This window comes from Calonectris borealis, chromosome 3 (assembly GCF_964195595.1).
Source record: "Calonectris borealis chromosome 3, bCalBor7.hap1.2, whole genome shotgun sequence".
NCBI lineage: Eukaryota > Metazoa > Chordata > Aves > Procellariiformes > Procellariidae > Calonectris > Calonectris borealis.
The window spans coordinates 33,821,991-33,943,886 of NC_134314.1; the positions used below are offsets into that span (position 1 = coordinate 33,821,991).

The 121,896-nt window shown below is 38.9% G+C and overlaps 2 protein-coding genes across 14 annotated transcripts; both read left to right on the plus strand.

Moving 5' to 3' along the window:
- Positions 1 to 20,732: 20,732 nt before the first annotated feature.
- FAM135A (family with sequence similarity 135 member A) lies at positions 20,733 to 112,513 on the plus strand. 13 transcript variants are annotated; one of them, XM_075145294.1, is made up of 22 exons: positions 21,092 to 21,179; positions 35,388 to 35,473; positions 39,375 to 39,495; positions 59,701 to 59,780; positions 63,857 to 63,996; positions 64,113 to 64,183; positions 64,511 to 64,684; positions 67,284 to 67,410; positions 67,784 to 67,937; positions 70,427 to 70,504; positions 72,812 to 72,861; positions 74,597 to 74,752; positions 79,898 to 79,971; positions 80,277 to 80,431; positions 80,687 to 82,988; positions 85,043 to 85,203; positions 86,955 to 87,046; positions 89,105 to 89,202; positions 94,861 to 95,012; positions 97,613 to 97,723; positions 109,314 to 109,427; positions 110,177 to 112,512. In XM_075145294.1, the coding sequence occupies exons 3-22, from the start codon at positions 39,419 to 39,421 to the stop codon at positions 110,380 to 110,382; spliced, it is 4,572 nt and encodes a 1,523-aa protein (XP_075001395.1). In that variant the 5' UTR covers positions 21,092 to 21,179; positions 35,388 to 35,473; positions 39,375 to 39,418; the 3' UTR covers positions 110,383 to 112,512. The 13 variants fall into 13 exon arrangements, with proteins under 13 accessions (XP_075001400.1, XP_075001405.1, XP_075001392.1 ...); XM_075145291.1 differs by lacking the exon at positions 35,388 to 35,473 and having other exon boundaries at positions 21,001 to 21,179; positions 80,687 to 82,955; positions 110,177 to 112,513; XM_075145290.1 differs by lacking the exon at positions 35,388 to 35,473 and having other exon boundaries at positions 21,001 to 21,179.
- Positions 112,514 to 115,790: 3,277 nt separating this feature from the next.
- On the plus strand, positions 115,791 to 121,580 carry SDHAF4 (succinate dehydrogenase complex assembly factor 4). The gene is made up of 5 exons (XM_075145305.1): positions 115,791 to 115,859; positions 117,348 to 117,406; positions 118,456 to 118,608; positions 120,171 to 120,240; positions 121,308 to 121,580. Exons 2-5 carry the CDS (start codon positions 117,349 to 117,351, stop codon positions 121,354 to 121,356), a joined length of 330 nt encoding a protein of 109 aa, XP_075001406.1. The 5' UTR covers positions 115,791 to 115,859; position 117,348; the 3' UTR covers positions 121,357 to 121,580.
- The last annotated feature ends 316 nt before the right edge of the window (positions 121,581 to 121,896 follow it).

Here is a 121,896-nt window from a genome sequence, read left to right on the forward strand (position 1 = left end):
CTACTCGGACAATTTCTCTGTCTTCCTCCCAGGCTACCTGTCCTTGCTTCCACCCTCTGTAGGCTTCCTTTTTGTGTTTGAGTTTGTCCAGGAGCTCCTTGCTCATCCATACAGGCCTTCTGGCATTTTTGCCTGACTTCCTCTTTGTTGGGATGCATCGCTCCTGAGCTTGGAGGAGGTGGTCCTTGAATATTAACCAGTTTTCTTGGGCCCCTCTTCCAACCAGGGCTTTATCCCATGGTACTCTACCAAGTAATTTCTACTGTATACTTTACATTCAAGTATTACAAAAGAAGGGAAATACATTTCGTATGTCTTACATCGGTGATTCACTGGTAAACATTTAAGAAAAAAGATAGACAGTATACTATAGCCAAAAAACAAATACAGTTTACCAACATAAGGATTAGGGATGTAAGAATAATGTAAAATTACTAATGTAATTTTTCTTAGCGTTCTTAGAAAGATATTCATTCATTAGCAAAACAGAAGTTGCAGTGCAGTTGATATGTGAGAAACATAATGGAAATAATGAGACAAGTTATTGATGACACTTTGCAGTCGCTTGTCAGAATAAAGGTAATAATGTTGCTAAATCATATGTTTATTCATATCATAAGAAATTAATATAAAAATGCAAAAAGAAAACCATATTATTCCAAGGACCAGCAAACATATTCTCTAAAATCTACATTTTATGTTTGTGGTGATACGGGTAGGAGTGAAAGAAAGATGGAACTTTTTTACCCATTGAATACAGACATTTTCATTAATTGAATATTTATCCTTCCAATGCTTGGCAAAAGCATTAGAAAACTCTGTATTTTTCTTTTCCCAAGGATGAATCATTTATTTGAAAAAATATTTTTCATTACATTCATAAATGGGCTACAAGTAAACTTTATTTATGCATTTACTTCTGGCTTCTTCTAGTAGGTGGAAATAGTCAGATATTTCTGTCCAAAGTCCACATTTAATCAGAACGTAGAGTCAGAAGAAGGGCCGGCTGCGTTCAGTGTAGTGAAAATTCAACTTCATCACTGAAGTTCAGTTTCCAGTACAGATTAATAAACTAGTTTCATGTAAAAACGAAACAAAATTAATAAAGCAGACTAGGCATCCAGAGAAACCCATTTGTCCCATTATAGGCTGCACCCAATCCCTTTATAAAGAGTTTTCCCTGAATAAAAGGTGTAGATCTTGCCTGAACAGCTAGAGATTTTAAGGAAAAGACTGAAAAGAATTCACAGCGAGAGAAAGAAATTGGAAAGGGTCAGATTTGTCTTGTTTTGAAGAAAAAGAGATTTATTGAGTTTGCACCATCTGACAGAAGAGATCTGCTTTCTTCTGCAATGTTTAGACAGTGCATGGAAATGGTAGAGGATATTACAGATTGTTCCCATTGCCCGTTTTATATGATATGAAGCTAGACCCTTACTCACGTGGACTCTTCCAAGGCTCTGGAGGAAGGTGGGATCTAAAGGTGAGTAATGATATTTAACATAGACTTCAAACTCCTTACGTGCTGACTGGTTACCATCCAAAACCACCACTTAATGGGTAATGGGAAAATAGCATGAAAATATATTTTTACCCATAAATATACGCAGTGGTTTTTAAACTGAAAATGGGAAACTGCTACAGGAATTGGATTAATAAAATGAGGAAAACTTGCTGTCCTTTACCAGACTACAGTAAACTCTTTCTAAAATATCCTGTCTTGAATAGTAAATAGTTTCAGAAGCTTCAAAAATGTCTAAACGAGAAATGGGAAATCTCAGCAATTTGGAAAAGGAAAATAATGGTAAGAAATTACTTAAATATTTATTGCTCAAACTGATAACAAAGTCTTCAACGGCATATATCATGTTCCCTATTTCCAATTCCATTATATAATCAAGTCAACAAATCTTAAAATATGTGCATGGTCAAGATTAGCAGATGGCCATCTTTCTCTGCTCAGAAAACGCCTTAAAAAACTGGTCTCTGAATAGCAGTCGGTAGGAAAAATATGCAGATGGCAGAAGTAACTTTAACACACATCCATTACTGATATTAAATTAAATGGTATAGATAATTACACAGCATAATTACTGATGATTAATTGCAAACAACAGACATAAAATGTATATATTTCATATGCTAGTTCTTAAAATGGACTGCTGAGGCAGCTAGGCATTGAATAAAAAGATTAAATCACAAATTAGATATGCTGTTGGCAAAAACAAAACCAAGGAAAAAAATCCATAACTAGTCAATCAGCTGCTCAATAAAATAAGCATCTCTTGCACTCTGCCCTGAAGGTCAGTAGCCTGTGACTCTGATGGCATGTCAAGAAGAGTGATTTGCTTCAACTGAAAAGAAGTCTGTGCAGGTCACACAGCATTCAAGCTTAGGACCTAGTCAGAAGAGTATCTAAACAAACCTGAATTGCCTTTTCCAGGGCAAAAGCTATCATCGCTGAAATATAGCCAGTCTGCTTTAAATCTAGATCCTTTTTCCCTCAGACAAACAGGAGATAATCTGTACTGTGTACCTTACGGGCATAATAAAGAACTTGATGATCAAGCACACATCAGAGAGCTGAAGCAGCTTTAGGCTACCTTTGCATCCTTCTCAGCCCAGACTACGAAGGTATGGCAGTGATTCCTAGCACCATCCAAAACGGTCATGAAGGCCACTAAGTTACAAGTTGCATTCTGGGCTGTTGTATCATATATAGCCCTATGTCTGCACTGTAGAGCAAACAGACTTCCACCGTTTACCTCAAACTACTGTCCTCCACACCAACGCTACCTCGTACTGACATCATACATTCCTTTAGCATCCTCAGCGTCTTCCTCCAGCTTATTAGCGGTCTTAGGGCTTGTGTGTCTCTGATGAGATGGAGTTCTTTCCTCAAGTTTGCCAAGTCTACAAAGTACATATAGAGCGAACACAGCATGAGCATCGAGACAATGCTCCAGCCAAAATAATTTCCTTTTCTGATAAGAGACTCAAAAACATGGAGGGATGGTAGTTAGAACCCAGGGGTCACATATGCAAAAGATATTACACGGGAAAAAAGTGGCCAGTAAAACTACAAGTTAAAAAAAAAAAGGAGATAACCTGGTAAAGAACAGCAATAACCACTTTTGTGCGTTATTGCTAGTGAATTTCCTATACTTTGGGTTAACAGTATCAAGAACAGAGGCAATAATAGATTCTGTTTGATGCATTTTAACCTTTTGATTTATCATCAGTCCTAAACATTACTGTAATTCTAATTTCATGCCATATTCTCTACACCCTTATTGAAATACATGTTAATAGACAACAAGGGAAAACATGGGGGAAAAAAATCAATGTCTTTCACTAACCTTTTATTAAGAGGAAGGTTCAAGACAATATGCTAAATACTGCCATGTTTTCTTTTTCTGTAAGGCTGTTCAGCTTTTCCTTTAACAAGCAAACGTTAACTATAGTCATCAAAAAGGGACCTAAAGTGTCTGCACTGCTTTATTTATTCTATCAAATGACTTATCTGTGACACAATAATTACTGTAATATCTGAGCACAGCATAAGCAATGGCAGCTTTACCCTACGGCGATGAACAGTGCATTGATCACTGATACGTACCTCTACCCAGGTCCTTTTCAAATGTTTACTCACAGTTTCCTGATCATCAGGCTCAATTATTAGTTCTGTTGTAGCTACAGCAGTTACAAGTTGCAGTCCCTAAATATTTATCAACAAATATTCCTATCCTGGTCCCACAGGCGTAGTGAGTCTGAGTTTAGGATTCTTTTTTCAAGTAAAACTCTAGAAAGGCAGAGGTACAGTGGAGATAGCACACAAGGGAGCTGAAAAACATAGTTCAGATACAAAGAGCCACAGTATTTACCTGTCTGCTGACGATGTATTCTTCCTACGGGAAAATCAGGTTTCAGTCATTGTAATACTAACAATCAAACCTTTCTAAATAGTAATGATGGCAAAGACAAAACCCTGCTTTAGGTTTAATCTTTTTTTTTGTTCTGTTTAATTGTAGTTTCTAGGCCTACCTATTTTGAAACACTGGCTTTCCAAAACTTTTTAAGTATTTGGGAAATGGTGAAATATCTTCACTTTCTCAAATTACCATGTCTTTTAGCCATTTTGGCTATTATTGTTTTCCATTCTCCATCAGTCCACTGAGATTTACAATAAAAAGTTTCCTTGAGAAACTTCACTTGAGAAACATCAGGAAGATTGAATGTACCCAGACAAATCAGGAGAGTAAGATTAAACCATCTCCACAAGGTTGGCAGGACGCTAGTTTTGAAGGAAGATACCAGCTCACAATTTCAAAACCAGCTGGCATATTGAATAATTTTACTCTAAAATGCCGGATTGATGAGTTTTATATGTGATTTCAGTGGATTTCAGCTAGCCAACAGGACCCGTGGCTTATAGCAGTACTGCATAAGGGTAATTGTACATAAATGACATATTTTTCTGATGTACTATTGTAGTGTGCCAATTTCTTCAACTGCCAGATGATAGGAAAATAAAATTGGGGATATGGAGAGGAGAAACAGAAATGGGTATTTAAATCCTTTGGACTGTATTATCTTTCTGACATTTTAAGACAACACGTATCTGTAAAAACTGAACTTCATGAAAGTTACAGTAGCTTTGCAATTTAATTTAATCTTTATGATTGGTGAGGACAAAGCATGTCACCAAACATATTTATTTCTCAAACAGTGATTTATTTTTTGTGACTTCTCAGCATGAAGGAGAGATACAATTTGTGCCTATGGACCTGAAACAAAAATTTGTATGTTTGTCTTGAGAATAAAATATATTTGAGGGTATTCAACATCTAGACTTATTTAAACTGGCTCTACATATTATCTCTATGACACCTTTATATAATTTTGCCTCTGAAATTTATAATACATATAAATTTCCATGAAAATTTTCATTAATAAGATACGACAATCTTTGTGATAGATAACCAGTTTCACTAAAGAGCATTAATGATTTTCTGCAGAAACAGATAGCACTGATCAAGTGTAATTTAAAAAATTATGAATTAAATCATTATGAGTTGACCCTAGCCATCCAGAATTTTGATGTAAGAACTCTATTAGGGAAGTGCATTGATTTAATTGCACTTTTTATACTTTTAGTCAAAATGTCAAAGGTATGCTCCGAATTGTATATTATCTGAGGGCTTGATTACTTGCTTGTTAATAATTGTATCACTCATCTGGAAGTAAACTCTTCTGACATTTAGCTTTACTCTGTTTGCTTTTTGAAGTGAGACATGATTCAGCATACGAAGTACAAAGCATATGTAATTAATTATTTACTGTAAAACTACATTTACATTAAATTGTCTCAGACCAGATCAGCTGGGTTTCTTAAATGCTTACTGGCTATGGCTGTAGATGATGCCCTTTTTGGGTTCATCTGCCCTGCTGTAGGAGATTGCTGCGCTCTGCTCTTCGCTCTGCCTGCCCTCTGTGCTTGTTCCCACCCCTGCTGATCTGCCAAGAGAGCTCCTCACATTTCACTCAGAAGTTCCAGTTCAGCAATGACTGTTTGAATAGTTTAAGCTAACAGTTTAAGCCACCGCATTGTTTGGGCTAATAAAAAGATGTAATGCTAATAACATATTACTTAAGCTAATGCATGTCACTGCAAATGAAATGGATTTAGAAGTCTCACGTGAGCTATTGCTGCTGAGCATAGCAACTTCTTACGCAGAGAGGTTTTGGAAAGGATACATACCCCCAGATAAGCTTTTATGTAATCTTCAGGGTTCGGTGTGGATAGGTCATACCCTGGCGAGATCACGTCTTTCAGTGATGACGTTCCCATCTAGACAAAATGCTTTGATCATACAAACCCTGACAACATTATGCAAGAGCTAAGCCTGAGCTGGCTCCCAATGTGAAGAGCAGAGCACAAATCCTAACATGCTCTGGGTTCCTCTGTACTGGGTGCCTAACCATGCTGAATCCAAGCTAGTTTCTGCTGCTTTGACCTGTCTAGGCTTGTTAAGCAAATGGAGACTGAATCCAGGAGAAACTGGGCTGAAGGCCTGCTGACAGCACAGATAAAATTTCATCACTGGATTTGGTTGCAACACATACCTTGTTTGGGGTAATATCTTTATCATGGTAATACAACTCTATTTGGTACTACAGAGTAGACTGTTAGTAGTTATCATTGGGCCTGGATAAACAATTTTCCAAAATAATTCCCTATGAGGTTACAAACAGACTGTATCTACTGATTTCACTGTTTATTGGTTAATATTAACAAATAATTTCTATTTCCTGGGCAATTAGAGGGAAAAAAGTGATTGTAACATACCATTTTACCTGTCACTGTCAGTTGTTCCTGCATGGATGGACATGATAGAGGGGAAACATTGCACTTGTGTCCTTAAAAATATTACTTCTAATATTTTATGTAGCAAATTATAAACATTAATAAATTGTCTCAACTAAGTAAATTGAGTGTCTTCCAACCCTTTTAGTCATGCTTCACTTCCCACAAGAGCTCACTCAATTAAGGATCTTCAAGTTTCATCGTGATGCATGTCGTCTGAGTCCGAGGCGGAGAACACCTCATGCCTGACTGCCAGTGCAGAGCTCCTCACCGCAGCGCTGTGCCTCACGATCTGAGGGGTGCAGAACTAATGAGTTGTTTTCCAGTAATGTTTGGATATATCATAGCAAATTATCGCAATTTAAATGTTTCGTATTGTTATGCTGAACATATGGACGTGCAGAGTGTCAAACAGACAACAGATGTGCTGATTCTCCTGTTCCAAAGTGCTGATCCTACATTCATCCCTCTCAGTGAGAGGCTGGTGCTGCACTACTACAGCCTATTTGAACACTGTCCATAATTTAAACGCAGTCAGAGCCCAGATAAGATAAGAAAATGGGCAGAGTCATGTTTCCAGTTGCTGCTTTGCAAATCACAAAGCAGAATCTGTTGTTCAAAAGGAAAAAAAAACAACAAAGCAATTAAAACTAAAAGGGAAAATTAAAACAGGTATGGCCAGGTCCCAGAATTACTGCGTCTGGCTGAGTTCAAGTGCCAAACTTCTTTCTTGGACGTGGTCTCAAAGGTGCTCTATGTCATCCAGTAATTTCTGGACTGCTTCCCCCTGCCGCTGTTCACCTTCTCCCAAGACCATGCAGGTCAGAGAATCAGGCCCAAGGTTTTACTTAGAGAAATACAGGACAACGTATATTAGAAGAGACCAATGATATACATGGTTGAATATATTGCTCTGGTTTTTCATCTGTACTCAATGCTTCAAAGCTATCTCTAAAGAACTCGAATTACGCTTATCCAACTTAGCATGGGTAAAATTTTTTCCTGATACTGTGAAATTTGGGGATTTTAAAATATATTTTAGTTGTTGAAAATCTATGCACTTTTTGTATTCATAAAATAAGCTCTTTTCCTGTTGATGGAGACCAATCCCCATAGCAGTAGTCATTCAAAATACACTGTCATCATGATGGATAAGAAAACGAATACAATAATTAAAGTAACCCATAAAAAGTGAGAAGAGAAGCTTAGTGCGTGTAGTCATTTCTGCATGTTTTATATAACCATTTAACATATCCTTCAGTTAGAAACAATACAAAACATTCAAAAGAGCTTATCATGCATTAAAAACGAACTATAAAGCTGGAAAATGCCATCCGATAAAATACGACTGCTGGATCTCAGGCACGCTAAGAAAAATGTAATTTATAATGGAAAAGCTTATTATTCTCAATAGTCTGGGTTTATCGTTAGGAGCTGCCAAAGCCGGTAGTGCAGCAGAGGCCAGGCTGCCTCAGCCCCACGCCCCCGGGGGTGCCAGTAGCCGGGCTGGGCACGTGCTCCCAAGGGGCTTGTGTCAGGGCACCAGTGGGCCTGACTGTCCCTGCCTGGCCCTCCGGCGTGCCCCCCACCTGCCCACGGCCCAGGACCCCATGTCAGCCCAGGGAGGTGCCCGATGCTGGGAGCTGAGGCTGCCCCAGTGCCCCCCGGCTGCCCTGCTCCTGGCTGGGGCGGTGGGACGGGCCCTGGCTGCCAGGCCCTGCCCTGACGGACCCCTGGGGAGCCCCCGCCGCTCCCGAGGGACAGCCCTCATGGGGAGGCCGGGGCGGGAGCTCCATTTCCATGACTATATTACGGGGCCCCCATCCGCTGCGGTTCCTCTGTGCCTCACTTTCTTGGTGAAGATGAGCCTTTAACCGGACACTCGCAGCCAACGAACCCCACAACGCAGGAGTGGCACTGGGGAGCCGCAGTGAGACGTGACCTGCCGCAGACACCTCTGCGAGCCTCAGTTTTGTTCAGGCAGTGCTGCAACCCCACAAGTATGATGACAAAGCTATTGTGGCTTATAAAATATCCTCTTAATTCCAGTTATTCATGGGTCATTCATATTTTCATAGCACTATTTTTGGGAATATTTGGATTACGTCATTTTACCTACAGCATGGCCGCCTTTCCTCTTTCCACTAAGCATTAAACTTTGAGCCTTCTACAGATCAAAGGCCAGATTTTTTTAAAAGGCCACTGAAATCCTTGCTGCATGCTGCAGGTGTGCATGCACGTTTACGCATGACGACATGGCATCAGAGGTGAAGAATTAAGTAACTGGTACTTGTGCATGTATTCCAGTGCCTTGGCTTAGCTAAAAGTGAAATGCCAAGGTGCTACAGCTGGCACTACTGCTACAGTAGTTGCTCACTCTCACAGGGGTTTTGTGGTACCTTTTCTGACCTTTTTGTCCTGTCTCACCTGGTATTTTTGCTCATGACATGATAGTCTCACCTTCTACTTGCAGTACATCAGGCTAGTGGCTTTTGTGTTACGGATCTAAGCTGGAAGCAGTGATTCCTAAAGGTTCAAAATCTGGGGAAAAAGGTTAATGTGGCAGACAATAATTTTGTTAAAACCTCAACATTTTTCAAAGCTTAGTATTGGTAATTTAAGGAACATGTATTTCAGGAGGCAAACAAGAGTTTTCTGCTTCCCTTCCTACCCGTTTCCATGTATAACAGCCAATAAAGAGGCTAAGAGGCATAGGATCCATCAGGCAAATTTTTCATAGGCATAGAAGAAACCACACTACTTGGTCCATTTACAAGAATCAGATACCAAAAAATGAATTGAGCAGGAAACAGAGGCAGAAGAAAAGAAACACCTTATGGAAGAATGAAATCTCTGCTCCCTGAATGATTGCTGGCCATATATATTTGGGTCTGTGTTCTCCTTTCTTTTGTAAACCTTGTGTTCTTGACCACCTGACTCCAAAGTGAAGAGGACCTTACGCAGGAGGACTAAAGGGAGCATCAGCTCTGAAAAGAAAGTAACTGAAAACCTCCTCCCATTTCCTCCCTCCCTCCCTCCCTCCCTCCCTTCCTTCCTTCCTTCCTCAAAAGACATTCTTGTGCTGTATCTGAGTGAGGTTCTGACAACTGGCCTCCCCCTTGGAGTTTAACTGAATATGCATGCTAAGAGTCATTTAATACTAATTGCAGATTATTTAAGGCATGGTGGCCTGATCCACTGCAGAAGGATCACATCATTAATGTAAGTGCAGTGATCAATATCAGCACTCTGTATCTGCATTTGGCTGTAACAAGCCATTCAGCTAAGAGAGCGCATGTTCTTTAACCTGTGGTATCATTGTTCATTGCCTTGCTCCAGGTTAACACTTGTGGAGCACTCTCAGCCAACATATCATGAGCATTAGAACATGAAACGGTCTAAGACTTGGAAACATTTCCCGGAACAACTCAAGCTGATGTGGTGGAGAAGGCACACTGAAGGTCTGTATTCTTCTCCCTTTCACTCCTTTCTTTTGCAAACATCACAGTGAAAATGGGATACGAGCAGCAGTGGGGTCCTGAAATTTCTGCAGTGCTGAAACTTTGGGGGGGTTTAACTGTTGTGCCAACCACTGCTCAGAAGTGTGTTGCTTTCACTCTGTGGAGCCCGGCAAAACAGAAAGAAATGGATTGGCCATGAACTGAGTGTTGGCAAGTCAATCGTTGGCCCAGCAGTCACAGATGTTTTCAAGGCAGCTCGTGCTGTGCTGTCCATAAGCATAGTCAAAACCTGAAATATTCCCCAAACAATTGTCTTTAATTGGGTTTAAATGGATGGGTTATGGACTGAATGCATATGTATCAGCAAGTACATTAATAGAAAAAACATTATTCAGAAACTTGGGGGCTACTGTTCTGTGTGAATGGATTAACAGGATACAGGATGCCTTCATTATCCAGAGATCTGTTATTATGTCCATGCCAAAATTTTGTTCTCTCTTAGCAGCATCATAAATGATGTGTTCATGCCAACCCTGGTTTTAGGCGACCCAAAGAACCATCTGCTGCCTTGATTGCAGACGCCTTGTCCTGACATGTGCCAGCAGGACAAGTGGCAGCGTAATGGTGCTTGGAGCACCGTGGTGGAATGTGATTCTGGCCGACTGACAACAAAAGGGTCTGTTTGCTTTCTTGTTTGGATACTGGGCATGTTTTCCTCTTCACAGTATCTTTGCGAACAAAGAAACAGCTTTGCAGCCACAAAATACTTAAGGCTGTCACAGGTGCATTGTCTGTTGCAGCAAAGATGATAAGAAACACCTGTATGCATTTAAATTCTCAGGCTTATCAGTAACATGTTGAAACTCGGTCAATGAGATTACAGTTCATTGGTGCACTTGGCTTGTATTTAAACTCAGAATTTTTGCAGGCATTCAATGAGAGTGAAATAGCGGTCTGACTGTGGTGAAAAATTATGAAAACGCGGTGTACAACTTTGTCACATCCTGGTTTTCCATTATTTTGACCTCATTCTTTGAAGCCTGTCACTAACATTGGAGGAATTGATCCTGTTGCACCTGAACCTGACAGAGGAAAATACAGTTTGGAAAGGTATAACATAAATTCCTAATTGCAGTACACAGCCAAAAGTAATGACTTTTATCTAAAAAAAAATCCATTGTGCTAGCTGAATCTCCAAGACGTACTTTTCTGCATATTGTGAAACTTTGTAATAGAACTGTTTTCCCCAGGAAAGCAACTGGAAAGTTAATTATCTGTAAATTATCTTTCCAAAATATAAATTAGTGTAATGACAGAGTCTAGATCTCAGCGGGAAGAACAGTAAGTAACTGTTCTAAATCCTTTTCAGTGTGCTGCAACTTCATAAATACTGTGCTGTTCACATATCAGCATGGAGGAAAGATCCTACTTACGAAAGGAAGCCATCCTCTTACTTAAGAAAGGCAGCAATCCACCTATGCAGGCAAAACCTTTCCATGTCTTGCCATACAACTAGATATCAAGTTGCAGTGATAGTGAGACACTTCCTGTATCAAAGAAACTCAGAAATGCATTGGAATTTTTGATGATCCAAGAGCTATATTTTATTAATCTCCAGAAACAGGATGAGTAAGAGCAGCAGTTAGAGGATAATGTCTTAATACCTCAAGTATAGAAACGTCTCTGAGGACTGTTACAGTAAGTCATGCTTTGCTGGGGTATTCTCCATGAAGCTTTTTATTTTTGCATTAATGTTTTCTATTAAAAGACACTATTGCATTCAACCGCTGTCTGCTGCCAGTTTGCAGGAAGGTTATTCTCATCACCACTGTAAGCAGAAGAATAACATGAGCAAGGAATAAAGGCTGAGCGGAGCTGACCTGTAGAGTGGGAAAAACACCCTCTGATCATTGCTGCAGCAGCAGCAAGGGATTGTAGGACAAAACCCACGCACAAATTTCACATTCTTTGTAGAAAACAAAGATAGGTGAGCCTATCACCCCACGGTGATGCTCATTTTCTCCTTCTCTCTCAAACTTACTTAGGTTCTTCCTTGTCCAGAGTGAGGAAGAGGTCATTTGAACTGAGAGTGATCTGATCAGCCTTTATGGGGGGCTGCATGGAAGGAGAGGTTGGGACATATCTTTGCAGACATCCCCGTTTTTAACACGTACCCTTCATTAAATGAGGCTCATTGCTGATAGAGCTTGTGGCCTGGTTCATCGTCCTGGCATCCTCTTTACCTAGTCCTTGCCCTCAAGTCCCGTTGCCTTGACACCCGTTATAAGCCCCCTAAGTGTACAGACCTAATACTGGGCAATTCAGTGTTGCACTTTGAAGAATTAAAACCATGTTTTCCTTCTCCCTTTGTTCCAAAGTTGTATCTTGGAGTCATTTTCCAGCTAAGTAGTTGTGTGGTATTATTCCCTATACCAGTGCACAGGATGGATGACAACAACTTGTGAAAAAACACCATTTTGATCTGATTTTAGCAACAGTTAATTTGACTTAGCACTGGCAGGATATGCTTTTTTGGTGCCTGGCTTGTGCATACAATGGTGCGGTAGCTTTGCAAGCATTCAGAAAAAGATCTGTTAATGAAAACTATACTATGCAGAAGACTAACTGCATGATGTCTGCAAAGAAATGAACACATCTAGAAACACCTGGATGTGATGGGCTGTGTGTATAATCTGCATCTTACCTTGAGGTACTGCAACTTGCAGAAACCCTTCTGCTTCATTTAGCTCCTTCTACCTATTCTCTGAGAGGCTAACGGCAGCCTGCTTTGGGTGTGTACCAGCAGCAAAGACAGACACCTGCTGCTGGCTCTGTTGTTCTGGATAGGGAGTGGGATGGGGAGAGCCAAGGTACTGCCCATTTCAGCTCCACCTGCTATGATGAAAATATGAAGAGAAGCTTAGATCCAATGTTCGGTAAACCACAAAGAGGCAGAAAACCAATTACTCCTGTCTAGTCTAGATGATAGTAAAAGCCATAATCTTGCCTGGAACTCTTTTGGTTACTTGCAAAAATATATTATTTTTTCCATAGTACCACTTCAATCATCCAAAAGATCTGGCAGTTTAATAAGCTGAATTAATAGATGAGTTTCATTTGTTTTGTAGGTTTCTTAGCTTTTGGGGTTCATGTTTTCCAGCCTATTTTTATAGGCATAAGAGCAGAGATATTTGGTTTACTGAGAATTAACACTACCTAAGACTGTGTGTTTATATTCATATTTCTGGGAAATGTGGCATTTAAAATCCCAGATAATGTGAGATTTATAATAAAATAATGAGAAAAAAAATAGTATTTTGTAGCAGACATGGTAAAGGACAAGGACCTTTCCTCCATTTTATTACTTAGTTGCAAAATTATTTTTGTGTCAGAACTGTCTGAAGCAATATGGTAGCAGAAATTTGAACAATAACCTGCAAAACACTTTTTCTTCCATATTTGTAAGCAGCAGTATTTGTATGACTTTTGGTCGTGAATAGAATTTGTGATGTTCTTGCTCATGCTGCTCATAAAATGAGTCTTACAGATTTCCACTTCAGCAGACAGATACCTGAACCAGCTCATATGTGAGGTAGCTGAAGAGAAAAATGAATAAATGTTCTTCTGTTGGAGACACAAGGTGGCCCACCCCGACACAGCGTCATCTTTTTTCCCAAACTTTACACTCACTTTTCTCCAGGGCAACTGAAACCTAAACCACTTTCAGAGTCACAGTGGAGATGAGAAGACTTCAACAGTTAGGGAAATCTGGAAGTAGACCATCTGTAGTAATAATGAAAGTATTTCCCCTCAGATGCAACTTCCCTTTCATCTTGTAATGACATTTAATGTTATGCAAAGGCCAGAGACCTTCAGAATATTTTTTCTCATTCAGTAACCCTGAAAAATACAATATTTTATTGCAAAAGCTCTTTATTTCCACTGAGTCTATTGAAATGCTTGCCTGATATTAGAAAAAAAATGTGTCTCTTTTGACTTAGTTGTTTTGGGATGGCATTTCACCTGTGAATTTCCATTTTCATACTTTTCAAATTGTTGTGATCATTAGGATCTTAAAATCCCAGTATTTTAGAAGTTCCTATTTAAGCAATAGTTTCTTTCTCAAGACATGATTTTTTTAATCCAAAATATAGGTATAGGTACAGCAGTGGTAGATTTAAATGATAGGTGACCCGACAGTCCTGAAATTGTGCGATATGATTTAAATTCTGCCAGGATGCATTTTTTTTTAACAGTTGAGGCTGTAAACTTGACAGAATTTCATATTCTAAGTAGATATAAAATATGACAATTTAAATAAAAAAATAATTCACAGCTCTTTGTATATGAAACCTCATATTAGCACATTCTAAAATCAACAATATTATAGATTTGAGACTATCTACAAACTACCTTTCCACTCCCATGCTTTAGAAACTTCATTGTTGCCTGAAAGAAGTTAGACACCAAAAAGGTACACAAAGCTCTTAACACATTTCCATTAACGGAGCTGCGTTTTCAGGAAATTAAGTAATTAACTGAGGCCTATGCTTTACTTCACCTTCAAATCTCAAAAGTCTTTTTTTTTTTTTTGTGATTGCAATTACAACGGTGGGGATCTCTTGTACCAGTCCTGTAACAAACCAGTACAGGACTCATGTTCTTTAAGCCCTGGCCTCAGGGCATACATGACTGTTTAAGTCCCTGACAAACAGAGAGCAAAGGACTGAGCAAAATATGGTTGAGTCCTGAAAGGCTTTTCTTCTCTTTTCTTCATGCTTGTTACATCATACCTCTCTCTCTCTCCTCTTTTCAAGCTTATTATGAGAGCTGAGAGCTCATTTCAACCATCGGTCACATGCTGTAGGATAAATCCATATGGATTTATTGTACTGCTAGGCTCCCAGCTCTCAGAAGTATACACTCTCATTTAAAAAAGAATAAAAGTAAATCTTACACTACATAATCAGACAGAAGTTTGGGAAAGATACTGTACACAAAAGACAATGATAAATAGCAACATAGAAAGTTGGGGAAAAGCATCTAGTTGAATATTTTAACCATTGTTTTTAGGTTTGGTCTTAATGATTTTTATTTGTATTTCAGAAGCAAAATCAAAAAATACATTAATTAATCTTAGAAATGATAGCCAAATTAAGAAAAACAATCAGCACAAACAAAGAATAGCTCCAGAGAAACTAGGTATATGACTGGCAAAAATAAACTAACACTGAGCTCAGAAAAATGCAAGCAAATACAACAAGAGAGAAAATACTCCAAAATATCATGTGGCTGGTAATGGATAGAAAATTGTTTGTGAAGATCTTATTTAATATTGCCAAAATGCAAACTGAAAAGTTGCGGGGCATTTGACTTGTATACGCAGACCGACCCATCATACATACAGTGGTCTCTCTCCATCTGGCACAAGCGTGGTTATACCTCGAATATTGTGTTTTCCTCCATACAAACACTAAAAAAAATTGGAAAGAATTCAGAGGCCATCAATTACCGAGTTAAGTTATCTTATGGGATCTTATGGGAAGAGCTGGTAGTCCTAAACTTGTGCAGCTCAACATGATAAACTGATTTCTAGTGGGAACATCAGTATCTATAGTACTCACTGCAGACTGTAATAAGAGCACTGTTAACGCTAAGTGCAACCTAAGACAAAGCAAAATGTGATTTGAGTATGAGGAAATACTTAGTATTAAGGTGGGACCTGCTAGGCTATGGAATATCCTTCCAACAGCCAGGTCAGTAGGCTCCAAGGCAGAAATCATTTGACACGCGACCTGACCACAGGCGAGAGCGCTTCCTGCACAGGTAGGTGTTAGCAGGACCTGGCCCCACGTGTCACCGAGACGGAGGGGGACATTTCAGTGCGGGTGCAGCTGGGGCCAGAGACATGAGAGCCACGTCCCTCCCATGACAGGGCCAGGGAACGACCTGGAGAAAGCTGTTCTCAGAGACTCCGCAGAAGAGCCTACCCATACCCTGCAAACAGGGCACTTGTGGTCTCCTCACTGTCTAAGAGAACTTGCTCTGAAAGTATTGCTGTTGCACTCTGGAAGGTGTAATTAGTTCCTATTGCTGCCTTCCCAAAAAGGACGAGAAATGAAATTGATAGACGTCTATATGATTATTAAGTATTATTGCATTGAAAAATTTAGTTTTGACACATCATAACTTGCTAAATTGCAATGACAGTTAATGCAAACGTATTTTCTGTAGCCTCTCTTGGCACTAGAGTTTTTAAAGCAAGTCTTCAAGTAGACCATTTTCATAAGTCCTAGCTAAGAGACTCAGAATTATTTTTTTACATCTCCTTCCCTCATTGGCTTTCATTTGATGAACACTAACATAACTTATGCTGTGCCCTTGACTCTTGCAATTCTTTCTTATTACACGTGTAAAGAAAAGCAAAACCAAATGCAATTTTCTGTGTAGAATCTGTCTTCCCCAGCATTTCTAACTGACTATAGGTATTTTGTTCCAACATCCTATGGATTCTATTTCTTCCATACCCTTCCTTCTCCTGTTTTTGAAGGGCAATTAACATGCTGTATTTAAAATCTTACTTTTTCTGCAAGCCTCACATTACTGTCTTCTAGTGGTTTCTCTCCTTCCCTTTTCCCTTTTGAATGTACTTCCACCTTTGGATCATTTCCTCTCCCTCTACAGCTTCAACCTCTTATTAATTTATCTCCTTGCATAAATTCTGTTCCCATCTTTACTTGCACATTTCCAACACCTAACCAGTGTCCATTCATTTAGTCCTGTATCTAGCCACTTTGTCACCTCCTGAAGGTCCCTTATTTAAAGTCAGTGGATCTAAACCCAAATTCCTGTTGCCTCCTCTGAAACCACTGACTATAGCAGTGGTCTGAAGCGTTCCCTATATCACTGTTAGCATGCTGCGTGTTAAAAAAGCAAGTTCCTTATTTTTGCATACCTAACAGCATGCAAGCTGAAGGTAGCTACAGCACCAAGTTCCCCATTTTGAGCAGCCTTTAGAGAGCCTCTTCTGACAAGTGGAGGTTGACCCTTTAAATCTGTAGCCATATTTTTATATCACTAGTTTGTCCTCTATACACGATTTGTGATTCTTCATCCCTTTTGCAATCCCCAAATGACAAAAAAACTCCCATTATTTCTCATATGAGGAAACAGTCACGATTGTTAAAAAGTAACTTTTAACCAATCTTCTGTGAATCCTATAAATATACCTTGCATCCATTCATTATGTAATAAAGTTTAAAAAGCTAATTTTAGATTGTACTGATCAAATTCTTTAGAGTAAAAAATAACATTGCAATTGTAACGCTTTCTATTTTAGTAGCATACTAGTTTAATTATGATTTTGTAACTCTATATTCTAATGAGAACTTTGCAATCCCTTGCAGTACAAAAAAGCATCTTTTCATTCACTGTTTTCAACACACAGTTATCACAATGTTCTCATGATGTAATTAGTTTCTATGTTTTCTTATGATTAAAGGCATTGCAGAGGATGTTTCACACAAATCTGTTATCCGAAAATGAACATGCTTAGTGCTGTGTATCCTATATCTGGATATTCATTTGGGGCACACAGCCAAATCTGGCAGTTGTCTAGAATTTTATTTTCATTGAGCAATCAGTTGAACGTTCATTCAGCATTTTTCCGTATTTTGACAGCAAAGAAGCACAATCAAAACAGCTGACAGGAATCGGTCCTCCACTCATACTTACTCAATTTTAAATCCTAGACACAGCATATTACTGTATGAACCATCCGTGCGATATCATGTTGACTCAAAATTTGGCAATCTTTATCATCCTATTCTATGATGTCCAATTTTTTCCTCTTTGGTAATTTTTCTGAGATTCAACCTTTCTCCTTGTCCACCTATATAGATTTCTCAGAAAAACTGTTTTCTCTCAGTTTATTTACTCCAGAGTCTTCTGGAATGGCCTCCTGATACACCAACCACTTGTGCACACTGTTACTAAGCTTCCTTGCTCAAATATCCATTGTGTTTTCTTCTCCCAGGAATCAAGATTAAGCTTCACCCAATTTTCCAAGACTTTTGCAGCCCCACTCTGCCTCACTGGCCCTTTACGACGTTATTCTTCTCCCACAATGTGCTTGCTATACTACACACTGGAGCAGCGTGGAGAGATCCCCAGGTTATCACTGGTCAGAGCTGCTCTGAAACTGCAAGCAGCGCAGTTGCTTTCGTGTGGTATCGCGTCTGGGTTCCCAGTCCTGCTTCCTTCGGCTGCTGGTGGCTACACGGCTTTTGTTTCCTAGTCTGCACGAGTTTGGTGCTAGCTGGAGGATTCAGACTAATATTAGTGCTGTATTGAGCCATGCAGACATACCTATAAATCAGTGAATTATTCTTTTAACAAAATCCTGGACTAGTAAAAATGCTCAGCAATATGAGCTTAGGATTTAATTTAATTTCCCATGGGAAAGACAGCTTCGGCAGAACTCAAATTGCAGAAGTGGGCTTCTAGGTTCTCCTGCATCATACCTAAGCAATGAATTACTTCTAGGCCTCTCTATGCCAGTTATTAGTGAGGATAATCCATAACTTCCCAATAGGCATCTCTAAACTGTAATGCTTACCAGTGCATCTAGTCTTGAACGGGGTACCCATTTTGTGGCAGTTTTTATGTAGAGCACCCAAACTTTAAAAATCTCCTGGAAACGAGGGCAGCTTTGCATAAACACTGAGAGAACTGCTATTGCAGAAGCTGGTCTTAATTCAGAAGGGCTGTCAGATCATCCTTCTTTACATCAACAAGCAGGGAGGCAACAGAAAGACACGCAGGGAGGTCAGTGGACCTCATCCTGTAAGACAGTACTCAGTGCCACATGCAAAAAAAGGGCATGGTCGGCAGCTGGGCTGATTGATGATAGATCTTCACAAGTGGATTTTGGTGAGGGAGGAAATTAGATTTCTCTAATGGGAGCTATGCCATTTATGGGAACAAGCTGCCAGTTTTCTGCTCGTATCAGGAGAAAAGGCAGTTGCCAAGAAATGCTTCCTCCATTTAATGGGAAAGAAGCCTGCAAGACACATTCTCCTAATAGCAGAAGTCCATGCAAGGTTCAGAAGAGATAAAATAGCAAAAATAATGAGCCAGAGAAGTATATATCTGTGCAAATACATAAAGTCCATCCAAACTGTCAGCCTGGCCTTGGACTATTCAGAAACCAGAACATCTTCAACAAAATCTAGCTTGAAAGCCACGGGCACTATCCACGAGCATTCTTTAGAACAAAACCATGGTATTTCTGAGTCAAGTAAGTTTGAGGTGTGTTGTGGTTAGGCCTGGTGGATCCTTCTGTCAGCCATGCATAAACTGCTTTAGTATTGTTTTTGGTATTTCAGAACTGACTCTGCAGGACCACAAAGCAGTTACTCAAGCCTATCTTGAAATAACCAAGGGTAAATAAGTGAAACGGCAGCCATGTGTTTTTAGGTTCAAGGATCAATAGTGATGCTTTTGAAACTGCCTTTTTAAAAAGCCTTGAGGCACTCGCATGATCCTGATAAATCAGATGCAAGTTTCATTTAAATCATTAATCTCCCATGAACTGAGATTTCTTTTACGAAAATTAAATTCCCAGATAGCCATGAGTTCAGCCTGCAGTAAGATTCTGCCAGCAGTGATCAGTACAATCTCAATCAGATTTTACAGAAACAAACAGGTACTGGGAACTCAAAAGGATATCTCACAAAGCTGGTCTTGGTACTCCATGGTGATCAGCTTCTCATCCCTCTGTCATTCATCCCAACTCAGTATCACTCAGGCTTCCTGCTTTCACACTCTTAATTTTCTGTCTGCATTTTTGGATGCTAAAACAATCGGTGACAAAATTACTGAAAAAATCCTATCCAAAGACTAACAGCTCAAATTCACATTGCTGGTCACCTGACTGGCCTGAAAGACTCCCTAAACTGAAAGCAAATCTGCTGCTTTGTGACTCCTCTTTCTGCAAAACAGCTACAGGCTTAGGTTTGGCTTTCAGATGGGAAGCCTACGTTGGAGTCTGAAGGACTATCTTTATGCAAGTTTCCTTCATATCCAAGATTATTTTTTTTCAGGTGAAGGCAAGCAGATAGAAGGGGAAGAAGAAAAGGATTTTTTTTTCCAAACAGCCGATCATTTTGTTTTCAGTAGTTCTCCGAACCAATTAACTTTCAAGCTACACATCGCACTTGTTAATGAGACTGTAGTACGCATCTCTCCTCCTCTGTGTTAAGACAATCAGTTTTATTAATGCCTCTTACAGCCTATTTACTTGTATTTTGCTATCACAAAGTGCTAGAACATTTTACTCCAGAAATGAGAATTTTTTCCCCGAAAGGGCTTAAAAGCAGATCATTATCCCCAGTCCTGCACCCAGCCAGGTGCCCCACAGCTCGCCCCCCCACCGCCTCCACGCGAGCCCCGGGGTGCCTGCTCCCCGCGGGCTGCTCCCTGCACCGGCTTGCAGAGCCCGAGCCCCGGCGGCTGCCCGGGGGCTCCCTGCCCAGGCCAGGACAGAGGGTGCCGGCAGGAGAGCGCTGGCTGCCGCGGGGTGCCGAAGGCCGCCGGCAGGAAGGAGGCCTCCTCCGCCTTCCAGTGTGCGCCATGAAGGCGGCTCTGAGGGAACGGGCCCGCGGATGGAAGATGGCCAGGGGCAAGCCCAGGGTGGGTCACGTCCCTCCCGCACCTACCGCCCGCGGCCCGGCCCGGCCCGGCCGCCGCCCCCGGGGGTTCCCGGCGTCTCCCCTCCGCCGCCGCCCGCCGGGGCCGCCCCAGCCCGGCCCCGCGGAGCCGCAGGAGGAGCCCAAGCCTCGGCCCGGCCCGGCGGGGCAGCAGGGGGAGCACGAGCCCGAGCCGAGCGCAGCAGCGGGGCGAGCCGGGGCTCCAGCTCCCAGCAGCCGCCGCCGAAGCCGCGCGGGCGACTCCTCAGAGCCGGAGGCGGCACGGAGAGCCCGGCGCAGAAGCCGAAGATGCGGCGGCCGCGGGCTTCGCCGCCGCCGGCCTCTGCCTAGCCGCGGGCGCAGCCCCCCCGCCGGCAGCTGCGAGGCTGCAGCAGCTGCCAGGCTCCGGCACCCGCCGCCCCTCGGCGCCGGGGAGCAGGAAGCGGCGCTCGGCCGGCTCCCAGCGCGCCCCCCCCCCCGGCTTCTCCGCCCAGCACAGAGCGGGCGCCGGCGGCACAGGCCGCCGCGGGAGCAGCAGGCGCTGGCGTCGGATGCCTGCGCTACGCCATCCCGGTGCTGCCGCGGCCTGGACTCCGCGGGGAGCGCGGGCGAGGAGGCGGCGGGCGATCGGCGGGCAGTGGCGGCCGCTCCTTTGTGTCCCAGGTCAGTGCGCGGGAGCGGCGAGGGGGCGCGGGGCGGTGGGGGAGAGCGGCGGGGCGGGCCAGGACGCGCTCCGCCGGGTGTCGCGGCCCCTCCCGCAGGGCTGGGGCTGGGGCCGGCGGGCGCCGAACGCGCCCCTCCGTGCCCGGCCTCTGCCAGCCGGGCATGGCGGGCGGGGGACTTGTTTGTGTCGGGCTGACCCCCCATTCCCCGCACGCCGGCAGGAAAACTCCGGGAGCCTCTCTGCAGTCCGGCCTGGGGGGCGGCGAGGCGGGACGGCGGGTGGCGGCCGCCCGGGGGGCTCGGACGCCTCCGCCGCGGTGCAGAGGACGCCGGCCGGCCGGCGCTTGCCCCGGCCGGGGGCCGGCTTGGGGCCGGGGAAGTTTCTGCCCGAGCAGCGTTTCGCCGCCGTTGTTGATTGTTTATCGCTCTCAGGCGGCGCCGAAAATAGGTCAGTAATAACGTCCCCGTTGTCCCCTCGGTGAAGTGCCCGAGTACTGGCCGCCGGGGCAGTCGGAGGCGTTGCTGCCTTCTCCCTCCTTGCCTTCCTGAGAAATACTGGGTTCTCCCAGGGTTTGAAACGGCGTTTGGGTTTTTTAATTTATTTTTTTAATATTGTTTCTTCGTGCGGTGTGGAAAGTTGCTGGCCGAGCGTTAGGAATAGCTCCCAGCTATTTCCTGGTTGCCGGAGGGCGGCACTGGCGGCTCCCCGCCCGCCCGGCGGCTGCTGCCCGGCGGGCCGGCCGGGCTCTGCTCGCCCCGTCCGGGCAGGGGAGAGCCTGTTCTCCTCCAAAAGGCAGACTGTGCGTTGCAGGGGGTACGGGCAGGGCACTGCGGTTACGCGGTGCGTGCCTCTAGCAGATGCTTGTACCTCCTGTTACCATCCGTAGGATATCTTTAGGGATGAATTAACCTTAGGACGCTTACGGCAGAATATGCATGATCAGTATGCACTGTTGTGGAGATAATCTTTCCTTTCTGTCTTGTGTTGTTTTAAGCAAAATTTTCAATAGAACTTATTTGAAAACTTTATTTCATTATTATACGTTACAGACGTAGCACTTTGAAAAGCAATTGCATAGCATAACGGATTTTTAAAAATTCTAATTGGGGGGATTTATGGTCATGTTGATAGTATAACTAAAGAGGTATTCATGCTGAAGCGTTTAAGCCCACTTCCCCTTTCTCCTACTTGCAGTGGATTTTTCTGATTGAAAGGTAAACAAACTTCTGTTTGAAGTCTTACATTTTATTGAGTAAATGGGCATAAATGTGTATTCTGTTTTACTGGGTTTTGCTTTGTTTTCTAAGGAATTCAGTCAACTAGCTTAGTGTTGTCTTATACATGGGCAAAACCTGAGCTAAAATCGACACACACTGGTTTTTAGTTTGCTGGACCTGTACGAAGTAGGGAATGCTACTGGCGTGATCCTTATTGCTCGAGAAGGGAATGTATTACATTTTCATCCATAAAATATCTCTTACTTAGCATTTTGCTTGTGAAGAAAAAACTGCTTGGCCCTTGCTAAAGGATAGCTGCCACAGTCCAAATCTGGTTCAGTAAAGCTGTGTTTTGCTTTTTCAGGTGTTACGTCTTTTTCAGGATGAAAGAATTCTGGGTTTGTGAAGGAACAAATTAAATACTTCAGCATAGTTTTTATTATTCCATTCAACAATTCTTTTCCCCTTAGAACTGAAAATACTGTTTTGTAGGAAGTGGACAATAATACAGGCTCTGGCTGTTATCTTTGCAAATACTTTAAATGAATGAAACGCATAATTGCCATCTTGCTCTGTTTCTTCCATACAACTGTGCCAGTAGTCACAGTCTGAGTACCTGCATTTGGTATGTCAGAGCACAGCTATAAATCTTAATCTACACTTTCCTTGGATGGACCAATTTATTTTTCTTTTCCTGCCCCTCATTTTTTCCCCTGTAAGTAGCATAAGTCAATTCTTAAGCTTTCCTTCAGTAATCAATAAAAATTACAGGACAGGAGTTCGAGCTCATTCTTTGGAATGGTTTACATTTCCCTTATGTGAAATACAGTCCTATAAAACTGGTAAGAGTTGACTGATATGATATGTAAAAATATTAGTTTTGTTCTTAAATTAACACCTGCTTTATTAATAAAATTGATTTGTTATCTTCACTTTAAATTACAGTCAGTATGACTGGCCTGGGTAAGGTTTGGCATAAATAGTAATCAGTAATAGTAAAGCACACACAGCAACCGAAATCTGTCTTCAAAACTGTGATTTTCAAAATGTGCCAGACAACCCAACACATTTGTTGATTTAATTTAATTCCATTTCTGTAGAATTTAGTTGTTCTGTTTTGAGTTCAGCAAAACCTCAAAAATAACACCTCGGGTTTTGTTCAGGCTTCAGAAGAAATAAGCTCTGGTGTCTCTTCTGAAGCCACTGAAGCCCAATAATGGATGTGAAACTGTTACCTGGCGCTCTATAGTTTTGTGGTTGTAATGTTTCCCTTGGAAGGGTTCCAAAGCTCGGTTCTAGGACTGTCTCTTGCATTTTATATCACATAGAAGAAGTAGTGAATACAGTTCCCAAGCAGAGAGTGATGTGAAAATCGAGATCCTTCGCTCTCTCTAGTGTTTCCTGTTGACTTTGCTAGTCAGTTCTCCACCAAGGAAGACTCTGGCAAGTTCTGGTGGACTTGATTGTTGTGGTTTTAAGACCTTGTCAACACCCTGTGACAGGATGTTTCCATCAGTATCTCACTCTCACCAGGTTACATTCTGATGTTTTGGTGCGAGCTTCTCTTTGAGGGTGCTGGAAGTGACTAGGATGGGATATGTGTGCCACAGCCAGCAAAGCAAATTCTGGCAGAGGGGTAAAGCATACTGTGAGCGGCAAGGTTTTGAACTACTGCAGGTAAAGATATGGGAGCCTGTCTGAGCTCTGACTCTTGTACTGTTATTTTATTTCTTTGAAGAGAACCTAGCTGTCTACACCAACCTAGGAGACAGGTACCTAGATGATTTTTAATGTAATCCTGAGAGTACTGGTGCCTGTATCTCCCTCTTGGCTAGATGCTGTCCTGAACAAATGTGAAAGTTAAACTGGTACAAAGATGGACCTTAGTGTGAGAATTATGACAAATGGTTGTGGACTCTTGTTACTGTTGACCTTGTTTCAGTGTTTGAAGTTGTTATTGATATAGAGGGGTGTTTCTTATCCTTGCTTGGCGAGTGATTCATCTTCTCCTTTGTGTCTTCTGCCTTGAAATCCTTTTGTTCTTTTTCAGCCCCCAATCCCTACAGACTACGAGTAGGCTTGGCAGAATATACCCTCTCGTTAACCAAAATGGAAGAGTTGCATTTTTGCTGCGTGGGGTTTCCCCCCTCACCTTTTCCTCCATATGGAAAAATACAGTCTCACTAGTGCTTTAATTGTTTTCATGACAGGATAGAGGAGTAGCACCTGTGTATTGACCAGCAATTGTTCGTGATGGGTATTTGTTTTGCCAGCCTGCTATTGTATGTCAGGTACCTCTGACAGACCATTGGCTCAGAGGGCATGTAGCCAAAATGGATATTTGTGTGAAGTACCAGCATGTTCAATTTCTCTTTTGGTTAAAGTATGAGCATAACTTAGAGTTTCTTGAATTATGGATGACTTAATCTTGCATTCATTTTCCTTCCTAGTGAAAAAGCTTGGAAAATGTGATTTTTTTTTTTTTTTTAATGAAAAGTTTGTTTATATAGCAACCTTCAAATACTTCATATCTAGAATATAGGATCTTACATATAGGATATAGGATCCTGTACATAGGATATAGGAACCTTCAAGATACAATCTTGCTTTTTTAAATCAGGAGTGAGAGACTAGGTTTGATTGGTTAAATCTGCTCAAAAGCCACTTTTTCTTGTCCCCGTGAGCTTGCTACAATAAGACTATGTTTCTGAATAAATGCTACCTCTGTGTTTTTCTGCCACAGCTAGGCAAAACAATAAAGTATGTCCTTACATTGTGTCGATGTTCATGCACCGTATGTTTTCTGTGTGGCAAGACACGTGCTTTTATGTTTGTTAAGCATCTGCTGATTTTGGCCTGCTCTAGCATTTTACTAAGCACCTTTTGATCACGTTCATTCGTAGGATACATCTCATAAAGTATTGTGTATAGAAAACTACGTCACTGTAGAAGTATGAACGTAGCAGTTAAATATTTATGCATTCATTTCTAGCAAAAGCAGTTGGTATATTGGTAATGCAGTGTCACTGAATATTTGTAGAAGTATGTCGTACAAATTGTCTTCCTCAAAGAACAATACACGGAACATTTGTGGTAACAAGAGTATACAACAAAGAGTATACAAGAAAAAAAATCTGAAAGGGAGGAAATAAGTTTGCCATAGTTTGGGGTCAGGGAGAAGTCAGGTGAGCAAATCGTGTTTACTTCAAGCAGGAAATCGGTGACAGCACTATTCTTGGAAAGAACAGGCAGAGAAATAACGAACAGAATGAAACCTCACAGAGTTCAACGTACAAGCGGAACAAAGTTGAAAATGCTAAAGCAGATTGAAATGACATCAGTTCTAGTTTCCATTAGGTAGTTTCAGTGCTATCATCTTTTTTTTAATGGATTTTCTTTAGAGGTTTTGGAATTGGGAACATTTTCAATGCTAAGAATCTTGAACTTTATATTTTGAAAGCAGTTTTGTTGGAAACAAGATACAAAGTCTCCCTTATCAATATTTCTTACTAAAAATAAATGAAAAATTTCCTCATTTCTTAATTGCATGCCTTACATCAGGAAAATTGAAAACATATACTTTTTACTATTTTTAATTTTCGAGTGAAAAGTTACAAATTTGTTAGCTCTAAACTATATAATTATACATATATATTTATTTATAAAATAAATCGCAAGCCTGCACATACCACACCCCCAAATTCTTAGAATTAAGAAGAAAAAATCTATCGCATTCATCAGTTGTGAAGGAAGCCTTACCTTTGGCTTCTGATGTTTTGAAATAATAAACTGGCTGGTTTTTCAGATCTAGCTCTGCTTACTATAATCACAACCTTGTTCACGTGTTGTAACCTCCTGAATCTCTCCCTGTTACTGATCATGACATAGATCTATTCATTACCTGTTGTGCACAGGATGTCAAGCTACATAAGCTTATCACGCTTTCTAGCTATAAAATAAACTGAATTCTCTTTATGCTTTAAATGATTTTCTAAAGTTAATAAGCAAGGTTTCCCTTTAAATTTTGGTATCAGAATGGCTCGCAGTATATCTTTTATCTTCTTTCTATTTAAACTTATAAGAGAAATGTAATAGTATTTGCTCTTCTGCAGGTTTAAGAAGTAGTATTCAAAGAAACTGTACTTTTTTCCCAGGCTGTCAGTTCAGTTGTCACTTCATGATTTTTCTGTGTATATTTCCATGTAAAAAAATTCCAAATTCCAACTAAATAGTGTTATTAATGCTGCTGTCTTTTAGTAGTAGAGGTGTTTGTATATCTAGTACTTTTAAACTACAGTATATATTGCTTGCCTGCCTATTTATATGTGGCCCATTTAGCTTTCTATAAATGCTTTTTTTTTTCTTTTTTAAAGATTATCTGAATTTTCTGGGCAAACTCTGAGATTATACCAGCGATCAGATAATTCTGGGGCCTATGGTTTCATGCACCTCTGACCTTAAACCCCTCACCTCAGTGAAATAATTCAGATCAAAATGTGCCAAAGTATTGAGGATACTTGAAGTGCCAAAACAATGAGGCATAGATAGCAGAAAACATACATTTTACTGCTTCACATGTAAAACGGCATAGAGGAAAAAACCTTCTAACGGTTGAGGTCAATACGAGACCTAAAGGTGGAAGTCAAGACTTAGATCTCCAAGTTTTTGGCCATTCTGTCAGGCTGGACTTCTTTTTCTAATGAAAACCCTTGCTGCTGGGGGAGAAGCTCTGAGCCATAGCGTTTTACCTGCTGCTAATTTTACTTTGCGTATTCTTAAGATACGACCTCTTCTGTGGAAGGTACATTGTATGGCTCTGAAATTAATTTGCATGTCAGCTAATGCTACAAATGTTTGGTCTGAATTTGGGTTGGTGACTAGAAGCTCTAACACGTGTACCTGCCTTTTGACTTGTGAGAGGTGTAAAAGCTGGCGGAGTTTAGGTGGAAGGATGAATTTTCATGGCCGGTCAGTATGGTCAGCTGTCGATTTGTCCTTCTCAGGTGGGACAGGAGGGAACAAGGTGCTATTTGAAAACAAACCAGCTATGCTATCGGCAGGGTAGGGAAAGCTTCTGATTACTTTGGTTCCTGGTTGTTGGGCCTTTTTCCCCTGGATGTGCTATGTTGTATTTAATAGGTGTTTTTGCTTGTTCTAGTTGTAGCAAATTTGAAAGCAGCATATAAGGGATTTAATGATTACAAAACCTTAGTACAAGAATTTCTGACTAAATATGACAAGTAAATTGTAGGAGAAAGGATTGAACAAAAACTGTTACTTATAAAACATTGTCAAAAATTGTTTAAATAGCATTGGTGACGGTTCAAGCTAATTAAAAAATCAGTTTGCTGCTTTGTTTTGATGTAACCCTTCAAGTCTACCCGTTGAAGCTACTGAAGGTGATCATTAGACTTGTTTTATTTTGAGTATTCTTTTGGAAACAGCTATGCCATTTTAAGTTTGTGTCAGTTTTTTAGCGGCTTCTCACACGTCAGTGTTGTTTTGTCGGTTAAATGCCACATGGGGAGGGGGAGGTAAGAGGGGCATAAAGCCTTCAAGCCGCAAAATAAACAAAAGCAAAACTTGAATTTATTTGGTAAGGATGCTATATTTGTCTGTTTAATGGGGACTCTTTAAGTAACTTTTATTTTGGCACTGTGGGGAGGGGGAAGCGACGCCAGCTCTGTGAGGGTTGCAGCCTGTGGAGCTCGGGTGGGTGCGGGGCTGGAGCAGGCTGTGGTGACCAGGGTGGCCCAGGTCTCTCTCTTCCTCCGTGACAGGGAGTGGAAGAGACCTTCTTCAGCAAAAATTCTTCCTGTCCCGCAATGCTGGATCTGTTGGTTGGTAACTCTGCGAGCAGAGCGTGTGCCTAGGCCTGTTGGGGACAAAGAGCTGCTGGAAGCTGCTCGGCTTTCCAGCCTCCCGTGCCTCCTTTGGGAAAGACGTATCCCTGGTCCAGGTTGCCAGGGAGGGTTCCCAGGTGGGTGGTTGCCTCCTTGGGAAGCTAGGCCTGTGAGGAGGGAGCAGGACATGCCGTGCCAAGCAGGGGAGAGGTTGGACTGGGCTGGCGCTCAGGCTCTGGGGCTGTGTCCTTCCCTGCGGGGCGAGGAGTACTGTCTCCTTCCTCTTTCAGCTTTTGAAGTGAATATAAGGAAGGAGTGGAGGGTATTTTGCCTCAGGAATGGCTCTGAGAAGGGGCGGTTGCTCTCGCCTTGCCACTTAAACCTGTGCTTTGCTGCGCCGAGGCCGTGGCTTAAGGAGACAGGCGCGCTGAGGGGACAGTTAGCCAGAGGAACCGCTGTGTTGTGCGGCCGCTCACCTTCCCTTCCGCATCGCTGCGGTGGCACTGCTATTTGTGGAGCTGTGCTTTGAAACAGGATAAGGAAGTGATCTGATCAAGCCCTGCAAAAATAGATTATTCTAAAATAGAAACTAATTCATTTTAAAATGCTGTCCCACAAGCACTGTGTTGGCAGTGTTGTGGGGGCCATGTACTGATGCTGTGAAGATGGGAATGAGCACCTGGGGCAGAAACTTCTGAAGCTGTTGCTGGTGTGGAAGACTTCGTGTAGTTTCATGGGCAAAGTTGGCTTAAATTCTTGCCGTGCCCTTGCTCACTTCTTCAGGGTTAGATGTTAATATTGGCATACTCTTTCAGATATATCAGAGCAGCTGTTTGTGGAGCCGTGCTGTATTTAAATTAGGAAAATGTTGCAGTTTAAATAAAAAAAAAACAAACCCAAAAAACTTACAAAGTAACCTTGAAAATACCTTTAAAGGTTTGTTTTGGTGGCGGTGGGTTTTTTTGTCCCCCACAATTGCAGAGATGGCTGTTTGTGGGATGGGTGGGAGCAAGTCTCCAAGGGTAGCAGAGGGAAATCCTTTAAAGACTTTGCTGGTGATAATTTGTAATGTGCTGTTTTCTCGTGGTGCTTACTGACATCCATTCTTCCTATAGCATATATGCTGAGCTCTGCTCAGTTTGTTCAAGCTGCCATCACAGTTGTCCATCACTGCTGATCAGTGTCTTCTTTACTTGACACTTGTTTATTCAGAAACTTCTTGTGCTGAGCATTTGTTGATCAAAAAGCACACACAGTACTCCACATACTGTGTTTAGTCCCATCTCTTCTCAAGCAGATGAAGGAAAGCAGGGAGTGATTTAATTTTATTCTGGTTTTTTTTTGGGGGGGGTTGGTTGGTTGGTTTGTTTTGGGTTTTTTTTTTTGCTGCTAGTAGCTGTTGGTTCAGATCTGGTTTGCTCCAGGCTTCAATGGTAGAAAAGAGAGTGGGGGATATCAAGGACAGAGCATTAAAATCTGGTGCTTGACTGGTTTTGATAATAGCTAAGTAAACTTACAAGGTTAGATATGTTTCAACTTAGCGCTTTTAGATTTGGAGGTGAGCAGGAAATAAGTTGCTGGAGGTGCCACCTGAGGTTGCAGGGAAAAGTATGGCTTTTCCTCACCTGGTCAGTATGAAGATGAGCAGCAGTGCGAGCTTTAAGTCTTACACCAAACTGACATGTAGATGTTTGTTTGCTACAATATGTTTTCGAAAAGCTTTAATGCACATTCTGAAATACTTTCCCGTGACGACATTAGGTCGTTGCTTGCAATGGCAGTCTGCTTAATTGTCCTTCAACTTTATGCTTGTATCATATAACCATAACTAAATTGCAGTTTGTACTAGAATAATACGGATTTGACTGTAAAATTAATGCATGTTTTGTGTAACAGAAGAGTTGCAGGGAGGGTCTTACAAGACCTATGGTCAGAAAGTCATTAAAAAAAGAACAACAAAATAAGAATCTATGACATTTCTCTGGCGGGTATTGAGTAAAGGCAGTGGACAGAAATTATGTGAAGATGAAAATGATGTTTTACATTTCCAGAGTTTTTATATTTTGTTTGCATTGAAAATCAAAGAATCAAACTTTTAACCTAAATTTATGTGCTATAATGCTTGTCTCAATTTGTTTTGTTAAAATGGTACGAAACTGGAGGCCAAACCAAAAGGAAAAAAGTGAAATCAAATATTATGTTTTTAAAGATGTACTGTAAAGCCAGCCCCAAATCAGCTGACTTTATATTAGGTTATTAACATTAGGTGTTGAAAAATAAAATGGGCTTTGATACAGTACTCCCATGTGTTTCTAAAATAACTTATGTCTGTATGAAAGTCCTAGTGGAGTCACTGTTTTTCCATGTTGGCCCATCCAGCCTATCGCCACAGATGATACTAGTGTAGGAACAACCAACAAAGTGGTTTTATGATCCTGGATCAGATTTACTATCAGATTATCTCCTAATGTAACTTTGATCAGGCAGGCAAAGTATCACATTTCTTAAGTTAATAAGAGCACACAATATTATTGTTACTTGCGCTGACTTAATGCCTACTGTGGGAGGAAAGACAGTAACTGTTTGGCATAAAGGCTTCCAATACAAAATCAGCCTCTCAAATCTAAACTGTATTTACTGTCTTCTCAAACCATGACCACAGAGCAAATATTGGAACAATGACTCAACTCTGTAAATTGTGCTCTGTTTTATTTACAGGGGACAGTAATATGGAATTACTACCTATTAAAAATAATTTACTGAGCCTGTACAGTTAGATTTATTTTTCATTTCTCTTGAAATCAAAGCTTTAATTTTTTTGGCAATAAGTTTGCTTGGGTGGGAGAGAAGTTGCAACAACTTTCTTTTGGATGCTTTTCTGATTTATAAAATATGGCAGAGTAATGACATTAACAGTCATTACAGACATTTTAATGCCAAATTCATCCATCCATATAAGAGTTATTTTTCATTTAATGGCATTGCTTGGGACATGGAATTAAAAAAGATATCACCTTCTTCCTTTGTATAAGTAAGGAAATGAAATATGTTTTAAGTACACTAAAAAAGACCCTTAATATTTTATGAAAAACCTGTTCAGTTGGGCAGAATCAAATTATTTCAGTAAGCTTCCCTCTCCTACATTATTAATTCTTACCTAGTGCATCCTTCGTAAGTTCTTGAGATTATGAGAAGGTGAATGTATTAAGCTATGCAATTTGTTCTTTAAGCCAAAATACTACAGCATGCAATTTATTTTTTTTTTAGTTTACTGTGAGATCATTATATGCTTTTTATGTAAAGTTCCAGAAGACTTTTAATTAAGTATTTAGAGTAAGCACTTCATTTCCCCCTCCCCCCCATATTGCTCTTCTGAATTGATTGTTAGGAAAAGGTAAATTTCAATTGCATTAGTTGAAAATTATAAGCAAAATAAGTAATTAAGTGATTTACAGATGTATTTCTAGATACATTACTTCCGCTTTAGTTACAGGTATTTCTTTTCGTCACTGTTGCTGAAGTAGCTTGATGGTGAATAGACAGGTTAACTGCTGATTTACACTGTCTGCTCTCCTTGATTCTTAGCATGAGAGTACAATAGTATTTGGTTCATTTTTCTTACTCAGCCGGTACGCGGGACCAAAGTGGAAAAAAGGGCTGGATTAATGTGGTAGCACATATCCTGAACTGCCACTGCTTTTCATCAAAATCCTGCATTTTGCTGGTTCTGACTCAAAGGCAGTCACATTTGTGCCAGTTATTTCATACCCTTTTAATCATAACTTCTAAAATGTGGGTTTTCTTCTTAGGGGAAGTCTTTGTAAAAGGCAAATAAAACATTCGGTTTGGTTTGCTCATGTTCTGTTTCCTCTTTCTTTGCAAATTACTGTTGAAACCATTGCTCAATTCAGCTTAATGTGGAAGAGGAGAAGGGCTCTCAAAGATGATTAAGTTTTTGTTTAGTGTAAATTGGTGGCTGAAGAGAGAAGACACTGAAGTTAGTGCCCTTACTGGGAGAGAAAATACAGAAGTCAGCTAGCATGGGGTCCCGTTTTGCAGCAGCTAGCCAGTTGCTGTGGATATAGCTTCATCGTACCTGCAAGATGTGCGATCTTGTGCCTAGTCAAGGGGCCGTAAAAGGTAGGGGCTTATTGTGGTGGAAGGAGAAGGACACATCGTTAGGAAAGCAAGCTTTTAACTGTGCTGCTCACAGAACTTTTTGTGTTAAACTTTTTAATGAGGAAGCTTAGAAATAGCATGTCATTTGTCAGACAGACAAAGACCAATGCTAGGATAGAAGGGAGTAAGCCTAATAAATGTTCAAGATTAATTATTGTATCACATATATGATCTATTAATAGGGGAGAAGAAAAGAAATAAATGCAACATATTAGTGACTTCATGCTCAGTGGGAATAATCAAGTTGTCAGCTAAAAGTAGTGAGTATGTTGTTTTTATCAGTATGCTGCTCAGAGGACCAGATATTGGTGCTAAATTTAAAGCAAAAAGTAGGAAAACTTGAATTTTAATGCTTGATTAAGCTGGCTGTTTATCTAGCCTGTTAAAATGTCATAGATATCTTGCATTAGCTTTGTTAGAAATGGTGAATCAAACCTTGTAATGGCTGTCTGGGAAGTAATCTAGGCTTAGAGAACCAGGCAAGAAGAAAATTGTAATAGTTGAGTTTTGGCCTAAACCCATGAAGTTAGGTCATTGTTTAACTGTATTTAAGTAACTGTGGTTATTTACATTCGTATAATTATTTATAACTGTGAAGCTTTAAAAAGAATTTAATGAATAAATCTTGATATAAAGCAGTCTATTCTGTTTTTTTCTGAGTGGTGGTCACGTTGCCTTTTTAAAATTGGGATAACGAATTGAATAAGGTATCCTAGATACCTCCACTTAAGGGTTTGTTTTGTTTTGTTTTGTTTGTTTCCTTGTTTTCCAACATAATGATTATGCAATCCAAAATTAAATTAGCATTTCTTTTCTACTCCCTCACCTTTTAAATTATGGAGACCCAGGGCTTATTTGTAGTGCTGGGAAGCTCTAGTCTTCAACCAGAACACTGGGATACCGGGTGCTGCACAGCTGCGAAAGGATTTCAAAGGAGGACAAGGGGGTTATGCTTGATGCAGTAGTCCAGGCTCTCTCTGCAAGGGATGCAGAGAGAGGTGAAATGATCAAAATAACAGGCTGGTTCTTTGCAGCACCATGCTGAACTAATACATGCAGTGAATTATACTTTTTCAGCCTCACGGTAATTAAAACAAAAGAGGATATTAGCTTGGATGAGTTTTGGCTGTATGGATAGATTGGACATATTTCTAATCACATGCAGAAAAATTTGGCAGGTCTTGTGCATAGTCTTGCCAAAGTCTATGAGAACCCAGAGAAAACTAAATTAAAAATACTGTTTAGGTTTACAGTCAGATTGTGCTACTGTGCACGCTCAGAAAGTAGGTATTAAGAATAGCCTTGCAGGTCAGGTCAAGAACTCTGTTTTCACCACATTGAGTTTCAGCTGAAGGCTGTGTCCAAGAAACAGCTAAAATTGGAATCGAAGACAGTTCTCAGGTGGGGGGACAAACCTGTGAGTCATCAGCACAGAGATAGATAGTGGCTGAATTTTTGTTAGGAGGTGGTGGATCTCTGAGCATAAAGGAGAAGAGGACGGGGGAAAAAAGGTCAGGGGTAGAGGTGTACAAAGCTCCTACAGCAACTTAGAAGCAAAAAATTATCTGAAGACTGTGTTAAATGAGCAGCTAGAAGAAAACTGGAGGAAAATAAACATTTTGTTGTATTTTCATTTGTAGGATTCTGTATTTTTGCTTTTGATTTCCACTGAATATAAAATATTAAATCTAAGGCTAGAAAAAGTTCAAATACTCAGAATTCTGCGTGTTTTCTCTCTCTCTTTCATTTAAAAAAGAACTTAGTCCTTATTAAAAGAGAACTGGTGTGACACAGGCTGTATTTCATTGTTAAACAAATGGAAAAAATGTCAGTGCCATTTTGATGCGGTGTTATGGTATCAGGATTTTACCAGGGCATTATTGAGAATTTGTGTTATCAAAGCTGTAATATCACACACGACATGCACAAGTGATTTCTATTTTACAAAATTCCAGAAAATGTATTTTTTTATGCTTCACTTTCTCCACTTTCTTCTCTTTGAAGCTAAGGCAAAACCAGTTTAGTTTCGTGGCTTGCCTGCATAAGCTGTGATAGATTTTGTGTTTGTATTTCTCTGAAACGTACATACAGAAAGGATGCAAAGTTCCTCTAAGAAGGAATAACTAAGCATTCTCTTTTCTTTGTGTCTGAAATCTAAAGGTTGTCAGATAAAAGGGAGACTTTGGTTATTTTTTAGGGTATTTTTTTAAATACCCTAATGGTTTAAGAATACAGGGGAGGTAGACTGATTCTTAACAAACAGTTTTAAGGTAGTGGTTTAGCAGAAGCTTCAAGGAGAGTTTCAGATTATTAGGTGGCATTGACCTACCTGTAACATTTGCTCTAAGAAAGTGGGTTCTTGGTCTTAGGGCTCTTCCCCTTGTCCCCTGCATTTTGTCTCCTGAGGAGAAGAGACACAAGATTTACCAGCAGAATTTCGTCTGACCTACTCTTGCAAGTTGTCTCCTCCCTGGTAGCTATGTAGGACTGTGTGGGGGCATGAGTTGTGTTGGATGACTCAGGGCAGAATATCCTCCTACCTCCTCGTTGCTACATTGCTGCTGGTGAGCTGAGAGTCTCCCTGGAAGTCGGGGAGGCTGTAGGGTGGCTGGGGGCATACCGGAGTCCTCTGGGAACTGGATTTTAGAATTCATTGGTGAAGACAGGGATGGTTTGGCTGAACATGGCAATGTCAGCTTTGCCAGAGGATGGGCTTCATGAGAAGATGTGTTTTTTTACTTTGTTTTGGAGAAATGGGTATCAGACTGCTACACTTGCAGCTGAAAACTGCAGTGCAGGAACCAAGGGCAGATTGGAGAATGCTGGTAGGCGGTACATGTGTGATTGTTGGAGAGGACATTATAGGGGCTGTTATCAGGACGCAGGAAAAGAGAATGAAGAACATGAGTACTGAAAACTTCTAGAGGTATTGCTCTTAGTAAAACATTTTTTGTTTGTTTTTTTTTAGTTCAAGCAGTATGGTTTTGACAGCAATAGCGAAGAACTGGAAGACTGGTTAATTAACATACTAAAATGGAGTATTTACCAGTGGAGGTAAGACATTCTTTGAACATACTGAGGTTTTGTTTCTTAGCATTGTCTTGCAGTTCTCAACACAAGCAGCTAGATTAATGGCACTGTTACACAAGCATTTCTCTGAGAACAAAGCTGGTACAGGTTTCACTACACCTCCATCGATCTTCTCATTGCACACTCAGGTGCTCTGATGCACTGCTGTAAAGTATCACTAAAATGATCAATTTAGAAAAAAACAGAATCAAGAAACATTTTTTCCTTCTGATGGTCTTTTAAAATCTGATATCCTGTGATCCATTTTGTATTGTGGCCTCAGAAAAGATTAGTTTGGATAACTAAAGAAGTGGTGAGCCAGTGTGGGGTCAGCATGGACTGGCCAGGATATGTAGGAGATTCTCCAACTTAAGGAAATAAATAAACCCCCAGAAGCGTGAAAGTAAAGTTTTGGCCCTCAATATAGGTTCTAGTGGCTTTAACTGACATTTTAACTATTGGAGATGTTCAGTCTCAGTGCTTAAATATTTTTGAATATTGAAATGCACTTTTGATTGTAAGTGTTAAGTAGCTACCAAAAGTTATGAAACCCTCTGTTCTAACCTGTGTATTAGGGTATTCTTCTCATTTATTATCAAATCTTCTGATACACGTTTATATGCTGCATTAACCTCTGTTGCTCATATGTAGAGCGCTCCTACTGAAGGATTCGTCTGCTTTTTATAGGCAGACAGAACAAACGTGCAGTTCAATAGCTCGGTTTCTGAATGCTAATTATATGCTTTAAAATACAACAATAAACTCATTAAGTATTAAAATGAGTTGTGGATATTTAATGTCATTGAAGTTAGTCAGTGAAGTTTAGCTGTAAATTTGAATGGAATCTATACAAATAAATACACGAGTTTAACTTTATTTGTTGGCTTTTGTACGATTAACACACAAAAATTAAAGACATTGTCCAAGTTTGAGTTTCTCCTTTAAAATATTTAATCATTGCATAACACTTTCTATTATATAGTTCAAAGAACACTGTTTTCCTTTGCACTGATATGAAAGACTTTGACAGAAAAGTAGTGATTTGGTTTATGTCAGCCCAGGGCAGTGAATGCTCCCCTTCACTCAGGTTAAGGTGCACATGGAACAAGCTGATGCTTGGCAAAGAAAAAGCCATCCTCAAAGGTCAGCTGATAGACTGCGGTGTCATGCAGCATTGCTTTCTGGATGCACCATTTTGTGAACTGTGGCTCAGTAAAAAGAGTGGTCAGGCCTTGGAACAGGCTGCTCAGGGAAGTGGTTGAGTCACCATCCCTGGAAGTATTTAAAAGACGTGTAGATGAGGCGCTTAGGGACATGGTTTAGTGGGCATGGTGGTGTTGGGTTGACAGTTGGTCTCGATGATCTTAGAGGTCTTTTCCAACCTTAATGATTCTATGATTCTAATATTTCTGACTGGTTTTGCAGTTGATACTGGAGCAAGGCATGGGTGCCACTTTTCTGAATACTGTTGGTAGTTGAGCAAGGGGGTTGTGTTACTGGATTAAAACACATGGTGCTGTGTCGTGCAGGCCTGTGTTTGCTGGACCCTGTGTTCGGTCTGCAGGGATTGCCTGCCCATTTAGTGGGCTGACTGGGGATGCTAAGTCAGCTCAACAGAGGAGGGAGGGAGTGGTCCCAGCAAGAGCTGTGTTAGACACAATAGAAATACCACAACTTCACTGGACAGCCCTTTTGGCAATAGTGCAAGATGTGGCTCTCCTAGATTTTTTTGTTGAATTAACTCTTTCAAAAAAATGGACCTTTGAACTTGTCTAATTGGACTAGTTCTGGATTGTTCTGACTTTTCCCATTGGGGACTTGAGGGACCCTGAAGCATTTGGGAGTGACTGCTTGGCCCAACAACTCCTGCAGGAACAGTTTTCCCTTCTTTTAGTGGAGGCAAACTCTTCAGGGACATAGTCAGTGCCACTCATTGTGCTGGGGAGTCAGAGGCGTGTGATGTCTTCCTCCCTTGAAAATGTAGTTTCATCAAAATGCGAGCTGGATGAAACTGCGCCATGGCATCCTGTGTCTGTTTAAGTCCTTTTGTTTTTTCCTGAGTGTTTTAAAGTGGGCTCCTTTCTGAAGTATTGGACGGTTTCATCACAGGTTTTATGCACAGCCCATAAGGTTTCAAGGGTGACGGCAGGTCTAGGATCTCTGGATCTCTGCTCAGTGGCAGGTCAGGTTCCATTTGCAGAAGATACGCTTGCATTTTGGTAGGTGATACACATGTGATAATGCAGCATGGTGACACCAGAGAGTTAGAGTGCAGAACGTCTTGATTCTAGGTTTAAAGACCATTGAGGACATCCCTACACAAACCTATAGACAAAGCAGTGGAAGAGGGAATTGTTGCAAAGCCCTCTAGGTTATCAGTGATGGTCCTAACACTGCATACTGTAGCAAAACTTGTGGCATCATTCAACTAATCTGTTGAAGTCCCTTGATTGAAATTTGGACGATCACAGGATTTTTAGCCAAGCTGGGTTAATAGTGTCATCTAGATGCTGTAGTTTTGATCTTGCAGTAAAGGCCCTTGATCTGAGTTCTTCATATTGTCATAACTCAGCTTCAGAAGCAAAATTCCTCTTACCCTGTCCCCTGCTACTTCAGTAACATAGTTTCTGTGTTTTTGTAAAGTGCATGCAGAGTCCTTGTATTGGCTGTTAAACCAAGGTCAGAATTAACTTCTTGTTTATAGTTAAAAATCCAGACCTGTGCTATGGTACTTGAAGCCTTCCAGCTCCTCTAGAGCGAGTACAGAAAGGTAAATCTTATCTTGAGTCATATGCCAAGATAATTTAGTTGGTAGGCTAGAGGTAGCCCCTAAAGGTAACTTTGCTTTCAGGTGACTGATACCTGCTGTGGTGATGACTTTTTTTTTTCCAGCTGCTCTGTTTCAGTCTCAGTAGTACTGCCTGCTGCTTCACAAACACCCAAATGCATGTTCAAAATTTTAGAAACAAAAAAAACCCATAATCCATTCAAGCACCAGTGAGGCTAGCTTTTTTATGTTTACTACTTCTGCATTAGACCCAGAAGATGAACTAATGTGCATGAAGGATAAGGAGAGTCTGGTTTAGGTTTTTTGGTTTGCTTATTCCTCAAAACAGACAGTGCTTGCAGGAACTGGGAAGTTTGAAGACAAGTGTTTGCAGAAGGTTTAGCCTATTTTATTAATCTAGTTGATGTTGTTGAAGGAAAACCAGCAGAACTCAGTAAAGTCTGTAGGATTTTAATTTAAGTATCAGCAGGCCATTGTAAATTAGCAGGAAGGTGCCAGGCTGTGGCTGCGAAGACGACAGTGAGAATTAACACTTTACTAACACTACTAACAAAGATTGACTAAAAATGGGCATGTTGCCCTCCTTAACTCCTGCCTTCTCTCTAGAATCTCTCCATCTAAAGCCCTACATGACCTGGTCAAGGACTTTTCTGCACTGTTTGGCCACATTGTAATTCAGCTGTCCCTGTCCTCTTGTCAGAGTTGAGGCACTGCTGCCTGCATAGTCATTCTGCTTCAACAAGGGCTGGAGGCAGACCATGCTCTTTTTCTCCTTGTCGGCAGTATTTTTCCCCTCTCCAGCCAAGTACCAGCGCAGAGCTGCAGTATGTGGGTATCAGTAAGGGCCAGGATTGTATTATGCTGATGGTGTGTTGTGACACTTCTCTGATAACATTTGATTCCTTCACAACAAAGATAGAAGTTATTGTGGGCAGGATTTGGTACATCCTATATTCTTGTATACTCCAGGGCCTGTATATTTAAGAAAGCTGTGCAAAATTGTGTATAGTGTTGTCCTTTTTAAGGAGCGATAGGCACTATCCCCAGCTTGTGTTCTAAAAAGTTTGTTTTCTGTTTTTTTTTTCTGTTTGTTTTCAGTAACTAAGGTGCTGACAAGTTTTGACTTCTTCATCCTCATAAACATGAGTGAAGTTCAGGCTATGGTAGAATTCTCCGTGGAGCTCCACAAATTCTTCAATGTGGATTTGTTTCAAAGAGGGTAGGTAGTGCGTTCTTTCAGAATTTACTGTGGTGGATGGCTGATGTTGGAAAGACCTTAATGGGTACTATTGTATAGTGTTGCTTCATGTATTTCCGACTTTTTATAGTGATCTGAAAAATTTTTATTCCTTACTAGAAAGGCATACATTTTCTAGGAATTAAAATTAAATACTCAAATAATTTGGCCTAAAACTTAAGTTGTAATAAAATATTTTTTGTCTAATTGGAGAAGAGGGAAGCTCTGTAGATTCGGAGGGTAGTTTATATTCTTATTCAGGCCTTTACCCTTTCATATCTTAATTTCTGTAATCCCTTTTGTTTGAAATGTGATAGGTGTTTCTCTTGAATCTTTTAAAAAAGTTGCTGCCCCAATTAACTTATTCATTTATCAATTTGGCAGTGGAGAACTTGACCAGCTTCTCTCCTCCTCACACTGTGCTGTGCCTCCACAGTTACAGAAGACTCCATACTGCCTCATTAGACTCTCCTGACCTCCTCTTACTCCACCTGGTCTCTGTAGAAGGCTTTTTCAGATTCCTTTCATTTGATTTTACCTGACTTTCTAAGGTCCTCCTTTCCCCTGGCTACGTAGGAAATAATCCTTTGTAGCTTATTTTCGAGTTACTAAAGATTATTGGTCATCTAGCGTTGTGATACATTGCCCTTCTGTCTATCTTCTAACAGACTACAGTAAAAATACATGTCAGTGTTGTCGTTCTTACGGTGTTTGTTTTAGATAAATCTGGTTGAGGCTGTGTCAGTGTTTACAGACAGGGAACAATATGTATCAGTGTTGATTTATGATAGCTCTTTTTTCCAAAACATTGTAGAATAACTTTCCTTAGAAACATTTTAGTAATAAGAAAATACATTCTTGTTTTTAACTTTGTCATAATTCAGGGCAGGTGGGCAGGTTATTGGTTTTAGTAGGATTGGGGTTTTTTTGTTTGGTTTTTTTTGTTTTTTTTTGTTTTGACAGGGTGAGTTGATGAAGGTAAGTAACAGGAAAATTTCATTGCTTTGGGATGCACATAGTTCCTCTACCTTGTATTAACCCTCTGAGGTGGATATTTTGGGGAAGAGTGATATAAAAAAAAGGTAGGATTGGGAAGGAGCTCAGGAGAAAGAGGCATAAAATACTGTTATAAAACATACCTTGGCTAACTAGCCTCTATCTTTGCCATGTTACTGTTAGTTTTCATCTATATTTTATTAAAGCTAGCTTTTCTCTAAATTTGGCCTGAAGCTGGTACTGACAGAAGTGATTACCCATTATCCTTGCTACCATTTGCAGTCAAAGTATAGGCAACAAACTGTCTATGTCCCCCTTCTAGGGAAAATTGTAATTTCACTCTTCATTGGAAGAAGAGGATTAAGGAAGGCTTAAGAGGTCTGGGAAAACACTGAGAATATTCTAATTACTTCAACAAAAAAGCACAGTCTATTGAACTGTAGCCTTTTTTAATCTCTGAGATCAGTGGGGAAGGAGAAGGTAGAACATGGCAGCATATTAACTCTAATAGAGAAGAGCCTGAACAGAAGGAAGTCTTTTGCTTGTCTTAACCTTACAGTTCAAATGATTCCTCAGAAAGGTAGTTGAGAAGCAACGCACAGCAGTATAATTACGAGTGCTCTACTTGCTATGTTTCTTTTTAGCTTACTCTTTACAAAGCAGTAAATCCACAGGGCAAGTTCAAAGAGGTGGAATGCTGACATAATGAGAAAAGTGACACGGGTAGATACTACCTCTGTAGTTTCAAGCTGAACCTTTAATTCTGGGCACGTTTCCTTAGAAAGCAATGTCGGGAAGCAGAGGGAGCTCCCAGAATAATTTGAAAGACTGAGTAATGTGACTATTGCAATAATTCCTGTCAATTTGGGTAAGTTCTAGTTTTTTCCTAGGGAAACTGTCTTTGTATTTATTGGAGACAGAATGTAATATTTACGTTGCCGGAGGAGCTCTTGGATGATGGATTGAATCAGCAGAAAAGGAAATCTCTAGTTTCATTGTTAGCCTCCTATTTTTGAGCTACTGCTGTGTTTAGCATGGTTTCTCTCACCAAAAGTCAGGTATAGAATTGATTGTATTCTGGGTTTGTTTGGGATTGTGTGCATTCAAGCCTACCCAGCTTAGCATGCCTGTCTCATAGTGTTAGAAGCATTATGACCTTCTGAATTGTGTGAAATAAAATGTCAGCTGTTGCAAGTAATCACATCAAGCTGATCAAGCTCCTTCTTAAGACTTAGTAGATTTTTATGCAAACTGTTTGGTTGGAGAGTGAGTCCAGATTTTCACTCTTTTGATTATTGGAGACGTCATAATTTCCAGCCTAAATTTCCTTCTGATCAGCTTTCAGTTCTTTTTCGTAACAGCTTTGTCCTATGCTTTGAATGACTCTATCAGTCTGAGTGTTCACCGCGATGTATTTTTAGATGTCAGTCTTTTGTCTCTTTTATTAAATATGAACTGAATCAGTTTGGTCATTTGCATTTGTGGCACATTCCCCACCCCACCTCCCTTTCTGTAGAGTCCACATATCCCAATATCCAGTCAAAACCATTATCATCTCTTCCTGGTTTTATAAATGTTTGAAGAAATCTGCCAGCTACTGCATCCAACTGTAGCATGTTTTCTTGGATCTGTATCTGTAGTGACACTATTGCCAGCAGCACTTAATGACTGTGTTTACACTAATAATTAATTTGGTACTTTAGGAATGAATTACTAGAAGCAGTGTTGACGTCCCTATATCTATGTTGTTCCAGGGTTACTTCAGACTAGATTTAATCTCATCCTCCGGACCAGATGTTTTGCATCGTTGAGTGTATTTTGAAGCTGTTCATACCAGCAATTGGTTCAGATCTTTTTGCCCCGCCGGGGGTTGAAGTGCATTTTGTGATATGTAGATCAGAGCCTGTGGTTTAGCTTTCTCCAGGAGACGTCTAGATTATATAAGTGGAAAGCTCGCAGTGAACTGAAGCAGCATGCAGCAAACCGGGATCATAGGGGAAAGTGCCTCAAAACCCCTCTGCTGATCTAAACCAATCAGTAGTGCAGACTTGGCCAAAATTTCTCATAGTATTTCACTCAAGATCAAATTTACCTGAAGGGTCCTCTGACGGACGCACTGTTATAACCACGTTATTCTCCTAACTGACCCTTTAAAGCAGACTCTTTATTTTCTTTACTTTTAGATAACTGTTATTATTCTAAGCGGAGGAGAAATACACAGAGCAGACACTTAATTGTAATACATGAGGCTTGTCTCTATGTGTGGATCCCTGCTTCTCATCTAGCTCAAGAAAGGTTATTCCTATATCTGTCGTGATTCTGGTGGTTAGCTGCTTCTGAAAGTTGCACTGTAGCTATAGGTCGCAGAAGTATGTAGTAGAGCTAAATAATAGTTAAGTAGTATCCTTATCTAATACAGCTATTTCATTCCATTTTCTTGTAACTCTGTGCCACTTGCTTAAAACCCAACTTGCTCCAGGTTGATCTGTTTTTTTTTTTTTTAATCTGTTGTTACATTCAAATAAGGCTTCATAATTTTCCTTTCTGAACTAGTGGGATGTGATGATAGGACTCTTTTCCCAAACAGTGATTGATATGTAAGTATTGTGTGACAAAATGAATAAAAGAAATGTAATCGTTTGGGCCTGTGAGAATAACGGTCTGAGATAGCGAGACTTCAGGCTATTTTGTCATCTTAGCTCATTAAAGCTCCAGTTAGATTTGGGCTCTGTCGTGCTGACCTTTTATAAATACAAAGGGAAACATAACATAGCTTGAGTGTGTCGCGAGTGAGTGGTTTAGAGGCCACTTAAAGAATCACTGTCAATGGTATTAACAGAAAGTGATTTTAATAGCAACTTATAAAAGCGCGACTTGACGGAGTTTGATGGCAAGGTTCACTCTGTTACTTACAATACGGATAAAGTATACAAAGTAAAATTGTGTTATAATTGAGCTAGAATGATTTGTACAGAGACTGAGGACAAAAAGGATAAGGGAGACCCTCCCATTGAGTCACGAGATTCAGAGAAGACCCGGCTAGATCCAGTCTTAGTCTCACGGTTTATATCTAATACAAAAAGGGTAAGGGAGACCCTCCCGTTGAGTCACGGGGTTCAGAGTAGACTCAGCTGGATCAATCCATAGTCCCAGACTTGGTCAACGGTTTATGCCTAGGGGATTATCTGTGTTTAGCAACATTCTAAGGTTCATTCACAGTTTTAAGGTGGATCACAAGATTTTAGCAGGCCTTAATCATTAACTAATTTAACATTTACAAAGTAAATGTTAGTAGAGTCTACTACAATCACGACAGTGACTTAATTACAGATTATGCTTACTGTCAGTTCACACACACACACAGAAATATATGTAAATGTACAAAAGGTACCTGTTAAAAATTCCCCTCGAGTTCAATGAAGAAATATTCATGTCAAATGTCTTGGCATTTCCCAACGGGCGAGGGTTGAGCCTTGAGGAGTGAAGGGGTTCAGCCCAGGTCCCATCGTCAGCTTTCGGCAACGGTCCTCTGAATATTGCAGGCTCAAGAGGTCATGAGCTCTGAGAGGTGTTCCACTCAGAGACAGATGCTGGGCGCAGCCCACTGCGGTCCAGGAGACCTCAAAGGGTCTCACTTAGGACCACCGTTTATAGGTTTGCAAGATGGTTGGCTTTAGTCATCTGTAAATTTCCATCCTGGCCACAATCCCAGGTGGTAGTTACTAAAAAATTCTCAAGCTTTCAGTGTTGTTCCACTTGAGCTACAACTCAGGTAAAGGTATCAGAGGATGACACCTGAGCCAGACAGTAGAAGTATGTTCCCAGCCTCAGCTATGCAGAGTTTTTGATAAGTCAAGGAGCGCTCACCGCCAGGCTCAGTACACCAAGGTTTCATGGGAATTTCTGAGATCAACAAGTGGCCCAGGAGAAGGGCAGGGGGAATGCACCACTGCAGAGTGAGATGTGGAATGCAGAAGTGGAGAATTGAGTTGAGTGGAAAACTGGTTGGATGATTGGGCTCAAAGAGTTCTTGTCAGTCGTGCAAAGTCCAACTTGCAGCTGATGATTAATGGTATCCCTCATGGATTGATACTGGGTCAGTAGTTTAGTATTTTGATTAACAATTTAGACAGAGTCCCTTCTTAGCAAGTTTTTGAATGATAACAGATTGCAGGGGATGGTTAGATACCCTGGAGAACAGAGCTGCTCTTTGGAGGGATCTAGCAAACTGGAGAAATGGGCTGATAGGAATCTCATCAAGTTAAGGGCAAATGCAAAGTCCTCCAGATGGGGTTGAATAACCCCATATGTCAGTGCAGGCTGGGGGCCAGCTGGCTAGAAAGCAGCTTAGCAAAAAAAGCACCTGGGGGTTCTGGTGGACAGGATGGTGAATACTATCCACTGAATGATCGAGACCTCTACTGCTACTCATTGTGTATTTTCATGTGTTTTTAGGCTATTGGAGGTGATCAGACTCGGGGGGGGAAGTATATTTTTCACCTGTGCCAGTTTCTTTGATGTGGATGGTTGTGTAACTAACTGCTTGAGTGCTGGTTTTGGTGGAGGGAGAAGATGAGAAAATGCACCCAGCATGGCCCACTGGTAGCACCATGAACTTGGATCTGTTGTGAAACAGTGATCTCATCTATGGATTTGTAGCTGGGATGAGCTAGTACAACTGCATGTGTCTGCCAAAAGGTACGATATGCATGGTCATCTCCTGTTTTGTTTGCTCTTGCAGTCATGCAGTTTTGTGGTCAGTTAGATGGGCTTGCTTTTAGCAAGCTTTAGCTTTTAGTGTAGTCGGAGCGTGGGTTAAGCTGGCAGGAACACTGGGCTAAGGGTGTAGATGCTTCATGTAGGAGGGCTGTTGGATAGCAGCTGCCTGAACAGGGTGGTTCTGCTTTTGGTGCTTCCTGTGTGCCTGCAATAATGCTCTTCTACCTTACGGTTGGTCAGCTCAAAATGGTAAGCCAGCAGAAAAATAAAAAACCACAGAATATGATTCTGGTTTTGCCAGTTTATCTCCCTGGCCCACATCAGGATCAGATATTCTGTCAGTGCTGGTGCAGAAGGAGTATAAAATACGCACAAGGAATGAGAACCCCACTTCTGTCACCAACTAGCTTTTGGGCTGGTTTAACTATAATGCTGGACCATTTCCTGAGAGAAATGTCTGTAAAAGTTCCAACCTCTGTGTTAGGAAGACATCTCTTGAACAGGAGAGGCCGTTATGTCATAGAATCATAGAATAGTTTGGGTTGGAAGGGACCTTTAAAGATCATTAGTCCAACCCCCCTGCAATAAGCAGGGACATCTTCAACTAGATCAGGTTGCTCAGAGCCCTGTCCAACCTGACCTTGAATGTTTCCAGGGATGGGGCATCTACCACCTCTCTGGACAACCTGTTGCAGTGTTTCACCACCCTCATTGTAAAAAATTTCTTCCTTATAGCTAGTCTGAATCTACTCTCTTTTAATTTAAAAGCATTCCCCCTTGTCCTGTCGCAACAGGCCCTGCTAAAAAGTTTGCCGCCATCTTTCTTATAAGCCCCCTTTAAGTATTGAAAAGCTGCAATAAGGTCTCCCCAGAGCCTTCTCTTCTTCAGGCTGAACAACCCCAACTCTCTCAGCCTTTCTTCATAGGAGAGGCGTTCCAACCCACTGATCATTTTTGTGGCCCTCCTCTGGACTCGTTCCAACAGGCCCATGTCTGTCTTGTGCTGAGGGCTCCAGAGCAGGACACAGTTGGTATGATCTGCTGAGTGAGAGCAGCCCAGAGATTAGTATGTTTTGAAACAAAACCTCTATTTGAACTTCTGCATTCATCTCAGTTGGCATCCCTGCCTGTAGGATACAGAGTTAGGACAGATGTCACGTATGTTAATTCTAATTTCCGTAAGCTCTTATGTAGAGATACTGAGCTTGCCTGGCAATGCCAGTTTGCAGAGTTTCCGCCTTCCTTGCTGGTGGCTGCTTCATGCCACTGCAGTGCACTGCCCGTTCGGTTGTGCTGGCTAAGCCGCTGTAGCGGCCTGCTGTAAGTTGAGCTGCTGAATTGGTCCAATTTGCAGCATTGCTCTGCAATTAGTGCGTTGGTGTAATTGAGGGGGGCAATATATTGCAGCAGAGGGGCAAGAGTCATTGTCTGGGAGGACAGGGCAGAGGAAAAGGGGAAAACAGAACTCCTTAAGCTTGATTTCTTGCAAAAATCCTTGTATTGTAAAAGTATTGTCTCATTTCCATGACAGTATTCTTGGTATTTCCTTATTATGAGGAGCGGCAGGATTTCCCAGATGCCAGCTTGCATGAGCAACAAAGAGAAGGACTTGGACAACTGCAGAGGACAGAGGGACCCACCCCTGATATTTGCAGGGGAAGGGGCCTTAATCACCCCCAGAATGCCAAGTCCCTTTCCGTAGGTCAGCTCTGAAAGGAGGAAGGAGGATATGTTAGAAAGGTGAGTTTGCAGACATCCAAAGCAGCAGAGACCCCCAGCTCCCTAAGGAGAAATTGGATTCTTCTTCAGTGGGTTTTGCAGATCCCTGCTCACAGGGAGCGGTGGCAGGAGGTCAGCGTCATAAGGGGAACACAAGGATTCACATACCCATGCCCATGGAAAGATTGAGGCTCCTCAGTGTACATATACAGTAAATCATATATCACCTTGATGATCATCTCTGCACTTCAATGCTGTTACTGTCGTTAGTGCTTCTTATATACACTTTTTCCCTTTTCCCCATCATATTGTTCTGCCCTTCTCAGTTTTCATCTTGTAGTCTTTCTGCATGCCTTCCCTTCAGCAGTCTTTGTTTCCTACCTTTCCTAAATACATTCCTACATAAAATTTATTTCAAATTATTTTGGATACCGTCTGAAGTTTTCTGCAATGCTCATTAAAGTTTTCTCAAAATAAAAGCCTTTGACAAAATGTAGACTTTAGAAAAACAATTTTTTGTTTGTTTGTTTGCTTGTTTAATTTTTTAGACTTGTTGAACAGGTTTAGTGGGCACTGTGCATCTTCGGGGTATCCAGCTTGTGGAACCTGGCAGGAGAAGAAGGGGTTTGGTTACTTAGTCTGTACCCGTCTAATTTGTTTAGTTTATTTAAACTGGTATCAGAAGGTTAACTCTTGTGAGTTTGAATTTTTAACTTTGTTCTTCTAAGGGTATATTTGCTGCCGTGTACTAGATGGGGTAGGTGTTAAAAGACCAAAGATATTTTTGCTGTAGGAGGTGGCTCTACCATGGCAAAAATAAAAAGTCTATCCAAGAACAGCAACTTTTTCATGAGGGGGTAAGAAGTGGTGTGTTTGGGAATCTCTTGCTTTCACATCTTGAATGCTCACCTTACTCTTTGACATTCATGAGCTTTTAGGATCATCTTAGTAAGAATGTGAATTTTGGAATTTAGAGAAACAGATCTTGACTTCTGCTGCTAACTTTTCATAGCTTGCTTCTAATATTTTTCTGGTAATATTCTCTGACATAATTCCTTAAGAATTATGTTAATAATGAATGCATAAATACAGCACACAGTGAGCAGATCGGCTTCTCTCAATCTTTCTAGAGTTGAAACTCTTGAAGTTGAGGAAAAAAGTAATTTACAGGAAATGGCAGTACAATTTCACATTATTTCTGAGCGTGGAGTCCCACCAGTAGCTCAACCTGACTTAACCCCATGTCATGTCACTGAAGGGAATAGTCCTGCTCTCTCCCCTGGCTGCGCGGCCCTGTCTTCTGTAATAGCCCCTACTGGATTCTTTTTTTGCCTTTCCAGGTGGATGAGCATGTTGAGTTGATTTACTATACAGTTGCTGGAACATCAAAACTTGTTCGAGGAGGGGCAAAAACATGTAAGAGGGGTTTTTGAGTGCAAATTGCTCCTACTGGTGGCAGCACTGTCTTAAGCTGATTTAAATGAATCATGAAACTGTGCCTTGCTTGAAGGAAAAAGGATAGATGCTTCTGATTCTGAAAGACTGTTTTTCTTTCTTAGTGTTCTAATAACATCTCAGAGTAGTATGTTATATTTGAAACTATAGTGATCCAATTTGAAAAATTGAACTGGAGGAGCTAATGTGACTTCCTTGAATGACATAGCTTTCTACAGGGAAAAAGCTGAAGATGTTGGTAAGGAATAAGAGTGATGACCTTTGCTGGATGTATCTTACATAAGATGCAACAGTTCTCATGGGCTTTTTTGTCACGATTTTTTGCAACAGTTTTCTTTGTGGCACCTGAATTTCCATCTCTGGTTAAATGTGTGATGTATTTGCTATTAAAAGAGAGATCCACCCGAGGGTACTGAGGGAGCTGGCGGAGGAGCTTGCCAAGCCACTCTCCATCATTTACTAGCAGTCCTGGTTAACAGGGGAGATCCTGGACGACTGAAGGCTTGCCAATTTGACGCCCACCTACAAGAAGGGCCAGAAGGAGCATCTGGGGAACTACAGGCCGGTCAGCCTGACCTCGGTGCCGGGGAAGATCATGGAGCGGTTCGTTTTGAGGGCGCTCACAAGCCATGTGCGGGACAACCAGGGGATCAGGCCCAGTCAGCATGGGTTCATGGAAGGCAGGTCCTGCTTGACCAACCTCATCTCCTTCTATGAGCAGGTGACCCGCCTAGTGGATGAGGGAAAGGCTGTGGATGTGGTCTACCTGGACTTCAGTAAAGCCTTTGACACTGTCTTCCATGGCATTCTCCTAGAGAAGCTGGCGGCTCACGGCCTAGACAGGTACACTCTTCGCTGGGTAAAAAACTGTCTGGACGGCTGAGCCCAGAGAGTTTTGGTGAACGGAGTTAAATCCAGTTGGCGGCCGGTCACGAGCGGTGTTCCCCAGGGCTCAGTTTTGAGACCGGTCCTGTTCAATATCTTTATCAACGATCTGGACGAGGGGATCGAGTGCTCCCTCAGTAAGTTTGCAGATGACACCAAGTTGGGCGGGAGTGTTGATCTGCTGGAGGGTAGGAAGGCTCTGCAGAGGGACCTGGACAGGCTGGATCGATGGGCCGAGGCCAACTGTATGAGGTTCAACAAGGCCAAGTGCCGGGTCCTGCACTTCGGCCACAACAACCCCAGGCAACGCTACAGGCTTGGGGAAGAGTGGCTGGAAAGCTGCCTGGCGGAAAAGGACCTGGGGGTACTGGTTGACAGCCGGCTGAACATGAGCCGACAGTGTGCCCAGGTGGCCAAGAAGGCCAACGACATCCTGGCCTGTATTAGAAATAGTGTGGCCAGCAGGAGTAGGGAGGTGATCGTGCCCCTGTACTCGGCACTGGTGAGGCCGCACCTCGAATACTGTGTTCAGTTTTGGGCCCCTCACTACAAGAAGGACATGGAGGTGCTGGAGCGTGTCCAGAGAAGGGCAAGGAAGCTGGTGAAGGGCCTGGAGCACAAGTCTTATGAGGAGCAGCTGAGGGAACTGGGACTGTTTAGTCTGGAGAACAGGAGGCTGAGGGGAGACCTCATCGCGCTCTACAACTACCTCGAAGGAGGTTGTAGCGAGGTGGGTGTTGGTCTCTTCTGCCAAGTAACTAGCAATAGGACGAGAGGAAATGGCCTCAAGTTGCGCCAAGGGAGGTTTAGATTGGACATTAGGAGAAATTTCTTTTCTGAAAAGAGTGGTCAGGCCTTGGAACAGGCTGCCCAGGGCAGTGGTTGAGTCACCATCCCTGAAAGTATTTAAAAGACGTGTAGATGAGGCTCTTAGGGACATGGTGTAGTGGGCATGGTGGTGTTGGGTTGACGGTTGGCCTCGATGATCTTAAAGGTCTTTTCCAACCTTAACAATTCTATGATTCCATGATTCTTTCATTAAAATAAGCTGCAAAGTGAATTGAGAGGCTTGTATACTTGATTACTGACAGATGAGAGGAACAGAATTGCACAGCTGCAAAACTTAAAAAATTTGAAAGACCATTAAATGCCAGAAAATGAGTTGTCAGACTTGTCTTCTGGTCTCCCATCTGTTGTGTTTGCTAAACCTTGATTTCAAAATTAACATGTTATGATGTGTCTGAGTAAAAACTGCTGCCTGTTTGCAAGGGGTGGAACTTTGAAAAATTGTGACCCTGGTTACCAGGAAAACCCCAACATCCTATACCTTTTCCCCAAAAAAACGAAACGTTCAAGCCACTCTGTGGTTAAGCACTTGTGATATGTTATTTGTGAGGCTAGTACGCTGAATCAGAAAGTCAAATGAAAAATACTTTCAAGCTAAATAAATAGAGTTAGAAAGTTGTCTTATAAGGGAATATGAGAAATTGTTAACCCTGAAGATGAGATTCATGGAGCTGTTACAATTTAAAGATGCAAGGTAATTTAGTATGATTTCTTTCTTGTTCCCTTCAGTAATAACAGGAAATAAAAGAGGAATTAAAGGAATAAAATTATAAATGTAGACTAATATAAGTTACGATTTATTTGATTAAATAAGAGCTAATCTAGTATTGCATTTTTATATGGCTCTTTAAAAAAACAGTACTTACTTGAGAGTATTCCCGTTTCAAGTTTTTAAATAAATGTTCATAACCACTGCAGGAATTTTGCCTGAGTGTGCCTGTGGTAAGAACATAGAGAAAAGGATTTTTCAGTATAAGGCAAAATCCCCAGCTGCATTTACTTTCCCCTCTCTCCTGTCTTATGTGCTTAATCCTGTTTCATAACAAACTGCTGTGACTTATTTGAGGTATTAGTCTCCCAAATGATTCTCATCAAAGTTTTGGTCTAATAACTGTTTTGTTTATATATATCTTTAATTGTCAGAAATAATGTGTGCCATAGACATGTAAGGTACTTTTAAAAAGTGATTCGCTTTCAAGGAAACTTGCTTTCAAATAAATGGGAACCTTTTATCTGTTTCCTGTAAGTTTGCCCTGTGTTTTTTTTATCTTAATAAAAATATGTTAGCCAGCTGTGAGATACCTGGATTTTTCATAGAATGGATTGATAAAAGATTTTAAATAAAGTCTTTTGGGCATGATAATTTTCCTGCTGCTCAAGTATCTGAATTAGAATTTGTTAAATGAGATAAACCCCACAATTACAGCAGAGTGTAATCTCATATTGGTCCATTTTAGAAGTACTTACTACAAAGTGACTGCAAGGTAAGAATCTTTTTGTGTGTTCTATACCTGTATTAAATAATTCTCTGTCTAGATAAGCCTTGAAACTAGTTTGGCGGCCATTTGGTAGTCTGTGGGGCACAGGGAGGTTTATAGATGACCGTGCATTTCTCCTGGTGGGGAAAATTTTTATATTTGTCACTTTGAGAATCAGCATTTCATTGCCTGTGCTTTATTCTGTGTCTTTTTATATTCTCTTATTTCTGTTCCCTTACACTTTATTGTACTGCCTTTCTGATTTTCTACTTTGGTCCTTATTTGTGTGCCTTTGCCTGGATTGCCTTTTTGCAGAATACCTATGAGGTTACCAAATAATTCTAACGAATCTGTGGTAATATTTAAAATAGAGTATTTGTGTTCCAAGATCATTTGAAATGCTTTAAACATCAGAAGCATACTCAGATTGCCTTGAAAAATGCATATATACTGGCATTTGTCAGTATAGGCTTGTAACTGGTTGTGTGAAATGCTAAATATCTTTAACGCTTTTAAGATGGATTTTTATAAATCCATGAAAGAATTAGTAATGTAGGGTCTCTGTAGTAGCAAGGGGCTTAGCTTGTAGGACAGAGGGATGTTGAACGGAAGTAAAAGAACATTCTCTCTTGTTGTTGGATTCTTTCAATATTTTGCTGACTGACCCTCTCACCGCAGCAGGAGTTTCTGTTGGTGCAGGGGTGCTTCTGTGGGAAGCGGTGTGATTTGTAGAAAACACCGCTCTGCCACTGTCAGTCTGACGCAGCCATTGCAGTGACATCACTGCCTCCAGAGCTGCCGTTCCTCAGGAGACTCTCTCCTCTGTCAATTTTTCTCACAGTTCCTCATTTCAGTGCCACATTCTGTGTTTACAAAGCAGTGCTGCATCCCCAGCTCCGTTTCCCCGTGTGGCAAATGAAGCATGCTTGCCTGAGCCACTGCTCTGTCACCTTGGAAAAAGGAGAAGGACAGAAGTCTTAGTGGTGCTCTGCAGTGGAGAGTGTGTTTTCAACGGGGCCTTGCATTCATTAGATCCCAAGAGCTCTCCTGAGGTTTTGCATATGCAGGGTCACAGCTGTTCCTTCGTTTGGTGAACTGATAAATTTAGAAGCTGCCCTGCAGGTGACCCAATGTGCATGTGAATTTTGCAGTCCACGATGTTCAATGCTTGCTGTTATTAATGTGACTGAGTGCATTTAAGTGTGCAGTGAGCGCACTGGGATTCGTGGAAGAAGAAAGGTAGGACTCTGCCATGCATGCTTCTGCCTTTCCTCTGCCTGTCGAGAGGAACTGCAAAAAAGTTTCGCCTCAATGATTAATTATATTATGAAGCTTTTTCAGGACATGCGTTTCTTTTGGAATGTACTTTAGCTGGGAAAGTAAGTGGTTTTTCAAGTAAATGCTCATGCAGCTATCTCTGTAAAATACACTTCTTTTATGCATAAGATTTTTTTTTTTAAATAATAATTGTCCTTTATGACTGCATTTGCACGCATTAATGTGTTCAGGCAGTACTGGTTCCATGTGAGAGCATAAAAAGTCAAATAACCATTACTTCCTACATTTCCTAGGTAGCAAGATATATTGCAGTTATTGCTACTTCTTGCTCAGGTTATAAATGATGTTTTTCAACAAATGTGATGAAAAAAACTTACTTATGCCCATCTAAATGATGATCCCGGTGAAAAAAGAAACTTGTCAATTTTCCTGTGTGGGAAAGCATTTTCTGGCATATGTCAGATTTTGAAGTTTCAAGATTTTAATGCAGCTTGATGGAAAAGATTTAATCCTTCATACAGGATGGACAGTAGAGGTCTCCTCTGCCTACAGGAGAGCAGTAATTCTAACTACCTGTCCTGGTTTCGGCTGGGATAGAGTTAAATTTCTTCCTAGTGCTGTGTTTTGGATTTAGTATGAGAAGAATGTTGATAACACACTGATGTTTTCAGTTGTTGCTAAGTTCCCTGCTAGTCAAGGACTTTTCAGCTTCCCATGCTCTGCCAGGTGCAGAAGAATCTGGGAGGGAGCACAGCCAGGACAGCTAACCCAACTGGCCAATGGGGTACTCCATACCATGTGATGTCATGCTCAGTATACAAATAGGAGGCGTGGTCTAGGAAGTAGCGATCGCTACTTGGTTATCAGTCAGCAGGTGGTGAGTAATTGCATTGTGCATCACTCGCTTTGTGTATTCTACCATTATTATTATTATTATCCCTTCCTTTTCTGTTCTGTTAAACTGTCTTTATCTCAATCCATGAATTTTACTTTTTTTTTTTTGATTCTCTCCCCCATCCCACTGCGGGGCGGGGGGAGGGAGTGAGCGAGTGGCTGTGTGGTGTTTGGCTGCCTGCCGGGTTAAACCACAACACTACCTTTTTCAGAAGACCTTTTCCTACAAGGTGTGTAGTAAGGACACTAAGCTCCAGACATCCTTGAACCTTTTAATAGCGTGGTTATGGATTTGCATATGATTATATTGAGGACCAAATGAGATAAATGGACATCAGCAAATACACACATTTATTTACTGAAGAAAGACTGCATAGACTGGGGTTGGCAGAAATTTTCTGGATATTTATAAGCTCTTCATTGGTGACCTTGGCTTTGCTTGTGTATGCTGTCTCAGTAAACATCTCAAATATTTAGGCTAACTCACACATTGTGAAGCAAATGCAAAGAGTACCTCTTGCAGGATGGATGTGGAACTGTTTTAGGACAAAGCTTTTAAGCAGTGCAATCAGAGCAAGAGACCTGGTGTTCATCCTCAACCTCATGTCTGTGGCCAAGATAAGGAAAGGTAAATGCTGGAAGCATTTAGAGAAGGAGAGGTTGGCAAATTTTCAGAGGTAGTGTTGCAGATTTTTTTCTTCAAGTCTATGACATTGGAAATTTAATAGGAACTGGAAGATGCTGCCTTTCAGAGAAGCAAGCAAATCACTGTTGAGAAGTATCTTGCCTGTGTAGACGCAGGAATGACTTCCTGAGTTTAGACTCGGGAAAGCCAGGAGCTGGAATATGCTCTATTCACAGATGTCTCTCCAACTTGTTTTTTGTACCAGCTCCCAACCATATGCACTTCTCGGTCACCATGTTGTAAATTGCTGAACCCTGTTTTGTAGGTTTCCTTTAACCTCTGGGATCATAGACTGATTCAGGGTGGAAGGGATAGTAGCATGTCATATAGTCTACCTTCATGCTAAAAGCAGGGTCAGCACTCAATCCAAACCATGTTGCTTGGAGCTCTGTCCCCCTCAGGTCTTGAAAGCCTCCATGGGTGGAGATTCCACAACTTATCTGTTCCAGTGCTGAAGTATCCTTAAGTCTCAGTTTGCTCAGTCTCCCTTTGGAGACTGTCCTTCAAATTACTCTTACATCAGCAACATGAATGTCAAGCAGTTGTAACCTGCTCATTGTCTTGACAAAATGGTGCTGAAGGCTCACTCAAAACCTTTTTTTTGTGTGGTGTCAAACCTTCATCCAACTGTCAGCCTGCTGTTCATCCCAAATCTGTTTCCTGCACTGCCCGTACTGTAGTGACTCACGTTCAGACTACTTCATTAGCTGCCGTTGTAACCTAGGCTTTTAAAATGCCAAAACGTAGTTGTATTATCAAAGATGATCCAACTGCATCTTGCTGAATTATCGGATGGTGGTTCTAAACATCACGGCATAATCTATCAGGGCAATTTAGCAACTACTGCATATCAGGTTCTTGCTTCTGATCCATTTTTTTAGTGCATTTTTTCATCATATTGTAAATTACAGTTCTTGGTGGTATTTCCGTTGTTTTATTCTCTATTTAGTGAAATACTCAGTTATCCTGCTTCAGCTAATGGAGCAAAAGGGAGCAAAAGGTCCTTACACTCATGGATGCTGCTGTTTTCACAGGTGATTAATGTGTGTTTGTACAGTATACCACCTTTCTGAATACCATTGATTCTTTTCTTCAAAACAGGGAGAGTAGCTTTAAAGCATTTTCATCAAAATATTTCTGAATTCTTTGTTTTCTGCAAATTGCAACACTTAGTAATCTGAAGATGGTGTTTTCCTCATTTAATGCAGTCAAAAGAGAGATTAAGGGACAGGTTATAACACAGACTTTTTCAAATTATTCTTCAAAAATCTTTACAAAAAACATCACTGCTAGTCTAAGCTTTGAGACCCCCAGCACTTTTCTGGAATCTTAATGCTAGTTGCAAATCTTGATCTATTTTCTTTTTTTAATATTTCTGCTCTGGAAAACAGTTTTACATAAATCTTGAAATGCACATAGAGCCCCTGTTTCTGTTATCAGTAAGGCATTTTTCCAGATTGCCGTCAGAGTCAGGACCTGAGAAGGAGCCAAACTGGTGGAGGGTCAGTTTGAATATTCCTCTGTCGCATTTCTGGGACTACAGGTGTGTGTCAGAGAAAATGCACTGTATCGAGGTTGGGCATGTGAATCTTACTGACTTTGCTTTAGCACAGGCCCTGCTACTGAAATGTTTATACTGTGTTCTCCCCTCCTGTGGGCTTCAGGAGGGCATTTTAGTATAGACATCGTGGTGGACCCAAACTGTTATACCCTCTGAAAAGTGGTAGTACTAAGCCTGCAACTGCCTGATTAGGTCTACACATGCCACCTCTTGGAAGATGCTGGACTGGGGTTTGAAAGCTTTGGTAGACCCAAGCTACTTCATCTATTTGGGCCCATCTGCTGTACCATTGGTGGCATGTTCTGTAGCATTGTTATTGTCTGGGATTTTCCTGGTACCCAGGATACCTTCGTTCTCTCGTTACATAAGATAATGGAGAGTTGATTGTATTCAGCTTTTATTTACAGAGTATTTTAAGGATATTTGGGATAAGAATGTGATAGTTGAGTAACACGTCCTTGATACTGAATTGTTATGTGGAAGCCCAAGCAGATACAATAGAATAGATCAGGTTTACGGGTCAGTTGTTGTGTATATGAGAACTAAGCAGTGTTTATGGTGCAGCTGGGAAATAGTTGAAAGTGACTTGGCTTTGTTTTGTGGGTTTTTCTAAACAGAAAAGGAAGCATTGCAACACAAATTTATTAATGAGTTGAACCAGAGATAGAAGGAAGATGAGAAAGGCAGGGCTTGGGGGAAAGAGAGTGACGAGGCTCTGCATTTTTTTGAAATGTCTTTTAAAATTTGCTGTCAAATGAGGAATGTGTATCTTAACTTTAGAAAGCATTTCCTTATTTTATGTGTTACAATGCAATTCCTTCATGAATAAAGTACCCTGTTTCAGTATCATAGCCCTTCATTTGCAGATAGATCCTTAATGTATACAGCATTTAAAGATGAATGGCAGTGAGTAATTTGTGTAAATACTGTGTAGGAGGTTGTTTTTCTTATTTAATTATATTGATGCAGTTAGATAATTGTTTCAAAGATCTAGGCACAAGATTTTGAATTAATGTTTACGTATTTGCCCTGAGCTGGATGAATCCTACAGGATTTTATTATTCAGATTAACAGGTGAACGTTTTATGTTATAAACTGTTTAAAGTACAAATCTGCTGAAAATCAAAGCCACCTCTCTCAAACAAGCAAACAATACACCTTCATCTTCCCATTAACCCAAATTAAAATATATCAGGCAGATAAAGGGTTTACTGGATAAAGTGTAGAATAATTTGCTTTTGATTAATTGCTAGCAAGTAATAATAGGAAAAGGAAGGATGTCCTAACAGCCTTTTCGTTTCACAAATTACATTCTAAGCACGAACAATTCTATTGATTGCTTTCTTTGAGGCCCAGATTGTAAACAGTCACTTAATAGCATCTTTAGGGCAAACAAGTCTTATTGCATTAAGTAATAGGAGTATCACATTGCTCCTTTTTTCTGTTCAGTGCACAGTTTTTATTTTGCCTTTGCCTTTCATTTTACCTTGTTACAGTCCTAATTTATTGATCTATCCACATTCAGTAAAGTTGTAAAGCCTTAGTTAAATTTATGCTCTGTAGAGCTGTCATGTGATTCTAAACATGAACTGAGAATGATGCAGATTTTGGATATTTTAAAGTCTAATAAAGCGACCTGGTTTGGTAGAAGGTTAGGGTGAGACGAAGTAAAATATCTGGCATGTCTCTGAACTACTGAGACATAATTTTTAATATAAACCATACCAACGATACTGCATTCTTTTCTTAATACCTGAAGTAATAAGCAGTATGCTCTGCCATGACAGGCTAGTCATTTGGATCATGGGAAGATGCAGCTTGTAGTGGTAGAGTGTCAGGCTCTTGAGAAATGTTTACTGTGGATCCAGAAATGACACTGTGATACTGGGACTGGTGGAAAGTATCTCTTTGCTGAGGCTATTACATATTACAATGTATCATGTGTCCTCAGTATAGGTGAAATGAGTAACTAATTGAATGATGGAAGTCACATCTGACCCAGAGAAAAGGAGTACATTGGTGTACTAGATTGCATCCTCCTGGATTAATGTTGAGAGGGCTCTCTTAATCTCCTCAATTGCTTACACTCTTGGAGAAAATGACAGTGAAAGCTTAATGTTAATTTTTTTTTTTTTTAACCCAATACAAAATGAATTCCTTTATTGTTTATGAATCAGTTAAGAAGGGTATATGGAATCATGTTTGACCTGTGGGTTTCTAAAACCAAAATATATAATTATTAGTTTGCAATAGGTTGTTTTACTCTATTTTTAAAAGGTAGGAATCATTTTGCTGTCATCTCTTATCTCTAGCAATATCACTTGTTCATTAAATATCTTCTGTTATAAAGCAGTCTTTGACATACGCTTTTGACCAGACTAAAGTTGACTTTTTAATTTTGTTGAAGGATTAAATTTAAGAATTTTTTTATTGGTTGATTGTTAGGCTAGTACAAAGTTGCATCAGTTGCTAGTGAAGTCCTGGATGGTCAGTTTCAGTTGAAGAGTTAGAAGCCAAAATGAAAACAACACAATAGATTAGAGTAGTTTAGAATTGGATAGTAGGGATGAATGAAAATGAGCTGTAAGACTGTGAGAGGGTGTACACTGTGAGTGGAATACAAAGGGTAAATTGCATACTCATAAGGCCATTTAAGACCATGCTTCTGCCTAAAAGGGCGTTTTTGTCTTCCTGCTCTCTACTTGTGAATGTTCTTGCTCCCTCCCTTTCGTTGGTGTTAGTGTTTGTGGGGCTGTGTGGTAGGTCATGTCAGCTCACTGAGAAGCTGAAGCTAACCCGTTCAGACAAAAATAAATGATCTGAAATGGGATGAGATGGAGAGATGTGTCATCTAAATGTATTTATGGGTGCTTATGTTGTGTAAAGACTTCCATAAAATCAGTATGGGTGACAATGGGGATTTCGTAGGTGAAAATCAAAGTTGGAAACAGTATGGAGCTGCATAGGATTAAAAACTGTTTAAAGATGGAGGCAGAGACCCAGAAAACAGACTTCCGTGGTTTTTTTTTTAAATTTTAGGCTTTAAGCCTGCAGCTCCTGCCTTTAATAGCATAAAGACAATAGTACTATGTCTTAACGCTGCAAGTACTGTCATATTTTGCCTAGTGTGACCCTTTTTTTGCACTTCTTAATATCTGGTGACCACAAACAATGTAGAGAGTGTCTGGTAGGCGGTGTGTTTTCTGAAGATCCTGGAGGGGCGGCGGGAGCGTGTTGCAGTTTCACAAATAGCTCCTTAAGTGGCAGAACTGGCTGTAGCAGTCCTGTAGATGTGCTACATGGTAGATCCTTCTGAGATGGTTGTAGTGTAGCTGACAATCCTGATTTTTTTATTCATATCACTTCTCCAGTGTAGTTTACCATGTATCTCCATAAATATTTGCCCCATCACTGTGGGGCATGGAAAGACTAGCTCTGTGTTGAGGCTTCCTTCTTTTATTCACGTGTTTGGCTGCTGCTCTGGTTAATGATTAAGAAAAAAACCCAACAGGATGAAGAGTCAAACTAAGACAGTTTTAAGCTTTGTAGACTTCCTTGCCCTGTTCCTCCTTCCCACTCTCCGTTCCTGCCTTTGTCGTTGTATGTATCTGTATATGGTAAATGAGATGTACGGTACCGCATGTGTTGCAAATCATTGTCTTTTGCTTTAGCTTTTACCAGATTCGTGTATCTATGAAAATTCCTCCAAGAATTCCACACAAATTAGAAGCTAGCTTGTTACATGCAACTGGTAAGTGCAAAAACTTTTAGTAAATGAGGTTGCCTTGTTAATTAAGGGAGCATGCTTTTTGTCTTACATTGTTATAACTAATATAGAAGTGTTTTTAATTTTGTTATTAACACAATAAAAATGTAAGTTGTTTCATGATGACCTGCTGAAAAACTAGCTTGCTCTTAGCAATGAGACTTAAAAGTTGATTACAGAATTTGTGTTACTGTTTTTCCTCTGTTAATTCCCTTTGCTGGTAGCAAAACATGACGATTCCTTTATGCTGATGTCTTCTGTTTTTGACACTGATCTGCTCAGTCTTCTCAGTCTTCTTCAGACTAAGATGAGCAAGGGCAGATCTCCTTATTTAAATAGATATCCTCAAAGTAGTGGAGAACTTCAGATACAGACTGTATATTATACAGATTGCTAAGCCCATTTTTTACCGAAAAGATGACCTGAAAGGATCCAGTCTTGCTGTTTTCAAACTTACTCTCTTGCTGTGTGGTGGCAAAGTTGAAAATTGATTTAACCTCTTGAACAGAATTGCCCACTCCCTCATCTTTTTTTCTTTTTTTTAACCTGGCACTCACTTTTGGTTTCTTTCTCCAGGCAAACTGAACCTGGAGAAGCCTGTTAGTGCTCTCCTAATTCTGTGAAGCCCACACCTCAGCATGCTGTAAAAATGTGAAAAGCAAAAATTGAATTAAGTTTTCAAACGTCAGGTGGAATTCTTGGAATTGCAAGGAAGAAAAACTTACTACAGTCTGAGAAAATGTGATATGAGATTAGTGAATCTCAAACCGGAATTTTTGAGGCTATTTAGAAGGAATTCTGAGTAGAGCAACAGTGTAGATATTGAATTTTAGTCATCTTCCTGAATAGTTCTTGGAAGAAGAACTATTTATTTTGTGTGAAATAAATAAATAAATAAATAATTATTGTGAACCAAGATAACTCCCCTTCAAAGGCAAAGTTTAGTGTGGTTTAGGGAATTTAGCTCTGCTAAACTGATCCTTTAGTAAACAATACTGTTTTAATAGTGTCACATAATGATATGTTTAATATCAGTGAAAAAAAAGTTTTTCCATTTCATGGTATATTTTAGAATGGTCTTCAGTTATTTTTTCTGAAAGCTGCAATCTTGTTAGTAAATTGTGACATATGTGTTAGCTCCTTTGTCTCTCATTACTAGGCATAAAGGGTGTAAACATTAAGACTGCAATTTGAAGTGAGTTTAGATCAGCAGTGCTGTCAAAAAAAAAAAAAAAAATCAGCCCGTGATTCCTTCTTACCTTCATGTTGCTCTGTGCTCTGTTGAGACAAGTGTCTGATTTGGCCTAAGAACTCAACTGGGGAACTCATTCAGCTGACAAGCAGCCATTTCGCAAAAAACCAAACCCTTCCAAACCCAAAAACTGGGGTCCTTTTTAGATCAGTCTCAGTTTGGTTTATCAGGCAGTTACTGGTAATGTTTGTGCCACAACAAAGCGGAGAGCAGGGTACAAGTTGATCAATGAAAGGGCGTTAGTTTGTTCTTCTTGTGGAGATGATCGTGCTTGGTCTTGCAGAGGACCTCAGTTACTGAGACTGCCATTATTTGTAGAAAATAGCTGCTATTATGCTACCTGTGGCCTAGCACTAAGAGGGTTGACCCACTATCTGAAAGTACTCGTTGACCAGAGGAGGCTGGACAGGAGCCCACAACTCTCACTCTTGAGAATGATGTCCTGTGTTGGTCAGGTACTTCTTCCTATACTTTTCTATCTATCCCTTGTTCTGTCTTCCTCATACTTATCCGTTCTAAATCCTATTCCCTTTGTCAGCGTCATGGTTTTCTCACTCGAGTCTAAGTCATTTTGCTTACTTCTGTCTCTCCCTAGCCTCTGCACAAGTTGCCTGCAGTTTCCTTACCTTAGCTGTGTGTTTTCCCCTCTCCCAGACACTGTTTGTGTGATCTATCTCTTCCTTTTATTTCCCCAAGTCACATACACAGTCTCAGTTTTCCCTTCTTCCTATTCCTTTGCATCTCCTTCCACCCCTTGCCCAGCCCTTCCCAGCTCTTCATGATGTCCCATGATAACTTAAATCCAGCTTTCTTCCATTTCTGTTTCCCCCGTCCTTTAGTAGTTCACTAGAATTGCTCGGGACCCAGGACGATGGGTCCTGGGTGTGATATGGCAAGCCACTTGCTTTTAGCTCCAGCTTCGTGAAGTTCTCCTGGCATTCTTGTAATTTCAAGGGAGATGTAGTCATGCTTTAGAAATTTAAGAGAAAAACGTATGTAATTCTAGCCTGTAGGAGGTTGTTTCAGCTTTGAGGCTATTCTGAATTCCTCCTTCTATCGGAAACTCATGGCTGGTTTTCAGGAAAAAAAAGAAGGAAAAAAAAAAGGCAAGTTAGGAATGAGATGTCCATTTTTACGATGCAAGAATAAATTAATTCCCCGCTATTTTTTCCCCTCTGTAGCTGAGATGGCTTTTTGTGTAGATAGAAGCCTAGAAATAGTCTTGGCCAGTTAGTGCATAGTTGACTTAAAAAATAGTAGTTGTTGACTTCGTGTTTGTGAGACCTTGCTCCCCACGCAGATGTGGCTCAGTCTGTTCCTGGCATCAGCTTTTCCTCTTCGACTCCTCTTTCTCACTTCTGAGGGTGCCGTTTCACATTACACTGAAGTCAGCAGAACTGAGGGCTGTAACTCAGAGTTGAACGCTTCATAGGAAGTGGGACCTCGGCCTCATGTCTCCGTTACTTCTTTTGTATCGGACTGAAGTGGGAGATCCCTTTTGCTGATGCTGTGCGGTTATATCAGATTACATGTCATGTGAAACCATACCTGCTCTGCCCTTCACCTGTAACAGATGACACGGATGGATAAGCTGAAAGTGGCATTATATATAGGGAATTACTCTTTAATGATTCAGCCTTTGTAAGCGTTTTGTCCAGGACACCTCAATTGTTGATAAGTATGAAGGCACTTCAGGAAACCCCGGTATTTTGACTTGTTCCTAGTTTCTGAAGGAAAGTTGAACTAAGATGTTATGAAGATTGTAGAGTGGGAATATTTGCCAGATGCAGTGATTTTCTGTCAGAGGCCTGTAGATCCCAAATCTGTAAACTTCACAGATTTTTTTTTTCTTTTGTGGATTCCTTTGAAGTAATTTATTAAGAAGAATCAAAAGAATTTAAAACAAAGTTTTCCACTCCCATTTACACAATTTCTAAGACTTTGTGTTCTGGAAGAGGTTAATGTTATAGAGCCTACTTGTAGAGGAGTGATAAGAAGGTGTTGGTGTTTCTGTTACTTTTGTTCTTCCAAGTTCCATCTTCTTTTATGTGTTGTTTCACAGGATAGTGCCCGTCATGATATTTCCTGTGTGATAACCCCTTGCTATTATGCTAAATACTTCCTCAATAACTGTTTTAAACCATTCTCTTTCTCATTTCTTCTACAAGTCTTTTAACCTTTTTTTGGCCAAGGATTCCCCAACCATTTATCACACTTTTCTGAACTCTTTTTGATGAGCAGTCTCTAGACTGAAAGCAGAAGTGTCATATTGAATGAGAAATGTAAGGTTCAGGTGATACACTTGGAACTGGTCTGGCCAGAATAGTATGCAAAGATCTGGAAGGAAAGAACAAACCACCTCTGTGCTTGATTAATTCAGTGGAGTGGTATAGGTCATTTAACCTCTTTGCCTCATCTGTAGGTAATTAAGAGTTCTCAGTGTGGTTAAAACTTGCAAATCAACATGAATGCTGAAACATGATGAAACAAGACAGATTTTAGGATTTTTATTAGAATTTTTGATGCCTAGAATGTCTTACTCCAATTTGGAACAAAGAAAAATTCTTCAGTCTATAACTTATATTAAAAGCAAATTATGTTAAAAATGTTGATACAGTATTTCTTTGAAACAAAATGCACTCCGTCAAACTCCAGCAGTTGCTGACTGAAATGGAAACTGCTGATATTGTTGGTATTACAGTTTTTAATAATGGTCATGAAACTGATAGGAATGATAGTTCCACTTATTAGGTGCTCCAGGGTTTCCAGATTCTAGGCCAATTATCTTAATAGTTTTTTCTCTTTTCAGGTGCAGATCTTGCCTTTCCTGCTTCAATCCATGACAATATTGTTTGCAGTAAAACATTTCAGATTCTTTACAAAAATGAGGAAGTTTCTGTGAACGATGTGATGATTTTCAAAATAAAAATGCTGTTAGATGAGAGGAAGGTAATCTGCCACTCAACTTTACTATATTCAGATAATTAAGTCTTTGTTATGTACAACTTGGATTAGTATAAATAAGACACTTGAAAAGATTTCATGCTTCTACGATTTCTTTTTAGATTGAAGAGTCTCTTAATGAAATGAATTTTCTGCTGACATTAGATCTACACTTCACGGATACAGACTACTCGTAAGTTTAAATATAGAAGATTTTATTAAAGCAACAATATATATTAACTTTTTAAACTGATTAAATCTGTATTATATATAGACATAGTGTGTTCATATTAGACATATATGAGGGTAAAAAAGAAATTGAATGCTGAAGTCTGTGAAGATTTCATAACTGGTTTGTCTCATTCTGTTTTTTTTTACATTTTTTTTTTCCTGGGGGAGATGTCATTGCATTCCAGAGTATAGACCTATGCTAAATTGCTATCTGCGTCAGTTATTAATAACTTGCACTTTAAATATGATCGTTCTAATTGTATGTTGTTTTGTTTTAATTTCTTTTTAGACCAGATGACCTGAGCACACTACAGCCAATTAGTAGCCGAACTTTAAAGTTGCACTTTAACTTACACCGGGGCCTTCATCATTATGTCAATGTTATGTTTGATTACTTCCACCTTTCTGTCATATCGGTTGTAGTCCATGCTTCTTTGGTTGCTCTGCATCAGCCATTGATAAGGTAATCTCTTGTTAATAAAATGCAAATAAATTATTGAGTGTCCAAATGGAAATGTTCTAAAAATAGAATACTTAGGAAGGAGTTAAATCTGTGGCCAATATAGTTTTCTTTCCGATGATTTTGGAATTCAGGGCCCAGAGGGATGAGAAACTTCTTGTTTTCAAAGTTACCTGGAACGAATAATAGTATGTAGTGTACATGAGAGATAATACCCAAGACCAGAGAAGAGGAGGAATGTATAAATGTCTGTATTTATACATGTATATTTATATGTATAAATATTTATACGTTTTCTTAATCGGGAAAATCTGCTGTTCACTCTAGTTAGTGACTGAAATAGGTGCCATTAATACAAATAGGGCATCTTCTGTTAGCTTTCTTCACAGTTTTCAGTTACTACTGTAATGGCAATGATGTCTGCAAATGATGCATTTACCATTTCCTAAAGTAAATGGAACTGGATAATTTCATTTTCTCTTTAAAAAAGCTTTTGCCTAATTTTTACTGAAGCCTTTTTATTTCATTGACTTGTGTCACCCTTTGCAATCTCTGTTTACCTCGCTTCTCTATCTCAAAAGTAAGTGTGAAAAAGGGCCATACAGTCAGTCACACGTATGAAGTGTTCTTTACACAGCTTTTTCTTCAGCGTATCTATCTTTGCCTTCTTTCATGGTCTTTAAATACTCCATGCAATTTCCCCCAAGTTTCTTCAAATTCAGATTCAGGCTGTGCCATAAATGTCCAAACCTTTAGCTTACACTATTCCCACTGCTTGTCCCTGTCTTCACATCATGGAAAGCTATGTCTCTATGTATGTTAGACAGCTGTTCTGTGCAGTAGGACTGTGCTGCTTTGGAGGATTCAACTGGCTTGCTTTCTTTTTTGTCTTTTTTTTCCCCTCCAAGTTGGATTGTTTTGGTGATGTGTTTTAGGTGTGGTTATATAGTAACTGAACTGGCACATCTGAAGGGGTGGTGCAGTATTATTTGGGAGAGGAACAAGTAGTGAGGAAGTGGGAATTATCTTAAGCTAGTATTGTTGTTAAAGACTTCATCTGATAAAATAACGCACTTAAAGTAGCAGCATGTATGTAAAGTGTAAGTTGTCACACCATACCACAAGTGAAATTTAAGCATTTCCCCTGTATTCATGCCGTAGCTGTAGGATTGAACTTTGCTTCATTGTGAGAAAATGAAAAACAGGTTTTGTTACTAATTTTCACCCAGAAATGTATTTGTCCTTGCTGACTTTTTAAAAGGTTGCAGAAAATCTAAGGTTTTTGATCCAATTTTTCCTCTGTTTTTGGCTTTTCAAGTGATGATACAATAATGCTATTTAATTTTAAACCTCAACTTGATATAGCTTGTGTAAGGAGATACTGAAACAAAACAGCAACTTCCATGCTGCTTCAGTTATCTTTAGAGCAGAATGTTACTGGTGTCCATAAAATTATTTTAAGGATCCAAGTTGTCCTTTAAATCAGTTTGGAGTGGGGAGAGGAAGAAACTTTCAGATTTACAGTGTTTTATTTCAGCTGGGCTATCCCATATTGTAATACTTAGCAAATACTTTATAGTTGCCGTATCCATATCACGCTTGCTTTTCTGGAGCACCTCTTCCTGAAAAGCCTGATTGCAGACTTCACTCCCCTTTGTCCTTTGGGCTTTCCTGGGTGACAGTTTGCTCCTCTGTTTGGGTCACGCTCACATTATTGGCATCCTTTCCTTTCCTAGGGGGTCACTTTTTGAGTGTTTTCATTTTCAGAGTAGCATCCAGGTTCTCCTTCTCTCAGGAGCAACCAGTATTAACACTTTCCGTGAAGGAGAGGAGATAATTCCACTTGGTTACAGCCCTGGAGTTTTGTACAATCTACTCTTTTTATTAACCTGTCATTGCTTGTTTCTGCCCATTATCTAAAAGTGCCCACTTTCTATGTTCATTCGCCTTTCATTAATTTTTCCTAGCTCTGTGTCCTCACAAGGCTACTGTTGTAGGATGCTCTGTTCTCCCAGGGGTTGAGGATGGCCTTTCCTCCTCAGTAGGCAGAGGTCAGGCATCCCTTAGGAAAACAGCCATGGCAGTTTGGGTGACAGCTTTCCAACTGCTTGCTACTGCTTCACTTTTAAGAGGTAAAGTCCCCACAGCAAAGTTGACAGAAAATGAATGCCTCTTACGTGTTACGGATCAAAATTTATCTGTATGGCTTAAACTTTCAGGAATATTGTTTAAATTAGTTGAGGTTTGCATTGGAAATAAGGAGGAAGAGCTTCCACAATCTCCTGGCACAGAATCTGCTGTCCTTCATGGTGAGAGATGGCAACAGAACAGTTGAGGGTAGTAATTCCTTAAATGTCTGCAACTAGCCGAGATATGCTTTGAAGAGCACTGCTCCCCTAGCACAGCACCAGAGACTAACTGAGGTATCTGGGCCATCCTGAGGGGTTTTAAAAGGGCAGCCCACCAGGCTAAGAACTTCCAGATATTACTGAGAGTCCTTGTTTCTACTACTTTTCAAGAAAAATCAAGAATTTGTTTTAACTACGATAGATTTGTGACACATAGTATGTTCAAATTATAAGTTCATTTGTGCTTTTTGCAGTTTTCCTCGCCCAGTGAAGAATACATGGTTGAACAGGAATGCACCAGCGCAAAACAGGGACTCTGTGATTCCTTCTCTTGAAAGTGTGGTCTTTGGCAATAACTACACAAAACAGTTATCAGCAGATGTAAGAATATATCAGTATAACATTTTACTTTTATTTTGTTGGGCAGTGTTAATTTTATCTTTTCTGCAGTAATATTACTTAATAAAGAATGAACTTCGTTAGACTTACTGCGGTGTGCCACATGATATGGGAAATGAGAAAAATTGTTCCAAAAGGCTATGTTACATGCTTCAGGAGCACGCAGGTGGAAAGCTTACAATATTTAGTGTTTAACCTTGTTTTTAAGATATCGCAATCCATTCAAAATCGCAAAAATATGGACGAGGTTCGTGAAAAGAGGCAATTCATTTATCTGTCTTTTTAGTCATTGTTAACACTTCATTTACTGTATGAAATTAATATGTGCCTCATCTTTTTTCTTTTTTTTTTTTAGGGATGCAGTTTTGTTGTTTCAGAGTCTTTCCTCAGCCATGCCTATAATTTCCACTATACGCTTTGTGCCAGTTTGCTGCTTGCTTTCAAAGGGTTACACAGCTATTTCATTATGATAACAAAGGAGCTCCCCTCTTCTCACCGAATTGAACTGGGTATGTTGAATTTAATAAAATGCATGACTTTCCTGTCGATGTTTATTAAAAATACCCCTCTTCTAGACTAAACTGGCATAAATTTCATACATCTTGTATATCTAAAATCTTTTTGCTCAAACTGAGCTGGAATTTAATAACTCAAGAAAAAAAAAGAAACAAATACTGTCGCGTTACTAATAAAATGAGGAGATAACATCCTGAATTTATGCAAATATATTTTTTCTTGTTGGTCTTGATTTGCCCAGTTATTTCAAATCACTGTGTTTAGTGGTGAGAAAGTTAGAGAAACTCTTAATCCAAGTAGCATGCTGCGCTTGGTTGTTTGTTATAAGGAAACATTGTATATTTCTATAAAAATTGGAACTCTGTAAGCTTTGATTTGGGAAGAATATTATAATGGAAACTTATCTGAAAAAAGGCCTACAAGAAGAAATTGCTGCTGACTTAATTTGTAGTGTAACTTTTTAAGCAGACTTAGTTACCTAAGACTTCGGAAAAGATCTGCATAGACAAGAACTGCTTCTATAAAGCTGACTAGTTAAAATATGCTTTTAGAGAAGCTATTTCTTTAATAAAGGTAAAATTAAACTCTTACAGGACAGTCTTATAGAAAGAAATTTAAGTTCTATGGCAATGAAGACTTCTAGTAACTACATTTGATAAAAGTAACTGTGAAAATATTACATGAAATGTAACATATGGAAATGTACGTTACATTTCTGTAGAACACAGGTATATTAGAGAGCCTAGCCCGAACTTGTGAACTAGAAGAGCAGTGACAATAAAAAGAAAATACATTGGCATTATAAAGGATGATTTAGACCTTTTCCTCGTCAAGGAGATACCTTTTTAGTCATGTAAAGTTCTATTTAAATTAAAAAAATAGGTCTTTCGGAATTTACATTGATTGGAGACAGCATTTATTGATTTTGTGTTGTTTAATTGTTACTAATGTCAAAACTAAGCATTATGAAACAATAAGGTTGGAAGTTGAGATATGAAAACTATTTTAAAAATGTGATGTGGTCCATTGTGATTCCAACAAAGACTGCTTCACTTGTATATTACAAAATACAAAGCTATCTTTTGAAATTTTTTTTTTGAGGTAGGGAGTGCATTACAAATCTGTGCATAGGAAAATACCAGAAACCGAGGCTTTTTCTTTTTAGAAGCAAAAATACTGCTACAATTATGGTGCAAAGAATATTTCTGTGTCAATTATCTTAATCTTGATATGGAGGGGAACACCCAGTTAAAGGAATGACTCAACTCTTGGCCTTCCTTTTAAGGACAAAATGTGCTTTTTCCCAAAGAGAATCTCTTGGCCCTATTGTTGTTGTAAGGATAGGCTTAGACTAAATCTTGATACTTAAATGTTTCAGATAGGACCTTCAACTTGCCTAAAACGTTCCTACAAAATATATATGTAACAGAAAAAAGCCAGCCATTGAGTTGCATAGTTGGGTTGTATCTTTCAAACCTCACTGAAGTCACCAAAAACTTTTTCATAAGCTTCAGTGGAAATTGAGTCAGACCTTTTGTCATTTCTGTGGGTAATTTAGCTTACCTTTAGGAATGCAAGCTTGAATAGAAATGCTCAAAATAAATATATGAAGAGAAAATTACTACTTACATTTAACATTCATTGTACATATTCTGCTGTTGGCTTGTTTTCTTTGGGGGCTTTTTTTGTTATTTTTTAAGTTTCTGCTAGAATTACTTTGTTTTCTTATTTGTAAATCTTTTTTTCATTTATTTCAGTTGTTTTGTATATACATTGATTGGGACAATTGATATAACAAAAAGGACTAATAATGTAAATATTAATTATGCTACTATTACTCACCTTTCGCTCATGAAAAATAACTAATGCCTACCATTAATGCTAATTTTTCTAAAATCCATCAAGAGTAAAAAAAAAAAAAGCTGTGTTTCTCTGATGTCTATAAAGAAATTGAAGCTCTCTGGACTTCACAAAGTACACAATTGTCATATGCATTTAATTTTTAAAGTAAATTAACTCTTTTATAGTGGAGATTTTATGTGTGAAGTTTAAATGGGCTTTGTAGAAGAGAATGTCAAGTCCTGTTTAAATCCCAGAATCGTCACTTTTTTGTTTTAAATTAAATTATTCTCTCTTTAATTTTGTTTCTACTGTTTGCTTTGCTATTGCTCGGTCATATATTTTTAATACAAGACAGTGATTTTGCAGAAGCATGTGCAGACAACTGTTGGACTCAATAATTGTAATTGAGCATTTAAGTATTATTGATTTTAGGAAATAAAAAATGCTAGCTTAATGTGTATCACGAGTGATATCTAATCTAGAAACTACACTAAAATTATGTGCTTTCATGTACTGATCTAACTGGACTAATTGCTAGGCTAGCAATAAGCTTTCTTTACTAACTTTAAGGCAAATAATAAATCACAGATGAAAAAAGGAGTGTAGTAACTAGTGATGTGTGTGCAATCCCTATAACTAGCCAAGGCCAGCATGCAGGTCCTTTATGAACGCCTTCTCAGAAGAAAATATCCACGAACCCAGAGAGACGCCTACCTAGGTATGTTTCCGAAGCAGGTGATATAACCCCTCAGATTTTTATTAATAATATAAATTATTATATTCTTATTAATAATACAAAATATTATATTCTTATTAGTAATACAAAATATTATATTCTTATTAGTAATACAAAATACTATATTCTTTTGTAAACAGGAACACTATTTCACTATTCAGCCATAGCGAACCTATGTTGAACTTTGAAGTCTGCAGAATTGAGCTACTTATTTCTAGGCTGAATATAGATAATAAAATGAGAAATTATTACTGTTTTTTGGTTTAGTGTTGCCCTATTTTACTAAACAAAAATTATTTAAGAGTTCAGTCAGTTGTCACCATTTAAATAAAATAGCTAAAAATTATGGTTTCATTTAATTCATCACAGACTCAATTTTTTAGATAATTAAAGACTAATACCTTTTGCTCCCGAGAAATCTTTCAGGTTGCTTCTGGTATCTCAAGGCTTGATTCTTCCAAACACTACACAAGACATTCTCAAAGCTTAAGGTGCATTTGTCCATATCTAAATGGCCAGTTCTCCCTTTGGAGTGTGTCAGTGTTGGCCTGATGCTGGACAAAAGACGACAGTGCTGTTTAAGCACAAGGAAGTTTGTGATGGGAAAAGAATAAAATGGCAGCTCTTAGTAGGTCACCAGCTTAATCATCTATAACTGCATTTGGGTTTTGTTTTAAAAAGAAAACAAAACTATTTTTTAGCAGACCCAGCAAAATTGCATCAAATGTTTGCTGGGTGAACATTACTACTGTAGAATGTTAAAATTTAATTTCCTTTTGTCTTGTATTGTCTCTATTCTGTCTTCTTTATTTTTTTTAATATAACATTGTAGTCTGGGATTTTCCATAATGATTTTAGACTTCAGAATTTTAAATGTTGTTCAAAGCTACGGCTCAGTTGCAGTGTGACAAACAAGGTAAATAATCAGTATTGTGTCTCATAAGTAAGCCATCTAATTTTTTCACTAATGATAAAATTTGTGCAGCCACAAACACACCAGAAGTAGTATCATATCTTACACTGTTTTCATATCTTTTCAGAATAATTATCATCAAGTACTGTTTAGCTAATATAGGTGTATGTAGTTTCTTTCAAAAACATTTCTAAACTTGTTTCTGAGAACTTCATGCATTTCTGCAATTTGCATATTTTCTCAGAACTTTGAGTTGTGTGAGTTAATTTGTTTGGCATTAGGTTTAAACCTAAGTATAATGGATGCAATTAGTTGAAAATCAATATATACTTACCAAATCTAGGTGGTATTATTTGAAGACAAGTTGAGTAAACACACTGTTGCCGTTCTGTAAACCTATGTTCATTATCCATATCCTAAATTTGTTATTGTGGGTTTCAAGGCATTTTTTGTTGGTGTATGTTTTCAAGAAACATAGGTTTTCTCCTTATAGGTTTTCTCCTTAATACTGTGTTTCAAGAATGAATTTAAATATAAATATTTGTCACAGACCATTTTAGGGTGTATAAATTGTTCCCTTGTTACTGGTACCTCAGATGTAGAAGGAAATCAAAACATAGTACTAAATAATTATTTAATTGATCAGATCTCCTTAAGTAGGATAGGAATGATTAGCAAGGAAAAACATCTTACATGAAGGAATAAATCTGTTTTCTTTATAAATAAGTTATTCAAGGTTCAGATCCATTTTAAGCTGCCATACCATGGAAGACTGATTTGCTCTTAACATTGAGTTATTGAGAGAAAGATCAATTAATGAACAGTTTTATTTGACTAAAATATAATTCCTAAGACAATTAAAGAACTGTATTTATATTCATGTAGCTTAAAAATCAGGTAAATAATATGCCTGTAGAAAAATGGTATTGAAATAAGGTATCTCTGGAAAATCGGAGGTAGAAGAGGAATTGTATTACCTCAGTTGTGAACGATGACATTGCTGCTGAATAGTTGAGCAGCTCTCAGTGGGTAATCTGCAAATTGTATCATCTAAATTACAGTATTTTCAATTATAATTCTGAATGGAAAATCAGTATCCTTGAGAAGGTGTCGTGACAAGTGATCATGATACTCAGTTGCAAACCTTTTTTATTAATTGTGTTCTGTCCTCAATCTCAGAAATCAGTAAGAAATTATTTTAATGGGAGTTTATAATTTACTTGATTTAAAGTTGATTGTGGTACTTAATATGGCTTCAATTTTTATTTGATGGGCTTTTTTCTTTTTACGTTTTAAAATTGTTTTGTGAGATAATTGGTTTTACTCTGCAACTTGGAAAGTACATTTTTCATGGATATGTCCTCTCATCTTTCCAGAAAACATAGATGTAGAAGTTCGTCTTACAGAATTGTGTGAAGAAGTAAAGGTACAATTTTTTTTTATTTTTTAAATAAGTGAAATAACTATGAAAGTAGAGTATGCTGATTTCATATGCTATTTGGGAATAAACTGTTTGTTTCAGTGATAACATCCTGTATGTTTTTGCCAACACTTCTTTCAATTGCTCCTCATTCAAAGAGAAATTGCTCAACTGACTCCGAAACTTAAATATTGATCTGGTGGCTTGGTGTGTCAGTAGTAGCCATGGTAACTTTTGTATACTATGAAACTGAAGATTATAGAAAGGTGGATTACTTGTCTTAAAATCACATTTTGAATTTTCTGCATTTATAATTTGAATTCTTTGGTTTTGATGGTATCAAATAACAATGATAGAAGATCAAGCAGTAGTAGCAAGTTGTACAAAAGCAGATTCTCCAAGTCATCCCCTTATCTGGAAGGACTTGTCCTGATGCTGTCTCCTTCTCCTGTTTTCCCTACACTCTCAAGGAAACACTGTCTACTTCAGATTCCTTAGATTTGTCTCCCCCACTCTCCTCTTAGTCAGAACTAGCCCCAGCTGAATAGCTAATTTCCTTATCACAGTGAAGTTTAAAGCACAGGTTTTAAAACTTTTCTGAAAGATTGTCCATGCTTTGCTGCTGAGTGGGCCATCTGCCTAGCTTTTGAAGACCCTTTCATTACTGTAAAAGTAGTATAACTGCAAGGAAATGTAATACTGGCTTTAAAAGGATATCATTTGTATAACTGGAGACAAAGCCAGCACAGTTAGCTCTCTATGGGCAAGTAATGATCTTACTTTATATGTTAAAAGGTTTTTTACATTTACATAGCTTCTGTAAATTCTTTCAGTACCTATGATACTTTGTTTCATTAGTTTCTTCCTTAGCTTGCTAAAGTATGTTTATATTTTTTCCTTTTTCTCCTTTCTGTTGTTTTGTGCAGTTCTCATCAGAAGTTCTTCCTCCTCTTATTTCCACTTTTGCCTACTAAGCTGGTGTTTCAGTATTTGCAATCCTTTTTTCTACTTGCTCTTTAATATTGCTGGAGTTGGGTTTTTATTATCTTTACTTTTTAAACCCTCTGCCTCAGTGCCTTAGGTGCCTGCAATGAGTTTCTGAAAAATTACGGTTTTTTCTAAAATGACAGGGAACATAAGCCTAGTAGTCTACAATTGACTGGCATGGAACTATATCTCAGGTTTACAGTACATTATTAAGAAAGAACAAATTGTTTCGCACTGAGTTTGTCTTGGTGTGATCTGATTCTAGGAAGCCTATACTGTAACACTGGTTCCTGAGCATGTTCAAAGTGTATGTAGATGTTATTGTGAGTTGTGACTATTCTGAAATAGTCTTTATTAAATTTTTACAATTGTATCAAACTTGGACTAACATATAGCGAGTATTGATTTTCTGTTTTCTGATTGCTGATTCCTATATTTCTGCATGTTAGAAAATACAAGAGTTGTTAACTCAATTATGGTTGCCATAAATGGAATTGTTGCTTTAATTTAAGGTCAGGAGTCCTAATTCTAAAAGACAACTGGATAATATTTAAAGCAACATAAAATAATCTGTTAGTAAAATAAAATAATCTGTTAACATAGATTAATTCAATTCTCATTGGAGAACAGTTCTCATTTGGGAGTTACTTTTTAAATTAAAATTTTCACCAAGATAAAGTATGCTTTTTTTGATTCTTGTCTGTACATTATGGTGTCATCTGTTAATCATGTAAATATGTCTTCCTATTTTCAGAAAATGGAAAATCCTGATGAACTGGCAGAACTTATAAATATGAATCTTGCTCAGCTTTGCTCACTTCTAATGGCTCTCTGGGGTCAATTTCTGGAGGTCATTACCTTACAAGAGGAGGTCACAGCATTGCTAGCACAAGAGCATCACACGTTAAGAGTAAGTATTGACTCTGGCTTTAGGAATTCTGGCACGTTCATACTCTTACTGGGACACATTGTTACGGAAATGTGTGTCAAAATGAGACTCCAGTTTTTAATTTTTATAGTTTCATTTGGGAAGGTTAGTTGGAATCATAAAGGGAGCTGTTGTATTGCATTTGTTAGCTTGTGTATCATGTTGTTAGAGCTTATTCTGGGAATATAATACATAAAATACATTATTTATGTTTACAAACCAACTAACTCATTGATCTTTTGAATAAGAAATGCAGTTCACAAGGCAAATTGCAGTCTGTGGAATAAGATGTATTTGTGCAGAATGATGTATTTTTCTGCAGGAGCCATGCCTAGTGCCCACCCTGCATTTTACTTCCCTACTGTATTTAGGCTGCCTGCTTACATCATAAAACAAAGTGTGCTTTCCTTCTGAATTAAGAATTTATAACGTTCATAAGCTTTGAAAAGTCTCTTAAGTGGGATTTTAAAAAAGAAGAAGAGATGTATCGGAAATGATCTGGCATGTGAGTGTGTGTGTATATGTATAAAAATATATATAGTGAGTACCTATACACACAGTTGATCTGTATATGTGTATATACAGTTGTGTGGGCTTTCTCCACGCAAAACCACAGCAATGCTAGTTCCCATAGTGAAATATTTTCAAATATGAACTAAAGCATTACCTTCACTTTCTAATAAATATATTTTTCCCTCTCATCCTTTGTGGCCATGGATTTGAAGAAACCTAACATTTTAAAGTTTTCAGAGAGTAAGATTCATTAAAACAAAAACAAATAAACAATGACACCCACCACCCCTACTCGTCAAACACACAGCTTGATCTTCAGCTGGCTTGGCATCTTTACTGTCTGACATCACAATCTGCATTTGTCTCACACACATTATAGAATGCTGTTTTTAAGAGATTATCTGGAGGCGTTTCTTGTACAACCATTTGCAGAGAGCTTGTTTGAAGGTCTGGTTAATGAGAATACACGTTATCAGTGCTTTGTAACAGTCGCAATCCAAAACAGTTTTAAGGCTTTATTTCTCAGAGATTTGATTTGTCTCACCAGCATTTCTGTCACTTGCATCAAAAAAAACCTTTCTTGTTTGGTTCTGGAGGGGAAACTGATTATGAAGGATACTTGGACTGTGGTGTTATGTACAGACTTGATAAATCACATTGTTTAATGACGGAATCATGGTTGTGGAAATGGCCTATTCTGGAGAATAAATGGAATCTTTCAGAAAGAGCGCAAGGCTTACTTGTTAGACTTGCTAGCCATAGGAAGGTGTGAGCATTTTACTGGCTATCTATGAATCCTACCTTTTCGTACTTTTCGTATAAATTCTGGAATCCTTCAGTTAACTGGTGGGAGGTGTGAAATGAGAATATTGTTTCACTTAACCACTTCACCTGCACTTGCATTCAGCTGCTGGTTTGTTAGTGTTTGTACAAGTATATATTTAATAAAATCAAAAGAAGTATTAATGTTTTTTTTTTTACTGCTCCAGCATTTTAAAAAAAAAAGATACTGCTAATGATTATGTATTTAGCTTCTTAAATGTGGTTTGTTCTAAAATCTCTGTAAGTCATTCTCTTTAGCTCTCAAATACCTTAAATATTGAATTTTACTGCAGTTATTTTAGGGACTGTAAATCAAAGTAGTTAATTGTACTATGTGAATTGAGATATTGTGCATATTAAAAGTATTTCTGTGATGCTTTCCAGTCCAAAATTTGAATAGGAGTTCCCTTCCTCACTTTTTTTTTTTAAAAAAGTATAATTTGTTTTCATTTTTTTTCCTTTCCAGTTGCTGCTAAACGCACTTGTTTTGTTATCTGTCACTACGCATAAACTTGCTTCAAGCACCACATCATATTTAATTTTTTGCTTTTTTAATAAGAAAAAAGCAAATTATTCTTTAATAAAAGCTGTAGAAAAACTCTTTTCTGGAGGTATGAATCTGCACCTGCAGCATAGTGGTGTGGGGATGAAGAGTCTTACATAGCGCTCAGTGTAGCTTGCTAGTGAGGGACACAGAGTTTCTAAAACTTAGGAGCCTTCTAAGTTGAGCTCAGAGGTGATCCTTGTTATAACTGAAAAAGTTGAACTTATTTTATTTTTTAAAGAAGTGTCTAATTGCTATTTCTTATTGAGTTTTGCAGTTACTGGATACTACATTATCTACCCAAACATCAAAGACTGCGTTTTATTGAAAAAACTGCTTAGAGCATGTTATTTTATATTACAAAAAATTTGCACACTAAACTAGTTCACCTGTTTGTTCCATAGTGACATCTTCTGGTAGGTCTGAACATGCTCTTCCAAAATTATTTCTTTTAGTTTGATTAGTCCTAAAATAATGAGAACTGAGAACTAGGATCTCAGACTGCTGCTCATAAATGTGCGGGGTCTCAATATATATTCCACAGCAGTTTTTCTATCCGATTTTTCCTCCTCTTCTGTTTACATTGGGAAGACCAGAAAAACCATAATTTTGGGAAGCCTGTAGGGACTAGGAGTAGCAGATACAATTTCCTCCTGCCAAAGTCATTGGCCCAAGTTGGTAGCGCCTGAGTCACTAGCACCAGCTGGTAGTTGTTCTGGTTCTGCAGAGGCTGTTTAACAGCATCCTAGCATATGTCTCAGTCCTTCCATAACTGAAGCACTGATTAAACATAATAAACTACTGTTGGTTTGGGTTTTTTTCTCTCCTTAATATTGATTTATGTGGGCTTTCAGATCTTGCTTTCAACTAGTTTTATACCGTTGCTATTATACTAAGAGCTGTCTCGAGCTGGTAATCAGATTTTCTTCAAAAGCACTGGAATTACTTAAACAATTACAAATGGGATTTATTGCAAACAAAAAAACCCCTTCCTTTTCTGTTTGAGATAGTGGTAGAATTCTGAAGATCTGGTCTCCATATAACTCCAGTTACTTTATGTGGTAAAGTGATTGATCACATCTAAAGTCAAAACCACCTTGCTTGCGTCCTGGGAAACAGCTTTATGCTCCTTTCCTGGCTTTAACCACAGACATCTACAAATTGGGCAATATTTCTGTTACTATTTTTTTTCATATTACATGATTGATTAGGATCTTTAATTAATTTTTAAATTGCTTGGTTTAGAATGATAACCAGTCCAGTCTTTGCAATCACTTGCTCTAAAATCTAATTTTTTAACCAGCAAAATTGTCTCTAAGTCTATTGTATAATGATCTTCTCTCTTTCTGGGGGAAAGGTTGGGGGATTAGCTCTGACAAAACCATCTGTTTGGAAGGTAGATGTCCGTTTAGAAAAGCCAGCTGGGGAAGTGCAGAGGAATACTTAGGAACACCGATTCTAATGCCACGTGTGTATGCATAAACTCTTAACATAATTTCTGAAGGACAGCAGGTACATCTTGTGTCTGTGTGTCTGTTTGTCTGGTCACTGCTAAGAGTAGAAGTTGCATTTACAAGAAAGTATTGAATTTAGTGTTTTCTTTTTACTTCAAAACATCTTCCATGACTATTCACATATGATGTTATCACTGAGATTAATTTCATATAATACAGTTGAGACAGGACTTTCAGCTTCTGGTGCAGGTTAGAGATTGGGGGTTTAATGTTTGTGGTTGTTTTTTTTCTTAAGCACCTTGGAGCAATTTTTTTCCAGTTTTTCTTTTATTAAAAGAAAAAAGAGGAAAAAGTAGAAGCTACAGAATATAAAACTTCATCCAAACAGTACTCTCTAAAAGTATACTGAGCAGTGTATCAGGAGGGAAAACTAGTTTAGCTCTGAACAAAAGGTAATGTGGTCCTGAAAGTCTGATGTTTGCCAGTTAATGCACAGGATTTTCCTAGTACCATGTCTGTGCTCAGGGTAGACATGGATGCTGGCCGCAGTTCTGAGGGAAGTGAAAGAGCGGAGGGAACTGAACTAGGTCTGATGCCTGCTCCACCAGATACACTGCAAACTCTCATGGTCTGTTCAGAAAATTATCTAATTTAAGAGGAAGACCCAGAGTATATTGAGGAGATAAAGGAGTAGAGGACCAGGAAGTGGTTGGTAAATAAATGATCGACTAAGTAGACTAGCAGCATATGTGGTTCTCTAAGTGGGATAGAAATTTTGTTTTAATTGATATAAACAAAATTATGTTTATGCCCAAATTAATGCACAAGCAGTTGCCAACAGCCACTGTACAGCACATTCTCTTTTTTGTATGTCTTGTTACAACAAACAAGATACTGTCATACTGCATTGAATTGCATTTTTTTGATGCAGGTAATTGGGCAGTTGCAAAAATAAAAGTTCTAAAAATACATCTAGATTGAATTAATATATTTATGTAATATTGGAAATGTGAGAAATCTCGTCTTGCAAAACCTTAAGTTTGGGGTTTCTATGTACTGCATTTTCAATACATTGATTACGTTTTTATTTGTAGTAAATTGCTGTATAATTCACACTCGCTATTTCCACGCTATGTATTTGATGATAAAAAAGTATGCTCCTCTATGTTATAAAATACCATTTTAGTATTGTATGGTTTATTGACTTCAAGCCTACAATTAAGTCTTGAATACAGTGCTTGTAATTAGCATACATTTTGTTGTTGTCTTTGTCATTTGCAGCTGAAATCTTTACAAACAAAAGATTTTTTTGCACAGTAGTTTACTGTGGGCTAGAGAGTATTCATGTAAAGTTTGAAACGCATACATCTCTGTATTTTGAGACTGCAGAGTATCTAATGGGTTTTTACTTCTGAAGGTAATCCTCAAGCACATTCAGAAGTGTCCATCAAACAGTCATTTCCTTTCTTCTCACTGAAATTTCTCTTAGTATTTTTGTGTTTTATTGTTTCAGGTGAGCCTGGTTTGGATGATTGATTTCTTGGTAATCAAGTTTTCAGCAGGCAGTTGCATCTAATATAATTCCCCTTAGTCATCCAGTGCACAAATTAAAATTCTCATTTCAGTGGCTAGTCTGTGGCATCCTCTTCCTTCCCACTCAGACTGAACATTTAAAAAAAGTAACTGTCTATATAATACATACAAGTTAATAACATTGCTGTGTAGGAATGCGGGTGGATTTTCAAAAATTGTATGCAATATTAAATAAGCTCTAACTTTATTTGGATCTTGCAGGTGCGCAGATTTGCAGAAGCATTCTTTTGTCTTGAGCATCCTAGGCAAGCTGCCCTTGCCTATCAAGAGCTACAGTGAGTAGCCTTTTGAAGTGCACAGTATGTAGCATGTAGTACTGTTATTCTGTAGTCCGTGTTGTGTAGAAGTAGTCTTGCAAAAATACTTACATAACAAGTTCAAGAGAAACTTATGTTCTAAATATAGATTTGAAGTTTTTAATGAAAGTTATATAAGAAGTTATTAAATAACTATTAAAGCTATTAAATAACTAATTAGTAGAAAAGCTTCTACTAAAGTGAATTAAACTACTGCTAATTTCTATTAATGTAAAAATAAATAGTTCTGTTTTTTTCATGTAGGACTACTTCCTTTTTTTCAGTGCTCAAAGTCATCTACAGATGTGTGCAGCTATCAAAAACACTTCCTTCTGCAGTACTCTTCCACCCCTCCCTATTGAATGCAGTGAATTAGATGGAGATATGAACTCCTTGCCTATAATCTTTGAAGATCGATATTTAGATTCAATTACCGAAGGTAAACACACCTCACAGTGCAGTTTTCTTTTTGAAGAAATGAGCAACAATTATGTAAAACCTGCGTATTTTTCTTTATATTTCTTGCTGGCTTTAAATGAGTACATTTATTTGCTAGGAAATGTTTCTTTAGTTTGAGTGTTGAGGATGTGTAAAGTTCTATAATTAATAGTATTTTATAGCTTCAGTTACCTGCATAATCTTGTTGTAAACAATCCTTTTTCTTTCCCCCCCCCCCTGCTTTTTTTGGTGAAAGATCTGGATGTACCCTGGTTGGTAGTTCAGAGTCTTCCAAGGTCAGAGTCCAATAAACTGGATAAATTTGAAGCTGAAGAAGGTTTTGTAGCTGGTTTTACTAGCCCGGAACTGAAAATAAGACCTGCAGGTGCCTCCAACCTTTGGCATTCAGAAAGCGAAAAGACGCTAACAAAAACTTTGAAAGGGAAAAATGAAGATGCAAATAAATCCAAAGTTAAGGTTACTAAGCTCATGAAAACAATGAAACCTGAAAACCCAAAAAAAGTCGTGAAACAGATCTCTAAGGACTCTGTGGTCTTAGTAGGCTACAAATGTTTAAAAAGTGCAGCACTGGAAGATGCCTCTAGAAGCTCAGAAGGCAGGCCTTCATGCAATGCTAACGAAGGGCTGGACCCTACATTAGGTGGATTTCCTTGTGATACAAAGACCTGCACCAGGCAAATAAGTCAAAGAGAACTTCCATTTTTGCCATCTGGAAGTGAGGACAAGACTGCCAAGATTGAAGGTGTCCAATCAGGTCTGGGTAGCCCTGTGCACTGTGAAAATGTGGCTATTTTTGGTAGATTGACTATCTCCCAGACGGGTTCTGGAACTATACAAGCAGACAGTGCTCTACAACCCAGAGGTACACTTGAAGGTTGTCATGGAGGTCAACCAGCTTCCTCAGGAGTCAGGACAATTGAGGTCAAACCAAGTAATAAGAATCCCTATGAAGGGGAGAAAGTAACTGTTCACATTGGATCATGGGCTGAGTTTCCGCAAGACGGAGTGCAGACACCCAATATTCAGTCTTCAGAATCTGGAAATAAATTGAATTCAGGAGAACAGGAACCAGTGCTTGAAAAGGAAGATGTCCACGAAAGAAACTTCCGACATATCAGTGACATCTTGACAAAAACAAAAAGTAATCAGCCTACTCTTTGTACAAAAGAAAGTCAACTTTCTGCAAGTGGAGACATGACTAAATTACCAGATATTAGCATGACATATGCCTCTTCTAGGTTTTCAGATTCAGGTGTAGAAAGCGAACCAAGTTCTTTTGCAACTCACCCCAACCCTGATCAGGTTTTTGAAAATGTTCAAGGGCAAGGTGCATACAATGGTGAGAGAGTATTTCCTCAGCTTTTACTAAAACCAGACTGTGCTATAAAAAACGCAATAGAAAGCCATTGCACTGAGAGTACCAGCGCTGTAAGTGAAATACAGTCATCCCTGACATCCATAAATTCTCTGCCTTCAGATGATGATGAGCTGTCACCTGATGAGAATTCAAAGATATCTATTGTACCTGAATGCCAGCTAAGTGACAGTAAAACGGTATTGGATCTTGGAGCAATTGACTTGCCAAAATGTGATGACAGTAAAAAATCAAACACCAATTTGCAGCAACAGTGTGTTGTATTTTCAGGGCATTCGGATAACAAAACTCTATCTGTACATTCCTCACTCTCAGGAACAAAAGGTCTTTTACACTTAGTTGCTTCAGATGAGGATAAGTCTACTGCTGTGAGAAGTTACAGCCCACAGGCAGACCTTGGTACAACCTGCAAGGACTCTCAGGGCCTTGAAAGGCATCCTAACACTACAGAAGAAACAGTTAAATTGCGTTTGGAAATTACTTGTATGGGTGAGCCATCTGTGGTTTCAGCTTCTTCATCTGTAAATGCAGTGTATGAGGTTGAAAAAACAAATGAAGGAAAACATAACGAACCTTTAGAACTAAAGGAGACAACTGAAGAACTGTCAGTAGCTAAAAGTGAAACTGGTACAGATAATCCTTCTCCAACCAGTAGTACTGACATGGTAAAGCAAGGACTTGTCGAAAACTATTTTGGCTCTCGAAGCAGCACTGATATTTCAGATATTTGGCCTATGGACAACAGCAATCCTGTTAGCCCTCAAAAGGAAGCATATGAAAACGAAATTATTTGCTCTTCCCAACAAGACGAGGAAGAAGAGGAGGATCAAGAAATGATTGAAAACGGGTATTATGAAGAAACAGACTATAGTATATTAGATGGAGCTTCCAGTGCTGACCAGGATCATGTCTCAGCAGAAGAAAGAGCCCTGAGATCTGAAAGGATTGATAGTGGGCATCTGCGAGATGGAATGACTGTGCCTCCTGTCTGTACTCCTGGTTGTCTGTCTTTTCCTTCTTCTCTGAGAGACTCTCCTTGCAATGTTATCTGTTCTTCAAGGAATAAATCTGATGCAATTACACAACAGCCAGGCAGCACATCCTACAGCTCAGCTTCCTCTGTTTCCTGGTATGAAAGCTCCCCAAAACCTCAAATGTTAGCGTAAGTGATTGTTTTAAAACAAAGTTTTTTACTTTTAGAAAGTATGTTAATGTAGGTTAGAAGGGGAAAAGAAGCATGGTTAGGCTTCAGAGTGCCCCCAGGACTATGGCGTGTGGATTCTGCACACTGAAGTAACGTCATGTTTTAGATGTTCAGACAGAAAGTGTGTTAGCACTGAATTCCTTCTATCAGTAATCTTGTCATTTCATGTGGCTTGACAAACTTTAAGCAAAACATGATTTTTTTTGTTTCTCTGGAATGTTCCTTTTTAAAAAAATAATCATTTGGCTGGAAAGTGATGTCATAATGGCTATTGAGCATAACAATGGTGGTGTATGAAATGGAAGCTGTTAAAATAGCAAGCATAGGAAAATATGCTTTGAGTTTAAAAACATGAAAACAAAACCATTCTGTAACTGGTTGTCCATCTAATTAGTTAAGTGAAGCAAATGTGCAATGCTAGCCAAGGTGACGCTTTGTTTTTCAATCTTAATTTCAAATAGCCAAAATGTAATACCTCAGAGGCCATAGAGCTCTAAATTACACTGCAATTTGGATACCAAGAAAGCCAAATTTAGAGGAACATCAGGGATCCCAGGTTGCACCTCCTCTTGCTGTAAACACAGGAGTTTCCCTGATAACCCCCTGCTGCTAACTGAACATGGGAAGCAGCAGCTTGATATGTTGTATTGTAAGTAAAACATTGCTATCAGAAAGAAGAAAGCGTAGAAGAGAGGTGGAAACAAGGAGAATGCTAAGCAGGCAGAAGAGAGGAAAGACCAGATAGTTTGTGGTAAGCAGCTGAGAACAGGAGGAAGGACTAAGCAGTGGTGGAGGAAAACAGGTTAGAAGTGGACAGGAAAGTAACTTCTGAAATACTGGAGAGTGGGTACTGGTGTGGAATGGGAGGGATGAAAAGCAGAGACTATTTAGGGTGTTCTGTAATAATAAAAGAAGGAGGGAATTCGGAGTAAAATCAAGGACTTGGCCTTGGGGAAGGCAGAATCTCCCGGAGCGTGGGATAACTGGGATTCCAGAGGGCACGATCTGCTCCATAGAGAACCAGCCTTGGTACATTCAGTTCAGAAAACATGCCTTGAGTACAAACGTAAGTAACTTCCGCTGCAGAGTGATAAGACCAACTGCCTGCGGTGGTTTCTGTCCAGGCTGACTTCATTGAGGATTGCTCTTACCAGTTAGTGAGGAATGAGCTAAAGATGAAGCTGGGAAAACAGAACAAAAAGTAGAATGGGAGGAAAACCATGAGCAGGCACAAGAGGACGGGATACAGCATGACGCTGTGAGGAATCACGCAGAACAGACAGATTAAGGAGGGGAAGAAGCATAAGGAAGCATAAATCTTGAAGTGCTGCAGGGAAACTGGCATGCAATTAATTAGGTAGGAAGGTCATACACAAAAAACTGAGGGAAGGGGAAGAAAGGGAGGAACACAAGGAACTCCTGGCATGTGGGGAGCTCAGCTATTAGAAACTATAGAGTCTATGCCTTCATATAATATCTAAAAGATCAGAGGTCTGGCTTCTTTTAGATCAAGTATCAGTTATTCAACTTACCAGAGGGACTTCCTGGTGAGCAATTACAGCACTGGCTCCAGCTCTCTGCTGACCTAAGAAATAGGTTTTAAGTTTGGCAAGACTTTCAATAGTCAGTGGAAATCTTTACCTTGACTTCTGATTGGTTATAATTCCTGTGATTTTGTTACTGCATTTAAACAAAGCTGTTGCTTGCAGAATCTTCAGCGGTTTCAGAAATACTTCGGAGATTGCAGAGATGTTCAAAGGAGAGAAGAGAGTAGAGCTTGGGGTATGGGGTATTTTGTTACAGTGGAAAAGGGGCCGTAGGAAGCTGCAGTAAAAAATATTTTGAGGAACTGGTTTGTTTTGTGAAGGTAGTAATTTGATAGATACATTTTCCTTCGTATCAATTACATAGAAGACAAAGTAAAAAGACAGTAGAAAACTGTATCCTAGAAGACCCTACGTTTGTCTGGCAATAGTAAATCTTGTTTTATCATAAATATGGTTTTGTTCCAGTTTCCTACAGGCTAAAGAAGAACTGAAGCAACTTAAACTTCCTGGATTTATGTATAGTGATGTTTTCAAACTGGCTTCTTCAATACCTTATTTCAGTATGGAAGAGGATGACTGTTCAGAAGAAGGAATACATCTTATAGTCTGCGTCCATGGCCTAGATGGTACGCTGGGGAATGTGATACTGAATGAGATAGCAGTTCAGATTACCGGTCAGGTTTAGCTTTTGTCATTTGAACTCTGAACTGAACGCTTCTGAAATAGGTTCATTGGAGGGAAATGGGAGTCTGACATTGTACTGCTACATTTGACAGTGTGTTCCATAGAATTGTTTAAATTAAGAATTTTCTGTAACATTTGTCTTTAGTAAAACTTTCATGCACAGAAATCCATTTTATGCCATAGTTCACATTAGATACATCTTCCAGTTTTTTATGTCATATAGGTGTTTGTCTATATCGTGGTAATAGAATGGAGTTACTAACAAAACAGTTTAGTTTGGAATTTGTAATATTACATTGTGAAGGAAAATAAAATATGTGTATCTTGTTAGCAAAAAAATAGTATATGTAAAATGCAGTCAAGCGTTTATAAGGTTTTAAAAGGCTAGATTACTGAATCACAGAATAGTTGAGGTTGGAAAGGATCTCTGGAGTCTCGTCCAACTCCTCTGCTCAAAGCAGGGTCACCTAGGTTGCCTAGGACCTGATCCAGTTGGATTTTTGAATATTTCCAAGGATGGAGACTCTACTATAGTAGAAATGAGAAAATCTCTTGCTAATTGAAAGAAGGATGGAAAGTTTAAATAGTTTGAACATATTCACCTGCTTTTAGTTCAAAGCATATGTGCATGTTAAGAAATAATATCCCCTCTAGTTAAGATATTCATAGCTTTCTGCCATCAATGTTTCTGTCTTTTTTTGAGAAGCTTCTTAAATTACAAATGTAGGGAAACACAAGAGGGCAATAGATAGAATATTGGACGGGACTACCACTGCACAGCCTTCTTGTTCATTTTTCAAATTCCTAAGTTAAAAAAAAATTAAAGTAACAGAATAGCTTTTCTTTCTTCCTCTGGGCAGAAAGCATCCTTTGTTAAGCATTTTTAAAACAGAACTCAGAAGTATTCCTTCTTACTAGCGTAGATGTGCAAGTGCTATTGTGTGCCTAATATTGACACAAAAGTTAATTTGGCCAAAAAAACTGTTGTTAAAAAACCACGTCTTTGAAGCCTTAGAAAAATCCATATAGTTAGAATTTTCATAGGAAGTGGCGATTTCATACAAGTTCTTTCCTATTAATAACAGATTTAAATAAAAATCTTGTTCTCTAATTAAGGCAGAAAGGGTACTCTTTCTTCAAAAGCATACATGATCATTGATGTAGAGAAATCTTCAGGATGCTAGTTAAACTAGCATTTGTTGACTTGGATACCAGTCTAAATGTATCTTTATCTGCTGACAGTCCACTCTGCCTTTTTATTGTATGAAAATGTTTATGACTTGCCCTTATTCCTTGCTCCTTCACCGAATTCTTCAAGCTAGCTCTGACTTCTTTAATTGGCTTTTATCAAAGTTAATTAGGTTTTGAAGAATGTAATGTTCACAGTGCTATGTATCTGTTGGATGCTAAGACAAAATCAAACGTGACTTCCTAAATCCTTGCTTATTTAAACGTAAATCCTTGCTTTTTTAAACGGCGTCTGTGTTGAATGTCATTTTTATAGACCATTCTGTCACTGCATTTGGTGTTGCAGTTTATCTGCCCGAGTCTTACTGAATTTTAATTAGGGTTGAGAATATCATTAGCTGTGTTTAAAAATAAAGTTGTGCCGTAGGTTCATTTCGGTATTCTAAGTGCTTTTATTGCAAGTTAACTTTGCAGTATCTAACTCTTGATCGTTTTTCCTTTTAAGGTAACAGCGCAGACCTAAGATTAGTGAAGACTTACATTGAGCTAGGGCTGCCTGGAGGGAGAATAGATTTTCTTATGTCCGAAAGGAATCAGGTATTTGCCAACAAAAGAAGAATTTTTGTAGAGCAATAAACAGTGTACATCTTCAGACATGTTATTTAATGGCACTATCATGTTACAGTTTACCACATTTGTACATTTTATTGTATTATCATGGAATCCATGATTTGATCTGTGGCTTGCATTGAAGTAATTATAAAACCTAGTATGATATTGAAGGTGAATATATAAGAAGTAACATTTGTTGCTGCCATTTTGTTGTGTGTACTGATACCTCCTAAGTTCTCAGCATAATCAGTTAGGATTGTCGATAAAATACCCTCGATATTAATGGTAAAAAAGGTGATAGTGAAAATCGGTGTGGCAAGAAGGGAGATGTGTTATTTCACAGGATCTGAAAAATACAAAATACCTGTCTTGTTCTTTTGTCAGTGTTCTGTAAGCTCCACATCATGACACTGAACCAATATCAAATTACCTCTTGTGTTAGACTTTTGTGAATTTTATTATTTTCAGATGTAAACTTGACAAAGCACAGAAGACCAATTTTTACTTTTTTTATGTGTGTTATGTATTGTATTAGACATACTTCAGGGATGAATTAGAGCAAAGAGTCTCTTCAGTGGCGCAACGAAAGGTTCATTTAGTGCAGTAGCGTTTTTCTGGCGATAGCTGCTGGGATGCTTTGCGAAACAGGCTGGACAGGCACCGAGCCATGCTTTCACTTCTGTACCCTATAGTTTTTGGCAGTCAGCAGTTCTGAAACTTTCTGATTTGTGAATTCCATTGAGACAACTGAGCCTAATAGCTACTGACGGACTTTTCTCCTTAATGTTGGCTGATTCTTTTTGAAAGATTTTACTTCCAGTTTCCACAGCATACAGTTGAGATTAATTCTATGGTTCGTATACATTACTAATTCAGTTGCAAACAAGGAAATTTAGACAAATCCCCCTATGGCTTGTTTTGGGAAAAAAAAAAGTTCAATAATCACTCCCCATTTTCCGCTTCAGTTAATTAAGTATTTTATAAACAAATATAATTTCTCCCTCAGGAAGCAACTGAAGAGACTTAGTCCGTTCAGTATTTCTCAGGATCACATGTGAAACAGTTTCTGGTCATCCATGATATCCTTCCCTGCCCACTTTCAAACTTCTTGTCATTTAAAATAGGATGATCAGAACTAGACAGGGCATTTAAGATGCTTGTGCGCTATGGACTTACAAAATGCTATATTGATATTTTCTGTTCTTTCCTTGCTTTCCTAACGTACCTGATTATATAGAACACAGATGTATAGATTATTGTTTGCATGTATGTTTAGGGCTATTTTTCCCTATGTAACATTGTTTTGCGTTTCTTGCCATTTTATCACTCAGGCATGCAGTACCGTAAGATTCTTCTGAAATTCTAGTCGGTTCTAGATTTGACTATCCTGTATATTTGGTTTTGTCTACAAATTCTGACATCTCATCACCTTCTTCCCTTTCCCAGATCGTTTATCCATATGTTGAACACTACAGATTTTAGCACAGATCCTTTGGAACTTGTGTTGAAAAGTTTTAGGCAGCCTTTGCCTACCTCTTTTTTAATTTCTTACTGCTAATCATTGTAGAGAATCAGCTATGAACTGGGAATAAGGCTTTAAGGATTTTTTTTGTTTGTTTTGAATAAACAGTACTAATGTAGATTCTTTCTGCTGTTGCAGTAATTGTCTCATTTCTATTTCATGGGCAGTGTGATGTAGTTCTGAAAATGCAGTTTGGTCTTCTGTTTCACTACAGATAAGATTATGTGTAGGGGAAGGCTTAGAAGTAAGGCTGGCTGTGTAATGTTAAGATTTGGTTTGGTGTATTAGAAGAAAGTAGTCTTACAGTAAAATGTGTATCACTTTATTCCATGTTACAAGAAAAAAAGCTTGAAAAAATTATAATAACTAGTTGTAGTGTTTGTGTTCAAAGTTAATATGGATGCTTTTATTTGTGTGCTGTTGATCAAAACACTGGGAAATAACAATTCAGACTGAATGCAGAATGTATATTGCTGCATTAGAAAATACAGTTATTATTTTTTATTTCTTTTATTTTACAGAATGATACCTTTGCTGATTTTGATTCCATGACAGATCGTCTTTTAGATGAAATTATACAGTATATACAAATTTATAATCTAACCCTTTCAAAAATCAGGTAATATCTGTTCTATACTGTTTATAGAAATAAACTTAAAACTAGAGCCCTGTGTTGTTCTGAACTGTGATGCTCAGGAGCAGGCCAAAAGAGAGATGGGAAAGAGAAGTTCAGGGAGGGGGAGGAGTAAGGGAAAGGAGGACAAAGGAGAGAGAAGGAGTTCCCAGCTGAGAGAAGACTGAACAGTGTTGCAAGCTCACCTAGTCCTGTTGGTGGTTTTACGGCAGAGTTAAGCTGCTGTCCTGTGCTTCCTCAGATCCTGCATGGTAGGGTTCTGCAGAAAAACAGATAATAATTTGAGAAAGTCGAAGGAAACTGTAATAGCGCTATGTCAAGATAAAGTTAACTTTCTTCTGATTTTATGGTCTCTTCACCAAGTATGACATAGCAGACTGTCTATATTGTCATTCCTACAGAGAAATTCCATCTTATCTGTGACGTTGAAGGGCAGCCTCATGAAAACATATTTCATCATTCTGATGTTTTCTGATTGTTTCATCTACTAAAAAGCATGTTTTACATCTTAATAGAAGGCTCATCCCAATCTATGCATTCCTGTTGCCTTTTCCAGTTGCTTCCAGGGAATACCTGTTGCATTTATTTTCTCAAAGTAGGGTGCACCGTTTGGGCAGACTACCTTACTAAGTCAGCTGTGTTGCTGGAGTTAGCTCATCGATAGATGAAAGGAGCAAATTCAAGCCTGACTTCATCCGTTCGTTTAGGCATCCTCAAATTATACATCTGGAAGGTTTTTTGACTTGCTAGTCACATGCATCTTCTACAAGTTTCTGCCTACTTCTGTGTTTGGTAGGCCTTATTCAGCTAGAGAAAACATCTAACATGTTTAAACATAATTTCACTTTTTAAACAAATGTTTCTATTTTGAGATGGGCAAGACATGGTTAATTTTGTCTAAATCAATGATTTAAAAAAAAAAAAAAAAGAGCACTGTGTGGTTGTATTTGTGTTACACAGACTGCATGTTAGCACCCTCGGTACAGGAGAGGAGAATTCTGTAACCCACCTGCACACGCTGACATCTTCTCTCTCATGCTGTGGTCTGAAGGCTGTAATGAGCAAACCCACTCAGTTACCTTCTTGTTGTTCATACCTGAGAACTGAATTCTCCTTTGCTTTTGGTTTGCTTCTCTCATAAGACTTTCAATTTGTAAATATTTTTTCAGTTTTACTTATTACTTGTCACTTGAAAGAAAAAAGAAATTATCAGTTTTTATTTTAGTTTCCTTTTCAAGGTGTATACTTGTGTTTGGCCCTGCTGAAGCGGAGGTCTCTATCTCTCAACTTTAGCTTTTCTTATGAGAAAGTTAAACCTATTAGCAAATCCTGGCAGCTGTTTCCTGGTAGCTACATGAGAGAGCTTTCAGAAAGAGATGTGCTTATATGCAAGTCCTTGAAGGGATGACCGAGAAAGTCCAGAAAAGTACTATTGAGAAATACTCTGTTCAAGTAGCTGATGCATTCCTATCTTGTTTTGGCTGTCCCACTGTAAAGAAAGCAGACTTTGTGCTAGTTAGCCATGTTCTCCTGAATGATGATAATTTCTCCGTATAAAATCTCCCTGTCTACTAAAGGAAGTGTTCTCTGTACAAGTGCTGCTCAGTAGTTGAGTCAAATTAGAAATCAGTTTCCAGACCTATAATGATTTTCTATGGCAAAAAAGCCGACAGCATTGTGTGTCAGAAATACCTGTTCAGTCCCTCTTTTACACTCAGTGTCTTGTTACGGGCAAAAGGGAACACACTTCATATGCAGAGCTAAGAATTTATTATTAGTCCAATTAGTGTTTTAATAATCTCATAAAAACACAGCAAAAAATTACTATTAGTCTAGTTATAGTACTACTAAAATTCATAGCCCCAATTAATGCAGAAAAGTCCCATTATTAATATGGCTAAAGTTATTATACAGAAACTTTCTAGTATCTTTTCTCAGGTGGTAGGCTCCCCTTCCAGCACCTGTCTGGGTCCTAAGATTGGTGATTTCTGTCTTCCTTAAGCAGTGGGACATCAGCATCCTGGGGCTTCAGTGTAAGGAGAATGATGTTCGTGGTGGGGGTTTCTGCCTCCTTGGACCTGGGTCTGCCTGGATTTATTTTCATACTTTCATATTTTCAGTCTGCTCACATGCTCGCTCTTTTGTTTCCCATTTACTCACTTGATTTTTCTCCATTCTCTGTTATCCCTAACACTGGCTTTCTTTCCTGAGTTGTAAGATTCTGCTTCTGCAGTGATCATTAATAGACCATTGGGGACCTCTGGCAATTGATACCTGTGTCTGCGCTCTTCCACACCACACTTTATTCTAGTGATACACAGTTTAAGCCACACAGAATAACTACTTGTTATTAATAGAACTATAGTGAAACTAAAGCAACTTTAGGCCTGACTTGTTACTTCACTGCCAGACAATTGTTGTCACAGCTAAAACAAACTAAACTCAGCTCAGGCCAAGACAAGTCAAGAGAAGTTCTGAGATTCTGCACTGTCGGGTCAATGCAAAGCCTCGTGCCTTCAAGTAATGGCAAAATCCTATTTATTGTGCTACATTCTTATACTGAGATAAGAAAAGGCACTCCCTGTACCATCAGAACCCAGAGCCATACTATAGCATCAACTTCAGTGAACCAACATTTTTGGTATTGCCAAAGCTAATACCAGTTACGGCACCAGTACACTACCCAACATGGTGTTGATCACCTCTGAACAAAATCTTTGTGCTCACTACAAGTGTGTAGCAAGCAAGAACTGGAATCTTGATTGAAAACAACAGCAAATTGTCTTATAAAACAACTGTTTGGTAAAGAATCACAGAATACTTTAGGTTGAGGAGACCTCTGGAGGTCATCTTGGACTAGTTACCCACTCATACCAGTGCCATCTTCAAAGTTAATGCAATTTGAAGGAAGTCAAATTGCTCAGTCATACCCCTTGAAGTTTTGTGTATCTGTGAGGGCGGAAGCCTTTTCAGGTCATCACATAGCTGGGTAATAAACCACATGCTCTTACAGTGTAGTTTCACAAACCGTTTTTCTCATGTCAGGTCTTACATAAATTTCTGATGACGTGTATTGGACTTTCACCTCAGTTGAATAATTTAGCTTGTCATCCTCTTCCCTAAGTAACATTGGCTCACAAAAAACCAAAGTAATTTTTAATGCTATGCATATATTAAAACATCTGTTCATTGTTTCAGCACCTTTTTGATTATGGCTTTTGATGGATTTTTTTTTTTCTTCCATGATTTTTTTATAGTTGGACAGGATTTTTTGTTTGTTAGCACAGAATAAGGTTTTACTGTGTCTAATTTTCCAGTATGATCTGAATTAGTAGACTTGTGCCATAAAGCGCATATAAATACTACAGTATAATTCTATTACTCCAGTGTGGTAATGATATCTTGTGTTCAAAAGACGGTAACATTGCCACCTACTGTTCAGAAATGCATTGGTTTTGCAGAGCATCCCACAGTTGCAGGTGTCTGAAACAATGAGTAGGATGGGTTACATTTTTGTCTTACACTTTCAAAACCCTTTTTGAAGGGTTTTCCTTTTCCTCACTTTTCCTTTTTGATTTAAGCAAATCCTTAAACCTTTCTCTATTAGATAATATTAAAGGCTTATTACGTGTTCACCTAAACATCTGAATTTGAATACAATATATTACTGTAACCTTTGTTATTTTTCAAAGTCTTTACAAATTAATAACAAGTGTTTAATCTGTGAGGTACATTCACATAGCTAATTGTGAGCACCTTTTTTTCCTCAAATGGATCTTTCATGTTTCTGAAGTTTTGGCTCAGGTATGCCCATATTCTTGAGGATGATAGGTTTGATTGATGGATCGCTGTTTTTTCCAGTGACAAAATTGTACTTTGTTATGGTACAATATAAGAGTTTCTCATCCTTTTATAACGTTTAATAAATAGTGGATGAACTGTCAGAGGACTGTCAAAAGAACACCTCTGCTAATGCTCAGATCTTCAGAAAATAATCTCTTTTACTGAAGAGCAATTGTGTGATGCAGATCATCTTCAGGATAAACTCACTCAATTTCTGTGGATGTTTTCTTGTTCCTAAAGAAATATGCAGTTTTGTTTTTCTTGTATGGACTTTATGATGTACTCTGAGAAAATGGTTTTAAATTTTAGTATTCAAGAGAGTCAGCAGCTCAGTATTTTGTTTTGCAGATGCACTGCTGTTGTGCTGACAGCACAGAGGATACGTATCTCTCATTTCTAAATTAGTTAGGCAAATATAGCAAGCTGCAGCATAGAATTTCTGACATTGCAGCAATTTTGAAAATCTACTAGTAAAAGTAAACGGGAAGAATATACATATATGCTTAAACTGTGTATTGGTAAGGAACAAATAGCCTATTCTGTCATAGAAATGTATAATTATGTCAGAGTTTAGGATTTCAGGGGTGGCCCTGCCATTCTATGACCTAATGTTTGTATTTTTTCATTTAGCTTTAAATTAGAATTTTCAGTCAAAAATTCTTGCTTGGGAAGCAGTTAAACAGTCAAGTAATTTTTTAGCACTGTATTTTACACAGATATTACTGGTAGCTTTGTTTTAGCTATTTTTGTTGGTGAATGTAGTGATACAGAGCAAACGGGAAGGGTGATCTTATGGGTGTAATGTTGTGGCACATATATGATCTAGCCACGATAGTTCTACTATATATTTTTGGATGGTTGTCTGTTCTCTCCATGTCCTGAGATTACATTTGTAAAATGGGTAGGTGCTTTTTTCTTCTAATTTCGTGAGTCTTGTCTCTACCATGTCCTCTTTAGTCAGTGCCTAGGACGGTGTGGTCCTTAACCTCAGCAGGGACATATAAGCATAACTGCATAATAACTAGAATTGCTTTATTTTGTAGTGTCCCTTCTAAAGAAATACTTTATACAGACTTGTAGGTATGACAGTAGGCACCTCAGATTAAGTAATAATTATTCCTCGATACATGAAGCTAAGAGTCCCATCCATCTTACCCCTAACTCGCTTAACCAGGGAAACAATTAAATGTAATATTCTCCTGGCAGACAGGTATTCTTCAATTGCCTTGCTCAAGCTGATAATCACTTATTTTAGTCTAACTGTTAAGCAGATTTGAGATGTTGCTTCTATTTTAAAATAATCAGATTCAGTTAAGTAATGGTTTTCCCCCTTACATGAGTACTTTTGGAATCCTTCTCCACTAGGTTGTTTCAGTGACTTTTACGCATTTATCATCTTGAATGCCATCACATGCCAAAGTAGCAATTTATTCAGTCATGCACAGCTCATAGAATATTTTCTGAATACTTGGTGCTAAGGGAAATACAACCAGAAATAGTCTTGGGCTTGGGTGGGAGGTATTGGTGGAAGGATAGTTTGTTTTCACTTCAAAAACAATGTATAAAATAATTCTGGAGGAGCTCAGAACTTGTTTGTAATGAGTTTGTGCAGCTTGGGAGATACGGACAAACTATGTTTTCTGTGTGACCTAAAATACAGGCTTCTTAATGGAAACATTTCATTAATTTTTTTCCTATGCTCTTTTAGCATTTTATGACACCAGTTTTATTTTCCTCTGTTTAAAAGAAAAAAAGATTGCTATAAATATCTATGTTATATTGTTCTTTCTCTTTAAACAGTTTTATTGGACACTCACTGGGTAATTTAATAATCCGTTCAGTGCTCACAAGACCTCGATTTAAATATTACCTCAACAAACTTCATACCTTCCTGTCTCTGTCTGGACCACATCTTGGTACCCTCTACAACAGCAGTGCTCTTGTTAATACAGGTAATGTATTATTTTCAGTAGTATAAGTTTAGGGGAGATTTTGTCTTTGAAGTGCACTTAGCAGTTTCATGTGGGGTGCACATTTCTTCATTACTTTGATTTTGAGAAATTGCACATTTCACTGTCATAAGGAGAGAGAAGGGTTATAAAAATGAAGTATCAATAGAAGGATGTGCAAGAGATGGTTGACATAAGCGTTTTCCCGTATGTTTGGTTCAGGTTTTCTATTACACCATAAAGAAACTCCAGTTTTAATGTGTTGAGCTCAATTTATTATAGACTGAATTTCAATATACTTAATCTGCAAAACAAGTGGGTAAGGTGTATTAAAATAATTCTGAACTATTAGTAGTGTCTTTTCTCTCTCAAAAATGTCTTACAGTAAACCTTACAACCTGCAGTGTGTTTCTGCAGATGTGTTTGTACCTTATGAATGTCTGTTTTTCTAAAGATTAAATGTAGCTCTAGGAGAACTTGTAGAAACTGCTGACTTCTGAAATAAATCTCAGCAAATATTTTCAGGTAGCATCAAATTTTTAAATGAAAAGTTGTTTCTGAGATTACCACCTACCTTAGAGAGCCCAAAACCAAAATGAGTAACGCTTATTTTCACTAAATATAAACATGCTCATTAAACTCTTTAAAAACACTCTAAAAATAATGAATTACTTTGTTTAGTGCCAGTTTATTTATTGATTGTTTTATTATTTTGTTTCATACAAAAATGAGGAGGAAAAGCTTTTAACTCACATGTATTGAGCTTAAGAAAAGTGGACAGGAATTGCTGGCTAACTGGAGTTACTGTTGGAGTTTATAGAAGCAGCGGGGAACATGAGAACTCTTTGAATTTGGTTGAAATGATACTGTTTATAGCCCTCAACACACTACCAATGAGGTTCACTTCAGGGTTAAGACGTCTGCAGTATAATTCAGTATGGGCATCTACTGGGTGTTTAACCTAGTATATCTGTGGACAGTTTCTTTCAGGAATTTTAATCTCTAACTGAATCTCACCTGATCACCCAAAAGTGTTAGCATTACTTTGCTTTTAGAAATTGCAGTTTTCCAGGATACAAAGAGGCAGGGCTGTTTGCTTGTTTATATAATCACCAGGAAATGGCTTTCAGTTAAAGGTTAAAGCTATCAAAGTATAATCCAGAATACATTCACTGAAAAAATAAGGATTTCTGGAGTATTTAATCTCTTTTATAGTTGAAGACTGTACAAAATACCCTTTTCATATAATAATCTTCCTCTACATTTCAAACTCCTTAAGATTTTGGAAAATACCAAGATAATAATAAGTAATGGGTATTGAAGTCTAAATTACTGTATTGTGTGTATACATTAATGACCTTCAATAAATTCCTTCAGTAAAAGATAACTATTTCCTTGAGGGTTGAATCAACACATTCTTGACGCTGTGTTGCTTGCTTGCTTTTCTTTTGCTTGACAAGGGAGAGAAGGTTTTCTGAAAGGCCAGTTAGCCAGCTAGCTTTGCTCGTTGACTAATACAGAGGGTACAGCATCATAGAAAATATACTACTATGATTTTCCTCCCAGAAAATTCTGCTTCCGTTGTTCAAGTTATATTTAATTAATTCAGTGGTTCTATAAAGTTATTTTTAGAAATCTGAGAAGTAACGCTTGATGTTTAGTGTTATGTTTTAACCCCAGCCGGCAACTAAGCACCACACAGCCGCTCACTCTCTCCCCCACAGTGGGATGGGGGTGAGAATTGGAAGAGAAAAAGTGAGAAAACTCATGGGTTGAGATAAAGACGGTTAATAGGTAAAGCAAAAGCTGCGCATGCAAGCAAAGCAAAACAAGGAATTCATTCGCTGCTTCCCATCGGCAGGCAGGTGTTCAGCCATCTCCAGGAAAGCAGGGCTCCATCATGTGTAACGGTAACTTGGGAAGACAAACACCATCACTCCCTCTTTTCTTCTTCCCCCAGCTTTATATGCTGAGCATGACGTCATATGGTATGGAATATCCCTTTGGTCAGTTGGAGTCAGCTGTCCCAGCTGTGTCCCCTCCCAACTTCTTGTGCACCCCCAGCCTACTCGCTGGTGGGGTGGTGTGAGAAGCAGCAAAGGCCTTGACCCTGTGTAAGCACTGCTTAGCAATAAGGAATACATCCCTGTATTAGCAACACTGTTTCCAGCACAAATCCAAAACATAGGCCCATACTAGCTACTATGAAGAAAATTAACTCTAGCCCAGCCAAAACCAGCACAAGTGCTACATATTTCAACATCAAAATGTTCTAATATTCTGTAAATCATTGAAATAGAGTTTGTATATTGCCTTATGGCTAGGCTAAGTTATTAATGTATTTTCACTTCTTGTAAGCGTGGTTATTTTTTTCTAGAAAGACATGCACATTAGGGGAAATAATGGTCTTCATGCTTTATTATATATAGGCAGGAAAGAATAATGAATAAAAATCTTAAATGTTTCTGGCCTTGACAATGCTGACATGAAAAAACCTAATGTCTGAGGAGCTAAATATATGGACTTTACATACTTTTACTTATGTTTAGTTAGTTTTCATATTTTATTGTGGATCTATACTCATGTTGTACCGAACAATGCAGGACTATGGTTTATGCAGAAGTGGAAGAAGTCTGGTTCTTTATTGCAATTGACGTGTCGAGACCATTCAGATCCACGACAAACGTTCTTATACAAACTTAGTAAAAAAGCAGGTAAGCTTTATTATATTGTTAATACTTACTATCTTTTAAAGGCCACTGTACATAAATGTGAATAGGAAACCTAGAAAAAAATTTTCCAACAAGCTCCTATTTCATATAAGAGTTTATATAAGAGTTACTTTGGGTTTAGTCCTATATTCTTCAAGTAAAATAAACAGTAAACCATTTTTGTTGCAAAGGTGGACCATTGGTTTGATAGTTTCCTTCCTAACTAATAAGCAGAAGTTCTGAGTGCAGCCACTGTGCTGGTGTGTGTGTGTATATATATATTTTATCAGCTTCCTCTTGAGCCACTGAAGCTAGTGATTTCAGTATGATAAGTCAAGTACATATACACTCATTTAAGATTACCTGTTTCTGTATGTGTTTTTCCTATCTATTCTATAAATGTAAAATTCTGCTTTAAGGTTTTTGCTAACCTGTCTTATTTCCTCATTAAGATGGTCAGGGAAAACGAACACTCATTTTGATAAAGAAAGGAGAAGTTGTACTTAGCATAATAGCTAAAAACAAATTAAATTATTCATACAATATTATTCATACAATTTTCTCTGGTTTGAATATTCTGATTTCAGCTGTTGGCTGAGAGCCAGTTTTGGCAGTGAAGAATGTGCCAGTTGGGGGTTAGTTTCTATGAAGCATTATAAAGTTATTGAGGATTCATCTGACAGGTATTTCTAAATGTGTATCAGGCAAGCAATTATGAAGCCAGAGATGCTCGTGGTGTTTTGTGAAAAATCTGGGCACGTTTCTCCACCAAAATATTTGTAGGGTGTCACAGCTGAAATTTGGTTGAGAGCAAAGCAGTACAAAGATATGGGAAGGAACAGACTGACATCTAGCTCTTGAGATGTTTGAATATAAAACTTACAGGACTTGGAAGAAGCAGAAAAGAATAAGGAGCAAGGAGAAAAATCATGGATAAGATAGAATTTTGATCAAAAACTGATTTTAGAAAAACTTGGGATTTTTTTCCCCTTCTGTTCAAAATCTACTATCACAAAGTGATTTTGTTGCTGATAAAGTGATATTTAAGGCTTAACTGGTATTTAAAGGTGAACTGCGAAGTTAAAAATTGTTGGAACAACTGGACTACCATCAACTGAAGTGTTCTTAATGTAGCTTTGCAGTCTTTTGAAAACAAATGTCTGATCCTAAACAGAAGTTATCAGCTTCTGAGAAGTTACACAGTGGATGCTGGGTAAGACTGTGGGACCTGTGTTATAAAGATAATTGGATTAATTAATCAGTTCACTTTAAAGACTTTGGTATTCCTTGGTATTCCTTTTTATGTGTATATATCTCAACATGACTAGAGACACTGTTATTTGAGTATTGTTGTCTATTCTAGAAATACGACATATTTTCTTATGACAGATCTCTATGTGACAGGCTTTTTGAAAGACCTGGATAGCATTGTCTTAAGAGTTATGACATGCGTTTCAGACTTTATTCCCCATAAACTGTAGAAGGAGCCTGAAAGTCTTAGAGCTCAGTTTCCTTTTTCTACCTTCTTACTGAAGAGATGGAAAGAGCTGTGTCTTGAGCCACAGCCTCATACACTGTCTTCTTTCCAGGTCCTTCAGTGAGCTTGGTGTGAGGGAGAAGGAAAGGTTGGGGGAGAAGGAGAAAGAGATGTAAAAGTTTGATAAAGCAAGCTTTACACTTCCCTAAAAGAGAAGGAAGAAAGTTTTCCTTTGAGGGATGAATTAATATACTGTATGTACACTGTAGGTGTTGGTGTCTTTAACTCCTGATACCTGTACAAGGCATGCTTCTGTCCTGCCGTCTCTTTGTTCTTTCAGTGGCCATACACTATTGGCTGTGCCTGGCTCTCAAACACCAGGTGGGAGGAGTTTGGGATTCCCCTAACTGTACAGTTTCTCTTCAGATTTTCAATCCAGAAAATTTGCATACTGTTCTCTACATAAACATAAGTGATTCCAGGAACCACTTTATCTCAGGCTACATGCAAGAGATTGACAACACTGTTGAGAAGTATAGCCCTGATTTTGCAACTTCTGTTGATTTTTCTAATCCTATAGGAAAATAGGAGTCTAAGATGCAGAAATATCTGTTGCTGCTTAATGTGGTGTCTTCTTCAGATGCTGGCTTTGCAGCTGGGAAAATCCCTAAGGCAGCAAAACTTGCTAGTATTTCAACTCTGCTGTGGTCCAGTTGGTTTCGAGATTAACCCTAAAAGTGGCTGTGGATCCAGCAGGTGATGTTTTGAGGGTCTGGGCCTCAACCACGTTTTTGTATGGTGGTTTGTGGCTCTAGTTCTCAAATTTGCCAGGGAACATCTCTGTTAAACACATTGTCTTGTTGCTTAACCCCAACATGGATGAAGTTCCTACTTTCTGTTGAGCGTTGTAGGTGAAAGTACAGTTGAGCATCTCCTCTGCCACCCTTAAAAAGAAGCTCCAGTAAGTACTAATGCTCAGCACCGTTCAGAAACAAGACATTTGTGCTCATATCTATTCTCTGTTCTAAATCCTGGAGCAGTACCAGGTAATACCAGAAATCTTGCAATCATGAACACATTTCTGATAACTCTTTCTCAGTGCTGCTTCTATCACAACAATGCATCTAGGAGGATCTATGACAAACATTTTTATCAATCTTGCTTTTTCCTCCCTGTTTGGGGCCAGGTTGGGCTTTATGGCTGAACATCACGTCAGGCTGTTGGATCTCATAGTCAGAAGCAGCACCAGGCAGTTCTCTGCTGCTGCCGCCAAAATTTCTGGGCTCTTTCTCTTCCCAGAGATCTCTCTCAAAAGAATCTGTTCTGAACGGAGTTCTAATGCTTTAATGAAGAGAGCTTACAGAATATTCCATCAGGAGAAGCAGGTTTTGTATGTGACATTGCAAAAAGAATTATGAGTCTTCTGAGCATATGCAAAATTCTCACCTAACAATAGGTTCAGACTTCAAAAGAACCTTCACAACTGAAAAGTGAAACTGAAAAATTATAAATATATAATGAATAAATCCCTCCCAACTATATCATGCAGCTCTTCCTCACTACAATGTAAGTCAGTCTGTCATTACTTGCTGAAGGAACAGTTACCCAGAACTTGTTCTTTTCAGTTTCTTTAGGTTCTCTACCTCAGTTTTCCTTTACTGTAAAAATCTTTTAATAGGACTTTTTTTAAAGCATCCAGTAAGAAACAAATAGGTTCTCCTAACAGTTATAGTTGTTACAGTGCTGCTACTTGTGTATTGTATTTCATCCTTTGATAGGAGTGAATGATAATTATCCAATTCTGAGATAAAAGCTGAAAGTGTCACATATATGTGGTCCGTACTCAGGCAGCAGTAGATCTTATTATCATTAGTCGTGGTCTGGGTTTTTTTGTTTGTCTGTTTTAAAAATAGCTGGGGCCAAGTCAAGTTTGTTATTTGCCAGAAAACTTGGTGTAAATTGTTTAATATGCTATGTTGTGCCTGATAAATATAACTACATGCTGGAATAGTGATTCATCTAAGTGACAAAACTTGTGTTAAAAAGTTGTTGTTGTCATTAATTGATGTTAGTATTCTAAAATGAAAAGGAAATGCGTTCACGTAAACACAGATATCTATGATTTAGAATGTGTTCATTTGATTGTTCTTTTAGAAGTATATCTGGATAAGAGTTTTGTTTGCAGAATTTCTTCAGATCTAGGATTGGAGATACAGTTAGCTCTCATCTAGCAAGTGAACTCTGGGAACATTTCAGTTTCATTTTCAAGTAATTTGTCAAGGCAGAATGACAGATAACTCATTTTAACAATTCTATTTTTCTCTTGTGTATAAATAGGAATTGATGCTTAAAATTGTAAATGCCGTTTGAAATTATTGATTCGATTACAGCAAATGACAAGTGATGATGATTAACTGTCTGCTTTTCTAAGTCTCTGTTTTTCTATAGCATTGTATGTGATTTGTCTGTCAACTAATTTTGCTTTTATGCACTTAATGGAGTGTTACAGTTGTAGAATATTTTTTAAAAGTCAAGTACAACTCATTCAAGTACAACTCACTATCAAGTTTGTTAAAGCAGAAGGAGTGACCTTAAAAAGTTAACTTCTTAAAGCAACCTTAAAAAGCCCACTTATATATTATCTTCAAGTTTAAAAATTACGAAAACAAAATAATTTTTCAGGCCATGTAATAGGTTACCCTATGAAAATAAATCTTTATTTCAGAGAATAATAGCAGGTAGTGGGAAGAAATTGAGACTTAAATACTTGCCATTTCTGATTGGATTGCTGTTTTAAAAAAAAAAAAATCTGGATGTTTTCTTTCTGGACTTAACCATTCAAAATTCTAATAAGTTAGAGCTGTTTTCTGTCTTACAATTATCGTCATTGCTAATTGCTGATAAGGAGCAAAAGCTGACCTTATTTGCTTATAAGGAACAAAAGGTAATAGGATTATTTATTCAAAGTGAAGAGAGTTAAAGTTTATGCTATTTCTTGAATTTTAAGTTACTTTATGTTGGCAGTTGAGGGATTTATACCGTTTTTAAAATGGAAAATTTAAAGTGGAAAATTTAGTTTTCTGATGTTGCTTCTTCATAATGATAATGTTTAGAATAATGTTCTTTCACAGTAATCTCCTTAAAATCTGCTTGACATGTCTTCAGCAGCCACAACCTGTCTGGTAATTTCTGGAGATCTTGGAAACGATTGTTATTTTCATACTGTGACAAGAAATTACACTGGGTTGCCAGCTATGATGATATGTGTTCACACAAAACACAATTGTAGTTGCACAGATGAAAAAAATCCATGAAAATTTCTGTGTTATGTGTTTCATGTTGTAGTATTATGGATTCAACAAAAACTAAGAATTTAATTTTTTGAAATTAACTTGATAAGAAGAAGATTTTTAGGCACAAAAATAGAAAATATATAGTCCTTTATTTTCTAATTGCTTGGGTTTTAGATGTTAGTATGGTCTATCCACTTAGCGGAAATGAGTACCTTTTGTAACTGAACAATTGACATTTGCCATAAAATTTACAAAATGGTAATTATGCACACCTGTCCTTAAAGGGACAACAGGGAATGAGTTAAGTATTATTTGAAACTAGCGCGTGAATGAGTTGAGCAGCATAGCACCACGTAGGGATTCAGTGGCAAGTTCTGGAATTTGCACAGCTCCTGATTTCTGTTTCCACTTAATGTATTGGTTATGCTTAAATATTTTCCACAAGCGATAACTGCACCTTCATGTTTACTTTCTAACATCAAATGTAAAAATCAGCTAGCTTATGAAATGCCAACTGATTTTTTGGCACATCACCAAAGTAATAATAGTCAGAAGTTTTTTTTCTTTTAAAATGTTAAGGAAGGATATGCATTTGATCAGTGTATTCAAATACATAATTGATTCCAGTTGGATCACATTGTAATTTTTGTCTGTGGAAGCAGAAAGGCAGTAGCTCCAGTGAAACTGAAGATGCTTTCAGGTGTAACTTGAGCACTGTCCCAAACACTTCTCCCAGCTTCTCTAATTCACTTTGTTTTGTGCAAAGTAAACAAGGGAAGCTCTTCTTTTTTTTTTTTTTTTTGTCTTCAATTAGAATATTTTTGTTTCTTACCTTATTTACAGTTTGTACTCGGCTAGTTAAATTTTTCATAAAAATTAACATATTCCAGGGAGTCCAGAAAAATAAACTGTAAATTCTTGATTTGTAGCCATTGCCACCCAACAAATCTGCACTTTCTTGTTCATGGTACTTCAGATGGTCATTTCTGATGGGTTCAGAGACTCTGCCTTATATATTAAGAAATCAGCAGTGAGAGAACAGTTTCATTTATATGTAGGCTGGTTTTGATGTTCTGATCGTCTAAGAAAAATGTCAGTGACATGTAACATTTGGCTTTAGTTTGGTTTCAGACAAGACTTTTGTGTGTGAATACCTTGTTTAGAATGACAATACACTGGTCAGTACAAGTATTAAAAACAAGGAGTCCAGTTCCATCAGTTGGTCTTTGCCTGCAGAAACTTGAGCTTGTCAGTCACCTGAAACAACATTAACTGAAGACCCTGGAGACAGATCCCAATTTGATATAAATTGTGGTTGATCATCTGCAATTAAGGATTTGGCGAGTAGACTGACTCCAAAACTTTGGACAGAACTCGTTTTCCTATAATGAATAATGATGTATGTCAGAAGCATGGCTTGCTGAGACTGGCTTCCATAAAGCAAACCTCAGAGTGCTGTTTTCTGTCCCAGCTGTGAATCATTCGCTCACTGGCGGGAGTGCTTCCTGCAACAAACCTTGGACCTGCAAATTTTTCTACCTCAGCTTTAGTTCTGAACTTTTTTTAAAAGTCCCATTTCTCAGCCGTAGAATATGCCCACGTTAGCACTCAGGAATGCATTCAGAAGCAAATCTCCTCATGATCCCTGTTTACTTCAGAACACAATGAATGAGCTTTAGGAGCCAATGCACGTTGCATCCACAGGACCAGACTGTCCAAAATAAACTCTCCTGAAAATGGGCATTATGGTGGATGAGGGATTCTTAATACCAACGGGTTTACTCTACAGTTCTGTTCCTCCTATGCAGAGTTCACAAATATGAATGTACAGCCATAGTCTCTTCCAGGATGTTTTTGTACTTAGGTAGGTAGGCTTAGATTCATACGTCTTAGTACTTCCACAGGTCTTGATTAGTGGAGTTCTGATGTGCTTGTTTATTGCCTTATCTCCTCCCTTTAAAAATGTGCATTTTCCTAATCTCTGAAAGGAGGAAAAGACATTTGTTTTGGTTTTCATTTACGTCCATGTTAACAGATCAGCAGTGAATAAGCATGGTTGGCATGTTTTCTTCTTTGAGATGTCTATTATGTACAGGATGTCAGCTTAGCTTACTTGGTGCTATTCGGCTTTGTGGAGGGAAAAAGCATTTCAGCTCTTGACTTGAGGGAGTGCCCGTTTATAACTCGTGATGAGGATGAGATTAGAATTGAAATAGCATCTCTATTGGTAGCATGGCATGGAGACTAACCTAATCACTTCTGCTAAGCGGAAGGACTTCCCAGCCCTCAGTAGCTCTGTTCTAACAGGTTGGAAGAATCTGGTAGGTTCTATAGCATCTGGAGCCAAGTTCTTTAAAGTAAAATCTTCAAGGCAGAGTTTGAACTGACATGAAACTCTTGAGTTGGTGTAAATCTAGCTCCCTAATCAGTCTTCTTGTGGGACTGCAGCTGAAAGTCTGAGCTTCCTTGCATCTGTACTGTGGCATCTTAATTTGAGACCTCAGCTGACTCAGGATGTCAATGCTTGAATTTTTGGGGCATGATTCTAGCTGCGTGTGAGATGTGTTAACTTCACAAAGCGGTGCAGAAGACCAACTGCAGGAGATGGCTGCCTTCCAGGACTTAATTTCTGAAGTCCCTGTTTCCAGACTGCATTTTTTGCAAATATTCCAGATCCCTATTTCCAAACAAGTACGTAAATGGACAGAATTTAGAAAACATTAGGACTATTGTACCTTGACAAAACTGAGACATTTCCTTCAAGTCAAAGCAACCAGGTATGACCCTGAGCTACCTGATCTAATATCAAAGTTGGCCCTGCTTTGAGCAAGTGGGTAGGATCAGATGATCTCCAAAGGTCCCTTCCAACATAAATTATTCTATTCTAGGATTCTGTGATTAGTATATTCCTAAGGAAAATGGCAGCTTACTAATGGAATCAGATTGTTACACTTTTTTTTTTTAAGCTTATCGTAGGCGATTTTGATTTGATTATGCTCAAGAACTCTGTGGTATCCACAGTGAATATTGTCCATTGCAAGTAATTGAAGTCTTGTTTTGAATTAGTTAAAGGGCAGGTATGGAATTTTGTCATCCTTTTTGTCATACAAGCCTCAGAGCGTATCAGCAGCCCATTGTACCAGTGGCTCCATCTCCCATTCCCTACTTGCATGTTGGCTATAGCTAGAGGGCAGACTTAACATCTGATTCTGGTGCCTGAACATGTATAAAAATTTATTCCTCTGTGATTGCGGTTAGTTACGAGTTACCAGGTCTCTATACCTGCTATCCCAGACAGATTTTTCCACATGACATATTTTGTTCATGAATTTATAGATATCATTAATTCAGTAATGACTAATGCTATTATTAAGAATTCACTGGTGGACATGAATGGCACAATAGTTAAATGATAGAAATTGTACTCTCCTCTCTGTGTGTGCTTAAATTCACTTTGACTGAGACTGAAGTTCCGTTAGTTAGTTGGAAAGCCCATTGAAGGTTCAACATTTCCTTGAATGGAAAGAACATTCTGTTATATGGGCCAAAGCTTGTTATTTCAGCAGTGATCTTTCACTTGGATTGTTCTTTTCCAAGCTATCTCAAATCCTGTTGAAAAATTTAGTCAATGCTTTCTAGTTAATGACAACCTCAGTGTTTTTTGTATTACTCGGCAAAAACGTGTGACCTATTCAGTAGATGATGTAATGTAATGTGATGTGATGAGTCAAATGTATTTTGTTCTGATAGAATTAGGTTTTAATCTTCTAGCATTTTTGCCTAACTACAACGATCTGGAAATGTTGGCCTAATTAGATTTTGGGGTTGGTTTCTTAATTCAGCAGCTGAAAATTTTGCTGTACAAGAAAAAATGGTTCATTAATTACTTAGAATAATTTTAAGTTTGGGATTTTTTTTAATACTTACAGTATGCGTGACAGATCTTGTATTATTCGTGGTGTGGGAAAACAAAGATGTGGATCATAGGAATTAACTGAGCTGTGTTCTTGTTCACAATTTATTCCTGAATTTTTAATTTAATTAAAGGCAGAATATATTTAAAGTCTAGGAAGTAAGTGAAAGAACAACATGTAAAGATGACTGGTGGGCCAGTTTTTACTGCTACATAAATGAAAGATTGTGATAAGTTGCTTCTTTATCCACAAGTACACTTAATTTAGGCACAGTTTAGCACTGCACACTTCCATATTAGAGATCATTCCGTGCCTATGTCCTGAGTAGTCCAACAGTCTGTCTGGAGTGCAGAAGGGATGCTGTTGAACACCATGCAGTTCCTTCTCATTGACAACTGGTTTGAGCTATCTCATGTTGTGGAAATCTAAGAGGTTGCTAGGCTCTGTACATTTATATACATCATTTTGACTCCTCTCTTTCCCATCCATATAGTCATATGTGGTCTAAGTATATCACACGAACCATGTCAGAATAAACAACTTAAAGACGTAAGACTTGGACTTTTTTCTTCAAAATAGGCACAAAGAGCCGCCCAAAGACAAACCACCCAAATATAGTTAAACAATAAAACTGATGCTTATGAAATACCCTATATGCCTTCTTTGCTTCTGCTGAAGACTTCCCTCAAATACTTTTTTGTAATGAAAGATTCCTGATATTTATCATGCCTAAAATAAAGGGAAGCCCAAGACATGTTTATGAACCAGAATATAAAGCGTAAAAATGAGTCACTGTGATCAAAAGGGAATGCATAATTTATTAGACTGTGATGTCCTAAGCCTGTTCTGGGTTTTTTTTTTTGTTTGTATTATATCACATTTGAGGATGAAGAGAGTCCCTTTAAATGTTGATTGATGTAGACTGATGTTCCTCTAAAGATTCCTCAGGATATCTCTTCCTTCTTCAAGTTGATTAAAAGACCTAGGCCGTTCACTTCTTTGTACCTTTTATATGAATGCTAATGGTTATTTCTCTAGGGAAAGCACCTGTCAAAAAAACTTAATACAAGATATATAGACTCCCAAGGAATTTACAAAACTATTACATATTAGCCTGCAGAGAATTCTTATCCTTGTTTTATTCCAAATGCATTCTTTTCAACTCAGTGCAAAGTTTTGGAACTGGCATCTGCATCTTTGCGTAAGATTTGCTGCAGTCATTTTTCAGATGTCAAATAAAAGACTCCAGTGATTTAGCTGATCTTTTGAGACAGTGTTGTTTTTCAGTGGGCACAGGCAAAAAAAAAACCCAAACAGATTTCCTGTTTGAAGAGGACAGGAACCAGGATCTAGTTTGGATGCATTTTCTGTATGTTTTTATAGATGTACAGAATTTTTTTTTTCAATATTTTGTGAAATCTGGGAAGATACATTTACTTTCTCACATGCTAAAGTTGTTCAGCATTGTTTCTGTAATTGACTTGGTTTGGAGATGTAGTCTTCATCACATGGAGTGTACAAAATATTGAAAATAAGGAAACAACCTCTGAAAAAAGGAAAGATTTTTCACTTTGGGCTCCATTGACGGCTTTAGGAACAGGTGTGTATTAGTATATGTTCAGTCTGAACAAAGCAGGGGAACTAGAATCCAGAACTTTGTCCTGGCAGTATAGCTTCTGAAAAGCAGATAGCAAATAATTTCTTTCTCCTACACAATCAGATCTCTTTTTTTAATGGAAGAAAAGTTTGATTTGTGGAGTTAACACAGAAAATGTTTGCTGCAGATTCCAAGAAGCACCTTTGAAGAATTACTTTATTTGCAGTATTCCTATAATTCTCAGAATGGACTAAGTACATTTCGTAAATTAAAAATTAACAGTTACAGAATCTGACCATTATTCTCTGGAAATTAAAAGCAGGGCTAATAGCACCAGTGCAAAACTCATTGGCACCGGTGCAAATAGAGTTGGATCAAATCTACCAACAATAAGATGTAAGCAGCTAACACCCAGGAGATTCTCAAAGAGCCATTCAGGCTGGCTGCTTTTCAATAGAGCTTACCTTTACATACACCTAAACTGTTGGAGCATTTTCTGGTTTTGCCTGACAGTTGCCTTTGTATTTAACTGTAGATGGCTATGATATTCAGAAGGGGCTGTTCTGAGGCAAAGGCAACCTCTTTTCCTAAAATGCTCCATTGTATTTGGCCTAAAGCATATGGGCAGCTCCAGAAATCTGCTGAATTTTTAGGAAAACATAGCAATTAAATGTCTTAAGGACCTCGGTCATTACTGGGGGTTCCTACCTTTGCATTGTCTTACTATTAGAGTGCTTGTCCAAGAAGTAGGAAGTCTGGGTTTAATTATAAAGGCTTAATTATATTGGGGAGTTGTGTTGGGTGGACGCTGCACCTGTGCTCGAGCTGGCCACACCTTACAGCGAGGCAGTGCCTAATAGAGGTACCTACACTAGGTGGGCTATATCGTGTACTTGTTGACGCTAGGCATTAATCCTGGTGCAGCTAGGCTGTTGACTGAAACATCGGTGAAGACAAGGCACCATCCATCTTTAGGTTTCTTTAAGCAATGCGGAGGCTTTACTCCCTTCTGTCAGCCAGAAACCAACCACTTTATTTCTAAAAAGGAAGACAAAGGTTGGAACTGTACTCTGTTTAAGTGGGAAACATCATAGTTGGGTCACGCCCATATGCATTAAAATATGTAGAGGAAAGGCAGGTACGCAACATTTCATTATTCTGTAGCTCTACCTATTGTAATTGATTTTTCTGCCTTTTTGTGCAAGATCTTGTAGCAAATCGGTGCCAAATTTCAGTTGTAAAATGTTTAATTATTCTGTAGTAATTGTCAAGGGATTCATTATAATAGATACCTTTTTCTCTTTTCCTGTAGGTCTTCATTACTTCAAAAACATTGTGTTAGTAGGATCTTTGCAGGATCGTTATGTTCCTTATCACTCCGCTCGCATTGAGATGTGTAAAACAGCTTTAAAGGATAAACAATCAGGTAATAAATATCCTGCAAAATAAACAGACCACTCAGGTTAAACCTGATAGGTCTCAGATTCATCCCATTTAATTTTGGGTGCTTAACTGAGGCACCTCTATTATGTGTTTAGACACTCTGGGCTTACTTTGTAGTAATGGAGAGAGAAAATCCACTTGGGAGCTGAATTGCTTTCTGGATCTGTCCTGTTCTATTACGTGCAGAAGGAGATGAGATTGAATAAATTTCTGGTTTACAGACTTCACTGAAAGTTAGGTGAGATGAACACAGCCCCTGATGTGCTACTCCATGAACAGGGAGGACAAATAGCTTTGATTTTTGAGGACATCAAGTTGTAGCGTTGAGCACGTGGGCTGTATTTACTTGAGGCTTAATACTAGCACTGAAAGAAAAGGTAGTTTTCCCATTTTCAGTGATGGTTGGTTGTTGTATTTACTGTTGAGACATCATAGCACAATTGCATTCTAGCATTATATATTGACAAATACCTTTTACATAGTGTAATAAATTAATACTGATGAGCACATTCTCACTATAAATGTACAAATACTAAAATGCATAGCTTAAAATTATTTTTCCAACATTTCTGGGGAAATTAAACTTCCTGTATATTCTGTCTTAACAGAACAACAGCATAACACGTATCATTACCTCTCTTATTCTGGAACGTATTCATTTTGAGTTCAAGGTCAAAGAACTGTATTTGTTTCTGGTGATTCACACAGTACAACTTTTCTTTTCCTCTACAGGACCAATTTATGCTGAAATGATCCAGAACCTGCTTCTGCCAGTTCTTCAAAATAAGGAATGTAATTTGGTTCGTTACAATGTAATTAATGCATTACCCAATACAGCAGATTCTCTCATAGGGAGAGCTGCACACATTGCTGTTCTTGATTCAGAAATATTTTTAGAAAAATTCTTTCTCGTTGCTGCCCTAAAATATTTTCAGTAGAGAAAAGCGTTGTAAGAGACTTGGTTATTACCTCATTAACAGATGAATCAAATAATGTGTGGTATTAAAGTATAGCTGCAGCTGTATTTTAAGAGATATTTATACTTTTTATATGGAAGATAATTTATATCATCCACACTTAGGGCTTTTTAACATCAACTTTACTTTCTAGGTAATGTGGCTGTGCAATATTTTTTTATTTTGTTCTTTTTACTTTTCTATTACTTTTTCTTAATTTTGGGTACCTAATTATTTGGAGATTAAAGCACAGTGCGTACTTTTGGTTGGTTTATTAATTGGCTCTTAGACTACAGAATCCAATGTTACTTGGCTACATTTTACAAGAGGCTTTAGATGCCAAAATAAATTGGATTTTAAAATTCTAATAAGGTCTTACTCGTTCAGTTGTCGTATTTTAGCCCTGTAGGAAGTTTAACTGGAAACCAATGAGCTGCTAAAATACTGGATATTTGAAAATGACTATATCTGTGGGTCTTGCAAAGACCATTACCGAGTTGTCTCTTCAGATATCACTACAGCTTAACAGTTTTCTACAAAATCATTATCATCATTGTTAAATATGTTATGCCTGTGGGAATATATTTTCTACTGATCTCAAAAACATGTTAGTTTACATACTCAATTTTATTACTGGAACTTTAGTTTTCAGAAGCAAATGGCAACTAAGGATTTTTGAATGTTTAATGATAGCTGCCTTCAAATAATTGGGGTTTTGCAAACTGTTAAAATTGCTCCTTACTCTGTCAGTTCTTCAGATGAACATGGACAGTTTTACATGGACTTCCTTGTATGTACGTAAAATAAGTAAATGTTATAAATTTCTGCAATACTTTTATGAATTTAAGCAATTTTTAAATATTGTTAAAATGTTTTATTGACTACAAAGTATTGTAAATATAAATCAATACATCTTCAAATGGGACAATATTGTAAACTTTACCTGTTTAGTGATACAGATAAAATGTTTTTGATATACAGGAATGTTAAAGGTCTATCGACTTTCCACTGGTGCTGAATAGCATTAAGTTTGGTTTCTCCTTCCTTCCCTTTTCTCTGTTTCAAACAATAATTCACTAAAGGTGGGGGGGGAAGAGTTACATGTGCATTCACTAATTGTTTTTGAAAAATAAAATTTGTTGTATAATGCATGTTTATTTTTAGCATTGTGTTACTGCATCTGGTGTTAATAAAATGAACAAATGACTCTAATGGAAGCAATTAAAGAAACTGAAATGTTCTGCTAATTACCAAAATTCTCGGGAGGCTTTTTTGTATATAATTAATAATTTTGTATTATTTGAAATGAATATAGCAATAATAGTTTGTAATGAAGTGATTTTGCATTTGGTTTGTTAATATATTCTTTGTAATATTTTTTTTTTCTCTGTAGCTTACAAGTTTCAGATGACCAACCAGAGTTTGGCAACATACACACGTAAAAGAGTATTTTATTAGTTGTGTTAGGCAAATCCTTACGACACAAAGATACCTTAAATACATTCCCCCTCTAACAATGCCTACTTTTATTAATAACTTTTTTACATTATGATGGTGCCAGTATGTTGTAAATATTTGAATTAAGCTCTGACATCTCAACTGTCTTTTGTTTAACAGTATTCTAGTAGTTGGCTAGTGGCTAAATTTTTACTATCAGTTTAGGAAGCTAGATCTAAAAAATTTTCCGTGATTCACAATGATCAAGTTAAACTATTTTTAGTACATAAGTATTTAGACGTTTCTGTCACTACTCAGAAATGTCCATCTGTCGTGGTTTAACCTGGCAGGCAGCCAAATACCACGCAGCCGCTCACTCACTCCCCCCCCTCCTCAGCGGGACGGGGAGAGAATCGGAAGAGTAAGAGTGAGAAAAACTCATGGGTTGAGATAAAGACAGTTTAATAGAACAGAAAAAGGGAAAATAATAATGATAAAATATACAAAATGAGTGATGCACAATGCAATTGCTCACCACCCGCGCTGACCGATAACCAAGTAGCGATCGGTACTTCCTGGATCACGCTTACCATTCATATACTGAGCATGACATCACATGGTATGGAATACCCCATTGGCCAGCTGGGCTGGCTGTCCTGATTATGTTCCCTCCCATCTTGTGTACCTAGCTCAGTCAGTAGGCACGGGAGCTGTCCTTGGACTAGGAGGGCACTTAGCAACAACTGAAAACATCAGTGTGTTATCAACATTCTCCTCATACTAAATCCAAAGCACAGCACTAGGAAGAAATTTAACCCTATCCCAGCCGAAACCAGGACACTGTCCTGCTGCATCTCTCTGGAAATCCAAAAGTGTAAAGCATGCTTTTGTGATTAGCAAAGCAGAAATATCCTGGCAGAAATAGCCACTTTTTTTTTTAATAGTAGATCTCATCCATGTAAGGAGGCTTGAATTTGGTTTGTTCTTTGAGGAAAATGGATGGTGCAGGAATGTGATATTTGCATGTAAGTTTGTCAAGAAACAGGGCAAATTAAGAGAACATTAACTTCTTTTTCCCTCTTCTGATTTGTGTTGCCCAGTGCAGTCCATATGTAGCTCTCTCAGTACTGCAGCTTTTGTGGCAGCTGTTTGACATCTTGAAGTCTGAAAGGAATAGCTGCTACCTGTGTGCTGTAAGACAATAGTGAGTGGCATGGTGACCCCCAACGTGTCCTTGAAGCATATGAAGCTGCACTGACAGGCTGTATGGTACACTTACGGTTGCTGTCTGAAAACATGCAGTCTTGGTTGTTCTGGACAACTGTGCATGTGTTGCATGGCATACTGCTCCTACTCCCGCCTATTTCTGCCCTCTATTTACTAGATAGCAATATGGGCTCTTATATACATAATTGAATGTCATCTGATGCAGTAGCAGCTAGAAAGTGCTCCATCTCACCCCTCTTCTCTTTGAATCAGAGCTTCATTTCCTGTAGAGACCGTGACCTCTCTTTTATGTGGTATCCTACAGCTGCTCAAAAGAGAATTATGCTGCTTACAGAATGAGAGATAAAAATTAAGGTCTTAACATTCCTTCAGAAAGCTGCCAGTCTCTTGTTCCCTGAAGGCAGTAGGCTGCTACTGTTATTTCACAAAGCTCTGAGCAATATTATTAGGAGGTTATTGCATAAAATGAGATCGTGTCTGAACTTTTGTTTGCAAATTGGGAAAAAGAGCTCATGTTCTACTGTGGAAATCACCAGGCTTTGCAGCGGAGCCAAGAAATCCCACGTTAATGGAAAACTTTCTCTGTAACCACAAAACACCCTTCATTCCAAGGCAACCTTACTTGCACAGCCCTGACCAGGTGTGGTGTTCAGATAACCAGGCTTCTTGACATGGTCAGAGAGGAAGAGGGGGCATTTAGGCAGAATCGGTGGCACACTTGCTTGCTGCCTGCGGCAGTCCTGGTGTGGTACTTCCCAGATGGCCCCCATGGCCAGCTCACATTCTGGCTCTTCTGAACTGGTCTGCTGCAGCATTTGTGCTCCAAGTCTGCTATCCCCTGCCTTTTAGAACAGCAAAGCAGAGCAGCACACAGTATTGTTTGATATATATGGTCAGTAAACGAAGGGAGGAAAACAAAAAAAAGAAAACATTGCATTTAATCACAAAGTAAAAAATTCCTGTGGCATGTGCTACATTTGTATTTACCAACGTTCAGATTTATTACCTCCTCATTCACAAGATTTAGAAATACATAAATTAGGAGTAAAAAGTAAATTTTGCATTTTTACAGCAATACAATAAATGAAGAACAGGGAAAAAATGCTTTGAAGACGTCAGCTTATTTTTAGGTGGAAGAACAGTTCCTAATTAATCTTACATTGCTATTTCATCCTTACCATGTGAGATTGCACATAAGCATGATTTTTCACGGATTTGTGTTAAGCTGTTTAGGAACAGAGCTTACTGTTACTTGGTTCCTGCAGACAGCTTGGTATGAGTATTTTTAAGGTAAGAATTTCATTATAGTTTTTACTGTATTGAGCACATGCATGGCGAGTTCTTGAACTTGGAATAGAGCTGCTTTTTTCTTGCTGCTTTTGGGCAGAAGAGCATTTTTTCTGCATGAGCCACTAATATTCCTTTATTCTGTCTGATCTAGAAGCCCAGCATCTTGCTGTTAAACTAACGAAAAGGGTTTCCCATTATTTTTGGTCTCTAATGTCCAATTAACCATGTTATAAAAAGCTGATTGAGAAAATGTCACACATAAGGCAGTCAGTTAAATTTAATCACTTTCAGTGCGTAGGCATTGCCAGATGTAGTGCAATAAACTCAGCAGAGCATTGCTGCTGTTAATTTACCAAGGAGATTTACTTTCTTAAACTCTTCAGACGTGAACACAAAATGCTATTTTAGGCTCTGATCTCCAAGAACGGCTGAGTGAAAGTTTCTTCTGCAGTTTAGTATCTGTGGACAGTGTGTTTTGAATTCTGTTTTATGGAAGTACAAGGTTAGCTGGAGATGTTTGAAGAGTGACAGAAAGCAAGTATTGCCATTTTCAAAACAATAACTGGTGCTAATTAACGGGAGCTCCACCCCATCAGCCCAAGTGTTACTTTTCCCAGGGTTAGATTTACGCTGAGAGAGAGTGTGTTCAAAGCACCTTCAGTGGGTAAACTGGGAAAGTGAAAAGATGTGGTCTGAAGTCTTCTGGTTCAGCACTCAGGGTGTGGTTGCTCAGTTTCTTGTTCCTTTCTTCCTGAAAGGGTGAATAATGCCTGCCCGGGCAGGGGGTATAGGACTGAGAGAGATTAATTTATTAAATTAATAAAATAATAAATTAATAAAATAATTACAATATTTAAATAATTTTCTGGTAGCTTTGAAGTTATACAGCCTTTAGTTTGTAAGGACAAACACTAGGTCTGTACATCACTACGGCATCAGCCTAAATTCTTTCATGTCCTAAGTAGCCTTTGTGTATTATTTCAACATTATTTAGCTAGCTGGGCTGCACTACACATTGCGGGGGGGGAAATGGGTCATTTCACCGGCAAACACTTCATCGTATGGGAGGAACGAGATGCCTTTGCTCCGGGTTTGGAGAGGGAAGAGGGGAGCTCCATAGCTTATTTCAAGAGCCCGGCGAGGGGAGCTCCATAGCTTATTTCAAGAGCCCGGCGATGCCTTCATCAAGAACTTGGCTCTCAAGGCGCCGTTCACCTCCGTTCATTGGAGACGGAGAGCGACGAAGGGGAACGGGGCTATTTTTTAAGGCCGGTGGAAGCTGCGCTGCCCGAAGCCGCCGTCCTGATAGGAACCGTGTTTCCCGCCGCTTCCCCTCGGGCGGGCGAGCGGGGGCGGGGCTCGCGCGGCGTCCGTTGGACGCCGCGCGAGCCCCGCCCCCGCTCGCCCGCCCCCGGCTGAGGCGCCTGCGCTGCAGCCCCCTCATGTGTACCGGCTCGGCGCGGCCATGGCTCTGAGGTTGCTGTGCGGCGCGCCGAGGGCAGCGAGTAAGAAGCGGGCGGAGGGCGGGAGGGGCCTGGCTTTGCCGCTGAGGGGCTCCCCAGCTTCTCCTCCCCTTCCTCATGCAGGGGTGTAAATGAGCGAGGGAGAGAGGGGCGGTTACCGGCCGGGAATGTCGGCGCTGGGATTGTTGAAGGGTGCCTAAGATGGCGGCGGGTGATCGGGGCCGTGCGCGACGGGCGGTGTGACCCCCGCCTTTTCAGCGAACGGCATCGGTTAGGGGCGGTGGGGTGCCTTCCCCCTCCTCTCCCCCCCCCCCCCCCCCATTTCTCTACAGGTTTTCTGCCTTTTTTTTTTTTCCCTCTCGATATTAATATTCTCCCCTGTATTGCAAACCTTCTGCTATCAGGCCTCACTATCGGTTCCGGAGGTTTTCTTTCTCTGTCGCTGCTGCGAACTTTTAAACGGTAGTAAAATACTAAGCCATGGTTTAATATTTGTAGAGAGGCGGGAGGAAACTTACTGTGGCCTTGGAAGTTATTGCTCTGCGCCCTTTATGTGAGGAAATTCAGGTGATTTCTTAATGGAGAAACCTAGGCTGGAGGGCAAATAAAGTAGCCTGCAGAACAGTGTCTGTCCCCCATGCATGCTCAGCTTGGACCGTTCTGTAGGGTTGCAGGTCAGGCCACTTCGTTCTCCATCAAAAGTTGAGATTTCTGTGATCCTATTGATACAGTATTTCTGAAACAGACCAGTACATATTATTAGAAGAGCTGGGAAAAAAAGTTAGATGTTTGTGGGCCCTCCTAGGCTCTATTTGGCCGTTAGGTTCATGGCAAGATTTGGCTGATGCTCCTTGTCTCCCTCGATGAGTGCCCAGCTCTCAGTGCATGAATGGCTTTGTTATGATAAATTGCGGTCTGTGGGCCACTTCGAAAGACTGGATATTGCGGATGTTGGCTGGGCAGCAACTGTAAAGACTTGGGATTTTCAACTTCTTTTCAAATTCAGCTATATAATTAATAAATTGAATGGCTTTGTGACTGCCCATAAAGGATGAGGGAGTCAAAAATCAGTTTGTAGAATGTGGTTTACTGATAAAGTTGATTGTTCATCTCATCTTTTTCAGAGGTACTTAATACTGAACTTCGGTCACCTCTGTTTCAAGAAGAATGTATTTTGGTCAACAATATCAAGTATTGCAAATAGGAAAATGGATTTTCATCTGCTGAGATAATCAATTTCATATCAGTACCTTAATCTGACTTTGAATTGAACTTGGACTAGAATATCAGCTTTAATTTAATTTTCTTGCTAGCTTCTCTTTCAGCTTGCTGAAGAATGACAGGATGTTTGGCAGGAGTAGAAAGATCCAATGTATGCAGAAAGATTAGATTCTTCATTGTTGATAGTCCATTATGTCATGCTTAAAGCAAAAAAAAAAAAATCATTCCTTTGGGGCATTGCCAACAGTTGGCAGGCATAATACAGTTTATGTGACTGTAGGGCTTAATGTTAAGGTTGTGGTATTTTAGGATGAATGAATATGCTGATTCTGGGAATACAGGTGGATTGCTGGTTGGTGTATACGTAGGTGAGTCAAATCCACGCTGCTTGAGTAGGTTTCCTGATGTGATCTCTTTAGCAAGGTAGAATAATAGTTCTTTCAAGCGCTTTGCACCCAGTCTGGTACAGGGAGGATTTCTGTGAATCTTCCTTCTTAAGAAAAGTCAGAGCTGCTTTAGGCACATGTCCATAGCTAAAATATCTTTAGAGGGTAGTTTATGCTCACTGTGGACATTTGGCTTTTTAACCAAATGCAGAAATATCAGTCATTTTGAGAGATCTTCGTAAGTAATTTTTGACTTGTTTATGACCCTTGAATTATTTATGACTTAGGATATCTCTGCACCTCCATTTTTATACTACTTGAAAGCACTTTAGGTATGGATATTAATAGGCCTTTCTCTACATTTATGTTAAAAAAATGTTAGTAGGACTTTAAGGGAAAAAAGTTTATGCTTTTAATTAAAGCATTTGCATGCAGTTATATAATTGAACTTAAATGTGCTCAGTTTGTCCTGCTTTTGACTACCAGCTGAATTATTTTACCATCATAAGGGAAGCCCAACTATTCTCTACCAACATTCTGGAAAACCTGTTACTAAGGGAACAACGTTTTATTTTTTAAAACTTTCTTTTAGGAAAGCAGAAGCTTTTTCTGACTCAAAAGCTGTTGGAAATGAGCCAAAACCTGGAAATCAGCAGGCTTCTTGGGGGAGGTTAGGACTTCTCCAGGAAAACAGAATGTACTGGTCTATGATAGCATCATTACTATTTAGAGTCTAAAATACAAGAAGGTAACAGTGAAGATAAGTTCAAGCAGTTTAAAATACACTGTTTATGTGAACTGAGTTATACAACTAACACAGTTTTGCTTGCGTATGGTTCTAGGGCCAAAAATAACTATCTGTGCTGATTTCTTAGGTGTTCGTGAGTTGAATGTTAAACTAATATTTGGAGTTTGTTTTCCTTTGCTCCCTAGTTTCTGAAGTGAGGGTTTTTCAGAGGTGCTCTGAACAGTCATAGAGCTATTCAGTATTAAACTCACATTTATGCTACTCGTGTCTGTCTGTCTGATAGAGTCATCACTGCTTTGCAGCTCTGTGAGGAGCACCAGCTGTAAGACAGGAGGAAGATCTGAACCTGCTAAGCAGTCACTTAAGAAACCGAAGCTACCAGTAGGTCGATTTGATGAACCAGAGGAGTCCAGTATAGAGAGGGAACCCCTGGAAAGTAAGTCATGTTTTACAAAATTGAAAGCCGTATTTTAAAGGCAAGACCCTGAGGTGCAGTGCTGATGTCAGTTTAAGAAGAGGGGTAGGCATTCATCACTCTTCAGAATCACTTTCTAAGCTTAATGGTTCTGAAAAAAACAGGGCAGTGGGCACTAGTTGGAGCAAATGATGTATGAGGAAAAAAGTCTTCAAAACAAGGGTGGTCAAACGTAACAAGTTACCCAGAGAATCTGTGATCTCTCTCCTCTTGGAGATACTCCTATTTGCCTGGATGTCCTGACCTAACATCAGCCTTGCTTTGAGCAGGGTTGGGGCCAGATGTCTGCCAAAGGTGCCTTCCACCATAAACCGTTCCATGATTCTGAGGAATGTAGCTGGTATTGGTCTATTATTGTACAGCTATAAATGGTGGTAGTAAACTCGTGAGGGCACCAGCTACTTTTTATTATCCAAAAAGCCTGTTTTATTTCTTAGTCCACAAAAGATTTCTGATTCGTGGTGTGTTTCGTGGTCAGTCTTCCTCTTAGTCTTGCAGGTAGTGTTTTGAAAAGCAACAGCACATACTGAGTTTCCTGAGCTACTCAGTGGGGTCCAGGGAGACCTAATGAGCTGCTATTTGTGTTGTGTTGCAGTGACCTTAGTGGGGCTGCACCGGACAAGACTAAGGCACAGGTACATTGCTGCTGAAGTCACTAGAAACATACACTTTTTTATCAGACAGGAGAAAGACAGAATCTCTTTTTTCTTTCTTTTTAATTAGCTGTCTTCCTTAACTAAAAGTGCTAGTCATGCTTTATCTTATTCACCATAGTGTGATGTTCTGCTGTTTACCAGTAGTGATAACCCATGTTTATCTATTTCGAGGTCTCTAGGACAAGCTTTTTAAATATATCAATAGATTACTATGAATATCCAGATGACAAAATGACTGAAAAATTATTATTACCGAAATGGCTGCAAGCAATTTCAGATTGTGACTCACTTGAGAACTGACTCAGGGTTGGAGTTACTGTGTAAGCAGCTATTTAATTCTCATCCTTTTATTCCCAAGAAAATAAATGCCGTCACTACTTCATTTAAAACAAATGTATAATTACTATCTTTTGCTTTTTGCTTAGGTGTTCTATGTTTAGACCAAGACTCAAGGTTTCTTTTGGCTTTAAATTTAGTAGTACATACATATTTTTTACATATAACGCCAGCAATAGTTTGTTAGAAGGCTGACTGCCCATTGTGTCCTCGATGGTTATTAGGAAAAAACGTAAAAGAGTTTAAGCTGGCCATTTGAATTCCCACTGCTGTGTAGCTCTCATGGAGAAATCTTCTGAGCTTCTGCATCCACTGTCAGCACATCAGTACTGCTTGGATATTGGGATGATATCTACAAAATAGTATTAGATGCATTTGTGCTCCTTGTACTGCCAGAGGTGCTCAAATACTGACATTTCCTATCCTGGTCTGCATGAATTTTTAAACGGGCATCCCAGTATGTCGTTCTCTATAGCCTGTAGCTACATGAGTCTCCCTCCATCACTGTTCATCTTCTTCTCTGCTCTCCAGGATTTCTGTTGTTGCCTTTTCTCATTTTCAACCGTGCTCCTCATTACTTGTCTGGCTCACCAGGGCTGAGGTAGGGATACGACTGAGGGAGCCCTGAGTTACGCACATATATGGGAGGCTCTGGAGGATCATCATGGTAAGGGGGTGTGTGGGGTACAGTGAGCTTCAGGGAGCCCTGCAGTCTAGTGCAGGATGAGAAAACACTGAGCCTAGGATGGTGCTGTGCCAAAAAGTACTTCATGGCTTGGCAATGGCTAGCGGGATGGCCATTGTGCAGCATGGGTGGTTTGAGCTACTATTCTTAAGAGAGGGTCCTGAGTAAGGGAGCACTGAGTAGCATAAGAATGTTGACTGTGAGGTGCAGAAAGCTTTATGGTGTTCGAGTAGGTGGCATAGGCTAGTAGGGTGCTGGGAATAGAAGAAGCACTACTAATATGTAAGCATAGCACATCACTTACCAGAGAGATTTGAAAGTCTCATTCATACCCCACTTATGAAGAGTCTCCCTCTCCTAAAAGGGTACCACAGTGACTTAGCGAGCTTAGGTTAAGTTTTAGAACGTAAAAAGTCTAATTTAGCTATTTAGGATTTTATAGTACCTCCTGTGACTGAGGTATCTAGTCTGGTGTTGATAAACACCAATGTGCTATTTCTTGAAAAACGTACCAGCATCCATGAAAACATGATGTTTTAAATAAAAGAATAATTATAAAATCTTGGCTAAAATTCTAAAATTAAAGCTAAAACTAAAACCTGAGTGCTTGAAGTTAGAGACCTAAACAAACACAGAAAGTGCCCTGGTGTTTTAGATGTAGTGAACATGTGTAGAGCATACCTGAGTGACGCAAGTTCTCACTATGTGAGAGAATCTGTGGTTCTTTAGTGCTTTTGGATATTGAGTTGCTTTTTCATTTGCATAACTGAATATGATAATATATTCCTGACCGTAGTCACAAAATTCTCTGAAACTACTGTTGTATGACTCTGGGAAATGTTCAACTCAAGGTTGCCTTTCAAAACAAGAGAGAATTGATTTTGTATTTGAAAAAGAAACTAAGAGGCAAACATCATAGATGGTGACTTCTTTGTATTTGTCAATATTACAGGCATTTTAATGAACTTTCCCTGTCATTTTAGAATTCCCCGATGGAATCAATCCTGCTACAAAAGAGAGGGGTGGACCTAAAGGCCCTGAACCTACACGTTTCGGAGATTGGGAGAGAAAAGGACGTTGTATAGATTTTTAATGTATAAATATATCTGTATTGCTAATAAAATATTTCTAGTTGTTGAAAAATATAATGTACAGAAAAATCCCACCTAGATTTGTTGTGAAGCTTCTTGTTTCTGTCATGCTTGTGATGAATTTTCTGAGAGATATTATGTAAATAAACATGATGCTGCAGCTCAGTGTTTGGAGCTGCTATTTGCTCAATGTACACCTGATCTTTAATGCTGTTTATACTATGCAAGTATAAATGCAAGCATGGTGATGTGAAATTGGTAGTCAAGATCTTACTGAGATGTATAGAGGCTTGGATTTCTTTATGTATTTAAACATTTATGTAGTGTCTTTAAAGTTCTTAAAGAGCTTTGCAGTTCATGAACCTAGATGCCGTTCATCAAAAGTACAGCCACCTCCAAGGCGATTGGTACTTAGCTGATGTTGGCATTTAGTACAGTGGTTCATTGGTAAAAGCCCCCTTAATAAAGAACCGTCCCCTCT

Bases quoted from the DNA above. Each gene is read 5' to 3' on its own strand.
- FAM135A (XM_075145290.1), top strand. From the start codon at position 21,068: ATGCCTGCGCTACGCCATCCCGGTGCTGCCGCGGCCTGGACTCCGCGG. The intron at 64,184-64,510 runs GTAAGTTTAAAT...ATTTCTTTTTAG, and splicing joins TTCACGGATACAGACTACTC to ACCAGATGACCTGAGCACAC. The intron at 80,432-80,686 runs GTAAACACACCT...TTTTGGTGAAAG, and splicing joins TTTAGATTCAATTACCGAAG to ATCTGGATGTACCCTGGTTG.
- SDHAF4 (XM_075145305.1), top strand. From the start codon at position 117,349: ATGAATGAATATGCTGATTCTGGGAATACAGGTGGATTGCTGGTTGGT. The intron at 117,407-118,455 runs GTGAGTCAAATC...TCTGTCTGATAG, and splicing joins GCTGGTTGGTGTATACGTAG to AGTCATCACTGCTTTGCAGC. The intron at 118,609-120,170 runs GTAAGTCATGTT...TCTGCTCTCCAG, and splicing joins AGAGAGGGAACCCCTGGAAA to GATTTCTGTTGTTGCCTTTT.